The sequence below is a fragment of the Grampus griseus genome (genome assembly GCF_964374135.1).
Source record: "Grampus griseus genome assembly, chromosome: 17".
NCBI lineage: Eukaryota > Metazoa > Chordata > Mammalia > Artiodactyla > Delphinidae > Grampus > Grampus griseus.
In genome coordinates, this window is record NC_139011.1 from 42902284 (window position 1) to 43046462 (window position 144179).

The following is a 144179-nucleotide window of genomic DNA, read 5'->3' on the forward strand; positions in this document are numbered from 1 at the left end:
CAATGGAATATTGCTTGACCATAAAAAGAAACAAAATTGAGTTATTTGTACTGAGGTGGATGGACCTAGAATCTGTCATACAGAGTGAAGTATGTCACAAAGAGAAAAACAAATACCATAGGCTAATATATATATATATATGGAATCTAAAAAAAAAAATGGCTCTGATGAATCCAGGGACAGGACAGGAATAAAGACGCAGAGGTAGAAAATGGACCTGAGAACACGGGGTGGGAGAAGGGTAAGCTGGGACGAAGTGAAAGAGTAACATTGACATATATACACTACCAAATGTAAAGTAGACAACTAGTGGGGAGGAGCTCCATATCACAGGGAGATCAGCTCCATGTTTTTTGACCACCTACAGGGGTGGGATAGTGAGGGTGGCAGGGAGATGCAAGAGGGAGTGCATATGGGGATATATGTATACATATAACTGATTCACTTGTTATACAGCAGAAACTAACACAACATTGTAAAGTAATTATACTCCAATAAAAGTGTTTAAAAATAAATAAATAAAATAAGAAATAGAAGATATTGCAACAACAGCAACAACTAAAAACTAAAAATAGAACTACCATATGACCCAGCTGTCCCACTACTTGGCATATACCCTGAGAAAATCGTAATTCAAAAAGATACATGTAGCACAATGTTCATTGCAGCACTATTTACAATAACCAGGACATGGAAGCAACCTAAACGTCCATCGACAGACAAATGGATAAAGAAGGTGTGGCACATATATACAATGTAATATTATTTAGCCATAAAAAGGAACAGAATTGAGTTATTTGTAATGAGTTGGACTGACCTAGAGTCTGTCATACAGAGTGAAGTAAGTCAGAAAGAGAAAAACAAATACCATATGCTAACACACATCATGGAATCTAGATAAACGGTACTGATGAACCTACTGACAGGGCAGGATTAAAGATGCAGATGTAGAGAAAGGACTTGAAGACACAGTGGGGGAAGGGGAAGCTGGGACGAAGTGAGAGAGTAGCATTGACATATGTACACTACGAAATGTAAAATGGATGGCTAGTGGGAAGCTGCTGCATAGCACAGGGAGATCAGCTTGATGCTTTGTGACGACTTAGACTTAGAGGGGTGGGATAGGGAGTTGGGAGGGAGGCTCAAAAGGGAGGGGATATGGGGATATATGTATACATATAGCTGATTCACTTTCTGTTAGTTTCTGTACAGCAGAAACTAAGACAACATTGTAAAACAATTATACTCCAATTTAAAAAAAAAAACTGGAAAGTATGGTCATGAAAAAGGGGAGAACACATTAGAAACTCAAACTGACAAAGTTATTGAAATAACTTTACAAGTTATTTAAGATATTGTAAGAGAATGTAGAATTCTAGGCCATAAATTTTTAAGCCTACATAACATGTATATGCTTTTGGGAAAATGAATTTTTAAGTGTGTTCAAGAGAAAGTAGAACAATTGAATTAAACCTTTAACCCCAGAGTAAACTGAAGCAGTATCAAGACCAGAAGATTTTTCCCTAGATAGCGAGTTCTGGTAAGACTCTACTAAATAAACAATTTTCTAACTTCTGCAAAAGATTCCCAGAGCAAAGAAAATAAGGTGAAGCTACCTACCTCTTTTTATTAACCTAATATATTCAACAGTTACCAAAACTGGGAAATGATAGTAAACACACCCACACACACATACATGCCCCACAATATGCCAATTACACTTCCTAAATAGGTACAAAAAAACATATAAAGTATTAATCAGCCAAATTAGGCAGCATGATAAAAAGAAAAAAAGGCACGGCTCAGTAGTGTTTCTCCATGATAAAATATATTCTCACATTAGAATATCTACTGATGTAATAACTGTAAAATGCTGTTGTTTATTTCAATGGGTAATAATAAACATTAAATAGAAACAAATATTCATTCCTAATAAAAATATTTAACAAAACAAATCTAGATTAGAACATACTTAATAAAGTACCAGAGATTTAAGTGAACGTCATGTCACAATGCTGAAACGTTAGAAATATTTCAAATTAGAATTGATACACAAGATGAAGATTCTCTTTATTGTTGCTATTCTTCAACATCATACTGGAAGTCCTAGCTAAGGGAATAATAAAAATAAAGTGGTATATATATTGGAAAGGAGAAAAAACTCTTATCAGTCATACATGATTCCAAATTCCAAGACAGTTTATCATTATTTGTACATGATTCTAAATTTCAAGAGAATCAACAAACTTTTGTAGCAGCTAAAAAATTAAACCAAGTTGAATGGCTTTATACATGATCAGTTTGCAAAAATCAATAGCTTTCCCACAAACCAGTAGTAAGCACTTAGAAAATATAGTGCATGTAGTAAATGCAATTCATAAAACCACAAAAAATACAATATTCCAAAAAAAAATCTAAAAATAAATATGCATGACCTGAATGGAAAAAATTATGCAACTTCAGTTAATGAGAGCTAAAAAAAAGACATACTATGTATGTTCAAGAGTAAGAACACTCAATATTATAAAGGCATCTAAAAATCAATATAGGCATACCTCATTTTATTGCACTTCACTTGATTGCATTTTGCAGATACTGTGTTTTTTACAAATTTAAGGTTTGTGGCAACCCTGCATTGAACAAGTCTACTGGCACCATTTTTCCAACAGCACTTGCTCATCTCATGTCCCTGAGTCACATTGGTAATTCTTGCAATATTTCAAACTTTATTATTATTATATTTGCTATGATGATCTGTGATCAGTGATCTTTGATGTTACTAATGTAACTGCAGATGTGATGGAAATAGCAAGAGAAGCAGAATTAGAAGTGGAGCCTGAAGATGTGACTGAAATGCTGTAATCTCATGATAAAACTTTAATGAACGAGGAGTTGCTTCTTATGGATGAGCAAAGAAAGTGGTTTCTTAGGATGAAATCTATCCTTGGTGAAGATGTGAACACTGTTGAAATGACAACAAAGGATTTAGAACATTACATAAACTTAATTGATAAGCAGGGGCAGGATTCAAGAGGTTAAGCCTCCAGTTTTGAAAGAGGTTCTTCTGTGGGTAAAATGCTATCAAAAAGCATTGCATATTACAGGGAAATCATCCATGAAAGGAAGAGTCAATCAGTGCAGCCAACTTTATTATTGTCTTGTTTAAAAAAATTGCTAGAGCCACACCAGCCTTCACCAACCACCATCTTGATCAGTCAGCAGCCATCAACATCAAGACAGACCCTCCATCAACAAAAACAATATGACTCACTGAAGGCTCACATGATGGCTAGAGTTTTTTAACAATAAAGTATTTTTAAATTAAGGTATGCATATTGTTTTTTTAGACATAATGCTATTGCACACTTAAGAAACTGTAGTGTAAACATAACTTTTTATCCACTGAGAAACCAAAAATTTGTGTGACTCACTTTACTGTGATACTCACTACATTGTGGCATTCTGCAACCAAACCCACAGTATATCCAAAATATGCCTGTAATGAATATCAGTGAAATACCCACCAAAAAATGGATAATATTTTTGTGGAACTTGAAAAAATGATTCTCAAATATATATGAAAGTTGAGAGTTCCATATCTAGTGATATTTTATTGAACCTAAATATCCCGATCGACCTCTGGAATTCTTCATGCTGAAAACAAATAAAAATGCTGAAGACTGGATATAGATATAGACATAGATATAGATAGATATAGACATATCTCCAAAGACCTAATGAAACAAAAGCATTTTTCAATCACAAATGTAATAGAGGGTATGGAAAGTTGTATTTTCCAAAGATGGACACAATAATATTTTCCATCTCACAGATCTGCAAGGTGAGAATTCCAAGCCACTGAAATGCTATGTACAGGTCCTCTTGTCAATAGTCCCAGCTAAGTGCAATCCAGCTTTCAAAACATCCTAACCCAGGTAGCAGACATTTGTATAGAGGAGCTTAAAGATGATTGATTCCAATAGCCAGCCATTTGAGTCATTCCCCAGGAGTTTAGGTTTCCCTGCTGAGACCCCAGACATTGTGGAACAGTCAAGCACTTCCTGTTGAGTCCTGTCCAAATTCCTGACCCATAGAATTTTTGATCATAATAAAATTACTATTGTTTTATATCACTAGATTTTTGGTGGTGTGTTTTATAATAACAGTTAATTGAAACAGCTGTATTTCAGCAAGTGGCAGGAATACAGAAACTGCTTTTGCCCTGAATGTGTATGCAGAAGCTGGAAACTTCAGTGGTTTTCACAGCCTTCATGAGTCAGGGAGCACCCAAGGTAGGAAATCTAATAAGAAACTCTCAAACCCTGAGATGGGAACGTCGATGCAAGGAGGAAGCAAAAGTAAATATACGCATGCCTCTATCCTCAAAGGACTATGGTAGTCCCGACTCTGAGCAGAGAAAGGAAAAAATAAAACAAATCCCTGGGAAGTTGTACCCACAAGGTGGACTTTGAATATATTTGCAGTCAAAAGTTGAGACTCTTATGCTTCAATTAAGTTTTAAATTATTCTACATCCTTACTGACCTAAAGTGCTTACAGTGGTAATACAAATCCTCTCTGGAATAATACTCCTTCCTCCTACACCCAAAAATTCTGATAATTAATTTTCAAATAAAATGGAGTAGCACAAAACTTCTGTTCCCAGCTATGATTAAGTAATAAAGATCAGATCTAACCTTCACCTAAAACAACTACAAACTTGGTGGAATAGAAACTCTTGAGCTTACCCCCCTCACAAAAACACCAAAATCACAGCAAACTGCTGAACAACCATCAGCAAAAAAATGCTGGAACCTACAGAAAAGATATTCTACATCCAAAGACAAAGAAGATGTCACAACGAGGTGGTAGAACGGGTGCAATCATGATAAAATCAAATCCTATACCTGCCAGGTGGGTGACCAACAAACTGGAAAATAACGATATCACAGAGGTTCTCTTACAGGAGTGAAAGTTCTGAGCCCCAGGTCAGAATCCCCAGCCCGGGGGTCTGGCATTGGGAGAAGGAGTCCCCAGACCATCTGGCTTTGAAGGCCAGTGGGGTTTTATAGCAGGAATTCCAAAGGACTGGGGGAAACAGAGACTCCACTCTTGGAGGGTGCATACAAAGTCTCAGGCACACCAGGACCCAGGGGAAAAAGCGGTGACCTCATAAGATCCTGGGTCAGACCTACCTGCTAGTATTGGAAGGTCTCCAGTGGAGGTGGGGGGGCAGCTGTGCCTCATTGTGAGAACAAAGACACTGGTGGTGGTAGTTTTGGGGAGTACTCATTGGTGTGAGCCCTCCGGGAGGTGGCCTTTTTCTCACCAAAAATTGGACATCTCAAATAATGTTTTCTTTTTTTTTAACATCTTTATTGGAGTATAATTGCTTTACAATGGTGTGTTAGTTTCTGCTTTATAACAAAGTGAATCAGTTATACATATACATATGTTCCCATATCTCTTCCCTCTTGCATCTCCCTGCCTCCCACCCTCCCTATTCCACCCCTCTAGGTGGTCACAAACCACCGAGCTGATCTCCCTGTGCTATGTGGCTGCTTCCCACTAGCTATCTATTTTACGTTTAGTAGTGTATATATGTCCATGCCACTCTCTCACTTTGTCACAGGTTACTCTTCCCCCTCCCCATATCCTCAAGTCCATTCTCTAGTAGGTCTGTGTCTTTCTTCCCGTCTCACTCCTAGGTTCTTCATGACTTTTTTTTTTTTTTCTTAGATTCCATATATATGTGTTAGCATACGGTATTTGTTTTTCTCTTTTTGACTTACTTCACTCTGTATGACAGATCTAGGCCCATCCACCTCAGTACAAATAACTCAATTTCGTTTCTTTTTATGGCTGAGTAATATTCCATTGTATATATGTGCCACACCTTCTTTATCCATTCACCCTATAATGGACACATAGGTTGCTTCCATGTCCTGGCTATTGTAAATAGAGCTGCAATGAACATTTTGGTACATGACTCTTTTTGAATTATGGTTCTCTCAGGATATATGCCCAGTAGTGGGATTGCTGGTCATATGGTAGTTCTATTTGTAGTTTTTTAAGGAAACTCCATACTGTTCTTCATAGTGGCTGTATCAATTTACATTCCCACCAACAGTGTAAGAGTGTTCCCTTTTCTCCACACCCTCTCCAGCATTTATTGCTTCTAGATTTTTTGATGGTGGTCATTCTGACCAGTGTGAGATGATACCTCATCGTAGTTTTGATTTGCATTTCTCTAATGATTAATAATGTTGGGCATTCTTTCATGTGTTTGTTGGCAGTCTGTATATCTTCTTTGGAGTAATGTCTATTTAGGTCTTCTGCCCATTTTTGGATTAGGTTGTTTGTTTTTTTGTTATTGAGCTGCATGAGCTGCTTGTAAATTTTGGAGATTAATCCTTTGTCAGTTGTTTCATTTGCAAATATTTTCTCCCATTCTGAGGGTTGTCTTCTGGTCTTGTTTATGGTTTCCTTTGCCGTGAAAAAGGTTTTAAGTTTCATTAGGTCTTATTTTTTAATTTTTGTTTCTATTTCCATTTCTCTAGGAGGTGGGTCAAAAAGGATATTGCTGTGAAAAAAAAAAAAAAAAAAGGATATTGCTGTGATTTATGTCATAGAGTGTTCTGCCTACGTTTTCCTCTAAGAGTTTGAGAGTGTCTGGCCTTACATTTAGGTCTTTAATCCATTTTGAGTTTATTTTTGTGTATGGTGTTAGGGAGTGTTTTAATTTCGTACTTTTACATGTACCTGTCCAGTTTACTCAGCACCACTTATTGAAGAGGCTGTCTTTTCTCCACTGTATATTCTTGCCTCCTTTATCAAAGATAAGGTGACCATATACACATGAGTTTATCTCTGGGCTTTCTATGCTGTTCCATTGATCTATATTTCTGTTTTTGTGCCAGTACCATACTGTCTTGATTACTGTAGCTTTGTAGTATAATCTGAAGTCAGGGAGCCTGATTCCTCCAGCTCCATTTTTCATTCTCAAGATTGCTTTGGCTATTCGGGGTCTTTTGTGTTTCCATACAAATTGTGAATTTTTTTTGTTCTAGTTCTGTGAAAAATGCCAGTGGTAGTTTGATAGGGATTGCATTGAATCTGTAGATTGTTTTGGGTAGTAGAGTCATTTTCACAGTGTTGATTCTTCCAATCCAAGAACATGGTATATCTCTCCATCTATTTGAATCATCTTTAATTTCTTTCATCAGTGTCTTATAATTTTCTGCATAGAGGTCTTTTGTCTCCTTAGGTAGGATTATTCCTAGATATTTTATTCTTTTTGTTGCAATGGTAAATGGGAGTATTTTCCTAATTTCACTTTCTGATTTTTCATCATTAATGTATAGGAATGCCAGAGATTTCTGTGCATTAATTTTGTATCCTGCTACTTTACCAAATTCATGGATTAGCTTTAGTAGTTTTCTGGTAGCATCTTTAGGATTCTCTGTGTATAGTATCATGTCATCTGCAAACAGTGACAGCTTTACTTCTTCTTTTCCGATTTGGATTCCTTTTATTTATTTTTCTTCTCTGATTGCTGTGGCCTAAACTTCCAAAACTATGTTGAATAATAGTGGTGAGAGTGGGCAGTCTTGTCTTTTTCCTGATCTTAGTGGAAATGGTTTCTGTTTTTCACCATTGAGGACGATGTTGTCTGTGGGTTTGTCATATATGACCTTTATTATGTTGAGGAAAGTTCCCTCTATGCCTACTTTCTGCAGGGTTTTTATCATAAATTAGTGTTGAATTTTGTCAAAAGCTTTCTCCGCATCTCTTGAGATGATCATATGGTTTTTCTCCTTCAATTTGTTAATATGGTGTATCACGTTGATTGATTTGCATATATTGAGGAATCCTTGCATTCCTGGAATAAACCCCACTTGATCATGGTGTATGATCCTTTTAATGTGCTGTTGGATTCTGTTTGCTGGTATTTTGTTGAGGATTTTTGCATCTATGTTCATCAGTGACATTGGCCTGTAGTTTTCTTTCTTTGTGACATCTTTTTCTGGGTTTTGTATCAGGTTGATGGTGGCCTTGTAGAATGAGTTTGGGAGTGTTCTTCCCTCTGCTATATTTTGGAAGAGTTTGAGAAAAATAGGTGTTAGCTCTTCTCTAAATGTTTGATAGAATTCACCTTTGAAACCATCTGGTCCTGGGCTTTTTTTTGTTGGAAGATTTTTAATCACAGTTTCAATTTCAGTGCTTGTGATTGGTCTGTTTATGTTTTCTATTTCTTCCTGGTTTCAAATAATGGTTTTAAACACTGGGCATTATGCAACAGGACAGTCATTTCTGAGGGAGAAAAAAAATATTAACTGAGGGCTATTACTGCCTTACTTGCACCCTGGATAGTGTTTCCAGCCCATAGTTCAGGGAGAAGACACCTAGGTGGAGCCTGGTGGTGTTGCTCAGTTGAGATAATGAAGTTGAGAACTGGTGAGGCCAAGGCAGCTGCAGTTCACAGGGTCAAATAGCAGAGAGGAGAGTCCTATAGAGTGAGAGCTCTGCATAGATAAAGCAATTACTTCTTGAATTTCAACTGAATACTGATCAGTGAATCAGTGTCAGGAAACTACCTGAATTTTTAAAAAGTACTATTTGGAAGAAACAGAAAGAAAAATCTGCAGGGTTAACACAGGGTCAGGAAAAGTTTGTGTCCTTACCAGCCAAAGTAGTAATTCAATAGTAGTAACATCATAATTCAAAGGGTTAGAATAAACAAAAGTGTATTTGGTCAGTGGTGGAGAAATATTAATAGACCAAATTCTCCTCTGCTTCTTCCTACAAAACTTAAAACAACACTGAAAAGGATTAAATTGTGTCTAGTAACACCTGCTTTCCACAAAAAAAATCCTCAGGTATATTTTAGGAACATAAAAATATCTAGCATCCAGCAAGGTAAAGTTCAAAATATCTGGCATTCAATAAAAAAATTGCCAGATGTGCAAAGAAATCACCCATATAATGAAAAGAAATATTCAATCAATAGTAACAGACTCAGAAGTGACAGATGATAGAATTAGTAGACAAGGATAATAAAACAGTTAATATAATTATCTTCCAAATGTGCAATAAGGTAGCGGGAAGGATGAATATATTAAGAAAAGTGATGAATGGTATCAAAAAAGTATCAAATTGAATTTCTAGCTCCATAAAATATCTGATATTAAAAATATACACTGGGTGGGATTAACATCAGAAGATATAAATGAACTTGAAATATAAAGCAATAAACAATAAAACTATCCTAAAACAATAAAAACTATCCAAAATTATATATATAGAGAAAAAAATATTAAAACATACTAACAGATCAAGTAGTCCAATGTATGTGTCTGGCGTACTTGAAGGAGACAGAAGAGTAAGGAATAGAAAAAATATTTGGAGCAATAGTGACTGACAATTTTACAAATCTGATGAAAATTATAAAACCAAGAATCCAAGAAGCTCAACACACTTCAAACAGAAGCAACATGAAGAAGTCTATACCATGACATACAATCAAATTTCTTAAAGTAACTGCTAAAGGGAAATTTTTAAAAAACAGCCAAAGAAAAAAGAATCATTACTTAAAGAAGAACAAATATAAGATGATTGCAGATAGAAAACTTCTTTTTGCAATCAATGCAAGGCAGAAGAATGTGGAGTAACATTTAAAATACTGAAATGAAAAATGCGAACCTGGAATTCTATACCCAGCAACAATATCTTTCAAAAATGAAGGCAAAATAGAGACTTATTCAGGCATACAAAAGGTAAAATAATTCATCATTAGCACCATGAGTTATGTTCAGGGAAGTCCTTCAAGCAGAAAGAAAATAATACCAGATGGAAACATGCATCTACACAAAGAAATAAAGAACACTGCAAATGATAAATATATGGGTGAATATAAAAAAAAACCTCTGCTTATTTTTAAAACGTTTCTGAAGGAAAATTAAATTGTTAAAGGAAAAATAATAACATGTATTATCAAGGCCATAACAAATGAAGAAATAAAATGTATGATAACCGTATCACAAAGGCTGAATAAATGGAAGTACACAGTTTTAAGGCTCTTTTACTGTATGTGAAATGATATGCTATCACTCATTTCTTACCAGCAGAAACTGAGGTGGCCATAGGAGCAGGCCACCCGGGTAACATACCTTATACACCAGGTATCCTTCTTTGTGGGAGTTCCTTTCATGCTCACTGGTGCTGACTGGGGAAGGGGTACATACAATGGAGGGTGGATGTCTGTAAGAGTTAGGCTTGCTAGTAATAGCCCAGTAGAGGTAGATTCAAAGGAGGATAGAACCCCAAAACCAAAGACTTTTTTGTTTCCCTCTCAGCTTCTGTAGGAAGAAGCAGTGCCTTCTGTCTGTCTTACTTGTATTTTTGGCGTTGCTGAACTACCACACATCTGGAATCCAACAGAATTCTGTGCTCCTGGGGCATCCAGAACTCTGTATGCACATGGGATGCCCAGGAATGGTGCCAAACATACTGTGCTTATCTCCTCTGCTCACGCACATGCTCCTGTATCCAATTCAACTTCCTTAACAAAGGACAAGTTCAAAGATAAAATTATTATTAAGAATTTCATGAAGGGAATAGGACAGCATTAACCAAACAGGAGGCCCTTCTGCAGGTTCTGTGTGCCTGCACAGTTCTCATGCCATAAATCTGGCCCTGAGTGATACATCCAGGAACTCAGTAAAGATTGAGTGAAAGTCTTGGTTTATGTTAAGGGCTGAGCACTGGTTGGCCTTCCACTTGGTGGGATTGGCCTTATTGCCTCTTTTTCTGTTCACTTCCCTGATACCTTGCCCAGGTACAGAGGTAGTGTTTTTACCCTCCTGGTTTTGTTATCCCATGTAACATGATGCCAAAAGATGTAGAAAGTTTCTGGTTTCCAATGACCCACTGAAGCCCTGTGTACTGGCAGCTGTTCACCTTGGCCACCAGTCAGGGCTTCAGCTATACCTGGTAGGATGGTGGGGGAGCCACTGGGGTTAAATTCAACATTGAAAAGTATTAATTTAAGCCATAACACCAATAGGAAAATTTGCAAATCTTTATGATCATTTCAAAATGCGCAGAAAAAGATTTGATAAAACTAACATCCACTTGTGATTTTGTTAAAAAAAAGTCTTTGAAATCTAGATATAAAAGGGAACTTCCTTAACCTAATAAAGAATATTAAAAAAATTACACCCAACAAACATTCAGTGATAAAATATTTAAAGCTTTCCCTTTGAGAATACAGAATATGTAAGAATGCCTTCCATCATCACTTCTATTTAACATTTTAGCATGAAAAAGACATAAAAATTATTTTAAAAAGAAAAATAAAATAGTCATTATTTACTGGTGGCATAATTATGTAGAAAAAAATACAATACAGATAATTTAAAAAGAAGTTTAGCAGAATTGCAAGATACAGAATTAAAATACAAATGTCAATGTAGACTTCTGCCTTAAACCATGGAAGAGTAGTTAGTAACAGACTAGCCTTTCTACTTAAATAACTGGACAAGTTATGTGAGGCAAGATTTCAGGCCTTGGGCATGAGTCAGCATATAGCTGTCATCCCTGAGAGAAGTAAAAAACATGATATAAAGTCCCATGTTCACTGCAGCTCTCTGTCTGAAGTCAATTTCCTGATTACAGCTTACAAAGCTGGAAAACAAGCAAAGCACATCAGTTCCAGTTGCCTGTGGAGACAGATTTCAGAATTTGGGGCTGTCAGATTAGCTGGAAACTGCAGGGCAGGCGGGAAAGAAGAAAGATGCACATAAGGCAGGAACCAAAAGTCTCGTTGGGGGTTCCCTATAAGTCCTTACTCAAGGATTAGGCTGTGCCTATACCATGAAAACCTTTACAAGGCTTACTAAAGACTAGCTGTTGTGAGATTGAGAGAGTAATAAAGATATTAGAGGTTGGCCAGAAATGGGAAATGAAATTCCCATCCAAGTAGAGTGAGGAAACCTCAGAAACACTCAGGGATAAAACTGAGACACCAGAAAGGCCATAGCTTAGGTGCAATGACCACTAAGGCTTACTGGAGACCTATACTAACAAAGCTCAAAATCAAGCCTGGACAAGAACAGGAGGGAATTTGAAGACAGTCAATGTAGAGGGTCTTGGAAAACATTTTGGAATTTTCACTGATCCACTGTAACAGAGTATAGAGCCAAGCCTACATAAATGCAAGTTGATTGGATATATTGAACTGACTGCAAGAAAAAAAACAACAACAACACTTTTCAGAGGAATATAACAGAATTCAGTGTCCTTACAGCATATCACCCACAGCATCCAATACACAATGAAAGGTTACCATATCTGCAAAGAAACAGGAAAATATGACCAACAGCAAAGAAAAATAGCAGTCAATAGAAATAGTTGTTGAGAAGGCAGAAATGTTTAATTTCAAGGTGAAGTGTTTAAAACAGCTATTATAAATATGTTCAAGGGCTTAATGGGAAATATGGTCACAATGAGTGAAGAGTCAAGGAATCTCAGTAGTGAAATAGAAATATAACACTTAAATGGAAATTTAGTGATTCTACAGTAAATGACTTTTAAAAATTACTGAATAAGCTTCAGGGCAGAATAAAGACAGCTGAAGTGGGAATCCAATCTGAAGAACAGAGGATAAGAGCTTGGAAACTAACAGAGCCTCAGGGATTTAGGGTGACACAATTATCACCATATAACTGGAATCCCACAATGAAAGATCACTTATGATGGGCCAGAAAAATTATTTAGAAAATATATCCAAAGCTTTCCAAGTGATATAAAGTATTGGCTTATAAATCCAAGAAGTTCAGCAAAATCAAAGTAGGGTAAATACAAAGAGAAGTACACCTACACACCTAGATATGTGATAGTCACACTGCTGAAAACCAAAGGTAACACGTGGAAAGCAGTGTGAGGTGGAAAAAAAAAGATAGATTGCAACAGAGGACTAGTTAGGTAAATAATGGCAAACCTCACATCAGAAACATGGAGGCAAGACGATCCAGAATTCTAAATAACCATCAAAAAAGAGAGGGAAGAAAGACCTTTTCAGATAAATAAAGCTGAGAGAAAGTATCACCAACACACTTGGTGTTGCTAATTCTGCAATATGAAGGGAATTGGTTCCATTGGAGATGTAGGAAAGAACAAAACACCAGAAATGGTAAATATTAGAGTAAAAATTTTAAGTTGAGGTTTTACAATGCATTTAAAAGAAACATACATGACAACAATAATACAAAAGATAGAGTGGGAGTGTGAAAAATAGAATTACACTCTTACAAGGTTTATACATTTGTGAAGTATCATATATGAACAGGAGGTGTGAAGTACTGTGTGTGAAATGTGAAACTGTGAACTCCAGCTCTGGAATACTGGAGTTGGGGAGAAAACTGAGGGTAGTATGAAAGAAGAGCATAGGGGGATCCCTCCTAAATATGTAATATTAATGGATATAATATTGATGAATCTTAGCAATTATTTAAGTATGCATACTATTAATCCTAGAATTGTAGAACACTACATTTAACAGTTGCAGAATACACATTCTTTTCTAGTACACTGAGAGCAATCATTGAGATAAACCATATGCTGGGCTATAAAATGAGTCTCAATAATTTTCAAAAGTTTGAAATCTTATAGAGTATGTTGTCTAACAAATTGTAATGAAATTAAAAGTCAGTAACAATAAGATATTTATAAGACACCCAAATACTTGAAAACTAAACAACAGAATTCTAAACAAATAACAATGATAAAAGAAAAACTCACAGGGAAATTTTAAAATAATTTCAAATGACTTCTAGTTAAAACACAACATACTAAAATTTATGGGATATTAATAAAGCAGTTCTTAGAGGTAATTTTCTAGATTTAAATGCTTATATTATTAAAGAATAAAAGTTTAAATCAATTTTTTTTTAGTTTCCATCTTAAAGACATAGACAAATAAGAAAGTTAAATAGAAAAAAAGAAATAACAAAGAGCAGAAATCAATGAAATATTAAACAGACATTAGAGAAAATTAACAAAGACAAAATTTGGCTTTCTGAAAAGAAATACATTTGAATCTCAGAAATACTTCTGTTAGGAGAGCAAAATAGTACAGCACCTTGAAAAAACACTTTGGTATTATATTTTCATTTAGAATGTGCACATGCTCTAGAAATCTGTGATTTTACTCTAGGTTATAAGCCAAAGAGAAATTCTTGCGAATCTTCACCAGGAAAATCATATAAAAATATTTATAAGCACCCTGTTATAGAACAAACCTAAAAACAGCCCTAAAGCACTATCACAGGACAATAGATATAGGAATTGTGGCATATTCATGAGTTAGAATAGTATAAGGAATTAAAACAAATCGATGACAGCAATTAATTTAATTAAAACTTTTCTTGTGTACCTATTAGGTGTTAGGCACCTGGGATACGTCAATTAATAAAACTGACAGAATAGATCTCTACTCTCAAGCAACTTACATTCTGAGGTGAAGAAAGATAATAAACAATTTACATAATATATAAGTAAATTATGTATAAATTATACTAAAAAGTGATGAATGACTATTAACAAAGGAACCAGTAAAGCATGGTTAGGGGACATTTGAGTTGGAGAAACTGAGGAAGTAATACACAAGGGGAGCATATTATCAATATTATGTGTACCACTAAGAAGGAGAAAATGCTATCAGGGAATTATTTATGAACTGCATCCTGATTTGAGAAATGTTTGTGAAATATGTCATTGACATTTTGGGTTAAATGCTCAATAAGCAGAAAAAAAGAAGTAAATGTGAACATTTTCAGCTCACTACAAGTTATGCTTTTTATGCATGCCATTTGATGATTAAAGAAATAGCTGGCAACTCTACATTTGAAATTATATCCTCAAAATATTTGTAATATATGGTCCATATTTCTTCTGTGTACATAAAATAATTCTCTATATATGTTCTCACTATTAATCATCTGAAGAATTTTTTGAGATAATTTTCTTCTAGATTTCAGAGACAATATTGCATTCAATTATTCAAAAAGCAAACAAACACTGAAATATGTGTTTAATAACATGTCAGTTCTCTTCATGGAGTTCATTCTATATATGTGCTCTATAACTGTAATTTCAAATATAGAAATCAATAAAAATGTTTTTTTAAAGTTTATTAATTTTCTGAGTTTTGAAAAGGAAGGCTTTCTTTAAGAAAACATACCCATTTTCCAGGTTTTGTTAAGTGATTTAAATATAGTACAATAGATTAAAACCAAGACTTTCAAGTACGGACTTAGAGGATCACAGAGTTTTTAAATGAACTTACATGAAAAATCATTCGTTTAAATTTTTAAACAAAATTCACCCTAAACACCTCCCTGATGTTGTTCTAGGACAATCCCACAGAAATAATAATATGTGTGTTTGACCTAGTAAGTAGCCGATTCCAGCTACTGAGAAAGCAAATTTGGATAATTCAACTTTTAAAATCTAAGGCAAAAGACTGCTTAACAAGATTAAGTAATTTGATATGCTATTTCTTATTTTAATATATTCAATGAATTTCATACATTTTGACAGGATTATAATTTCTGCAAATTGATCCAAAATGATTCTCCCAAATTTCAATCTATATGCACATTTATCTAGACTAAAGATGATGGCACATATAATTATTAGATTCTAGTTTACAATTCAACTTACCACAAATTTAACTAAATGACATATCTGCCACTATATAATAAAGAAATAGGCATATTCATAACATGTATCTGGATGTTTAATTTTATGTAAAGCCATTTATTTCTTGTTCAATGTCCCTAGATATATTTTATTTGATATTTGGTTAGTGTATTCCTCATAATTTCTTCTAATATATATTTGTGCCTAGGAGGGAATTTTAAATTATACATGTTCCAAGTATTGGAGAACAAGCGTGAGTTGAAAAATAAATAATTGAGGCCTGGATAACATGAGACTCTCCCACACCAAAAGTGTAAAGTATTAAAAGTTAATTTGAAACATGATTTTTTGGAGTTTAATTATTTTAAAAGATGCTTGCAAAACTACTTTGCAATAGCCATATTCATGGAAGGTAAGTTCGCTAGTGCCCACCTTATAGATCAGTAAACTACTTGCAGACAATTTGCAAGGAAAAGCTATCTCATAAGGATATGTTCAAGATAAGAAATTCATTGGCAGAGACTCATTACCCACTGTTCTAACCTTATTTCCTCACTGTGGATACAGTTTGAAAATTTATTCCTGTGTATGTGTAACACACTATTTTCTACGAGATGTTTAAATAGATATCAAGGTGTAGAGTTCCAGAAATTTGAATATATGCTTCAAACATCTGGAGTTATACATATGGGGAGTATACAGCTGTGTTTATTTCAATGATTACACATTTACATGCATACAATACATTTATTTAAATGTATAATTTCTTATATATGTGAGAATATTCAAACACATTTGCTGTACTTATTTGAATATGCAATTGAAAAAGGATTCAAATAAATAATTCACCATTTTTATTTAACTCTTACAGTATTTATTTGTATAAGGTACTTATTAATATACAATCAGAGCACTTTTTAGTGTAAAACCAAATATTTTTAAAAGATTGAAGTAACAATCGGGATCATGAGTCATACAAATGAAGAAATTTTTTGTACGGAGGTATTCATAGCTGGCAAACTTTCAGAAGAATTTGGAAATTCAGCAGGACGAGAATAAAAGCATTTGCAATTGGAATATGTTTCTTTTATTCTAACAATTTTATCATAGTATAGTGGCCATTTTAATTGAATCTCAAAGCACTTATCCAGAGGCATTGTTTTTGTTTGTTTGTTTTTATTTTCTTTCTTACTACCTTATCTGACAAGACAAACACTTCTGGGTATTGGTATAATATAGAACAAAAAAGGATTTTATTATTTTAAAGCTGCACACATGCAAATCTGGTCAAGAGTATTAGTCTCATTTAACTCTACCTTTATTTCTGGAAGAGGAACTGGAGACCAACAAAGGATTTAGAAGGACAGAAAATAAAAGTACATTTTTAGACTCATATTAGTCTCATTTAACTCTACCTTTATTTCTGGAAGAGGAACTGGAGACCAACAAAGGATTTAGAAGGACAGAAAATAAAAGTAGATTTTTAGACTCAATTCCTGGCCCTGGTATCTTGGGAGATTTCAGAGAATCTTCCAGTTAGTCTGTTTATACTTGTCCAGTTCTTTTGCATGCTATTTCCTTTCTCAAGGTTTTCTTTTGTTTGTTCGTTTGTTTTGAAAGATTTGATGGGCTGTCCTAGAAAAAGTGACTTATATTTCAGCAAAAGAAAAATTATATTGGAAGTCACATGATTTTTTTTAAAGAAATTTGAGTTCAATTTATCACAGTATAAAAATAATGACTGCAGGCACTTTTTCATGTGTTGAACGACTGAATAAACGTCACTCACAGCCTCAGTTTCTTTGTTCTTAAGCTGTGGATAATAACATCTCACAATGGGTGTTTTGACGATTATATAAGATAAATCATTCAATTGTCAGATGCTTTGCAAATAATAACTAATAACAATATTTCATTCCAATTTTGTAGGTGTGAAGACTGGGTACCTGGACATATCTCCAAATCTTAGTTGTTGGTCAGATTTCAGGAATCACCTTTCCTAAACTGATTAATCTGTTAAAAGCTTGAATCTGCAAACAACATCGTTTTCAGACAGTTCATTCTTCCATCCAGGGATGCCCCCCCAGAGTGTGGATGGGGATGTGTGTATGTGTGTTACGTGAGAAAAATTCAATAATCAAAATAACGTATTTCTGTGCTTTATATTGAAAAACAAGTCGCAGTCCTTATTTTCAGTTTCCACGGTCACTTTGTGAGACAGGTATCAGAGCCTGGGAATCGCGTCAAAAGGAAATGCCACAGGTTCCGCGCATTTCCTTCCAGGACCCGCGCAGAGGCGGGAGAGAGAATGACCAATCGGAGCGCAAGTTTAGGCTACTCCCGCCCCTTTCCGTCGAGCCCCGCCTCTTTTCCGTACCGCCCTCTAGGAGTAGGGGTGTGCAGCAGGCTCGTCCCGCCCCCTCCTCTGAGTGACAGGACCGTGGACAGCAACATTTCCAGCCGGACACATAGTTTGTTGGCCCTTGCGTTGGCTGAGCTAAGGTGTGTGTGTCCCGCGAGGGCGAGGGGATTGGGGAGGCCCTGCCCGGGAAGCTCGGGGTCGGGGACTGAAAGCAGGCGCACCTCCTTAGTGGGCCCCCAATGCGTTTAGGAGACGTTCGATCCGCCCCTGGGAGCGGCACTTGGGCGGACTGGGCGGAGGGGGGGCTCTGGAAGAGGAGGAACCCAGAGCCCGGGAAACCCAGTAGGTACGGTAATGACTTAAGGACCCTTCCCGGAGAGCAGGGAGATCGCGGTGGGGGTGGGGATGGCGGGCGCGGGATTAGTGCGGTGGGTGGGCGTGGCCGCCGTGGTTGCTAAGGAACGCGCGGTTCCCGCCCTGCCAGCGTGTCTGGCGCTGGCTGCTGGGCCCTAGAACCGTAGCCCCACCCACATCCCAAGGCCTTCCACTAGGGTAGGGGCTGGCTCCCGTGTGCTGTCAGTTAATTCGCGTCTGTTAATTTCACTGTCCTGATCTCTGCGTCTATAGTTCCCGCTCAGGCCTCCCTCTCTCTTGTTACTCTTCTCAACATTTTTTCTCACCTCCCCTTCTAAAACGAACAAGTATCTGCAGACCAAAACATGTGCAGAGAAGGGCTTCAGGCAGCCTGAGGTGGCTTTATTGCCAGGATGGTGGGGCGGGATGGGTCTTTTCCTGGTGTTTGGTGAATCCCTGAACCCACGTGGTGTCCATGTGGATGACTAGGAAAAGGGAGATAGAAGATCTGATTTCTTCCACCTGGAATTCTTTTTAATCGGTGCTGCTGTTTGAGCTCAATGACCTTCTCAGGAAGTTGAGGCAGTTCATTATTGGACATGCCCTAATATATGATCTCCCTTTCGGACCCTATTATGGAGAAGGGTGGTACTAACCCTATAAAGCCCTCTTTTGCGTCACTGTCCCATATTTAATGATTACAGCAGAACAAACATTCCAGAGAGAAAATACAAAGGAGCTAAGAGTCTGCTTTTACTTCCTTCTGCTAGGTTTACTGTATAAATCCCCAAGAAGGAAGCTTGTACTACTTGTTACCACTGGGAAGAAGACTGGCCTAAAAGTCAGGAATGTAGCAGAGTTTGGAAATATTTGCCCTTGGGCAGTAACCCTCATAACTGTTTTCTCATCTGGAAACTGGAGATACTTATGTGCCCTTTATTTCTAAAAAGTAAGGAGGAATAATTGGTTGTGAAAGTGTTATTAAAGTAATGATCTACACGAATGTAAACTGTTATTGATTACACTTTTAATCTATCTTTTTGTCTCTATGATCTCTGTTATTGATTCTGTATTAGTTCTTGTTAGTACCTGAAATGTCTTGCATGATATATATTTTTTTCCATTGACATCACTAGATTTTTCTCAAGTATATTCATAGCCTGAAAGAATTGGTAAAGAGTACTTTCTAATTCAACGATGAGTGACCTTTTTGGTGTCATATATCATTGTAAGAAGCCAAGGGAAGCTATTGATTCTCCCCTTAGAAAAAAACACAATTACAAGCATAAGTGGACCTTGGATAAAGAACACCTGTTTTTGATCAACTTCTTGAGGGTTAAGGAAATTACTCTCCCACCTTACCTCACTCCAAAGACTGAGTAATTTATATCCAAAACTGCTTGGCTGGGAGCAGAATTGGGTCTCTTTCCTTTCTTACACAGTGCATCTCACTGTAGCTTACCTTAGTTCATGATCTTCAGTGAATCCTTTTTCTTTTCTTTTCTTTTCTGTTTTTAGTGTTTAACAAACATGAGCTACCAATGATCAATAAACTGTTGCTGTCTTTCAAAAACATGTAAATTGTATTTTATTCCAGATGCCCTTTGATCATCCTCTTAAAGAATATTCTTATATTTAAGCAAGTAAAAGATAAATTATTGTCAAATATTTTGGGAAAATGTAAAATTTTATTTTTGTAATTCTCTCTTCTATGAAAGTCCATTTTGGACAAAGAAAAGCTGATTACTTTTAGTGTATGCTACTAGAATTATTTAATTTAAATGAATGATCTTTTATAACATTATAATTTCCCGTGTCTAAAAAATATTGTGTTTGATTCCACTTTGGCTCTTTTCCTCTTTTCTGTATTAAAATGGAAGGCTAGAAATAGATATTTTGTTTGTTAATGTACCTTTATCTAGCTTTATCGGTAAAAGTGGGCATCAGTAGTAGATACTATCATTAGACAGAGAAAACAATGAAAAGGAAAAATATATAGCTTTTGTAATAAACATAAGAGTATTTAGGAGCACTGATTGTTTAGCGCTTATAATTTTATTCGAACTGTTTAATATTTATTCCTTTGTTTACTCAACTCACTTCATTTCTAGTGGAGAAACTAGAATAAAGACAAACTGATTATAGCAAGAATTCTAATGGAATTAAAGTTTTAGGGCCTCAATAAATAATAGCTCTTCTCTTGAATTTGTAAACAGACAGGTGGAGTTGGCAAGATCTGCTTCCTTACTACAGAGCTGATTGGACATAGTGCTTTCAGTGGGAGACCAAAAATGAGTACTAGAACTTCCTTCCCCTTTTTAGCTCCACTTCCTTTCTCAGAACCTAGACTTTAGTCCAGTGAGAGAAAATTTCAGTTTAAAGAACAGATGCACTTACTCAGAATTGCTGGTCTGTATGATCCAGGGCAGAGAGGGAAGAGAAAGAAGATAAACCCCTAGTGTTTACAGGTTTATAACAGGTTATCTCTACCCATTGGAATAATATGGGCCAAAGGATTTCAGCTACGGATCATGTAACTCCCCTGTTGGGAAGCTGTGAATACAGAGTGGGATCTGAGGCCAGGACTGTTAATCTAGTGCTCTGTTTTTTTCATCCTGGAGTGTACCTCTGGGCCATTTGAAATATGTGGAGGTGTTATTAAATTATTATGATATCTTTAAAAGCTACTGGCTTTTAGGACCCTGACATTTAAGGATGCTGAATATTGTATAATGTAGAGGTCCACCAGCTCAATGAAAGCTTTCCTTTCCCTACTCCAATGCCAAAATCATCTCGACTATTCCAGTGGAAGTTCCTCCATATAGAAACATGAAACTAGGCCAAATTTCACCCTAGTCTTTGTTCATATGTGCCATGTTTTTTCTTTCTTTTTATTTTTTTTAATTGAAGTGTAGTTGATTTACAATATTGTATTAGTTTTAGGTTTACAACAAAGTGATTCAAAATTTTTATAGATTATACTCCACTTAATGTTATTATAAAATATTAGCTATATTTCCTGTGCTGTACAATATATCCTTGTGGCATATTTATTTTATACATAGTAGTTTATACCACTTAGTCCTCTATCCCTATCATGCCCCTACCTCTTCCAATCTCCCCACTGGTAACCACTAGTTTGTTCTCTGTGAATCTGTTTCTGTTTCATTATATTCATTTGTTTTATTTTTTTGACTCCACATGTAAGTGGTAATTTACAGTATTTGTCTTTCTCTGTCTGACTTATTTCACTAAGCATAATACCCTCTAGGCCCATTCATGTTGTCACAAATGGAAAGATTTCATTCTTTTTATGGCTGAGTAATATTCCATTGTATATATACACACCACATCTTCTTTATCCATTCATCTATTGAGTATCTACCATGTTTTTGATATGAATAGATTTGACTCTAAATGTGAAGGTCTTAATAAAAACACTGCTTAGAATGTAGTTATTTTTTGGTATTCTCTCAGAATGACTAAAATTACATTAATGGAAAATAGCAGTACATAGTTCATCATATTTAATATCCTTAAGACTGAATATATCCTTACTGAACATATAAGAATCATATAAGCTAAATTTCTTTCACCCCTATTATATACATTTAATTCTTTCTTATATGGTACAAGTGTTAAGTATCTTTGCAACAATATAGTGAGTAGGTATATATTTTCATCAAAAAGAAAAGATGACTTCTTAGCTTACTTTTTAGTTTTGAAATGTTAACAATAGAAAGATAAATACTCTGTACTCAGTGGTTTAACAAACTCTGTTGTGTTGAATCAGAAGGTGGAGACAGTTCTGTAAATGAGAGGATCTTTTCAATTTCATGGTTTTCAAGCCATTAAACATGGAGAATGAAGCAGGAATAAAGTAGCTTAGTTCTTCTATGGTAGTATTATGTAGGACAAAGTGCAAAAACAGCAGACCAATTAGATTGAACAACTTAAAATTTTGGGGAAGATGAAGGGAAGATAGTTTAATACAAAAAGCATTTTTTACATACTTTGAATTTTAAAATATTCAAATATTGCAAGATATAGAATAAGAAATTATATGGGTACCTGTGACAAAATCCTAATTGTAGATTACAGTTTATAACCTACACCAGCTAGAAAGTGCACTGGACTGAAAGTTTTAGACTTGGCTCCAGCAATAGATATATCATTTGTTGGGTTTTATAATGTCTCCAGGCATCAAGTTCCTTATTTGTGAATAGAAAGAGTTGAAGATTTATTGTTTTCTACCAGTTTTTTCTGAAGAATATGCTTGAGTATTATGAAAATTCTCATTATTCACAGTGATTCACTTATAGCAGTTTATAGCACTGAATCTTTCTGGGCAGGAGTGTATTAGATATTTTTTAGGTATAATTTTAAAAAGAATATCCCAGTTCCTGATTTCATTTTGTCTGTTCATAGAGGTCTATTCTCTGTCTCTTCTTCCCTCAACATCCCCCTCACCCTCCACACATGCACACACTTGGAAAACACTGGGCTATGTAGAAATGATCTATACAGGCTCTTTCAATGCCAGGACTTTCTGGATAAATTCAGCATTTGAAATGAATAAAATGGAACAAAAAATTCCCACAAAACCAGGGAAAAGGAAATTGGCAGAATATCATAGGCATACCTGTGAAAATCTGAGAAGAATTTTAAGCTAAGGAAGAATATTTGAAGGAATTTTTTGATATCTAACACATGCAAGAATGCATAGCCTCTATGGATAGGAGAACTTCATATAAAAATAACAACAATTAAGTGACACTAGGAAGAAAATAAGATAAAAAGAGGACAAAAAAACTGAAAAATGTGAGAACTGTATTAGTTTTTTATTCATGCTGTATAATTTCTATATTTCAAAGTCTGATATAGGTTTTACTGGGCTGAAATCAAGGTATTGGCAGGGATGCATTCCTTTCTGGGGGCTCTGGGAGAGACTGTTTCCTTGCCTTTTCCAGCTTCTGGAGGCTACCCACATTCTTTGGTTTATGGCTCCCGTCCTCCATCTTCAAAGCCAGCAACATTGCATCTCTCTGACTATTCTTTTGTAGTCAAATACATTATGACCACAACTAGGAAAACTTAACAACATTTAAAGACTCAGCTGGATAATCCAGGAGGTTCTTCATTTAATCACATCTGCAAAGTTCCTTTTGCAATGTAAGGTAACATATTCACAAGTTCTAAGAATTAGGACTTGGACATCTTTGAGGAGGGACATTTCTGCCTATCACAATAACATATTAAAAGTTCATATTTGAGGCAGTAAAGAGCAGAACTGATGTTACGGTAGAAAATCTAATGTGTGGAGAATAGACTTGAAAAAATGTCCTAGCTGAAATACTGAATGCATGAAAAGAGAGAAAGATGAAGTCCATTATATGAACATTTGGAATTTCTGAAGGAGAGACTAGAAAATAGCTAATTGTTCCTAAACAAGAGAACAGAACATTTGAAAAAAAAGTAACAAACAAAGAGATAACAGGAAATAAAAGTTTTATTAACTAAAAAATGACCAATGTATGCAGAAAGGATATTTCTTATATGAGATGTAACAACTCAGAGACACAATATCAAAATTTTTTTCAAATTATAATGATAAAGGAAAAAAAATTTTCATGTGTATAGAAAGAGAGAGAAAAAAATTGCATATTATTATCAGGAAACAAAAATTAAGCTGGTCTCAGACTTCTTTTCTGTAGTATTAAATACGAGATGACAACAGAGCAACATTTTTAGAGTTTAAAACAAAATTCCATGCAATCTGTCTTGTTCACACACAGCGACAGAAAACCACTCTTAAGTATACAAAGAACTCTAAACTACATACTTTTTGCTTTGGGGGGAAAAAGGACAATAATTTATAAGAAGCTGATACAATATAAATACAAAAGTGATGGTATATTAAAAAACAAACAAAACTGATGATATATCTCAGAGCCCTAGAATATAGAGGTGGCTTTAATAATTACGTTGTCTAGTTAAAAATTCAAATGTAACAAAAAAAACTGCATGAGAAGATATATAATGTAAAAATTAATTCAGCAACAGCAACGTAAATTTAAATAAAACATTGTGATTTTTTGATTTATTTATGCCAGAGATGAAAGCTGGTAATTCAAGAGTATGAATAGATTAAAAAATAAACCATAGCTCAGCAAACTATGACCTGGAGCCCACCCACATCTGGCTTGTTTTTGTAGGACCCATGAACCAAGAATAGTTTTTATGTTTTTAAATGGTTGAAAAGAATCAAAACAATGATATTTTGCAATGTGAAAATTATATGAAATTCCAACTTTATAATTAAAGTTTTATTGGAACACAGCTACACTCATTTGTTTACATATTGTCTATAGCTGCTTTTGTGTTAAAACAGCAGTGTTGAGTAATTGCAACAGAGATGTAAATGTGGTGCTCTCGTAGCTTTGCATTGCTTCTCAGAGCACTACAAATCACAGTGACAAAATTGAGTTATAACTTAATTTTGTCTCTTGACCTGCAGAGCCTAAAATATTTATGATCTGGCCCTTTACAGAAAAACTTTGCAACTTCTAACCTAAACTATATATATGGACTTTAGTGTATAAGACTGAAACTTTCTTTTCAATTCACGGTACCCAGATTTACTCAGTTATTGCCCTTCAATGTTCTACTTACCCTAGTAACTCTTTGGTCTTATATGGACTTGGGTTAAAACCAAGAATCTATTATTCTTTATATTTAATAATCCAAATTTTCTCTTTTTCACCTCTGTGCTTTAGAAACAAAATTCATGTAAAGATTTTAGAATATCACTTCCAAAGACAAAAATCAGTTAATACTGCAATACTGTAAGAAGAAAAAATGAGTACTTTACTATTGTATGCCAAAATTCTATGTGCTTATAGAGATAGATAAGCATGTACTACATTTAATAAGTAGGTTATATGTCAATCATTTAATAATCAAATATTTGTTTGGCAAGTATAGGTGAATTATTTCAGAAGAAGTGACATTGAAACAAGGTTTTGAAGGATATTTGTAAATTTAAGGTAGTTAAGGCTGGGGCTAAGGTAACATGGAGAATAAGATTTGTAAAGCCACTAAACTGTCAGTAGGGTCATGTGATTGGGAAATGTAAGAAATTCAGTAGCTGGAACAGAATTTGGAAAAAAAAAAAGTGGCTGGAGTTGAGGCAATAAGACCTGCTAGCCCAGGCCAAGACGGCTATTATATGTCATGCAAAGCCATTCTCATCTTGTGGGCAATGAGGATCCATTTCAGATTTTTGAACTGTAGAGCAACATGATCAGATTAGTATTTAGAATAATTGTTCTTAAATTTTTCAAGTACAGCACTCCCTAAAATTCTTTAATGTTATGACTTATAACTTCATGAAGCAAAAGTTGCCTTGGGATATACCCATTTATGTTATATTTATAACAGTTTTTCCTCTGAGGGGGATATATAAACAATCCCCCAATTTCTTTTCTCCATTTTACAGATGTAAAGTCTATATCTCAGATAAATTATCTGAACACACTCTTCCTTGTAGAGGAAAGTGAGTGTGCTCTGTGATTAGACAGATTTGATTTTAAATCTCTACCCTTACCTTGTTAACTGCATGCTTGGAAAAGTCACCTAATCATTAGAAAACCTAGTTTTCCCAGTTGGGGTTAATTGTACTTATCCCACAGGAATATTATGAGGATTTCTGATAATGCATGCGCCATGCTTAACACAGTAAATGGAAACTGCTGCTATTATTATTATTAGTAATATTAATCATCATCATTATAAGGCTTCAACACCCATTATTCACATTTTCAAAACACAAAAGTTTTGAAAAATTATTTTTCTCTAAGTTTTCACAAACTAATTGGAGGCAAACCATCTTTGAAATGACAAAGTACTACTTATACAGTATTTATTTTTCTAGTCAGTGTCAATATCGATAAGATTTTGCTGTCAAGTATTGATGTGCTGCCCCTATACTCCTCTAAGAGTGTCATGTAATTATGGTAGATATGGGACACATTACCTTTCTATAGTCTCCAAAACACATCTCGCCCATTTTATTTTATTTTTATTTTATTATTTATTTATTTATTAGAATTAAAAAAAAAAAAATTAAAAATTAAAAAAATATTTAAAGTCTTTTAAAAAGACTTTAAAAAGTCTGGACCATCCTTAAAGTCTTTATTGAATTTGTTACAATATTGCTTCTGTTTTACGTTTTGGTTTTTTGGCTGCGAGGCATGTGGGATCTTAGCTCCCTGACCAGGGATCGAACCCGCACCCCCTGCATTGGAAGGCAAAGTCTTAACCAGTGGATCACCAGGGAAGTCCCTCAAACATTTTAGATAAGGACTACAGATCTATATTATTGTGATTCTTTTATTTTAATAACAGCTTCATCGAGATATGATTCACAATCATTAAATTTATCATTTTAAAGTGTACAATTCAGTGAGTTTTAGCATATTCACAGAGTTGTGCAATCACTACTATCTAATTTTAGAATATTTTCATCACCTCAGAAAGTACCCACTATCAGTCACTCCCCATCTGTTCTGCTTTCACCCTCACCGTTAATCAAACTTTTTCTGTCTCTATGGATTTTCTCATTCTGAACATTTAATATAAAGAGAACAATAGGAATGATGCATTAATTGGACTTTTGTGAATGGCTTCTTTCACTTAGCATAATGGTTTCAAAGTTCATCCATGTTGTACCATGTATCAATATTTCATTACTTTTTATGTTGAAATAATATTCAATCATATGGTTATACCACATTTTGTTTATCTATTTATCATGGATTGTTTTCACTTTCTGGCTATAAGGATAATGCTGCTATTTACATTTGTGTACACATTTTAATGGGAACATACATTTTCATTTCTCTCACATATATACCTGGGAGTGGAATTACTGGGTCACATGGCCATTCTGTTTAGTTTTTTGAGGAACAACCAAACTGTTTTCCAAAATGGCTGCACCATTTTGCTTTCCCACAAACAATGTATGAAGGTTCTAGTTTCTCCACATCCACAGCAACACTTCTTATTATCTGTCTTTTGGTATAGCCATCCTTGTGGGTATGATTTGAATTGTGATTTTGATTTGAATTTCCCTAATAACTGATGATACTGGGTATCTTTTCATGTGCTTATTGGCAATTTGTATTTATTCTTTGAGGAAATATCTATTCAGATCCCTTGCACATTTTAAAATTGTTATTTGTGTTTTTACTGTTGTAAGCGTTCTTCATATATTGTCTGTATATGACCCTTATCAGTTATACAATTTGCAAATATTTTCTCCCATTCTGTGGGTTATCTTTTCATTTTCTTGATCATGTCTTTTGGAATACAAAAGTTGTTTTATTCTGATGAAGTCCGATTTACCTATCTTTTATTTTGTTGCTTGTGCTTTTCATGTTGTTTCTAAGAAACTATTGCCTAACACAAGGTCATGAAGTTTTACTTCTGTGTTTTCTTCCAAGCATTTTATAATTTCAGCCTTTACATTTAGGTCTATGACTTGGTTTGACTTAATTTTTGTATATGGTATGAAGTAGGAGTTCAACTTTATTCTTTTGCAGCATCATTTTTTTTAAAAGACTATGCTTTCATATTGTGACTCTTGACCTGAATTATCATCATTATTTTCAAATAGTCTAAAAATTGCAAGCTATTTTTTTAATTGAAATACAGTACGTATGTATGTACAGTATGTATTGAATACATACAGTACAGTATGTATTGAAATACATTATGAAATGATCACCACAATAAGTCTAGTAACCATCTGTCCCCATACAAAAATATTATTGACTGTATTCCTTATGCTGTAACTTATTTATTGTATAACTGGAGTTTGTATCTCTTAATTCCCTTCACCTATTTCACCCACCTCCCCACCTCTCTCCCTTCTAGTAACCACCCATTTGTTCTTTGCATCTATGAGTCTCTTTTCATTTTGTTTTGTTTGTTTGTTTGTTTTCTTAGATTCTACATGTAAGTGAGATCATGCAGTATTGGTCTTTTTCTTCACCTGATTTATTTAACTCAGCATAATACCCTCTTGATTCTTTTGCATATAGCTATCCAGTTTCCCCAACACCATTTATTGAAGAGGCTGTCTTTTCCCCATTACGTATTCTTACCTCTTTTACCTCTTTTGTCATAGATTTATTGATCGTATAAGTGTGCATTTCTTTCTGGACTCTGTTCTATTCCATTGATCTGTGTGTCTTTTTTTTGTGCCAGTATCATACTGTTTTGATTTCTGTAGTTTGTAGTGTGGTTTGAAATCAGGGAGGGTGATACCTCCAGGTTTGTTCTTCTTTCTCAAGATTGCTTTGACTATTCTGGGTCTTTTTGTTTTTCCATACAAATTTTAGAATTGCTTGTTCTAGTTTGGTAAAGAATCCTTTGGGGTTTGATAGGAATTGCATTGACTCTGTTGATTGCCTTGAGTAGTATGGTCATTTCAACAATATTAATTATTTCAATCCATGAGCACAGTATATTTTTCAATTGTTTGTGTGGCTTCAATTTCTTTCATCAATGCCTTATAGTTTTCTGAGTACAGGACTTTTACCACCTTGGTTAGATTTATTTCTAGGTATTTTATCCTTTTAAAGGCAATTATAAATGGGATTGTTTTCTTAATTTCTCTTTTTTGATAGTTCATTGGTAGTGTATAGCTATGCAACAATTTTTGTATATTAACTTTATTGAATTCATTGGTGAGTTCTAGTAGTTTTGCGGTGGTGTCTTTAGGATTTTCTATGTATTTATATATGTATATAAATTATATAGTATATACATATTTTATATATATGTATATATATTTTTATATATATGTTCATGTCATCTGTAAACAGGGACAGTTTTACTTCCTCCTTTCCAATTTGGATTTCTTTTATTTCTTTTTCTTTTCTCATTGCTGTGGCTATGACTTCTGATACTAGGTTGAATAAAAGTGGCAAGAGTGGGCATCTTTATCTTGCTCCTGGTCTCAGAGTAAATGATTTCAGCTTTTCACCATTGAGTATAATGTTGGCTATAGGTTTGTTATACATGGCCTTTATTATGTTGAGGTGCATTCCCTCTATACCCATTTTTGTCGAGAGTTTTTATCACAAACAGATGTTGAATTTTGTCAAAAGCTTTTTCTACATCTATTGAGATCATTTTTTTTTAAATTTGATAATGTAATGTATCACATTGATTGATTTGTGAGTATTGAATCATCTTGTGTCACTGCGATAAATCCCACTCGATCATGGTGTATGATTCTTTTAATGTATTTTTTGATTTGTTAATATTTTTTTGAGGATTTTTGCATATATGTTTATCAGTGGTGTCGGCCTGTAATTTTCTTTTTTGTGGTCTCTTTTTCTGGTTTTGGTATTCAGGGTGATGTTAGCCATGTAAGATGGGTTTGGAAGTGTTCCTTCCTCTTCAATTTTCCAAATAGTTTGAGAAGGATCAATGTTAACTCTTTAAATATTTGGTAGAATTCATCTATGAAGCCATCTGGGCCTGGACTTTGTTAAGAATACTTTTTTTTTTATTACTGATTGAATTTGTTAATTAATGATTGAGTAAATTAATATTAATTTATTTATTAATGACTGAATTTCATTACTTGTAATTGGGGTCTTCATATTCGGTTGGCCAAAAAGTTCATTCGGGTTTTTCCATTACATCTTGCAGAAAAAGATGTATGTTTTCCCATACGTCTTACAGAAAAACCCAAACGAACTTTTTGGCCAACCCAATATTTTCTAAATTCTTCCTGATCAAGTCTTGGGAGATTGTACATTTCTAGAAATTTATTCATTTCTTCTAGGTTGGCACATAATTGGTTGTAGTAATCTCTTATGAGCCTTTGTATTTCTGTGGTGTCAGTTGTAACATCTCCTTTTTCATTTTTCATTTTATTTATTTGGGCCCTCTGTTTTCCTTGATGAGTCTGTCTAATGGTTCATCCATTTCGTTGATCTTTTCAAAAAACCAACCCTTAGTTTTATTGAACTTTTCTCTCTCTCCCTCTTTTTTTTTTGTTAAGTCTCTGTTTTATTTATGTCTGCTCTGATCTTTGTTATTTCTTTCCTTCTACTAACTTTGGATTTTCTTAGTTCTTTATTTTCTATCACTTTAGGTGCAAGACCAGATTGTTTCCTTCAGATTTTTTGTTTCCTGAGGTAGGCTTGTATCACTGTCAACTTCCATCTTAGAACTACTTTTTCTGCATCCCACAGATTTTGGATTGCTGTGTTTCCATTTTTGTTTGTTTTCAAGTATTTTTTTACTTCATTTGATTTCCTCTATTACTGATTGGTTTTTTAAGTAGCATATTGTTTAGCTTCCACCATGCTTGTGTTTTCTGTAGTATTTTTTTTCTTGTAATTGATTTCTAGTCTCATAGCGTTTTGATGGAAAAAGATGCTTGATATGATTTTAGTCTTCTTAAATTTATGAAGACTTATTTTGTGGCCTAGGATGTGATCTATTATGGAGAATGACCCATGTGCACTTGAAAAAAAATGTGTATTCTACTGTTTGGGGATGGAATATTTTATATGTATCTATTAATTTCATCTGCTCTAATGTGTCATTTAAGGCCAGTGTTTTTTTTACTGATTTGCTGTCTGAATGATCTGTCCTTTAATATAAGTGAGGTGTTAAAGTCTTCTACTACTGTATTACTGTAAGTTTCACCCTTCATAGTGGTTAATACTTGCTTTATTTATTTAGGTGCTCCCATATTGGGTGCATTTATATTTACAATTGTTATATCTTCCTGTTGGGTTGATCCCATTATCATTATGTCATATCATACTTTGTTTCTTATTACAGTTTTTGTTTTAAAATCAATTTGTCTATCAGTGCTACCTCAGTCTTTTTTGTTTCAATTTTCATAGAGTACTTTTGTTTTCATTTCCTTACTTTCAGTCTCTGTGTGTCTTTAGAACTGTAATGACTTTTGTAGAAAGCATATGTATGAATCTTAATTTTTTAATCCATTCAGCTGCTCTATGTCTTTTGATTGGAGCATTAAGTCCATTTAAATTTAAAGTAATTCTTGATATGCATGTACTTATTGTCATTTTGTTAATTGTTTTGGGGTTGTTTCTGTAGTTTGTTTTTTTTTTTCTCCTTTCTTCTTTTGCTTCCCCGTTGATTTGATGGCTATCTTAGTGTTATGTTTAGATTCCTTTCTCTTTTTTTGTGTCGGTATCTATTTTAGGTTTTTGATTTGTGGTTACCCTGTGGTTCATATATAACAACCTATATATATATATATATATATATATATATATACACACACACACACACATATGTATTGTGTATGTATGTGTGTGATTATTTTAAGTTGATGATCTCTTAAGTTTGAAGGCATTCTAACCGTCTTGTATTTTTATTCCCCCACCACCATGTTTAATGTTTTTGATATTATATTTTTGTTTTTGTGTCCCTTAACTATTAGATGATTTTACTACTTTTGTCTTTTAATCTTCCTACTTTATAAGTGGTTGACTTACTGTATGTTTGCCTTTATCAGTGAGTTTTTTTTTCCTTTCATAAGTTTCATATTTCTAGTTGTGGCCTTTTCTTTTCTGATTAAAGGAGTCCCTTTAATATATCTTTTAGAACTGGTTTGGTGGTGCTGAAGTCTTTTAGCTTTTGCTTGTCTGTAAAACTTTTGATCTCTCTATGAAATCCGAATGAAAGCCATGCCAGGTAGAGTATTTTTAGTTGTAGGTTTTTCCCTTTCATCATTTAAAATATATTGTGCCACTACCTTCTTGCCTTCAGAGTTTCTGCTAAAAGTCAGCTGATAGCCTTATGGGAGTTCCCTTATACATAACTTGCTGCTTTTAATAACCTTATGGGAGTTCCCTTATATATAACTTGTTGCTTTTAACTTGCTGCTTTTAATATCCTTTGTTATCATTAATTTTTGCTATTTTATTTATAAAGTGTCTTGGCATGAACCTTCTTGTGTTCATCTTGTTTTGGAATCTCTGTGCTTCCTGGACTTGGATGTCTGCTTCCTTCCCCAAGTTAGGGACTTTTCAGCTATTATTTCTTTAAATAAATTATCTGCTCTTTCTTCTCTTTATTCTGTGACTCCTATAATGTGAATGTCAGTTTGCTTGATGTTGTCCAAGAGATCTGTTAGACTATCCTAATTTTTTAATTTTTTTTTTTTTTTCTGTTCAGCTTGGGTAATTTCCAGTAGTCTATCTTCCAGATTGCTGATCTGTTCCTCTGTATCTAATCTACTATTGATTTCTTCTAGTAAATTTTTTTTATTGCAGTTATTGTAATCTTTGCTCTGTTTCTTCTTTATATTTTCTAGCTCTTTGTTGAACTTCTCATTGTGTTCATCCATTCTCCTCCTGCATTTGGTGAGCATCTTTATAATCATTACCTTGAACTCTTTATTGGGTAGATTACTTATCTCCCCTTTGTTTAGGTCTTTTTCTGAGATTCAACTTGTTCCTTCATTTGGGACATATTTCTCTGTTGCCTCATTTTTCCCAGTTCTCTGTGTTTATTTCTACATGTTAGATCAGTCAATTATGTTTCTTCATCTCGGAGAAGTGGCCTTATGTAAGAGATATCCTATGTAGCCCAGCAGCATGTTTCCCTCTGGTCACCAGAACTATATGTCTTAGGGGTGTCCCATACATGGGCTGCATGTGCCCTCTGTTGTGGCAGGGCTGACTACCATGGTCATGCTGGTAGGTGAGGCTGGCCCCAACCTGGTTGGCTGCGAAGCCACATGTTGTGTGGTAGCTGCAGGCCTGCTAGGGGATGGAATGAGCTCCCCATGCAGTTGGTTGTACAGCCTGGGGGCAATAGGACTGCTGCTCGCCTGCTGATGTGTGGGGCTGAGTACTAGCATGGCTGTTTGCCTGGTCCAGGTGGGCACTGAGCTGGCACTGGCCTGCTAGAGAGCATGGCCAAGTCTCTGGGCGGCTGTCCACACAGTCCAGGGAGGCATGGGTCTGTTGTTATCCCACTGATGGCTTGAGGGAGGATTTCAAAATGGGGATTGACAATGCTGGTGGTATTGCTGTAGAATGAGCTCCCAGAAATGGTTGTTACCAGCTTCTCCATCCCCATGGGGAGTCCCAGTTACCTCCTGCCTCTCTGGGAGGCTCTCCAAGATCAGCAAGTGGGTTTGACCCAGGTTCCTCTCAGACTACTGCTTCTGTGCTGGGATTCAGAACATGTGAAGTTTTGTACATGCCCTTTGAGAGCAGAGAGTTTGTTTCCTATAGCTGTCTGGCTCTCCCAAACATAAGACTTGCTGGTTTTCAAAGCCAGACATTTGAGGATTTGTCTTCCTGGTGCAGGACCCCTAGGCTAGGGAGCTTAGTGTGGGGCTCAGGCCTCTTATTCCTTGGGGAGGAACTCTAAGATTTTGATATTTTTTCATTTGTCGTTTGACAACCTGAGGAAGTGTGCTGACTATACCACATCTCTGCCTCTCCTATTCATCTTCTTGTGGTCCCTTCTTTATATGTTTAGTTGTGAAAAATCCTATATGCTAGTCTTCATGTTGTTCTCATGGAGAATTGCTCTGTAAGTAGTTGTAATTTTGATGTGTCCGTTGAACTCCAGGTGAGTTCATGGTCTTCCTACTCCACCACCTTGGCCACCTCTGCAAGCTATTTTTAATGATATAATTACAATTAGTAAAACTTGTATTCTCAAATACTTTGAGTTAAATTTTATGTTGATTATTATTGTTAGAGAGCAGTTTGGAACCACTTAAATTTGATACTCTTGTCTATGTGAGAGCAATTGTGGCATAAAGCTAGAGATAAGTTCAGTGCCTGGCACGTAATAAGTATTTAATAAATATTCATTGAACAAAAATGAATAAACCATACATTATTTGAATGTTTTCCTTGTTGCTTTTTAATTGGCATTTGGTTTAGAAAGTAACATGTACTTAACAATTATGGTTGAATAAATATATTTATAGGTCAACTCTACAAATTGCAATAACAGAAAATAAATTAAAATTAGTCTCTACATTCATATTTAAGTCTAAAATATAGTGGAAACATCTCTTAGTACTTTTCAGATAATCACTATACAATGAACCATTCTTCAAGTGTGATCTGCAGAAATAGTGTTACTGTTTATTACAGTGGAAGGGGGTCTTTACTTAAAAAAATTTAGGACACATTGGGTCAAGTAAATTTAAATAGGCTTTTCTATTATAGGACTTCTCAGAGCTTTTTTATGAAAGTGTACCTTGTGTAAAGGGGGAATAGTATGCAATGTTTTTCAAGTATACATGGCCATAGAAACTTAATTTGAATGAACATATAACAGAGTTAGCAAACCACAAACCACAACTTGGAAAATGCTACCACAGTGATTTTATTTTGTGGATGTTAAGGAACTGGAGATCATCCATTTAATATTTCCATAAACTCTGTTTTGGATTCCAGTAAGAAAAAGCAACCAAGAGTATTATTATTGGTATCTGGAGTTGAATTTTCCAGGAATGCGAGCGCAGCTTCCTCAGTAAAGATCTTGCCTTTGGAAACATCTTACTCCTTGACATCTTTCCAGAGTTAAGACTTGGCAGCCTCAAGGACACAGCACAAGGTGTGTTTATTTGATTTAACATTTGGCAAAAGGTGTTTTGACTTGTGGTTTGTTTTCTTTCACTTTGTTTTTCTTGTTTTGATTTGTTTGTTTTTGGCAATGAACTTGAGTTTGGAATTAGTTCTTTTTTATGGGAGGCAGGATTACAATGGGGAAATGTTTTTACTTGGATTTATTTTATGATTTTGGGTAAATCCAAGAAAATGAAGCAAGATCCATAAAACTATAAAATTTTATCTGATTAATTTGTTAAATCATTTAGTATTATTGTCTATGAGAATTTGTTGCCACATTAAATATTTGATCTCTCTTGATGTTTGATACACTATGATACTTTGATACATAACTATATGTTGATAATTATATATTGGTTAAAATCAATGTCCCTGCATAGTAAGTAATGAACAAATTAAGATCATCATAAAATATCTATTATTCAACATTATTTTAAATCTTTCTTGATTAATTGGTATATCTATGTCTCACATGTTTTGTGGAGAGAGGAAATATGTTATAAAATGGAAGAAAATGGGCCCCCATTATATCTGTGACCCTATCTTCTACTCTCTTCTTCCACCCCTCATTCTAATTAGAACTCTTCAATGGCTCCCCATTTCACTCAAGACAAAAGCTAAAGCTTTGAAACTGGCCTGTATGTCTCTGCAAGACCTGGCTCCTTGTCACCTCTCTAATCTCATCCCTAACTACTCACTTGCTTAGCCATACTGTCTCCCTTGTTGTTATTTGAACATGACAGGCGTGTTCCCATCTCAGGGTTTTTCCATTATTTTCTCTACTGAATTGCTTTCTCCCTGATATCTGCATGACCAATTTATTTACTTTCTTTTGGGTTGTTATTAAAAGGTCACTTTCTAAATGAGGTCTTACGTGGTCACCATTACAAAATATCCCTGCTCTGTGTTTTCTACTTAGCATTTATCTTATCTAATAAACTATGTATTTTATACTTATTTGTCTTGCTTACTGTCATTATCATTTGCAAGAATATTAGTTATTCCTATGAGGGCAAGGGATTTTGTTTGCTCTGATTTTATTCTAGCTACCAGAGTAGTCCCTGGCCTTTGATGAGTGAATGAATGAATGCTTAATTTAGCAAATATTTTTTAAGGACTTACCATGAGCAGTGCTAGTTGGTGAGGATAAGGAATGAAATACACAGTTCCTGCCCTCAGAAGTACACTTTGAAGGAGGTAGAAATTGCAGCAGTATGAACAGAACATTATCATTACTTGGGGAAGCAACATTTAATCAGACTGTGTTGGGCTCATGAAAGTCTTCCTGAAAAATGTAACCCTTTGAATCACTCAAATAGCCTAGGTTATGCTGTAGGAACAAAGAAGCCCAAAGCTCAGTATCTTTCTTTTTTAAATTTTTATTTTATATTGGAGCATAGTTGATTAATAATGTTGTGTTAGTTTCAGGTGTACAGCAAAGTGCTTCAGTTATACATGTACATGTATCTATTCTTTTTCAAATTATTTTCCCATTTAGGTTATTACAGAATACTGAGCAGAGTTCCCTTCCACTATACAGTAGGTCCTTGTTGGTTATCTACTTTTAATATAGCAGTGTACAAGTCAATCCCATTCTCCCAATCTTAGCACAACAAATATTTATTTCTCACCCAGACTACATGTCCAAATTGGATTGGTAGGGACTCACAGTGACCAAAGACACTGAAGACTTCATCTGAATGTATTTCCATGATCACTGCAGAAGTGAGAAGAAAGAGTGGCTAGTTATGCACTGGCATATAGAGTTTCACTGGTCAAAGCAAATTGCTTTATTTCAAATGGGGGACTGTGAAGTACAATACTGGCCTCTACGCAAAGGGAAAGGAAAATTGGAAGATATGTGAACAGAATTAATGACTACCATCTTTTCTACTGTTTTAAAGTAGTATAAGATACCCACGTAAAGAAGTATTTGAAAGCATTTTCAGAGAAAGGAAGGGCATGGGCAAACCCAGTAAGCTGTTACATATTATGATCATTTCAGAAAACTACACGTAGTTAAAAGTAGTTGGGGTATAGTGCATGCGTGGGATAAAGACAGATAAAGAGATTAGTGGGAAAACAGGGGTTAGATTATAGCACACTATGGAATTAGAGCTCTATCCTAAAGGACTTAGGGAGCATTGAATGATATAATATACCTCAGAGGAATTTCTTGATTAAATTTAATTTGTGAGAGATTATTCCTGTTTTTGTTTGTTTTTTTTGTTTTTATTGAAGTATAGTTAATTTACAATGTTGTGTTAGTTTCAGGTGTACAGCAAAGTGATTTTATATATATATGTATATATACATATATATGTGTGTGTGTATATATATATATATACTTTTTCAGATTTTTTCCATTAAAGATTATAACAAGATATTAATATAGTTCCCTGTGCTATATAGTAGGTCCTTGTTGTTTATTTTATATATAGTAGTATATATATGTAGTAGTATAGTATATGTTAATCCCATATTTGTATCATTTTTATTAGATTCCACATGTAAGTGATATCCTATGATATTTGTCTTTCTCTGTCTGACTTGCTTCACTTAGTATGGTAATCTCTAGGTCCATCCATGTTGCTACAAATGACATTATTTCATTCTTTTTATGGCTAAGTATTATTCCACTGTATATGTATACTACATCTTCTTTATTCATGTGTCGATGGACATTTAGGTTGCTTCCGTGTCTTGGCTATTGTAAATAGTGCTGCTATGAACATTGGGGTGCAGGTATCTTTTTGAATTAGAGTTTTCATGTGAGATATTATTCTGGAATCAGTGTGGGGGATGGCTTTGAGGGGAGGAAAAACTGGAGACAGTAAGACCAATTATGATACTAATGCAGTAATGCTGGTGAGACCCTAGATAAAGACAATGACAGAGGAAAGAAAAGGAGGGGAACAAAAGGTAAAAAGGCAGGAAAGTGTTTATGGGGTGGACTCCAGGACACAGAGGAAGTAAGATACTTCTTACACTGGCAGTGTTTGTGCCTGAGCATGTGTATGTGGATTTTTGTTTAGTGTGTGTGTAAATGTGTATGTTGCTGTGTGTGAGAGAGTGAGAGTAAGCTTGCAAAGTCAGTTGGCATTACCTAAAGATCTATGTTTTCTTTGTGATTTGGTAAACAAGCTCATGTGCCCAGATTGAAACGAAGATGGGTTTCAGGAGAGCCCTGCAAGCTGGAATGGCTACTGAGTCAAATGGGAGATGGGATCACCTTGGGGCTGAGAAGTTGCTGGGTAGTGTTCTGTACTTGTAAAATATCAGATTACACATTTTACAGCAAAAATTGCTTTGGGAAGTTCAGTTGCGTTTTTCTTTAAATTGTTTAGCGTTCAGCAATAATTTGAAAATAAACATTTTAAATGAATTTGTGTATGCTATTTCCATTAGAGAGGCCCATGATATATAACCTATCCCCTGTCCCAAATTTTGGTTAATGTGATAATGAAGACCCAATCATTTTATAATAGAGGAAAATTTTCTAAAATTAGTGAGGTAGTTATCCAATGCTTTTATAAAATCATTTTTGATGATAGACTGAAATAAAATACTATAATGTTATAGTGAAGTTTAATTTTCAAAAAGAAAATAGAGAAGTGATTGGAATACTTATTATATTTTTCTTAAAGTTTTTTGGAAGACATTGGAATGTACTATAATTTAAAGATATTCTGAAATTGCATTTCTTGTTTGCCATTGTATGTTAGACCCATGGGCATTTTAAATATTTGGGATGCTAAATTTATTACTGCAAATTCAAGTCTGGTCATTGAAAGAACCAGTTTTATCTAATGTCAGACTACTGCTCTAGTAGAAAGAACCATACCGACCTGCCCAATGCACGTGGTGGATATATGAGAGAAATTGTGACATATCGACTTAGAAATAACATCAAGAGTTTACAACTCCTGAACTCCTGATAAGAGAATATCAAAGAAGTCGTGGAAGTGTTGAACTGAGAAGATTCTTTTCTTAGAATGGAGAATAATTGGAGATTTCTGACAAAGATAAGAGATTCAGTTGTTAGTTTAAAAAATGGGGACTAGTGTTTAAGATTTTTGTTGTTGTTCAGAAGCCTTCCATTTTAGAAAGTATTTTTGCATACTGATTATGTCCATATACTGTAAACATATAAGTAATAATCTATTTATTCAAAGTTTTCAACACACTAACAAGAAGACAGCATATGTAATTTGGCATTTTAAAAGTTATCCAAAGATACTTTTGCTGAAACCACTTAGCTGATTATAGAAGATAGTTAGGAGACCAAATAATAGCAGAAAAGGTACAATTTATATGTAATTAAGTTACACATAAGGTACATATTATGAGACCATTCTTTTCTTTTTGTATCTCATTGACTTTTTAAATGAATGTGAGCTCATCAAGTTCAGGTTATTATTTTTTTGTCTAAAAAAACCTATTTGGACTGTATGGTGCCTCAACAATGAGTAACTGATTAAGCCAGAATGATGTAATAATACTAACAACATTTATTGAGCACTTACTATGTGAGAAGCACCATGTCAAGTACTTTAAATGAACTAGCTATTTAATTTAATGCTTACAGCAGCCACATGGGATAGGAATTCTTACTGTACTGATTTTAAAAAATGATAAATGAGCTTAACTTCATAAACAACTAAAAAGTAACAGAACCAGAAAGGAAACGAGTTAAAGCAGGGAAGAGTTAACCCATACTTTATCAGGCTCATATTCTTATAAAAGATAGAGAACTTATAGTAATATTTTAAAACTCAAAGCATTTTTAAATTAAGTTTATAATAATTAAGCATAAAATGTGGATGTTTTAAGTTAATGTAACAGTCTTCTGAAAAATATATCTACTCAAAAATATACTGAGTGTCTACTATGTCCACAGTGTTCTAATTGTTTGAGATTATTTAGTGTACAAACAATTGTGGTACTACATTCTAGTGGAGGGAAGTCAGAAAATAAGCAATAGACTAAATTTAATATGAAAAGAACTTTTTAACATTTTAAAAGTAATAGTTGATAGGTCTAAGGTAAAAATAACTTTTCTTTTGCAACACTGATCATATACTTGTTCATAAAAAAGGTGAATATTGATTGCTATAATATGGTTATTTATTTTAAATATTATTGACCATTACTTTGAAGAAATCTCTCCTTTCCTCCCTCCTTACACACTGAAGATGCAGCATTCCAAGAAAACAATTAAATGTCATTTGTAAAATAACTTTATTTTATTTAATTACAGAACTAAGTGCTCCATGGCTTAAACAGAATGAAAGTGAAAAGTCTTAGGACATATTTTTCCTATGAAGAACACATTTAAGTGCATTTTAGCACCAAAATAACTGCAGATGCCATGATTAAAGATTCAGTCGTCGTCCTTTTGTTTGCAATATATAGGAGTATGTTTATGTGTGTATGAGAAAAAGAGGAAGGGAAAGAATAAACATGAGAATGAGAATGAATAATGCCAAAGCTCCCTAGGTGCTTTTGTTTTAGTAGCTTCTCAGAATTCTGCCTCTATAATTCAGGGAATTGACTAAACATTTATATATATTGTTAAAGTAAAGGATGCCATTTTCTCTGTTCTATGTTTCTTCTATTTTCTCTCAAGTGGTCTCAGTATTACTATACTGGATATTCTTTTATGTAGCTGTCTCTAGTATACCACTCTGTAACTACTTGGTAGACCATCTTACACCTATTCTTTCTTGTGTATGCTTTAAGGAGCTAAAAAATGGATATAGTTTATGAACTTCATTATTGAAGTAGTAATGATGTGGTACAGTGAAAAATTAAAATGTTCAATCACAAGGTCATTAACAAAGAATGAAAAATAATTAAGGGCAAAAGATGAATAAAGGTTTTAAGATAAAATCGAAACTCAAGTATGAAAAGACCACTGTGTTGAGAGGCATAGGAAAGATTTTTGCAGAGGATATAATCTGTATTAAAAGTCCAGTTCTGTTAGGAACTAGACTTTTGTACTGAATGAGATAACATGAAAGTCTTTGGAACAGGCTGTAAAAAAGTTTTGGAAAAAGTAAAGGTAACAAAAGTGACAAATGTAGTTAAAAAATAAGCAGTAAGGAATATGATTCATTAGGGAGAATTTTGGACCAACCAGAGATTGTGATTATGGCCAATAATGTGAAAAATTTGGAAAACTATATTTTTCTTTATTAATTGCTTCACCAGTTTATTCATGCACTAAGAGTTGTTTACTTTCATAAAATCCCATTTTCTGATCTGAACTAAACAAGGCAAGTTTAAAGGCAGGGACTCAGAACAGTTCACAGCCTTTTCACTACATTCATTTCTAAATGCCTTATTTGAAAGAGAATGCCCTGGTTTATGATTTTCATATCTTTTTCCCTTTTAGAAAGAGGCAGATGGTATGAAAACTGGACTCCCTTATTTAAAGGGAATGTTGATATTTATAACCAAGCTTATCTTCAGCAAGATTTGTTTTTTGCAGCTGTTCCAGGTTGAAAAAAATATTATATTAAAGCCCTGGCTTGTTTTTCTTTCCATATTTGGGGGGGGGTAATCTTCAGAATGTGAAAAAGTGATGTTTGATTTTAAACATGAATGCAATGTAAACTGTGATTTTTTGCTTCTATATGTGAATTTTCTGTTTGTATGCTGTGATGATATTACTCTTTTTGTTTCACTGATCTATTTCCTAGATACATCACACTTGAGAAATAATTTACTCATCTTTTTCCTATCATCAAAGTATTCTAGGAAGTATAGTAGATTTTCACTGAGTTAGCCTTTATTATTAAACAAACTATTTTCTAACTGTCCATTTTGATATGTTAGTCATTTTCTTTCTGCCCAGAGTGAGTATGTTTCACTGGGAAATCAACTTTTTCTGTTCTTTTTTTATAGTTATATTATTTTTTGTAAGATATGTTTTTCTTTCTTATTTTCTATTCTTTGTTTCTATTTTCAATTATAAATGCTGCTATTTTTCTCTGAACATGTTTTAGAAACTTTCTTTTATAATTTAAGAGAAAATTAATTATATTTTATACTCTAAACTTAATACTTAGAGCTATCTTTTTGGGCATGTGTTGACATAGAATGAATATCTAAGCTTATACACACACATAATCTTTGTTCATATGTGTTCTTATTATGTACCCACATGTACAAAATTTTCCATAAAGAAGGATATTTTATCAATAGATATATTGATTTATTGTGAATAAATGTGATTATTGATTTAAGTGGACATAACTTACACAGCTTGCTTGTCAAGTTAAAGCAAGCCCCACTATTTTCATAAAGATTACCTTCTTGAATATGAAATATTATGCAAATTATGATTATGTCAGACATATATTTTTCCTTTTTAATAATTAAAGCTGAAACTTTTATTTAAAAGTTTTTAGTGTTTATCAGCACTCACAATTAAACTATTTAATTTAATATCATGAAAACCAGCATATTGCTTAAATTTACAAAACCCCAACCATTATTAGTAGTAAACAGTTTATTTCCAGAGAGTTTCTGGCTGTTTTCTAAATAAACCCTTTAAACTTCAATCTTTGATTCATAAAATAATCAATCTCTCTCTTTAACCACATAGAACATGAGTAACTTTAATAGATTTTATCAGTTCAGTTTATTCCACACCTCCCTTTATTCTTTATAATGATAATCACAGTTAAAAATGTTAAGTGAAGAATATGTGAACTCTTTGTTGATGTGTCATCTCTCTCCCTATCTTTTTGTAAGGAATGCTTTTCACTCTAGTATGTTAGTTCATTGTACAAATGCCATTTTTTCCTTGCATGAGTGTTTGCCTAATGTGGGTTTAGTAAAAATTTAAATGGAATTCTCAAAATAAACAAATTGACTTGAAACACTTAGTGAAAGCTGCCAGCATTCTATTATTCTGTACTCTCACCATGTAACAAAGCAAGTGATTCTACAAAAGGTATGAAACTGCAAACAAAAGACTTTCACCTTACTATTCCTGGTTTTATTATTATTGCTGCATGTTCCCAATGGATACCGTATGAGTGAGCATTTAAGGATCCTGTGACCTGGGGTTGTCTATATTCATTTTCTACTTCTTTAGCCAGGAGATCTAAAGTATATATTTCTCAAATTCTTTGAAAATAATAAAAATAATAAAGATAAATAAATATAATAAAATAAATAAATAATTTATTTATAAATAAAAATAATAAAGGGTGTTCTTTCAGTCAGTACCTTGTACATCTAAATCTCACATAAGTTCAAATACAAAGAGCTAGGGCAGAAATAAAATACATTCTTTTATTATATGATATGGCTGAAGGAGATGCTTTGTTTAGTCATATAGAAGTAGTAGTGTATAAAAAAAGTGAAATAAAATATATTTATAAACTATATTAAAATAATTGAAATTTTAATTCAGAAAGTATTTATGTGTTTCCCAGGCTTGCAGCCTTTCATTTTGAACATCAGTTATCATTATTCTATTAGTTCATGGGGAAAATAGCAAACTGCTCACAATAATCACCCTCTTTTTTTGAAATATCCTTCTAGAGGACCTGATTCCAAGGTAAAATGTTAGCTTATGTGAAGGAGGATTTAATTAACCCTTGAAAATTGACCAGTGGGAGAGAGAGAAAACTTGTAGAGTAGTAATGCCATTTTATAGTGAATAAAAATTGATTCTAAATATAATGACACTTTAATTTCTTAATAAGAATGTAGTTTAGGAAGGATCTAACAAACGTGACACATTATTTATTTATTTATTTTTGCGGTATGTGGGCCTCTCACTGTTGTGGCCTCTCCCGTTGTGGAGCACAGTCTCCAGACGCGCAGGCTCAGCGGCCATGGCTCATGGGCCCAGCCACTCCGCGGCATGTGGGATCTTCCCGGACCAGGGCACGAACCCGTGTCCCCTGCATCGGCAGGCGGACTCTCAACCACTGCACCACCAGGGAAGCCCTACACATTCTTTTATCTTTAAAAATAATTACTGGGAATTCCCTGGTGGTCCAATGGTTAGGACTTGGCGTTTTCACTGTGGGGACCAGGTTCGACCACTGGTTAGGGAACTAAGATCCTGTAAGCTGTGTGGCACAGCCATAAAAACAAAAAACAAACAAACAATAAATAAAATAATTACTAATAATAACCAACATGACTATGTTTAACTGATTCAATAAACTAGATATTAGATAATTAATTTCCAGGTATGTATTAGTTTTCTATTGATGCATAACAAATTACCATAAACTTAGTGTCTTGCAACAACAACCATTTATTAGCTCACAATTTTGTGGGTCAGAAGTCCAACATGGCCTGAATGGATTTTCTGCTCAGGGTCTTACAAACCTGAAATCAAATGCCAACCAGGCTGTTCAAGGCTCTGTGAAAGAATCCACTTTTAACCTCTTATATGTTCTTGGCAGGATTTAGTTTCTTCTGGTTGTAGGACTGAAGTCCTCATTTCCTTCTCAGCTAACTGATCTATTTCAGGTCAGCCTTATTTTTTGCCACATAGCCCCCTCCATCAATGGAGAATTTCTTATACCCAGAATTCCTTTGACTTTGAATTTCTCTGACTTCTCTGGCTTTGACCTCTAGACCAAGATTTAAAATGCTCATATGTGAAACCCCTTTGCTGTTAATGTAGCATAATCACAGGAGTTATATTTTATCATATTCACAGATTCCACCCACACTTAAGGAGAGGAAGAGATTTACAAAGAAAACCATATTGGAGGTCATCTTAGAATTCTACCAATCACATTTGATGTAGTCATTACTTATCAATATGAGTGTATGGATAACTTTTAATCGACGGTGTGCTCTAGGATTACCTCATTATTTTTGTAGCTAATACCAGGTCTTTCTTGCTCTGCTCACTTAAAATTTTTGTATTTACATCTAACATTTTACTTCCTACATCTCTGCTGCATTATCATAGTTTTCTTCTTATCTGTGTTTAGAACAGGTGAGACATAGGACCACACATTGAGATTTCTACTTTTAAAAAGCAGCTAATGAATTCCTAGGGAGAGTTATTCTGGGTCTCTTTTGGACATTCAAAACTGTTTTGAGAAAACACAGTTAATTGCAAAAAGCTGTAATGTATTTAGGAATTGATGGGGCAGAAATAGAGTAATGAATTATATATATATTATCACACGTTCCCCAGACAACAGATTCTGAGGCTCAGCTTAACCTTGAGTGCAATACTAGGGGGACAAGAGTGAGTGAAAAATGGAAGAAAGAAAAACTTTAGATAAGGAGGAAAAACAAATACAAGGTGGTTACTAAGCTGGCCATAGGTGCAAGAGAAAATGTAGACTTTTGTGTAGTCATGTGGGACTTCTCCAGGCCGGCTGTATAGAACCAATTAGTTGGGTTGAGCAGAAGAAAGTAATTTATCTGCCAGCATCTGCCTATCTCTTATTTTTCACTGGTCAAAGCTCACCTCATGGTTTGTTACTATCCCTGTACTTTTCAGATTGTTGTTCTATGGGGCTTGGGATTTGGAAGTGGCAGGAGGAGCCAAGCTTCCTATGGGTCTAGGTGTAGGTATTGCTGTAGCTGTGGAGGTAGTGTTGGAAGCTGTACCTTCACCTTCACCCCCAGAGGAAGCCAAGTCAGCCAGTGGTATTTGAAGATTAGTTGAGGTTCATGGCTGGTGCTATTGGGTAAGTGATTGAAGATCCAGGAGGCAGTGAATCTGCGGAAGTACATAAATTGGGTCTAACATAGAATGACATGTAGTGATTGCATCTGGTCAATTTCTTTAAAGATTCCTTATAATATGTAAATGCGCCTTTAATAGTACCTATGTCACAGTTAAAACTCACTAAATGTTTATGAAGTTTAATTTTTAGATAACATCATCTCCTTGGTCATCAGATAGTCTTTTCAAAATTTAGATAGTTTATTTGTTAATAGATGGGGAAATAATCAAGCATAATTAATGTGAGAAGCAATAGATATCATTCCTTTGGATATCCATTGTTAATTGAGTCCTAGAGTTATACCGAAAGGCATTGATCTTGTGGATGTGTTACCTTTCAAATATGAGTATTCAACCAGGTCAATATTCTTTACAAAAGCCAATTGTCTAATTTTCACACCATTACTGTAACAGCAGAATTCATATTAACATTTACATGGTCTTCTTATACAAAGATTTTGTTATTATTTATTTTTTGTTATTATTATTAGGATCAGGGTAGGATTGAACCCAGGTTCTCTGATAAGGCTTGTTGGACTGTCCAAGGTATAAAGGTTAAGAACAAATAGATGTATTTAATCTCTGAGGTTTCTTCTGATTCTTTGATTCTGTTGTACTAAATAAACTATTGTTTATACTCAGATCCTTCCTTTTATATATTTAAGGTAAGTTCCATGGCTTTAATACTACCATTCTCATTCAAAAACTGAGGTATATTCATATGTCTGTCTTTTAGTTAAGTTCTGTGGTTTTAACTACCAAGTTTGTCCCAGATTTTTTTTTTCTTTCAAACTAACCTCAAATATTAATCTCTGGGACTATATTTTGATTGACTTTTGGAAAATTCTAACTATGAAGAAAATAATAGCTCTCTAAATTTTGTGGTTGATTGAGTGAACAAACAAACCAATCTAAGTTTGTATAATTCAAGTACATTTTCATTGTCAATTGTACATGAAAAGCATATTATCTGTTTTATAATGAAATATTTCATTATCAAATGAAATGTTATATAACAATGTTATAAATATCTATGTCTCACCCCCAAGAGTAAGAAATAAAATTACAAATTGAAAGCTTCATCTTATGGCCATGGTGGAGGAATATGGGCCACACTTTGCCTGCTTTAAACAACTATCAATAACAAACTGGTATATTTCAACAATTTTAAACATTGGACAACAGACAGTAGAATTGTGATTCCTAAGAGAAGGAAAACGGTGAGCACTGGATTTCTTCCTGGAATTAATTTCCTGCTTGTGGGTATAGAGAGGAGGAACCCAAACAGAACCCAGCCACTTCACTGAATTTAGCTGATATGGATTGGAGTTTGGAGAAGCTGAGTGGGCTATATGTGGTGGGGCAGAGTTCTGGAGGGAGCTATGCAGTCAGAGCATTTCAGAAATCTACATAGGGGTTCCCTTGCATCTTTATTGTGTGCTATGCCATACATGTGTAGTATGTAACTCTATTTGGCTGGGCATAGCATGGGAAGGGTGTGTTAAATTGAACAATTATGAGAGCTTACACAGAGTGGGGAGATTAGAGCTTTGGCCAGTCAGAATGGAGGGACTTCATGGTCAAGTAGGGCATTTAGTGGGACCCTAGAGATTATAATGCCTTAGAAGTAGGACTGATCTGAGTGAAGGCTGTGCCAGACCCAGCCTAGAAAAACTTAAATAAAACCTGATCAGAGCTTCCCTGGTGGTGCAGTGGTTGAGAGTCCGCCTGCTGATGCAGGGGACACAGGTTCGTGCCCTGGTCCAGGAAGATCCCACATGCCGTGGAACGGCTAGGCCTGTGAGCCATGGCTGCTGAGCCTGCGTGTCTGGAGCCTGTGCTCCACAACGGGAGAGGCCACAACAGTGAGAGGCCTGCGTACCGCAAAAAAAAAAAAAACACCTGATCAAACTGATTTGTAACTTAACTGCTTTCCCATCCTCCCCTCCCCCTAAAAGAAACCCAAAATGTTTCAAAGGAAGAAGATGATATCCAGACACTCAACAATGTAACATTTACAATGTTCATCATCCAATAAAAATTACTAGACATGTCAAAGTGCAGGAAAATGTGATCCACAACCAGGATAAAAGATAGTCAATAGAAGCAGACTCATAAATGACAGATTTGGTGGACCTACCAGCAAGGAATTTAATTAGTTATTATGAATATTTAAAAATTTTTGGTGGGAAACATGAAAATAGACAAAACATGAACAAAATGGAAGGTATTAGAAAGAATCAAAGGAAGTTCTAGTAATAGAAAATACAGTTTATGAATTAAAAAAATTTACTGTATGATATTAATAGATTAGACACCGTAGAAGACAAGATCAGTTTGGACATATTGTAAGAAAATCAGCCCCGAATGGAAAATAGAGAGAAAATGATTGCTTAAAAATAAAACAAACAACCAAAAACCCACAGAGCCTCAGTGACTTATGAGACAATATGGAGTAGCCAAATATATATGTAGCTTAAGTCCTAGAAAGTGGGGGGCAGGAAAATATTTGTAGAAATCATGGCAGAAAATTTTTAAAATTTGATGAAAACTTTAAACTCACAGATCTAAGAACTCAAGGAATCCTAACCAGGTTAAAAAAAAAAAATTAGACACCAAAACGCATCAAATTGCTGAAAACAAGGATTTAAGAAATCTAAATTAGCTAGATCAGGGGAGGAATCTGAAGCAAAGAAAAAATGGTGAATTTGAAGAGTGTTCATCAAAACTATGCCAGCCAGAAGACTGAAAGAAAATATTGTGACCCTAGAATTCTATACCCAGCAAAAATATTCTTCAAAAGTGAAACACAAAAAAATACTTAAAAAAAACCTTAGAGAATTTGTTGCCCAAACACTTGCATTACAAGCAATATTACAGATAGTTCTTTAGGAAAAATGAAAATGAAACCTCAATTTATACAAGGAATAAAGAGAACTGGAAATAGTAAATATGTTGGTAAGTATAAAATATATTTTTCTCATTTCATAAATTTTTAAAAGGATGCTGGTTTAAAGCAAACATATTAACTATGGCTTGGAGTGTACTGTTGCAAGGCCTTATACTATGTTAAGTAGTAGAATGTTATTTGAAGATAGACTGTGATTAGTTATGTATGTGGGTTATAAATTCTGGAGTAACCACTGAAAATGTAAAACAAAGAGGAATAACTAATAAATTAAAAGTGAAGATAGAATATTAAAAAATGTTCAATTAATCCCAAAGAGGCAGGTAAAGAAGAACAAGGAAAAGAACAGATGGAACAAATAAAGAACAAATTGCATGATAGTAGATATAAACAGAAATATATCATAAGTCCAATAAACAAAATTATCTTAAAACTCCATTTGAAACAGGTATTTTCAGCCTGGGTAAAAAGACAAGCCGCAACTATATGCTATCAACAGATATAATTAAATACCTCTGTGCAAACTATCTCAATTGTTATCTTCCTTCCTCGTTTCCACCAAATAACTAAAGAATTTGGTGTTTTGGTGTTTATTATTAGGAAGCATGAATATACGTATATATAATATTGTATATATTTTACCTAAATAATATTGGCTATTGATTTGAATGTTTTAAAATGTTATATAAATGTATTAACACATGTATTTTGTCCATATGTTTTACTGCCTTATATTTCATTGATGAATAAATTGTGATGTACATGCAGGGCTTTTTTTTTTTTTGCTGTTATTAAAAATGTTGCACTGAACATTCTTTCTAGTGTTTTTGTGCATGTAAATCTAGAATTGTTTTTCTAATTCATATAACTAGCAGAGGAATTGATGATTCTGGTGAATGCATATTTTAAATTTTACTAGATATTGCTGCATCACTCCCCAAAATACTCATTAGTTACTGCTCTTATTTTATTACAGTAACCTATTCTCTTTAAAAAGTTCTGTAAGTGATCTTGCATGCATTTTAGAGGTATTCATAGTATTTATAGGTATTTTATAGATTTTACTGTTATAGTAATTATGATCTTTGTACCTAGATTTAATATACAGTAGCCTTGCTGAGCCCTTGTAAAGAATGTTGCACACATTCTAATAATTTGCCTGTAGTTTCCTTTCTGTCTCCCCAGTCATATTATTTGTGAATAATAAGTTTTTTTTCTTTCTTTCCAATCCCTGTATCCTTTCTCCCCTTGTCTCACTATATTACCTGGATTTCTCAGTACAATGACTGTATTTGTCTTGTTTATGATTTTCACTATTAAGGATAATCTTTATCTGTTTGCCTATTCATAAGCAGAGTGAGAAAGTTCTTTTCTATTCCTGTTTCCTCCCTCCCTTTCTCCCCTGCTCCCACCCAACTCTTCTTTATTTTCTTTCTCTCTTCTCTTTAAGAATCAATGGGTAGTAGATGTAACTTTTATTTTTGCATCTATTGATTGAGGACTTTCATTTTTTTCTCTTCTTTAAACAGTTACATGCAGAATATTATTAATGTGTTATCTAATATTAAACTATCCTTCCATTTTTGTTATTGGTCCAGCTTCTTCATGGTGAATTTTGTTATTTTGATTATACATACTGGATTTAGTTTATAATATTATATTTAGGATTTTTATATCTCTCTTCATAATTGTGATTGGCTTATGATTTTTCACTCTCATAATGTTCTTATAGTGCATATTTGTATTTTTCAAAATAACTTATTATATATCTGATCTAGCTTGTTAAGGATTTTCTTTTCCTCGAATATTCCTTTCACATCTGAAGCTGGGGAGCTGATTGATAAGCATGTCTCTTAACCAGTTCTTGATATCTTTTATTCATTAACCAGATGCTTATTCCCTTCCTTATAATCCTTCTAAATCAGCTTTCCAATAATCCCTTTAATTCAACAAACTTTACATGAAACAGAGGTTTTATGGGATGATAATGTGCAAAATTTGAAAAGTTGGACAAGTAACATTGGAAACATAGTTTCAAGTCCTCTCAGAGATTGACAAGACACATGTGGAGATTCAGTAAAGCTTTGCAGAAAACTTGTCCTAAAACTACCACATTTTGGGAACTTGGTTCACGTTTACTTCAATGTAAAATACATGTAAATTAAGAAAAATAAAAATTTTAACTTTAAAATAAGCCAAGCTTGGTTATAAATAGTGATTTTGATAGATTAAGAGTGAATCAGAATACTTCATCTACACAGATATATATTATTTTGGGCTAAACATAAAAAACATACTTTTTGCTAGTAAAGCTTTGTTTCAGGTAACTTACTGAAAGCTCTGAATAAGAATTTGCTAATGTTACTTCAGAACCAAGGTAAGGGAGTTCATATTGAGGAATTATGATAAAATAGATATACATCTGTTTACTTAGGAATTTCAGAGATAAGAATAGATGCCATCTGAGATGTTTGCATTTACAGCTTATTGTTTTCCCTCATCTTTTAGCTACCAGTTTTTGGTAGCATCTGGTTGGAATACAGTTTTTTGTTATTGATATGATAATTGAAACAATCTTGGGTTTCATAAAATTCCCTTAAAATAACCCCTCGTTTAAAGGGATTATAAGTATTGAAAAATCAAAGTTTGTGACCTTTAGAGCTAGAACCCTATTTTTAATTACTCTTTGTCTCTTCAAGAAAAATAGTCTGAAGCTGTGTTGGTCAAAGGTCAAAGATATGAAACTGCGTTTTCTCTGCTTGAGTCCCTCAAGCCAAACATAGCCTTGGTTCCTCTCATTCCTCTTGACTGTTAGTAGCTCTTAGCATGCAGTGTACACGTTGCCTGACTTACTGATTTTATACTAGAACTGTAGGTGTCTTTGCTTTTTTTACATGGTTGGATATGTGTCTCTTCTTTTATCAGCATTTTGTAGTAGTAAAAACAGGGTCTGGAGTTTTATTTATTTGGTACCATATTATTGTAACCTATAAAAACTTTTTGAAAGTGCAGTTTACAATAAAAATAAAATGCTTATTTGAAAGAGTGTAGTTTATGGCTTTTTAATTAACTATTAAAAGTTATATCATAGGCCAATCCTAGCTTAATTATCTTTTGCAAATGTAATACGAGAAATTAACTGAAGTGCATTTCCCATTTTGCTGAATTTAAACCCTGCAAATCATAATGATCATTTTTCTGCTTAGAAACATGGTCCAGAGAGAAATCCTCTCCCTGTCAGATTTGAAGTCCCTATTCCTTTGATATTTATGTGAGGTTCAGAATTTTAAAAAATAATTCCATGGGACCCAGCTAATGTAACTCCCCCACCCCCAAATGATGAGCATTGCTGATGGTACATGCAGGCAGCTTTTTGTCTATTCTGGGCAGTATAAATTTAATGTGTTGTTTTCAAGTATGCCATGTGTCCAGATGCCACAACAATCTGTGAATTAAAAAGGCATTAAAATAAAAGTAAGTAAAATATTTGTAGGTATTTTTTTTTATGAAGGCCTGGGAATTTGTGATACAATTATGTTTGGATTAACTAATTCTATTAGGTTTCAGGAAAAACAAGTGCATTGTTTTCTTACAGCAATTTTAAACATTTTATGGTGTGGATTTATACTACTACTCTATCCTCATCGCCTAGCCCATACCTTCTTCTCCCGCTATATTACCTATTTCCGTTAATGACATTACCATCTCGCTAACCCAGTATTTTGCAAGTATAGGCCATGAACCACCTGAGTTTGAAAACTGCGGCAGGGAGCTGGTGCTTGTTTAAAATGCAGCTTCCTTGGACCCACCCCGACATTTCTGACCGGGTGTCTCTGAAGAATAAGACCTGGGACTTTGTATTTTAGTTATGACTCAGTTTAAAAGCATAGTCATCTTCAGCTCTTCCTTTGACTCATACCCCCATCCAGCATGTTCCCAAATTCTAAAAGTCAAACACCAAAACATCACTTCCTTTCTATTTGCTGCATTCCTTCCTTAGTGGATTGCCTTTGAACACAACTAAATTTTTTTTAAAACTTATTAATTATGTTCAAACCTTCCAGTCTTTCTAATATCATTAGAAAGTGTCTGATTTGGTTACCTCACTGCACAATACCCTTTTATGGTTTCCTGTTGAAAACAGGAAACCCGAGCCTTTTCCTCTGGAACTGAGATGCTCAGTTCTGGGCAGCTGACCCTTTCCACAGGGACTGGGATCTCCCCATTTTACCCAGGCCACAGCTGCCTCCTAAGAGGGAGGCCTGAGTACTGCATGCAGTTATGAGTTAAGCTGGTTCGAGATATTACACATTCGTGTTATATTCATTCACTTTTTAAGATGACCTATTTGGCCATTTTTCCTCCCCTTAACACTTATGCTCCCCATTATTTTGTTTTTGTTTTTGTTTTTCATGGACCACTCTTTTGCTGTTCCCTTATGTTCCTATATTTTTCTTTATGTCCCTCTTGAACCCCATCCATTCTCAAGCAATTGATTATTACTTTTACCTCCTGGCATTAATTGAAACCTTATTCTTCTCAGAGACACCATTTCCCTGAAGCTTTCTTCAGTGGAAACTTCTTTCTTTAACCCTCCACATACCCATGGATCAAGATTTTGGTTATCTTTTCATTTCCTTATTACCACTTCCAGATCATTTCTTTTTCCATGCATATAGAATGACAAATGAAACAAAAAAAACCCAGCTCCTTTGTGGTTCATTCCATTAGACTGTAGTGCCCTTTACCTCTCTTCTTTGCTGTTATCTGTGGACATTCAGGTCACAGAGTCTCCCTAACTTAGAGTTTTCTTTCCATCCTACCCCAAATCTTTCCACCCTCCTGAGTACCTTCACTATTCATATGTATGAAGTATATATTATTCTGGTCTCTCGTTTCCTTATCTGCCATATTGTTTTTCTATCATTTTAGTCACCCTCCATGATGGGTGATTAATGTGCTTCATCCCGATAATAACATCAATCACCTCACACTTTCTATTAATAACCTTTAGTTCTTCTAGAGTAAATGAAGACTTTGGTTATTGGACCTCATACAAATCTTTAAGTCCAAAAATCAATCTATTTTCTGCTTAACTCTTAAATCCTCACGGTCTCCACTTCTTTCTCTATCTTTAAACTCCATGGTACATCATTTCACCCACTTTTTATAGTACCCTAATCTTCTTGCCCTACTGCCCTTCTGTTATGCCTGTCCGGGAAAAACAAAACTTTGCTTAATCTAGCTCTCTATCCCTTCCCTAGACCAGCAGTGCACAGCTGAACACTCAGAAATATATTATTTGCAATCATGTAGCTTGCTGCTACTGTGGATTCATGGTTACCAAATTAATGTGGTCTCTTAGTGTTTCTCATTAATCTGGTTTTCCCTAGACACCTCTTTCCATTTCTCCACAACAGAAATTCCAGCCTCTGCACTCTCAAATCTCCAAACTTCCCACCTTCCGTTTCACTCTTAGGAGATAACCTTGCTTCCTAATTCATGGTGAAAGGAGAGCTACAGCTTAGAGCTCCCTCTGCTTTCGGCAGCCAAACCTCATAACTTACATATATTTTTACTCATCGTTTTTCCTCTTTCCTGCTGAAGTGAAATAGGTAGTCTGCTATGATTATTCCTTCAAGTGTACACTGAATTCTGTCCCTTCCTATCTACTTGGAAACCTCAATCATTTTCTGTTTTTTTTTTTCCTGTGTCTTCACCTTCTCACTTTGTGCTGGTTGCTTCTACTTACTATTTAGACCAACTCAAATTTCCATCTGTATTCAAAAACAAACATGCCCTCAAGAGTAAAACAAAGCAAAGCATAACAAAAAAATCTCCCTCAACCTCAGTTCCTCTCTACTTACTATCCTATATCTCTCCTTCCTTTTACTTATTTTATAATAGATTTGTCTAGGCTTTCCATCTCTGCTTTCTCACCTTGTACATATTCCTTAGACCATAGGAATTAAGTGTTTCAGTGTATGTGTCAGGGAAGAAGCAGGGATGACCATTGTTAAATCATATTATAAGGCCACTTATAATGAAACTGATGAATGCCCATTCAATTTAGGTCCAAAGGAGCCATTGCTTCTTTTGCTCAGCATAGTATTTTTGAGATTTATTTCCATTGTTGCACACTATCAGTAGTTTTTTGCTGGGTAGTATCTCATTATATGAATAAACTGCAGTTTATCAGTTTTTCTATTGATCAGCATTGGAGCTGTTTCCACTTTTTGGCTACTATGAATAAAAATGCTATGAACACCCTTGTACAAAGCTTTTTTTGTAGACATATGTATTTATCTCTCTTAGATAAATACATAGGAGTAGAATTGTTGGTAGTTAATTTTGTAAGAAATTGCTAAACAATTTTCCAAAGTGGTTGTATGATTTTACAACTTATATACATGAGAGTTTCAGTTGCTCCACATCCTCCCAATATTCTGTAGAGTAAATCTTTATTTGAATCATTCTAGTGGGTGTATAGTGATATTTCAATTCTAATTTTAATATGCATTTTGCTGATTACTAATGGTGTTGAGAACTTTTTCGTGTGCTTGTTTGTTATTTGCATATCTTCTTTGGTGAAGTTTCTGTTCAAGTCTTTTACCCATTTTTTGTTGAGCTGTATGTCTTATATTATTGAGTAGCTCTTTATACATTCTGGATGCAAGTTCTTTTTGTCAGATACAGGTATTATGAATATTTACTTCCTATAGGTAACTCACCTACTTATTTTCTTACTTGATAAAGTTCAGTACATCCTTTTCTTTTTGCTTTTATGGTGCATACCATCTGTGTTCTCTCTAAGTGTTATTTGCCTACCCCAAGGTCATGAAAATAAACTTTTTTCCTAGAGCTTCATTGTTTTGTTGTTTTTCTCTTTTGTTTAGGTCTATGGTCTATCCTCAATTGAGTTTTGTGTGTGGTATGAGATAGGGATCTGTTTTTTTTCTTTTCCCCATAAGGACATAGAGTTGTTCCAGCACTATTTGTTGATACTGTAATTACTTTAGTTCTAAGTATAGATGAAGGGTAGTCCCAATCACTAAGATTCCTCTTTTGGAACATGACTTTTTGGAGTCATACAGATTACTGTCTTGTAGTTACTTTTCTAATGAACTTTTATATCAATGTTGGCAAGTGATCAGGATTTTGGAAATCACATTTTCACACATTCGAGTTTTTACATACTCTTTCTGCAGCTACAAAGGAAATTAATTTGGCAAAGTAAAGATGAAATGGTCACCTTGATCCTTGAAAATATAAGGAAGACCACTGTTTAGCTCTCCAGTTTTATACAATAGGAATTTGTTCCTATTACAGACTTATCTCACTATTACACTTATGTCAAGGTATACATTGTCTACTTGGATGCTGTGTCACATTTTGATAGTCTTTTAATTACTTATTTTTCACTTCCTCAAGTGTGGAGAATTATCTCAGGAGATCTGAATCATGTACCCTTGCTTGAAATATTAAAATATAGATTCCATGAGTGGGGGAGGGGTGCGGAAGTGACATTTAAAGTAAATTGCAGAGTTTCAAAATCATGGACCTAAAAGCTGAATTTGATAGTGCACTGGAACATGAGCAGGGAACAAATGACAAACTTGGATCATTAATGCTTCTTTATACCAAGGATTTTTGCGTCATATAGGAAAAAGGCCATAATTTGGATGACTTAAGTATGTTAATTACATGATCAGCTTTGAAATTTTAAAACATTACTCTGGAATGTTAGATCAGGGACCCTTATCTTCTTCATTTACTACTTTCTTCAGTTCAGCTTCTAGCATAAGATTGTATTTCATGATTGATTCTCAATTCTGATCAAGCTATAGCCAAACATCTTTTTTGCCTGTTTATAACTTAATACTTAGGTTAGAGGGTTTTTTTTTTTTGTTTTTTTTTAAGTGAGAGTCTATCTTGTAGTCTTAAAAACTGAGGTGGTTAATTTTTTGTGGTCATGGGTTGAATTTTTTTTAATAACCTTTGTTTCGATCTGTATTTAAATGTCACAGTCTGGATTGAATGCTTTTTCTGGAAGCAGAGACATATGTGAAGGCTTCAGGTTTCTTATTTCTTTACATGTTCTTTCTGGATTTCATAAAAAAAGATATAAATGAGCAATAAAATAAGTTGGTTGGAATGTGATTAAATATAACACTACCTTTGTTTTTTTTTAAAGGTCACATATTATGCTTAAAAATATGTATGGGAAATTGCTGTGCAAAATTCAGGTTAAGAAAGGATATTAAAAACAAAAGTATTCTCTTTAATTTTAAAAGTCCTAAAGAGTGTACAGTTTTAATGGAGTAAAAATTAATTATGAATTATTTTAATATGCAATTTAGGTATTAAATAAACTTTTTTTCTTCCTTAAAAATGTGTTATCAAGTTTCAAGAATGTTAAAAACTTCTCTGATGATTTAATCTAAAATAATTCTTACAGCAAAATTCATAAATAATAACTGTCTTATTAATCCATATTTTAGTTTAGCTGGGTCTCAGAGCAAGTTAGTTCCTCAGGGAATGTCGTCTTCTTTGTAAAAGAAGGTGATGAGATGTAATCTCCAAGGAATTAAATTGTGAAAACAATCTTGGTATTGTACATGCTAATATAAATCTGTTATTCCCTTTCTGCATCTATCACAACACACTTTAAATTGTGACTGATCTTGTATGCAAATAGCTGTCTTATTAGAAATTGTGGCTGTATGTGCTAATGTCTCCCTGGATTTCTAGGGGGGTTGCTATCTAACCATCAAACAATAGAAATGAATGATGATTACTGCAAGGCTTTGAAGAACAAAGAAAAGACAGAGCATTTTAGAGGTTCTAGATGTCTGAGGCATTGACAGTTTGCACCATAAACATGAATGGGTTTCTCTTTAGATCATTTAAAATAGCCCCAATGTGTTTATTAGGAAAGTAAAATATTTTCCACCTTCTTGTGTTTGTGGCAACTGATAAAATGTGAGTCATTTGTGCATGTGTGTGCTCTCTAGGCATTTTTTTGTTTGTTTCAACATTTGTTCAAATGTAACCTTGCTTAAAAAAGGTTCCCTGGTGGCGCAGTGGTTGAGAGTCTGCCTGCTGATGCAGGGGACATGGGTTCGTGCCCCAGTCCGGGAAGATCCCACATGCTGCGGAGCGGCTGGGCCCGTGAGCCATGGCCGCTGAGCCTGCACGTCCAGAGCCTGTGCTCCACAACTGGAGAGGCCACAACAGTGAGAGGCCCGCGTACCGCAAAAAAAAAAAAAATAGAATATAATAATTTCAAAGATAAGAATAAAGTTTAAATTTTTGAAATTTTGCATAAGGGTTATCAATCACCAAAATAATTAGGAACAAACATTTAAAACTAGTTCCTCTTTAATGTATCTCCTAGGTTGAAATTCTCTTAAAGTTTTTATATTCACAGGTTATTATACACATAAAATGTGTCATTTATAGAGTGTAGGCCCTTATAAACCTTTAGGTTCTTTAGCTTTTTTTTTTTTGATATAATTTTGTGTATTTAAAGTACATTTTAAAGTAAATAAAGTCCAGTTTACTTTGGTGAAAAGATTCTCTATGAGTTCCTGACTTTTTTACTTACTACAGATAATGAATGAATAAAATACTGGCCTCTAAAGTGTTATCTCTGTTTGGATGTTTGTTTAAATGACTAGGAAGGAATTGGGGGAAACATAGTTAGTGACTGTTTTGGTAGGTTGCCTTAGTAACTTGCTTTTTAAACATTTAAGCTATTCCATAAAGGCAAAAAAACAAAACTAAATTGAAGAGAGAATAATATCTTGTGTATTTATTCATTTAAACTAACTTCTCTCCTAAAATGTAGTGATATCTTCTCTAGTCCCACACAATCAAGATTAAAATAACTTGACTCCTCTCTACAATTAACAAATGCAAAACAGTATGCAAATGGAATTGCTATATGAATAAATTATAATATATCTGTTGACATTATTTATGGTACTTCTTTATCAGAATTATTTTTGATATTCTGAATTACAACAAGTGAGAATATAGGATTAGGTGATGTCTTAGTTTCAATTCTGAAATTTTAAGCATGTGTTATCTTAGATGTAATAACTACATGGTTTATGAGAGATTAAGACAATTTATTTGACTTTTTGTCTTGCTTTGTACATTCCTAGATATTACCATAATATTAAATCTGAAGATTATTATGAATATAAAAATAAATTTTTAGCTGAATTTATAATTTTCCTATATATAAGTAGAAATTATTACTTTGGAAATGCCTTTTACTGTATAAAGTGGGGTCATTGTTTTCATTGCTCTATCTGTGTGACCATAAATATAAATAAACAATACAATTTGGTCTGAACAGATTTCAAATGTGTTTGGCATTTGGCATTGTTAATAATGCTCATTTACAGTTAGATAATTGCATCAGTTTATATGGAGACATCTATACATCTATTTGTTTTAGTTAGGGTGATACTACCTACTGTGGCAAATAGATGCAAAATGTATAGAGGCTCAAATGCTACAAGTTTACTTCTTGTGCTTATAGCAGTATGAAAGGGAAAATAAGTTGGTTGAATAGCTAGCTGTTCTCCATGCAGTCATTCAGGATCCAGGATGTCATGGGCTCTGCCATCTTCATCACATTATTAACAGGGTCATTCTGGAGGTCATCTCCATTTCAGCCAGATGAATGAGTACATATGAAAAGTTTTTATAGTTTAGTTATAGAAGTAGCAGACATTAATTTATTCATATTTCATTAATTGAAACTCAGTCACATTCCCACAACTAACAGCAAAGGAAGCTGGAACATGTAATTGAGTGTGACCAGGAAAAAAAAAAAGAGAGCATGTAATTTAGGAAGCAGCTTTTCCTACATTCCACCTTTCTGGTCATGATATAGCCATGCACATCCTTTTTCCTGCCTCCCCAGTAGGGAGATCCTAAAGTTCCCCACTTACTGAATCCCGCACAAAGTCAAGGATCTCAAGCCAATGCACTGTCTGGTTACTTGAGGTTTACAGACTATGAAGTTTACCTACTGTTTCGCAGCCTCACCAGGCCCCTAATAAATAACAGCAAAGCAAAGGATAACTGCTTCACAGCTCCAATAATCACTCCCATTTAGAAAGGGAAGAATGGGAAACACACAGGGATCATTGATCCATGCTGTGCAGGATACCGCTGAGAAGGCCCATTATACTGACAGTAGAAGTTTCTTGCTTAGACCCTAGTTATGGTCTTTTTTAGAGAAATTCCCTTGTCATCGCTCTACCTTCTGGATGGTTCTCCTTCCTTGTCTCATATGAAGTGAGTGTTACAAATCCACAAAGTTTGCCTTCTTTGGGGGCAGCACTCTGCTGGTTTAAGTTTAGAGGCCCAGGGATTGGTTTTCATTCACAGAATTTTTTAAACAAAATTTCTGGTTTCCCTGTAAATATAGTTCCCTCATATTTTAGTAACATTTTTACCATTTCTAGTTAGTTCCATGTGCCAGTAATCACACTGCGATTTCTTTCTTAGACATGGTTCTCAAGTCTGCTTTCTTTATAAACATCAGATCTCCCACGCGTCTCTTTCTATAGTGGCTGCATCTAGGTGATCTGGAACATTACGTTCAGGTGAGAAAGGAACACCCTTGATCTGCTCTTTGCCCCCCTCTCTCTCTCTTTTTTAACTGAGATGTCTTAATGAGCATTTGTTTTTCAAAATCTGTTTAACTGTCTTCAAAAATTTTTTTAAAGTTTTATTGAAGTATAGTTGATTTACAATGCTGTGTTAATTTCTGCTGTACAGCAAAGTGATTCTGTTATACATATATATACATTCATTTTTAAAAATATTTTTTCCATTATGGTTTATCATAGGATATTGAATATAGTTCTCTGTACTCTACAGTAGGACCTTGTTGTTTTAGCCATTCTATATATAATAGTTTACATCTGCTAGCCCCAGCCTCCCACTCCATCCCTCCCCCAACCCCCTCTGAGTCTGTTTCTGTTTCGTAGATAGGTTCATTTGTGTCATATTCTAAATTCAACATGTAAGTGATATCATATGGTATTTGTCTTTCTCTTTCTGACTTCCCTTAATGTGATTATCTCTAGTTGCATCCATGTTGCTGCAAATGGTATTATTTCATTCTTTTTTTATGGGTGGGTAATGTTCCACTTTGTGTGTGTGTATAGATAGATACATAGATAGATAGATAGATAGATAGTTAGATATCTCATCATCTTCTTTATCTGTTCATCTATCAATGGACATTTAGGTTGTTAACATGTCTTGACTATTGTGAATAGTGTTGCTATGAACATAGGGGTGCATGTATCTTTTTGAATTATAGTTTTGTCTGGGTATATGCCCAGGAGTAGGATTGCTGGATCATATGGTAATTCTATTTTTAGTTTTCTGAGGAAGCTCCATACTGTTTTGCAAAGTGGCTGTACCAACTTACACTCCCACCAACATATAGGAGGTTTCCTTTTTCTCCACATCTTCTCCAGCATCTGTTATTTGTAGACTTTTTAATGATGGCCATTCTGACTGGTGTGAGGTGGTACCCCATTGCATTTTTTTAAATTATATTTTTTATTGAAAGTGGGCATAGAGGAAACCTACCTCAACATAAAAAAAGGTCATATATGACAAACCCACAGCAAACATTATTCTCAATTGTGGAAAACTGAAGGCATTTCCTCTAAAATCAGGAACAAGGCAAGGGTGCCCACTCTCACTACTATTATTCAAGAAAGATTTGGAAGTCCTAGCCATGGTGATCAGAGAAGAAAAAGAAATAAAAGGAATCCAAATTGTCAAAGAAGAGTAAAATTGTCACTGTTTGCAGATGACATGATACTATATGTAGAAAATCCTAAAGATGCTACCAGAAAACTACAAGAGCTAATCAATGAATTTAGTAAAGTTGCAGGATACAAAATTAATACACAGAAATCTCTTGCATTCCCATACACTAACAATGAAAGGTCAGAAAGAGAAATTAAGGAAACAATCCCATTCACTACTGCAACAAAAATAATAAAATATCTAGGAATAAACCTACCTAAGGAGGCAAAAGACCTGTATGCAGAAAACTATAAGATACTGATGAAAGAAATCAAAGACGACACAAACACGTGGATCAAAGACGACACAAACAGATGTTCTTGGACTGGAAAAATCAAAATTGTGAAAATGACTGTACTACCCAAAGCAATCTATAGATTTAATGCTTCTCTTTAACTTTTATTTACTACTTTTTGGCGTTTAGAAGTTGGCATTTCCAATCTTGTTCCCAAATTACTGGGCTCTCTATTCCCTCATAGTTTTGCTTGTGAACTGGCCAGATCTTGCCTGACTTCATCTTTATCCTGTAGCTCCTTCCTCGAAGTATTGAGGAATGCTTCCAGGCACCCTCTGGGGAACACTTAAGTCTGTAATAGTCCCCACCAACATACATGATTCAATCACAATAGAATTTCATTTCTTTTTCAGTAAAGTCCAATGATAGTTTGAACTAAAATATTGCCTGCCGTGTCAGGAAACAAAGGATGTGGCAGCCATCAAGCCATCACATTACAGCCACTGGATGGTGAGCCCTGAGGGAACTCAGGGTGGAGACAAACAGGCTGCCCACTGCCAAGCTCATCTAGCAGTCAGCCACTGTAGCCACCTGTGATAGTACACCAGAGGAAACTCAGGATGAGAAAACACAGGATACTGGCCCCAGGTAGCTGAAGGGCATATCAAAGGAATGATTTCAGTGAGCCCAGACTCTTGCATCTTCCCATACATAGAAAAGAGCTAAATTCCTTAATCTGAGCTATCTGGTTTTCTTTAATTAATAGTAATCTTTTGATGTTCCAACTACCTGGTCTTTGTTGCAGAAACTCCTGTATATCCTGACTTCCCCCCTTGCCTCTTTGAGCAGTCTCTCAGAGTCATCTGAGATGCCTCCTCCCAGGCTTGAAGTCCTAAGAATGTTTACCGAATAAAACATAACTCTCAACTTCTAGGTTGTGCAGTTTTTTCGGTCGACAATAGTAAATGGGTTACAGAATACCCTCCTCCATCCCAGGAAGATCAAGATTCTGTGTTCTTACAAAGATACCCTTATGGTTTCTCTGGAGATTATTTCCATTCTAGCCAATTGGAAGGGGAAAAAGAACACAGGATTCAACACGGGAGATTTTTAGTGTTCAGGTCTGGAAGTGGCACACGTGACTTCAATTCATATTCTGTTGATAAGAATTCAATTAACTGTTTGATTTCAGGCTAGGAAAAATAGTGCCAGGAAAAGGACAATATGGATTTTGGTTAGTAGGTTGCAGTCTCTGCTACAATATCTAAATTCAGTAAAAAGAATAGGATTTGAAAGATATGTTGTGGATTAAAACAAACAGTGCATATAATGTAGTGTACAGGGGGGAAGAAATTTTCTTCTACACTTCTAGGTTCTTCTGGCTGGTCTAAGAATTAAATTGACGTGAGACAGATTAACAGGAGAAAATCAAACAGAACTTTAATAACATGTATACATGGGAGAGACCCAGGAAAACAGAGTGACTCATCAAAATGGCTGAAACCCTCACCTTAAATACCCTGATCTCCAGCTCTGTAACAGTGTGGTTTCATTGAGCATTAATAGTACTTGATAAAATGAATGTTACCAAGAATGAATAATTGGGAAATTTAATTGTATTTATTTGCACCAACAATTGTATCCTTGATAATTTATTTGAAAGAATTTTATATTTTCTTTTTCTTTACATCTTTATTGGAGTATAATTGTTTTACAATGTTGTGTTAGTTTCTGCTTTATAACAAAGTGTATTAGTTATACATATACATATGTTCCCATATCTCTTCCCTCTTGCATCTCCCTGCCTCCCACCCTCCCTATCCCACCCCTCTAGGTGGTCACAAAGCACTGAGCTGATCTCCCTGTGCTATGTGGCAGCTTCCCACTAGCTATTTTACATTTGGTAGTGTATATATGTCCATGCCACTCTCTCACTTTGTCCCAGCTTACCCTACCCCCTTTCCTTGTCCTCATGTCCATTATCTATGTCTGCATCTTTATTCCTGTCATACGCTTAGGTTCTTCAGAACTTCTTTTTTTTTTTGATTCCATATATAAGTGCTGGCATATGCTATTTGTTTTTCTCTTTCTGACTTACTTCATTCTGTATGACAGATGCTAGGTCCATCCACCTCACTACAAATAACTCAATTTCATTTCTTTTTATGGCTGAGTAATATTCCATTGTGTGTGTGTGTGTGTGTGTGTGTGTGTGTGTGTGTGTGTGTATATATATGCCATATCTTCTTTATACATTCATCTGTTGATGGACACTTATGTTGCTTCCATGTCCTGGCTATTGTAAATAGAGCTGCAGTGAACATTGTAATATATGACTCTTTTAGAATTATGGTTTTCTCAGGGTATATGCCCAGTAGTGGGATTGCTGGGTCATATGGTAGCTCTATCTTTAGTTTTTTAAGGAACCTCCATACTGTTCTCCATAGTGGCTCTATCAATTTACATTCCCACCAAGAGTGCAAGAGGGTTCTCCTTTCTCCACACCCTCTCCAGCATTTATTGTTGGTCGATTTTTGGATGATGGCCATTCTGACGGGTGTGAGGTGATACCTCATTGTAGTTTTGATTTGCATTTCTCCAATGATTAGTGATGTTGAGCATCCTTTCATGTGTTTGTTGGCAATCTGTATATCTTCTTTGGAGAATTGTCTGTTTAGGTCTTCTGCCCATTTTTGAATTGGGTTGTTTGTTTATTTGGTATTGAGCAGCATGAGCTGCTTGTAAATTTTGAAGATTAATCCTTTGTTAGTTGCTTCATTTGCAAAAATTTTCTCCCATTCTGAGTGTTGTCTTTTCATCTTGTTTATGGTTTTCTTTGCTATGCAAAATGTTTTAAGTTTCAGTAGGTCCCATTTGTTTATTTTTGTTTTTATTTCCATTTCTCTAGGAGGTGGGTCAAAAAGGATCTTGCTGTGATTTATGTCATAGAGTATTCTGCCTATGTTTTCCTCTAAGGGTTTTATAGTGTCTGGCCTTACATTTAGATCTTTAATCCATTTTGAGTTTATTTTTGTGTTAGGGAATGTTCTAATTTCATTTTTTTATATGTAGCTGTTCAGTTTTCCCAGCACCACTTACTGAAGAGGCTGCCTTTCTCCATAGTATATCCTTGCCTCCTTTGTCATAGATTAGTTGACCATCGGTGTGTGGGTTTATCTCTGGGCTTCCTATCCTGTTCCATTGATCTATATTTCTGTTTTTGTGCCAGTACCATACTGTCTTGATTACTGTAGCTTTGTAGTATAGTCTGACGTCAGGGACCCTGATTCCTCCAGCTCTGTATTTCTATCTCAGGGTTGCTTTGGCTCTTCAGGGTCTTCAGTGTTTCCATACAAATTGTGAATTTTTTTGTTCTAGTTCTGTGAAAAATGCCAGTGATAGTTTGATAAGGATTGCATTGAATCTGTAGATTGCTTTGGATAGTATAGTCATTTTCACGATGTTGATTCCTCCAATCAAAAAAACATGGTATATCTCTCCATCTGTTTTTATCATCTAATTTCTTTCATCAGTCTCTTATAATTTCTGCATACAGGTCTTTTGTCTCCTCAGGTGGGTTTACACCTAGGTAATTTATTCTCTTTGTTGCAGTGGTAAATGGGAGTGTTTCTTTAATTTCTCATTCAGATTTTTCATCATTAGTGTATAGGAAGCAAGAGATTTTTGTGCATTAATTTTGTATCCTGCTACTTTACCAAATTCATTGATTAGCTCTAATGGTTTTCTGAGAGTGTCTTTAGGATTCTCTATGCATAGTATCATGTCATCTGCAAACAGTGACAGCTTTACTTCTTCTTTTCTGATTTGGATTCCTTTTATTTCTTTTTCTTCTCTGATTGCTGTGGCTAAAACTTCCAAAACTATGTTGAATAATAGTAGTGAGAGTGGACAACCTTGTCTTGTTCCAGATCTTAGAGGAAATGGTTTCAGTTTTTCAGCATTGAGAATAATGTTGGCTGTTGGTTTGTCATATGTGGCCTTTATTATATTGAGGTAGGTTCCCTCTATGCTTACTTTCTGGAGGGTTTTTATCATAAATGGGTGTTGAATTTTGTAGAAAGCTTTTTCTGCATCTATAGAAATGATCATATGGTTTTTCTCCTTCAATTTGTTAATATGGTTTATCACATTGATTTGTGTGTATTGAAAAATCCTTGCATTCCTGGGATAAACCCCACTTGATCATGGTGTATGAGCCTTTTAATGTGCTGTTGGATTCTGTTTGCTAGTATTTTGTTGAGGATTTTTGCATCTATGTTCTTCAGTGATATTGGCCTGTAGATTTCTTTTTTTGTGACTGCTTTGTCGGGTTTTGGTATCAGGGTGATGGTGGCCTCATAGAATGAGTTTGGGAGTGTTCCTCCCTCTGCAATATTTTGGAAGACTTTGAGAAGGATAGGTGTTACCTCTTCTCTAAATGATAGGTAGAATTCGCCTGTGAAGGCATCTCATCCTGGGCTTTTGTTTGCTGAAAGATTTTTAATCACAGTCTCAATTTCATTGCTTGTGATTGGTCTGTTTATATTTTCTATTTTTTTCCTGCTACAGTCTCAGAATGTTGTACTTTTCTAAGAATTTCTCCATTTCTTCCAGGTTGTCCATTTCATTGTGATATAGTTGCTTATAGTAATCTCTCATGATCTTTTTTATTTCTGCAGTGTCAATTGTTACGTCTCCTTTTTCATTTCTAATTCTATTCATTTGAGTCTTCTCCCTTTTTTTCTTGATTAGTCTGGCTAATGGCTTATCAATTTTGTTTATCTTCTCAAAAAAATAGCTTTTAGTTTTACTGAGCTTTGCTATGGTTTCCTTCATTTCTTCTTCTTTTATTTCTGGTATGATCTTTATTATTTCTTCCTTTCTGCTAACTTTGGAGTTATTTTTTTCTTCTTTCTCTAATTGCTTTAGGTATAAGGTTAGGTTGTTTATTTGAGATGTTTCTTGTTTCTTCAGGTAAGATTATATTGCTATAAACTTCCCTCTTAAAATTGCTTTTGCTGCATCCCATAGGATTTAGGTCATCATTTTTTCATTGTCATTTGTTTCTAGGTATTTTTTGATTTCCTGTTTGTTTTCTTCAGTGATCTCTTCGTTATTGAATGGTGTATTGTTTAGCCTCCATGTGTTTGTATTTTTTACAGATTTTTTTCCGTAATTGATTTCTAGTCTCACAGTGTTGTCATCAGAAAAGATACTTGATATGATTTCAGTTTTCTTGATTTGTGAATGAAGGCTTGATTTGTGAATGAAGATATGACCTATCCTGGAGAATGTTCCATGAGCACTTGAGAAGAAATTGTATTCTGTTGTTTTTGGCTGGAATGTCCTATAAATATCAATTAAGTCCATCTTGTTTAATGTATCATTTAAAGCTTGTGTTTCCTTATTTATTTTCATTTTGGATGATCTGTCCATTGGTGAAAGAGGGGTGTTAAAGTCCCCTACTGTGAATGTGTTACTGTCGATTTCCCCTTTTTTGGCTGTTAGCATTTGCCTTATGTATTGAGGTGCTCCTATGTTGGGTGCATAAATATTTACAATTGTTATATCTTCTTGGATTGATCCCTTGATCATTATGTAGTGTCCTTCTTTTTATCTTGTAATAGCCCTTATTTTAAAGTCTATTTTGTTTGATATGAGAATTGCTACTCTAGATTCTTTTGATTTCCATTTGCATGGAATATCTTTTTCCATCCCCTCACTTTCAGTTTGTGTGTGTCCCTAGGTGTGAAGTGGGTCTCTTGTAGACAGCATATATATGCGTATTTGTTTTTGTATCCATTCAGCCAGTCTATGTCTTTTGTTTGGAGCATTTAATCCATTTACTTTTAAGGTAATTATCGATATGTATGTTCCCATTACCATTTTCTTAATTGTTTTGGGTTTGTTATTATAGGTCTTTTCCTTCTCTTATGTTTCCTGCCTAGAGAAGCTCGTTTAGCATTTGTTGTTAACCTGGTTTGGTGATGCTGAATTCTCTTTGTTTTTGCTTTTCTGTAAATATTTTAATTTCCCCCTAAAATCTGAATGAGATCCTTGCTGGATAGAGTAATCTTGGTTGTAGGTTTTTCCCTCTCATCACTTTAAATATGTCCTGCCACACCCTTCTGCTTTGCAGAGTTTCTGCTGAAATATCAGCTGTTAACCTTATGTGGATTCCCTTGTATGCTATTTGTTGTTTTTCCTTGCTGGTTTTAATATTTTTTCTTTGTATTTAATTTTTGATAGTTTGATTAATATTTGTCTTGGCCCTTTTCTCCTTTGATTTATCCTGTATGGGACTCTCTGTGCGAAGTGCACCTTATTGACTATTTCCTTTCCCATATTAGGAAAGTTTTCAACTATAATCTTTTCAAATATTTTCTCAGTCCCTTTCTTTTTCTCTTCTTATTCTGAGATCTCTATAATTCAAATGTTGGTGCATTTAATGTTGTCCCAGAGGTCTCTGAGATTGACCTCAATTCTTTTCATTCTTTTTTCTTTATTCTGCTCTGTGGTAGTTATTTCCACTATTTTATCTTTCAGGTCACTTATCCGTTCTTCTGCCTCAGTTATTCTACTATTGATTCCTTCTAGAGAATTTTTAATTTCATTCATTGTGTAGTTCATCATTATTTGTTTGCTCTTTAGTTCTTCTAGGTACTTGTTAAACGTTTCTTGTATTTTCTCCATTCTATTTCCAAAATTTTGGATCCTCTTTACTATCATTACTCTGAATTCTTTTTCAGGTAGACTGCCTGTTTCCTCTTCATTTGTTTGCTCTGGTTGGTTTTTAACTTGCTCCTTCATCTGTTGTGTGTTTCTCTGTCTTCTCATTTTGCTTCACTTACTGTGTTTGGGGTCTCCTTTTCGCAGGTGCACATTCGTTGTTTCCATTGTTTTTAGTGTCTGCCTGCAGTGGCTAAGGTTGGTTCAGTGGGTTGTGTAGGCTTCCTGGTGGAGGGGACTGGTGCCTATGTTTGGTGGTTGAGGCTGGATCTTGTCTTTCTGGTGGGCAGTACCATGTCCAGTGGTGTGTTAAGAGGTGACTTTGACCTTATTATGATTTTACTAAACCTCTCTGCTAATGGGTATGATTTTGTTCCTGTCTTGCTGATTGTTTGGCATAGCATGTCCAGCTTGCTGTTTGTTGAGTGGAGCTGGGTCTTAGCATTGAGATGGAGATCTCGGGGAGAGCTTTTGCCATTTGATTTTATGTGGAACTGGGAGGTCTCTGGTGGACCAATGTCCTGATCTCAGCACTCCCACCTCAGAGACACAGGCCTGACACCCAGCCGGAGCACCAAGACCTTGTCAGCCACAGAGCTCTGAAGAAAAGGGAGTAAAAAAGAAAGAAAACTGAATAAAATAAAATAAATTTTAAAAATTATTAAAAGTAAAATAAAAATTAAAAGTAATAAAAAGAAAGAAAGAAAGAAGAGAGCAACCAAACCCAAAAACAAATCCACCAATGATAATAAGCACTAAACATTATACAAAAACCAAAGAAAACAATCAAAAAGATCCAGACAGGCAGAACCCTAGGATAATGTTAAAAGCCAAGCTATACAGACAAAATCACACAAAGAAGCATACACATACACACTGACAAAAAGAGAAAAAGGGGAAAAATATATATATATATAAAGAAATAGGAAGCGAGCAACCAAATCAATAAACAAATCTACCAATGACAATAAACTCTAAATACTAAACTAAGATAAACATAAAATGCTAAACTAAGATAAACATAAAATCAGAAACAAATTAGATGCAGAAATCAAATCCCAAGTCTACAGTTGCTCCCGAAGTTTACCACCTCAATTTTGGGATGATTCGTTCTCTATTCAGGTATTCCAGAGATGCAGGGTACATCAAGTTGATTGTGGAGTTTTAATCAGCTGCTCCTGAGGCTGCTGGGAGAAATTTCCCTTTCTCTTCTTTGTTCACACAGCTCCTGGCTTCAGCTTTGGATTTGGCCCTGCCTCTCTGTGTAGGTCGCCTGAGGGCATCTGTTGTTCCCTTAGACAGGACGGGGTTAAAGTAGCAGCTTATTTGGGGGCTCTGGCTCATTCAGGCCAGGGAGAGGGAGGGGTATGTAATGTGGGGCAGAGGCCAATGTGACATTGCAACAGCCTGAGGTTCACTGTGTGTTCTCCCAGGGAAGTTGTCCCTGGATCATGGGACCCTGGCAGTGGTGGGCTGCACAGGCTACCAGAAGAGGAGGGGTGGATAGTGACCTCTGCTTGCACACAGACTTCTTGGTGGCTGTAGCAGCAGCCTTAGCATCTCATGCCCGACTCTGGTGACTGTGCTGATAGCCACGGCTTGTGCCCATCTCTGGATCTCATTTAGGCTGTGCTCTGATTCCCCTCTCCTTGCTCACGCCAAAACATTGGTCTCTTGCCTCTTAGGCAGTTCCAGACTTTTTCCTGGACTCCCTCCTGGCTAGCTGTGGTGCATTAGCCCCTTTCAGGCTGTATTCATGCAGCCAACCCCAGTCCTCTCCCTGGGATCTGACCTCTGAAGCCCAAGCGTCAGCTCCCAGCCGCCACCTGCCCCTGTGGGTGAGCAGACAAGTCTCTGGGGCTGGTGAGTGCTGATCGGCAATGATCCTCTGTGTGGTAATCTCTCTGCTTTGTCCTCTGCACCCATGTTGCTGTGCTGTCCTCCATGGCTCCGAAGCTTCCCCCCTCTGCCACCTGCAGTCTCCACCCACGAAGGGCCTTCCTAGTGTGTGGAAACCTTTCCTCCTTCACAGCTCCCTCCCACTGGTGCAGGTCCCATCCCTATCCTTTTGTCTCTGTTTTTACTTTTTTCTTTTGCCTTATCTAGGTACGTGGGGAGTTTCTTGCCTTTTGGGAAGTCTGAGGTCTTCTGCCGGCATTCAGTAGGTGTCCTGTAGGAGTTGTTCCACATGTAGATGTATTTCTGATGTATTTGTCGGGAGGAAGGTGATCTCCACGTCTTACTCCTCTGCCATCTTGAAGATCTCTTGAATTTTATATTCTTTACCAATATCTAATGGGAATAAGTCAAATGCATTTTTACCTGTTGCTTTAAAAATGGATTTTGTGAAATAAATTATTTCTGAAGTTTGTAGATAGTTCTTTTGATTTTTTAGGACTTCATCATAATTATTTTCTTTCTTTGCAGCAGGCACTTTGGAGATCAAAGATGGGAAGAAAAGATGCCTCCACTATAAAACTTCCTGTTGATCAGTACAGAAAGCAAATTGGTAAGCAATGAATTCCCTTTGATACATTCTTGTGAATTCAGATGAAGAAAAAAAGCAATTATGTGTGATATTAAGAAAATAACTTTTCCCTAATACATATGATGCACAGAATATGAATAACAAAGGACTGCACAGAATTTTTAAGGAAGAAAAATCAGTGCAGCCCTGTTTACCTCTGAAGAAATACCTTTTTTGTACTTATGATTTTTCAAAGCTCTTTTAGATTTTATTAATTTGGTAAAGCAAAAATACTTTTATTGTTATTCTTAAGGCAAGGTGCTTGTGTATAATCAGTATTTTTAATATTAACATCTGTTTAATTATTTATTTTTATCCTTATAAAACCTTTCAATTCTTTTGACTCTTAGTGGCAATAATGTGATAACCTCAAAATTCTCTATTAAAATTTTAACTTAGTAAAATGGTGAACTAGAGGAAAGTCCAGTCAACAGCAAAGGAAGATAACAGGAAGCTTCCCTGTTTTAGACTATGCTCTAGGTACAGGATTTCCTACCCAATCTTTTCAAGGATGCATGGAGTATTTACAAAAAATTACCTCCATACTACGTCACAAACCAAGTCCCCTCAATTTTAAAGAATCAATATCCTGCAACCACAACTTTGAACAAAGTGTAGTAAATTAGAAATCAATTGGAAGCCAAAAAGTTAACTTCCCCTTCCCCACCTGCTACCCTCTCTTCTTACATGTTCCTTCCTTTTGCCACCTGTTCCCATTCTTCTGGAAATTAAAATAATAATAATAATAATAAAACCTCTTCTAAATAACTGACAGATAAACAAAGAAGTTACAATACAAGTCAGAAAATAAGTAGAAGTAATTGATAATAATAGAGTATATACCTGTTTTATAAATATGATACATAAGGTACACTCCATAAGGGAAAAGATGTTTCTGCAAAACAAAGGAGATGAAAGCAAAGTGAAAAATATTTAAAATATGTAACCAATTAAAAATTTACATGTAGAAAAATAAAGCCCTACTATAAATAAAATAATCTGGAAATCCAATAGTAAAATGGGCAAAAAATATGAGCAGGCAATTCATAAAAGAGGAAATCAAAATACACAAACAAAACCAAACAACTATTACAACAAAAAATGCAATCAAAAGAATCTTATGAAAGATTTAACTCACCTAACTGATGGATAATGCAAATTAAAAAACAGTATTTCTGACTATATTATTTCTTAGGAGAAGGTTTATTATATTTGATTTCTTTTGTATATATCTTCCTTCACTTATAGGATGCAGCATGAGTAAATAGTGTGGGTTGTTATATTACTTATGTGTTTAAACAGAAGGACTGACTTACCAGATTGAAGTTTGATCAGATGGGATGTGCTAAACCACATAAATAAAGAATAACCATATTGGGGATCAATCCACATCCAACTCTTAAATAAACAATTCTTAGAATTTTGACAAGTGTATATATCCATGTAACCACATATGCCAATCAAAATATAGAACATTTCCATCTTCTCAGATAGTTCTAGTCAGTCCTTACCCACACCCCCCATATGCAACCACTGTTCTGATTTCTATCATCACTGATGACAGAAAAATAAAATAAAGCATCAGCTAAGATTTTTATTGAAATTGAATTATATCTAATGATCAATTTTTGAGAATAGACACCCTAAAAATCTAAAGTATTCTGTTCTATAAACATTGCATATCTTTCCTTTGATTTAGTTCCATTCATATATGTAAGAGCCAAGAAAGAATAAGACAGAGAAAGTAATATAATTGTAAAGTCTCAGCCTTCTTCTTATACTAAATTGTTCTGAGGATTCTGTGTTATGCATTATGTTCCCGTATAGAGTTCTCTTTCCTGTTTCACTTCCTCTTGAAAATATAAGCAGGCACAAGATCTACCCTTCTCACAGGATGCTTGTGAGATCCATAAAAAGTGTTAGAGCAGTTTATAAAGTAGAGTGTTGCATGGACATGAGTTATCCTGGGTAAACTTTGCAAATACAGTAATCATGATCAAACAAAATATACTAAAATTAAAATAGCAAGGGTATACTTTTATTTACTCTTTTTAAGGATAATGCACTGCAGTGTTTAGATTTTCATGTATATACTATAGAATAATATAGTAATATTATGTAAGTAATAATAATAATATGTAAGATTTTGTAAAGACAGAGAAAAAAACGAAATAGAAAATATATTAATTAGTTAATTAATTAGGATATTAACTAATGCGAGAATTTTCTCAAGGATTTTTTTTTCTCACTTAATGCGTCAGAGTTAGAAAGTACCAGAAGCCTCAACTCATACTAATGATGATAGATGGTCTATCACCGACACTGTCTTCCTTACATGGAGTTCTATGTAGACATTTTCCCAGATACGATCCAAAATGTGAGGAGGGAATAAAGCAACTAGAATTATTTTAAGAAGATATTTCAGTATTGATGGTAAAAAACAAAGTACAAATAGCAAATAAACTGAGTATCACAGTGTTTTTCTTTTAGTATTCAAGCTGTTAGTAAGCTAATTTAGATTGCTAATAAAGTTTCACAATGAATAGAGGCGTTGTATGTGTTCAGTGTTCACTTGTTACTAAATCTCATTTATTTATGTAATTTTTGTATGGTCAGTCAGTGACTGTACATGGCAAAACTAGTGCCATTTTTGAATGATGATTTCAGTATCATTGTTTAATATTTGTCTTCCACTAAAAGTTTTGCCTTTTAAATTATGTAGTAAATGACAGTGATTAATGGCTTTCACAAAAAGCCTTTCTTACAATAGTCTTTGCTCAGGTAAGAATCAAATGAGCTGACACTGTGACTGGAAATGCCTCGTAGATAGAGAATTTTCACATTAAATGGACACTATGTTAATTACTGTATCATGATCTTGAAATGTGTAGAGAACTGAGATGGAATACCCTTCTCACTTTTAAGGCAGTATACTAAGAAAAACTGAATATTCTGAAATATTGCTGACTGCAAAGGGAAATAAATTGGTTTGGGCCTTAAATTTCTTCAGAAATAATGTTTTAAAAATAGATAGTGTGAGACTGGCTAATATTACATGTATTATTCTAGAGATAAATTATTTCAAAATTGAAAAAGAATAGAATTTTTAAAACTTCTAACATAATTAAGATATTTTATAAATAGATATTATTAAATATATGAGGCCAAATAATACATGTGCTAGGTAAATCATATAAAAATTATAACTAATTTACTTATAAATTCCTATTTTCTTATATAACAGAGGTATTATAGGCATCTTGTGCCACGCACATCTTATTTCATCCTCATAGTAGTCCTATAGGAGCTTCATTTTTTACAGATCAGGAAAATACAGCACAGATGGATTAAAGAAATTTCTCAAGGTGCTACATTTGGTAAGAGGTAGAGCCAGGACTCCATTCCAAGAAACCGACCACAGAATCCCTTCACTATACTGCTTCCCTGGGGCCAAAGACAATATTAGGTACTGGCAGATGCAAAAATAATTAAGTCATAAGATCTGAGTTCATGGAATTGGCAGTATAATAGCACTATGGCTATTATGACTGACTGAGGAAACTCTGCTCATAATTTAGAGATACAATGTCCAAAATAAATTCTGGTATTTCTTAATTCTCTCTATATTTTTAAAAATCCTAATGTTATTACTGTAGTTTATTCACTAAAAATTTGTATATAATGGTATACGTATTTACTGTTTCCTCTATTCCTAATTCTGTTTTATGTCCCAGACCTTCTATCTAAAATCATTTTCTTTTGTGCCTGGTAGACATCATTTTTTAGAATTTCCTAGAATATATGCCTGCTTGTGGCAACTTCTCAGTTTCTTTTTTTAAAAAGTGATATTGATATACCATTATTTCTGAAATATGTTATCTCTGGCTATAGAATTTGAATTTGGAAGGTTTTGTTTTTATTTCATTGTGTGTTCTTTCAATATATGAAAATATCACTCCTTTGCATTTTGTCTATTATTTTTACTCCTAGGAACTCAATCTAAATGTTACTTCTTTAAAAATAATCAATCTTTTTTTTTTAACCTCCTTTTAAGATTTTATGTGTCTTTGGATTTCTGCAGTTTCACTAAGATAAGTCTAAGTATAGGTTTGACTTCATTTATCCTATTTGGGATTTACTGGGCTTCCTGTTGTTGTAGATTCATTTTTTAAAATATGTTCTTGAAAATTCTTATCCATTGTTTCCTGAAAATATTACCCCAGTTTCATTCTTTTTCTCTCATTTCTGGCAAATACCAGATATTCTATTGCTGTACAATAGAAAGGTGCATTTTCAGCTTTACTAAATGCTGGTAAATTACTGTCTAAAGTGGATGCACTCACTATTTTACAGTCAGAGAAATGATGTAAAATGTCAATTTCTCCATATTCTTTGTTACTTCTTAGACTTAAAATTTTTGCCAATCTCATACACATGAAATTGTATTCATTCTTATTTTAGTTTTCATTTTATTACTTACTAAGATTAATCATCTAATATATTTGTTGATCTTTTGATTTCTCTCTTTGACAATTCTATTGCTGCCATTTTTCTTTTTCTTTTTTTGTGTGTGAGTAGACTAAACTACTATTCTTTTCTTTCATTCTTTTTTTTTTTTCATCTGTTAATAGATCTATATTTTCTTGAACCAATTTGTTTAACATCCTGGGATGAAGCTGAATGAAATCTACTGAGTTGTTTTTCTCTCATTGCATTGTTTCATTTCTTTATTTATACTGATAATAATTCTCTGTTACTTTATTCCATTATCCAATTTGCTTCTTGCTTTGGAAATACCTTACTTGTTTAGTTACTATAGCTTTTATACTTTTATACTTTATTTTTATAGTCTTTAAAATGGTAGGACAAATCCTCACCCTTATTTGTTGTTTTTAAAACTTGTCTCAACTACTCTTGGTCCTCTATCTGCTCATGTGAATTTTAAAATTAACTTTAAATAGTCATGAAAAAGGCCACTGGTAGTCAAATTTGAATTCCATGGGATTTGTAGATTACTTCGTGGAGAATTTATGTCTTTATATGTGAAAATTCATATCAATTTTATCTTTTGAAATTATCATATGGCTGGTAAATTCAATAAATTTTTATTATTTTCTTTATAAAGTTATTGAGTATTTTTGAGCTAAACAGAAGTGATACATAATTTATTTGCTATTATTGCATATTTTTTTTGCTAATATAGAATTATATTTTGTAATTGGTTCTTGCTGCTATATAAACATGGTAATGAATTTTAATTATTAATCTTGTACTAAGCAACCTGACTGCATTTTATTAGAGTAATAATAATTTGTAATTTCTCTTGACTTTCTAATAGGCATAATTAAATTTTTTTTAACCTTTTTATTTTATCTTTCATATCTTGTTATGTTGTGTTTTTCAAGTATTGGATATAAATTACTGACTTTTAAGAAAACACTTCAATCATTTTGCCATTATGTATAATACAGCTCTAGGATTTTGGTACATACTTGTTGGACTAAGGAAATTCCCCTTTGTTCTTAGTTTGCTAAGAGTTTGTTTTTCTTTTTTAAAATAATAAAGTATGTTGAATTTTATTGAAGTTTTTCTGTATCTGTTGGAAGGATATTTTTGTTATTTTGGCAAATTGTATTTATAGATTTTCAAATGTTAAACTATCCTTGCATTACTGATATATGCTGATATATATCCTACTTTGTCTTGATATTTTTTAATACACAGCTGAATTTAGTTTACTAATAATTTAAGATTTTTTTAACATCCTTCTTCATGCATGAAATTGGCACCAACTTTCCATTCTCTTACCACCTTTGTTCAGTTTTAGTTTCAGAGTCATATAAGATTTCTATAATGAATTGGAGAAATATCTTTTTTATATGCTCCAGGATAGGTTATATAAATTTGAAAATATGACTTTCTGGAATGTTTATAAAACTCCCTAGCAAAACCCCTGTCTGAAGCTTTTTAGGTGAGTAGACTTTTAACTACCTTTTTTTTCCATCAGTTAATAGATCTATATTTTCAGCCAATTTGGGTAACATATTCAGTGATAAAGTTGAATGGAAAATATAGAATATATTCATAAACAGTTATGCATAAAATTCTTTTAATATTTTAAAATTATAACTGTAATTTCTATTTTTAATTGATGTTAATTTTACTCTATCTCTTTTTTCATCACTCGAGATTTGTTTAAATTTTTTAGACATCTTAAAGAATTAGCTTTTGTTACTAGATTTTATTATTTCCTTTTCCATAATTCTAGTGTTGTCTCTGATTTCCTTCATTGTAATTCTTTAACTTGTCTCTTTCTTTTACAATTATTTGAGTTGAATTCTTTGCTATTTGCTTTACAAACATTTTTTTTTACTAATGTATTCATTTAATGGATCAGTTTTCTTCACTACATTATTGGCTCTATTATATTATTTTAGAGCTTTCTTGAGTTATATACAGTTATCCCTCAGTATCTGCCAGGGATTGGTTCCAGGACCCTCTGAAGTTACCAAAATCCATGGATGTTCAAGTCCCATAGTTGACCTTTGTATTAATGGCTCTGCATCTATGGATTCAGCCAACCTTGAATTGTGTGGTACTGTCTGTATTTACGGGAAAAAAAATATTTCTAAAAGTGGACCTGCATGGTTCAAACCCATGTTGTTCAAGGGTCAACTATGTGTATATATATATATATATATATATATATACACATATATATATATTTCAAATTGATTTTTAACCTATTGTTTTCTGTTCAGAAAATGTTTTTAGAATAATGTTACTTTTTGATATTAAGCTCTTCTCTATTGCTTACTATATATATGGTCAATTTTGTTAACATTCTCTCTGTGCTTACAAGGGATAGGTATCCTCTAATATTGGGATGCAGTACTGCTTATATTAACTGTGGTGTTCAAATCTATTTTGTACTTAATATGAATGTATGAGCTGTCATTCTGTGAGAAAGAATAATTGAAATATTCTCACTAATTCCATGAAGCTGTCAATTTTTGTAATTCTGTCATTTTTTACTGTGTATATTTTGAGGTTATGTTTTTGTTGCATAGCATTTCTAAATTGGTATATATTTCTGATAATTATTCCCCCTTTTCTATTAAATCCTGGCCTTTATAAAGTGCTATTATTTTTCTTCAGAAAATCTTTTTTTGTCTTAAATTAATGTTGGTAATGACCTTTCTTTTGTTTAGTATTCTGATTGACATTTTTGTTCCTACCCTTTTACTTTCATCTAGACTTTAATGTTATATTTTATGATTTTGATACAGCCTAAGAATCTTTGTTTTGGGGCAAGCAAATTTAATCGTATATTATTTACTGTGAAAAAAATCTAAATATATTTCCACAATTTTATTTTGTATTTTTTATCTGTGGCAGTTTTTCCTTGCTAATCTCTACCCTAACCTTCTTTCCAAAAAAAATTGGATTGTCTTTTTTTCTTTTTTCCTTCAAATTTTAGTTTTACTTTTCATTTCTTTCTCTATTTTCTTTTTTGTTTTTTTGTTTGTTTTATTTTTTCTTCCATCAAATGTTATCTGGTATATTTGACCTAGTGAAAACTGAAGTGTATCAATACTTTTATTTATCCTAAACAATATAAAGATTTTTAACTCTTTATATCTGATTACTTTTTCCTGTTGTTCTTGTTGTTGTGTGTATTACTTTCTCTCTTGTTTTCAACAGGATAATTATTATTTTTAACTTTTTAATCACCAATAATTACTTAGATCTAACTTTATGTTTGCTCTCTTTACTAACCACTACCTCTTATATTTTACATCTTCCTCCTGGTGAAGTTTCCTTGTTACTTTTGCCTGAATGCAAATATCTATTAGGGAAAAATTCCTCTGTCTCTGCTTAAAAGACAATATTGTTGTTACATTGTACTCACACTTGAATTATTGTTTCAGGTGTTTCTGATGAGAACTCATCCATTAGTCTAATTGTCATTTCTTTTTGGTGTATTTTTTTTCCTGTCATTAAGAATTTTTTAACATATTTTTCAACTTTAATTTAATGCAAATATTTATTTTTATTGGTAAAAAGAAAAAAAGGGGGTGGGCTTCAGAATTGCTGTGATTCTTCATCCTGTGGATTCTCGTTTTTCTTTAGTTTCAGAAGGACTTCAATCTCTGATTTTTTTTGATAATGACTATCCTCTCTAATCTCTCCTTCTGGAATTCCTATTATATATAAGTTCAGTCTTCACATTATAGCATCCATATCTCTTAAAATCACTTTTATATTTCATATCTCTGTCCTACTCTGGGTTACTTCTCAGATCTACCTTCCCTTTGACTAGCATTCACAAATTCTTTTTCCCTCTCTCATTTATTTATTACTATGTTTATCTTGCACCCATAGATGTATCATTTCAGTGACCTTTTTTTTGTCCTGGGTAAAAAGTCTATTTAATCATTTAAAAACTCATTCTGTTTTTATTCTGTTCCTTAATTTTTTCCTCTTTAATTATTTTAAATAGCAATTTTATATATTCTTTCAGATTTTTTAAATTATTCCTTCTTCTTATGGTACCAACTTCCCCATTTGTTGTATTGGCTTATTTATTCTAGGTCATGCTGTTTTCTTCTTTTTCTTTCTTTTTTTTTGATCTCTCTGTGCTTTATGGTTCTGAGTTTGTGTGTATGTATTCAGCTTCAACAGAGGTTTGTTTTTGTTTCTGTTTTCTCCCTCTGTGAGAGTCCCAGCAGTCTGAATTATGAAATATTCTTATGGAACAGTGTTCTATTTATTTATTGACAATGGGGATTTTATAGATTTTGGACTATTATTTTGGACTTATTTCTTGGCCTAGGATTCCCACAATTTGGACCTCATACCTTGTTCTGGGTCTAACGGTATTAAGATTTGTATTTCCCACAGGAGACACATCTCTCTTCCACACCCAGAGCTTAGAGGAAGCAGAAAGATCCCTTGCTATTTCTCCTAACAAGCACAGAATTATTTTTTGTATGTTTTGGTCAGTGCTTTGAGAACCTCAACTTTATCCATATATCTCACAGTGACACTATACAGACCTGGGCCTTTAAAATCTAATATCCAAGCCTCTTGACATCTAATACAGGCACTAATATGACCACCCCGACTTCTGCAACCAGGGCCACTAGGACATCAGCTGGAACTAGCTGTCTTGTTTTGAGTTTTTTCCTTGTTTCTGGCATTTGAACATTTTCTCTATTTCCTTTATTTTATTATAAATATATGTATGTATGTGTGTATGTAAATATGTGTACATCTAATATTAAGAGCTTTATAGAATGTTTGTCTGTTTGTTTGTTTGTTTTTTCCTACTGTTTCTATGTACTTATATCAGAGAAGGGTCCATCTCAGCCCACTCTACCATGTTTTCAGAACTGGAAGTCCTTTTAACATTTAACTTTGCTGATTGCACATACCACTTCCTTTCTACCTTGTTTAAGTATTTATATTTTTATTTGTACCTACTAGGACTTAAACATTTTTGCAGGCAGAAGCTCTATCTAATTTTTGCATCCTTAATGATCATCCCTCATGATAGAAGGTACTTAATAATTATTTGTTAAAATAATCAATAAAACAATCTCCCTAATTCTTAGGTAATTAAAATTCTATATGCCCTTTGTTTAACCTACTGTTTATATTATTTATTGTTTTGTAATCTCTCTTGAAATAATAAGCAGTATCTTTAACTAACTTGAAAACTTATTGATATATGCTGTTATGTAATTTTTCTGGAGTTTGTTTCTTATCTTCTGTGTGATACTTTTTGTTGTTTTCCTTTAATTTTATCTCTGTATCCCCAAGGCCACTTTACACATAGCAGCTACTTAAAAAAATGTTTGTTGATTTTTTTGGGGGTGGGGGAAGTGGTGGTTAAATACAAACTAAAGATTGAGATACTTTATAATACCTTTTACTTAACTACATTTCCCTCTGTTGGGGAGGAAGAAACTTTCCTGTATCTTTCTAGGTTCTTCTGGCTGGTCTAAGAATTAAATTGATATGAGACAAATTAATAGGAGAAAAATCAAACAAAAGTTTAAATAACATGTATACATAAGAGAGACCCAGGAAAAACTGATTAACTCACCAAAATGGCTGAAACCCTCACCTTAAATACCATCTTCAGCTAAAAATAAAGGAGGACTTGGGGGTAGTAGTTTGGAATTTTAAAGGAAAAGAAGGTAATTCACATGCAGATGGAAGGAAACTTTTGGTAAGCAAATGTTTGCTGGGCCCTGCAGAGATAATTAAACACAGAGTTCACTGTGATCTGTAGGCACTGATGAGTTTCACCCACCACACCCAGCCCCTATTCTTGCAGACATCTCTGGTGATAGCTCTATTTTTAGAACAAGCTACCTAAATTTTTTAAACAGGAGAAGGTCAAAGTTTCTTCCTGAGTCTTTTTGGGCCTTGATTGTTTTAAGCTCAAAATAATCTGCATGCCAAAGAGACATTTTGGGGTGGCAAATTTTGCTCCCCTACATGTATAAGTTGCTCTCCATATATTAAATTGTTGCTTGGTTAACATTTTTAATGTATTTTTCTGGGAAGTTATATCTCATAAGCAACTTGTTGCATTATCTTTGTAGAAACCCAAAGTAAAGTACTTGTTTCTTAGTACTTAATGACTTAACGTGCTGTTAAATGGTGATGTGTCCTTTACAATGTATGATTAATGTTAAGTTGTTCTGTGCAAGCACTGAAAAATTATCATTGTTTGAGTTGCCTCTATGACATGATTTTAAAAGTTTGTGTGAGATTTTTGTTTCTGAGGATTAATTTACCAGCTTCCTCTCTATAGCCCAGATATCCCTCAATAATTTTAAGAAAAATACTATTTTCAAATTTACTTTTATAGATACCTCCTTTTTCTAGGTAAATATATGGCATCATTTTGTATGACTAAGTAAGTATAAAAGTGTACAATGCTGATGAGAGTCCATTAGATCTGTATTTTTTATTGTGTTCCTGGTTTTGTAATAATTTTCTTTTTATCAACTTGATGGATTAAAATTTTAATTATATTTTGCCTGTGACCACGCAATTTGTGATTTTATTCATCTTGCAGCTATCAAAATGCAGACTTTTTGTTTACTGGCATAGCTACTGGAGCTTGCTATAGAGTTCCATAAGAAAGACTATTGAACCTTGCTTTTGCAAAGCGTTTTCTATAGTTATTTGTAGTTTGTAATATAGTAACTAAAAATTGTGTTCATATAGTAGTTGGAAAATTACTTTATATGCCAAATAGTATTGTTCTTTTACGTGTAATTATGGTAATATGAGAAAAGTAAGATTTCAAATAGCATTTTGCTTTTTAAGGAATGGAGGAGGGATTTGAAGCAGTTGAGAAATTATTCTAAAGACGTTGTAGGAAATATAAAAGTCTTTATTGTTGATTAGCAAATTTTATTATTTGTCAGTATTTTTGACATGTTGTAAATAACTCATCTTCCAATAATTCAGTTGGGTAATTAAATTTAGATTGCAAATTTTTCTTTTCAAATATTTTGACTCTTATCTCTTCACTTTTCTATTGTATCTTAATTGGTGTGGTCTATATAAATGGACAATAAATTACATATCTTTGTTATAGAGATCAGACAGTGAATAGAACTTGGTATTCATCCTAGACAGAATTATGATTGAATGTGTTTGCAAGATTAAAGCACTGAATTTACTTTTTTCTAATTAAAGGCAATTAAAGATTTCCAGACACAAATAAAAGACAATGAATTGAGGAATAAGTGTAGGAGCAAGTCCATTTGCAGGTGAAAAGATGTGCCTTTGAAGCAGAACCAGCTGTATTTTCATTGAAAGAATAACAGTTGAGGAAGCTTTTCTGCATGTGCTTGCTTGATAGCATAATGTACTCATAAGCAGCTTATGCAGTATTCAGAAAATAACAGTGCATTAATTTTTAAAGCAGCAAAAGCAGAGGAAGAGCAGTACTGCCACATGATGATAATGAGTGTGGCTACTGTAAAGTCTACTGTTCTAAGAAAGAAAAAGAAAAGTGAGCTTCTGAAAAATGAACATTTATAAAACAATAACCAGATATTCACATGATAATGAGCTTAGGCCACAATATCAACAAAAGGCAAAGACGCAGTCTTGTTTCTGGGCAAAGCTAAGGAATTAAAAAGCCAAAAGCCAAAAGCAGTTAAGTAATCTATTATTTTATTAAACTAAGGAAACTGTCAGTAAAACTGTGGCACAGTTAACACAGACTATTACTTTAAATATAAAATAATTCTTGGCATAAATGTAGGTTTTTATGTCGAATTAAATAGAGCATATAAATTACTCTATTCTTTCCTAAATTAATGTAATATGAGGAATGGAAAATGATAATATTGAGGTAACAAAATATGATCTTTATTAAACATATGTTCTTATATCTACCCATGATTCTTTATAGAAACAGTGCCAATGCTAAAGTTAAATATATTTTAATTATACTGAATAAGAAAGGAATTTTTAACATATATAACATGTACTGATTAGAAATTATAAATGAAAATGGCCTTTTAAAGTATTCTGTTTAAAAAAGCAGACACTACACAGATTGTTTGCAAAGTATATATAAATAAAAATTATGAGAATGTAGGTATTATCTTTGCTATCAAAAAATTCAGGCATAATTCAAAAATTCTTTTGCATCAATGTTTTCTTTTTAGTTATTACTTTGCTCTTAGTTGATATTTATAATCCCTGTTTAAGACTTGAAACAGGAAATTCTGGTGATTATGTACAATGAGTTGTCAAGTATATGTTTTCAATTTATATTTAACAGGAGAAATCAGAGACAGACTAGTTTGTTTTGTTAAAGTTGCTTGAATTGGGAACTAAACACATATTATTAGGTGAATCTTAGTTCTCTGTCATTAGAAGTAACTTGAGAGATAATCTTCCGGGGCATAAGGATGATTAAAATGATCCCAAAGAAAAGTATACATTCCACTTTGCTCTTAGTTTTATAAAGTGTGAGCCAGGGCTGGAAATAGCTGTGAATCCAGAGTGAAACAAGAAATAAACTCTTATTCTTCTCTTATCTCCTGGAATCAAGAAGTAATCAATTAACCTCTCTCTCTCATTTTCATGTTATTTCAAGTTGGCTTTCTGTCCTTTATCATGAAAACAATTCTGAAGAGTATCTAAGAAGATCCTCAACAACTACACAGATATTTTCCAACCAAGCCAGGGACTGTTACTCTCCAAGTCTAGGATCTTAATTAATATTTAGTCTTTTTATTCTTTCTTCTTTTTTCTATTGTGATCCAGCCTAAAAGATGAGAAAGAAATATTTAAATTTTTATAATGTTCTTTAAAGGAGAAATTGGTTGTGTAGAGAGGATGGGCAGTACACTCTAGGACAAAACGAAGAACTATAGGTTCAGGTTATCATGGTCAGTATTCTAGCTGGTCATAGTAGTTATAATTTATGACCTTCATTCTCCAATATTCATTCCAGATCTTATCTCTAGCAAGAATCTTGGTTTGATGAACCCTTTGCCATTAGTGGGTAACACAAATCTTCGTTCCTGAAGTTTCTAAGTGATTCTTCTTGTTATAAAGTCACACAGTTGACCAATTTTTTAAATAGATATATGTGTTTATTATTTATTTTTAACATTTTTATTCGAGTCTAATTACTTTGCAATGGTGTGTTAGTTTCTACTTTACAACAAAGTGAATCATTTATACATATACATATATCCCCATATCTCTTCCATCTTGCATCTCCCTCCCTCCCAAACTCCCTGTTCCACCCTTCTAGCTGGTCACAAAGCAACGAGCTGATCTCCCTGTGCTATGTGGCTGCTTCCCACTACCTATCTATCTTACATCTGGTAGTGTATATATGTCCATATATACACTACCACTCTCTCACTTTGTCCCAGCTTACCCTTCCCCATCCCCGTGCCCTCAAGTCTAGTAGGTCTGCATCTATATACCCGTCTTGCCCCTAGGTTCTTCATGACCTTTTTTTTTTTTTTTAGATTCCATATATGTGTGTTAGCATACAGTTTTCCTCTTTCTGACTTACTTCACTCTGTATGACAGACTCAAGGTCCATCCACCTCACTACAAATAACTCAATTTCATTTATTTTTATGGCTAGTAATATACCATTGTATATATGTGCCACATCTTTTTTATCCATTCATCTGTTGATGGACACTTAGGTTGCTTCCATGTCCTGGTTATTGTAAATAGAGCTGCAATGAACACTGTGATACATGACTCTTTTTGAATTATGGTTTTCTCAAGGTATATGCCCAGTAGTGGGATTGCTGGGTCCTATGGTGGTTCTATTTTTAGTATTTTATGGAACCTCCATACTGTTCTCAATAGTAACTGTATCAATTTACATTCCCACCAACAGTGTATGAGGGTTCCCTTTTCTCCCCAACCTCTCCAACATTTATTGTTTGTAGATTTTTTGATGATGGCCATTCTGACTGGTGTGAGATGATATCACATTGTAGTTTTGATTTGCATTTCTCTAATGATTAATGATGTTGAACATTCTTTCATGTGTTTGTTGGCAATCTGTATATCTTCTTTGGAGAAATGTCTATTTAGGTCTTCTGCCCATTTTTGGATTGGGTTGTTTGTTTTTTTGATATTGAGCTGCATGAGTTGCTTGTATACTTTGGAGATAAATCCTTTGTCAGTTGCTTCATTTGCAAATATTTTCTCACATTCTGAGGGTTGTCTTTTCGGCTTATGGTTTCCATTTCTGTGCAAAAGCTTTTAAGTTTCATTCGGTCCCATTTGTTTGTTTTTATTTTCATTTCTCTAGGAGGTGGAACTCTCTCATAGAGTGTTCTGCCTAGGTTTTCCTCTAAGAGTTTGATAGTGTCTGGCCTTACATTTAGGTCTTTAATCCATTTTGAGATTATTTTTGTGTGTGGTGTTAGATAGTGTTCTAATTTCATTCTTTTACATGTAGCTGTCCAGTTTTCCCAGAACCACTTATTGAAGAGGCTGCTTTTCTCCATTGCATATTCTTGCCTCCTTTATCAAAGATAAGGTGAACATATGCATATGCGTTTATCTCTGGGCTTTCTATCCTGCTCCATTGATCTATATTTCTGTTTTGGTGCCAGTACCACACTGTCTTGATTACTGTAGCTTTGTAATATAGTCTGAAGTCTGGGAGCCTAATTCCTCCAGCTCTGTTTTTCTTTCTCAAGATTGCTTTGGCTATTCAGGGTCTTTTGTGTTTCCATACAAATTGTGAATTTTTTTTTTCTAGTTCTGTGAAAAATGCCAGTGGTAGTTTGATAGGGATTGCATTGAATCTATAGACTGCTTTGGGTAGTATAGTAATTTTCACAGTGTTGATTCTTCCAGTCTAAGGACATGGTATATCTCTCCATCTATCTGTATCAACTTTAATTTCTTTCATCAGTGTCTTATAGTTTTCTGCATACAGGTCTTTTGTCTCCTTAGGTTGGTTAATTCCTAGGTATTTTATTCTTTGTGTTGCAATGGTAAATGGGAGTGTTTTCTTAATTTCACTTTCAGATTTTTCATCATTAGTGTAGAGGAATGCAAGAGATTTCTCTGAATTAATTTTGTATCCTGCTACTTTACCAAATTCATTGATGAGCTCTAGTAGTTTTCTGGTAGCATCTTTAGGATTCTCTATTTAGGGTATCATGTCATCTGCAAACTGTGACAGCTTTACTTCTTTTCTGATTTGGATTCCTTTTATTTCTTTTTCTTCTCTGATTGCTGTGGCTAAGACTTCCAAAACTATGTTAAATAATAGTGGTGAGAGTGGGCAACCTTGTCTTGTTCCTGATCTTAGTGGAAATAGTTTGTTTTTCACCATTGAGGACAATGTTGGCTGTGGGTTTGTCATATATGGCCTTTATTATGTTGAGGTAAGTTCCCTCTATGCCTACTTTCTGGAGGGTTTTTATCATAAATGGGAGTTGAATTTTGTTGAAAACTTACTCTGCATCTATTGAGATGGTCATATGTTTTTTCTCCTTCAATTTGTTAATATGGTATATCACATTCATTGATTTGCATATATTGAAGAATTGTTGCATCCCGGGATAAACCCCTCTTGATTATGGTGTATGATCCTTTTAATGTGCTGTTGGAATCTGTTTGGTAGTATTCTGTTGAGGATTTTTGCATTTATGTTCATCAGTGATATTGGCCTATAGTTTTCTTTCTTTGTGACATCTTTTTCTGGTTTTGGTATCAGAGTGACAGTGGCCATGTAGTATGATTTTGGGAGTGTTCCTCCCTCTGCTATATTTTGGAAGAGTTTGAGAAGGATAGGTGTTAGCTCTTCTCTAAATGTTTGATAGAATTCACCTGTGAAGCCATCTGGTCCTGGGCTTTTGTTTGTTGGAAGATTTTTAGTCACATTTTCAATTTCAGTGCTTGTGATTGGTCTGTTGATATTTTCTATTTCTTCCTAGTTCCGTCTCAGAAGCTTGTGCTTTTCTAAGAATTTGTCCATTTCTTCCAGGTTGCCCATTTTATTGGCCTATACTTGCTTGTAGTAATCTCTCATGATCCTTTGTATTTCTGCAGTGACAGTTGTTACTTCCCCTTTTTCATTTCTAATAATATTGATTTGAGTCTTCTTCCTCTTTTGGATTGATCCCTTGATCGTTATGTAGTGTCCTTCTTTATCTCTTGTAATAGTCTTTATTTTTATTTTATTTTATTTATTTATTTTTTTTTTTTTTTTGCGGTACGCGGGCCTCTCACTGCTATGGCCGCTCCCATTGCAGAGAACAGGCTCTGGACGTGCAGGCTCAGCATCCATGGCTCACGGGCCCAGCCACTCCGCAGCATGTGGGATCTTCCCGGACCGGGGCATGAACCCGTGTCCCCTGCATCAGCAGGTGGACGCTGAACCACTGCACCACCAGGGAAGCCCAATTTTAAAGTCTATTTTGTCTCATATGGGAATTGCTACTCCAGCTTTCTTTTAATTTCCATTTGCACTGAGTATCTTTTTGCATCCCCTCACTTTCAGTCCGTATGTGTCCCTAGGTCTGAAGTGGGTCTCTTGTAGACAACATATATATGGGTCTTGTTTTTGTATCCATTCAGCTAGTCTATGTCTTTTGGTTGGAGCATTTAATCCATTTACATTTAAGGTAATTATTGATCTGTATGTTGTTTCGGGTTTTTTATTGTAGGTCTTTTCCTTCTCTTGTGTTTCCTGCCTATTGAAGTTCATTTAGCATTTGTTGTAATGCTGGTTTGGTTGTGCTGAATTCTCTTAGCTTTTGCTTGTCTGTATAGTTTTTAATTTCTCCATCAAATCTGAATGAGATCCTTGCTGGATAGAGTAATCTTGGTTGTAGGTTTTTCCCTCTCATCACTTTAAATATGTCCTGCCACCCACTTCTGGCTTGCAGAGTTTCTGCTGAAAGATCAGCTGTTAAACTTATGGGGATTCTTTTGTATGTTATTTGTTGCTTTTCCCTTGCTGCTTTTAATATTTTTTCTTTGTATTTAATTTTTGATAGTTTGATTAATATGTGTCTTGTCATGTTTCTCCTTGGATTTAACCTGTATTGGACTCTCTGTGCTTCCTGGACTTGATTAACTATTTCCTGACCCACATTAGGAAAGTTTTCAACTATAATCTCTTCAAATATTTCTCAGTCCCTTTCTTTTTCTCTTCTCCTTCTGGGACCCCTAATTCGAATGTTGGTGCATTTAATATTGTCCCAGAGTTCTCTGAGACTATCCTCAATTCTTTTCCTTCTTTTTTCTTTATTCTGCTCTGCGTAGTTATTTCCACTATTTTATCTTTCAGGTCACTTATCCATTCTTCTGCCTCAGTTATTCTGCTATTTATCCCTTCCAGAGAATTTTTAATTTCATTTATTGTGTTGTTAATGAATGTTTGTTTGCTGTTTAGTTCTTCTAAGTCCTTGTTAAACGTTTTGTATATTTTCTCCATTCTACTTACAAGATTTTGGATCATCTTTGCTATCATTATTCTGAATTCTTTTTCAGGTAGACTGCCTATTTCCTCTTCATTTGTTAGGCCTGATGGGTTTTTACCTTGCTCCTTCATCTGCTGTGTGTTTCTTTGTCTTCTCATTTTGCTTAACCTACTGTGTTTGGGGTCTCCTTTTCACAGGCTGCAGGTTTCGTAGTTCCCGTTGTTTTTGGTGTCTGCCCCCAGTGGCTAAGGTTGGTTCAGTGGGTTGTGTAGGCTTCCTGGTGGAGGGGACTAGTGCCTGTGTTCTGGTGGATGAGGCTGGATCTTGTCTTTCTGGTGGGCAGGTCCATGTCTGGTGGTGTGTTTTGGCCTGTCTGTGACCTTATTATGATTTTAGGCAGCCTTTCTGCTAGTAGGTTGGTTTGTGTTCCTGTCTTACTAGTTGTTTGGCATAGGGTGTCCAGCACTGTAGGTTGCTGTTCGTAGAGTGGAGCTGGGTCTTGGCGTTGAGATGGAGATCTCTGGGAGATTTTCGCCATTTGATATTACGTGGAGCTGGGAGGTCTCTGGTGGACCAATGTCCTGAACTTGGCTCTCCCACCTCAGAGGCACAGCCCTGACACCTGGCTGGATCACCAAGAGCCTGTCCTCCACATGGCTCAGAATAAAAGGGAGAAAAAAAGAAAGAAAGAAAGAAAAAGATAAAATAAAATAAATAAAATAATATAAGATAGAATAAATAAAAATGTTATTAAAATAAAAACAAAAATTAATTATTAAATTTTTTTAAGTAATTAGAAAGAAAGAACAACCAAACCAAAAAACAAATCCACCAATGATAACAAGCACTGAAAACTATACCAAAAACAGAAACAAACAAACAAAAATAAACAGACAGAATCCAGGACAAATGGGAAAAGCAAAGCTATACAGAGAAAATCAAACACAGAAGCATACGCCTACATACTCACAAAAAGAGAAAACGGGAAAAAAAAAATATATATATATATATATATCTCGTTGCTCCCAAAGTCCACCTCCTCAATTTGGGATGATTCGTTGTGTATTCAGGTATTCCTCAGATGCAGGGCACATCAAGTTGGGTGTGGTGATTTAATCCACTGCTTGGATTTAATGAGGCTGCTGGGAGAGCTTTCCCTTTCTCTTCTTTATTTGCACAGCTCCTTGGATTCAGCTTGGATTTGGCCCTGCCTCTGTGTGTAGGTCACCTGAGGGCGTCTGTTCTTCACTCAGACAGGACGGGGTTAAAGGAGCAGCTGCTTCGGCGGCTCAGGCTCACTGAGGCCGGTGGGGGGGGGGAGGCAGTGGTATGGAGTTCGGGGTGAGTCTGCGGTGGCAGAGGCCAGCATGGCGTTGCACCAGCCTGAGGCATGCTGTGTGTTCTCCTGGGTAAGTTGTTCTTGGATCACGGGACCCTGGCAGTGGCGGGCTGCACAGGCTCCCGGTAGGGGCGGTGTGGATAGTGACCTGTGCTCGCACACAGGCTTCTTGGTGGCGGCAGCAGCAGCTTTAGCGTCTCATGCCCATCTCTGGGGTCCGCGTTGATAGCCGTGGCCCACACCCGTCTCTGGAGTTCTTTTAAGCAGTGCTCTTAATCCCCTCTACTTGTGCACCAGGAAACAAAGAGGCAAGAAAAAGTCTCTTGCCTCTTCAGCCATTCCAGACGTTTTCCTGGACTCCCTCCCAGCTAGCCGTAGCACACTAGCCCCCTTCAAGCTGTGTTCATGCAGCCAACCCCAGTCCTCTCCCTGGGATCCAACCGAAGCCGGAGCCTCAGCTCCCTGCCCCCACCTGTCCCGGCAAGTGAACAGACAAGCCTCTCGGGCTGGTGAGTGCTGGTCTGCACCGATCCTCTGTGCGGGAATCTCTCTGCTTTGCCCTCCGCACCCCTGTTGCTGTGCTCTCCTCCGCGGCCCCGAAGCTTTCCCCCTCTGCCACCTGCAGTCTCCGCCCGCGAAGGGGCTTCCTAGTGTGTGGAAACCTTTCCTCCTTCACAGCTCCCTCCCACTGGTGCAGGTCCCTTTCCTATTCTTTTGTCTCTGTTTTTTCTTTTTTCTTTTGCCCTACTCAGGTACATGGGGAGTTTCTTGCCTTTTGGGAAGTCTGAGGTCTTCTGCCAGCATTCAGTAGGTGTTCTGTAGGAGTTGTTCCACATGTAGATGTATTTCTGATGTAGTTGTGGGGAGGAAGGTGATCTCCACGTCTTATTCTTCCGCCATCTTCCAAATGGGGCTTCTTCTAGATGTATATTTACATACCACACAGTTGACCCTTGGTATCCATGGGAGATTGGTTCCAGGACCCCCATGGATACCAAAATCCTGATTCTCAAGTCCCTTATATAAGTAAAATGGTGAAATACAGTTGACACTTGAACAACATGAGTTTGAACTGCTCGGGCCCACTTATACACACACTTTTTTTTCCCAATAAATATATACGAGAGTCCTACAAGATCCTGGGTTAGCTGAATCCATGGATGTGGAACTGGAGATACAGCAGGCTGACTATAAAGTTGTACTAGAGTTTTGACTGTGCAGAGGGTCAGTGCCCCAACCCCTGCATTTTTCAAGGGTCAACTGTATTTGTGTATAACCTACACACATCTTCCTGTATACTTTAAATCATTTCTAGATTACAGTTGACTGTATATAAATTTCATTAAATTCTACCATTGGTCATGGTAGTACATGGGATTAACCAAGGAGTTCCTTCACATCTTTCCATATTCCTTTTGGCCCTCACTGTGTATTAACAAACCATTTTCTCCTTGATAGCCAACATCAATTATCCCAGCCAACACTGTGAGTCCCCATTTTACTGTTTACTCGTAGGCATGAATAATCCAAACTGACTGGGTAGCAGACTCAGCTTCCAATTCAGGAAAACTAATATTGTGTATTTTTTTTAGGTTACCTCTCTTTCTAGGTAAAGTACACAACAAAATGTGCTACTTAAACTTTGGGCACTGGGAGGATTTCCCTTATAAATTGTGTTTTAGGACCACCCCCAAAGATAGCAGTGTACTTCCAGCTTGTGCAGCATATTATAATGAACCATCCACATACATTATTTTTTAACTACTAAAACAGTACACAATATTTTATGATTTGTTGAATTAGATAACCCCCAATTCATGACTGCTAGCTCAGGCCAGATGGTCCCTGAGTCTCATGACCAGGTAGTCAGTCTTCATCAGAGCTTGGTAGCAATCCAGGAGTTGTTTCTTAGCAGCTGTTACCTGTTGAAGGAAGTATGGTGTTGTTCCAAAACCCTAGAGACTGCCACTTATTTTTAATTGGGACCTGCTAAAGACTTGTTTCTATGTCTCAGTTAGCTTAAAGCACTGCAGGCTCCATTGACTATGCCATGTCATAAGTTCTAAGAAGTAGAAGAGCTTGTACACCAATCTACTGGAGAACCTTTTATTGTACCATGTCTTAGCAGCTTTTCAGGTTCTTTACATATATAAAATATGCATGTAGATTAAAAAAATTAACAACATGAGCAACCATGTATCCATCATCTAGATTAAATATTAGACATATACCAGTAGCTTAGATTGCCTCTTTATGCACCTTCCCAATTGCTACACCCTCTATGCCTCTATACGTGTGAGAGATAACCACTATCTTGATTTTGTATTAATTCTGTTTTATGAATTTTCTACCTAGATATGTGTTAAGCAATATATTTTTTAGTTTATGAATTTTATATGAATGAAATCATGCTGTATATGTTGTTATGTATCTTGCTCTTATTGAACATATTTTTAAGTTTTATTCTTATTGATGAATGTTGATATAGTTCATTCATTTTCTATGCATTATAGCATTCCATTATATGACTATATCAATATTTTTCTATCCTACTCATTTTGACAATTGCATGATTCTCAGTTTTTTTCCTATGAATGCTATTATGACGATTCTATAAATATTTTCAGACATGTCTGTTCCATGTGCAAGAGTTTTTCTCTACAATATATACCCAGTAGAAAAATGTTGGATTATAGGTATGGATATGTGACATTATCAAGTAATGCCAGTTTCTTAAGAAGTTGTACCTATGTTCCCTTCTTAATGGTAGATAGAGCACAAAGCGCAGCAAGTTGACCTTTTCTTCTTGGAGATAATCTTGACATGCTCTAAATCAGTGGACTTCCATGAATCAGATTTAGTTGATAAGTCTCCGTATTTTTGACAGAATGTTCTTTCTTCTCCCAGATATAGACATAGATAGATATAGATAGCTATAGATATAGATATGAATGAGGCATCTCAGGCAGTTTTCATATCTTCTCCAGGGCTTATGTCTTATTGTCCTTGTGATATATTGCAGGTTGGTGAGGCAGTTGGTCTATTGGAATCAGATTATAGCATTAGATAGAGAGTTGATATAGTTTAAAAGCAGGTTTGTAAGTATACTGCTGTTCCTTCCAGTAAAGGCAGATAGTCTCTTGTGGTATCTGTGATCAGAATTTAGAAAAATGCATTGGCTAGATTAATTAGCTAGTTGTGACCATGTGCAAAGAACATTTATATTCTGCTATGGTAAGTACAGTAAAAAAATTCTACATTAAGTTTATATTTAATTGTACTCAGTCTCCAAGACCAACTAGCCACAGTGAGGAAATAAATAGATCTGCGAAAATAATCAGTGTAACTGCATATTTTGGTTTTTTTTTTTCTTTAGAGTAATCTTTTATTTATTTATTTTTGGCTGTGTTAGGTCTTCGTTTCTGTGCGAGGGTTTCTCTAGTTGCGGCAAGTGAGGGCCACTCTTCATCGCGGTGCACGGGCCTCTTCACTATCGTGGCCTCTCTTGTTGTGGAGCACAGGCTCCAGACACACAGGCTCAGTAGTTGTGGCTCACGGGCCTAGTTGCTCCGCAGCATGTGGGATCTTGCCAGACCAGGGCTCGAACCCGTGTCCCCTGCATTAGCAGGCAGATTTTCAACCACTGCACCACCAGGGAAGCCCACATATTTTTGATGATATACTCAGTTTCTGAAACTTCTCCAGGAATATGCATTCCCTTTGATTTACCATTTTAGTAAGCAAGGGGATTAATATTTCTACTTCACTCTTACTTTCAAAAGTTCTCACATCACATATCAGGGAACAAAGCTGAAGATCCTGCCTATTTCCAAGGTTATCATTTGAACCTATATACTCAGATATTGACAGTTGGTTCTGGACCACTGAGCCTGACATCAGAAATTGAACTTTTTACTTTTATTACCTATTAAGCTCTCTTTCTGACTTGGGAGACTTCAGTGACATTTTGGCCCCCTCCAGAAGTTAGTGTTTTCTGAATCTTTATACTTAATATGTTCCCAGTATTTGGAATTGCTTCCACCAGTTATCCACATGACTTCCTCCCTGACGTCATTCAAGTACCTGGTTAAGTGACATCAAATGATAATGTCAAGTGATGTTACCAAGAAGGCCTTCCCTAACCACTCTATCTGAAACAATACATCTCCCTCCTTTGTTTTCTGCTGCTTGCCAAATGTATTCTTCTATTTAGTGCTTTTCATTACCTAGCAAATTGAACCATTATTTTTGTTTGCTTATTATCCATCTTTTTGCAAGGTTCAAGATAATAGGCATTTGGTCTGTTTTGCCAAACTATTTTATTTTCAGTACCTTGAACACTGTTTCTATATAGTGTAAGTGCTCAATAATTTTTAATGAATGAATGAAAGCACTGCTTAAGAAAATAAGATATAAGAATTCTTATGACCATAAGTGAACATTTTCAGTTATGCTTAGGTACAAGGTTAACTAAGAAAAATTATAATTGGTGATATGTCCTGATGTTATACTATTTACAATACTATTCTCAGAGATTCTAGCAACTCTATCTGCTAACCATAAAAAATAATGTCTCATGCAATTAAGAGCTTGGATACAGGTGAAAATAATAATAATAATAGTAGTAATAATATATCTATATATAGATATATAAACACATAGGTATAACTTTTCTGTTTCCTTATGGATAACAATATTTTGTTACTTGCTAGCCAAAGTAACCTTATGTCAGAGATTTTACAATGTACTCAATAGCTATGTGTATATACTCATAGAGGTTTGATAATCAGTTGCTAATATTTGTTCAAAGAGCAATTTTATAGTACAGATTTCCTGTGTGAAAATGCAAGCTTTAATGTTTTTTATTTTGAAATGCCCAGTTTTCAGCATTAAGTCCAGATTAATTTTGAAAAAAAAATTACTAAATTCTATTTTAGAATAAATAGCAAAGTTCATACATTCTAAGTGTATTTTTCCCTTATATAAGTTATGGTAAGTCCAGGCATTAACACGAAAGTTAATATGTTTTATTGTTCCAAGTGCATTACTTAGCTGTATCACTAGCATATTTGGGGACGGCCTTTTATATTTCTTCCCAAAATGATCTTGGATTTTACATGCAAAGGGAGAAGCTTTATAATGAGATATTGACAGAAACACACACTCTCTATTAAGAATCTCAGATTGTATTGAAGGAATTTTAAGTTTCAATGTCGTGATTTCAGAGAAATTTTCTATTTGTATTGGCAATATTAATAATGCAGTCATCTAAATATATATTTATTGTTAAGTCTTATACATAATGGATAATAGAATCTATATTCTTACTAAGCCATAAAAATAGTTTTCCGTATCATGGAATTTTTACTAGAATAATAATTTTGCAACTTTATTTTAAACGTACAAAAGGTGGCATTTCATTATTATAAATATGTCTCATAAGTTTAAGATATAATATGTCATTATTTTAGAGAAAATCAAACGGAATGTTATGGCTGTTTTGATGAAAGTAATTGAGATTGAGGATTAAGAGTAACATTTGTGGGCTTCTCTGGTGGCGCAGTGGTTGAGAGTCCGCCTGTCGATGCAGGGGACACGGGTTCGTGCCCCGGTCCAGGAAGATGCCTGGCTAGCATAAGGCTGCCGTGGAGTGGCTGGGCCCATGAGCCATGGCCACTGAGCCTGTGCGTCTGGAGCCTGTGCTCCACAGCGGGAGAGGCCACAACAGTGAGAGGCCCGCGTACCACAAAAAAAAAAAAAAAAAGTGACATTTGTCATCATTTATCAACCTGAACTTTGTTTTGTTCCTGTACTTTGTTTTGGTTTTACAGTATCAAGAAAATTCTATTAATACAAATAAATAGTTACAATATTAATGTAACTTTTTAATAGTACAGATCTAGCAATTTAAGCATACTCTTCAACTAAACTGAACACAAAACTCTAGAGAAGAGTAGTTAGAAATTTTATTCCAGAACTAAAACACAGGTATTATCTAAGGACAACCTGCAGTTTTTATCATGAATATAAAGTTTCAGTAACCAAAGTATAATAGTCCTTCTAACTATGCATGTGCCTCTCACTTTTTATTGCAAAACAGTTAAGCTATAATAAGAACATGCATCAAATAGGAACACCAGTGTCTTGTCTAGCATTTTTAAGGAAAATGCATCTGTGCTACAATAGTATATTCACTTGTATAATTCTTTGTCTGTGGACATTTAAAGTCCTGAATTATTAAAAGTCAACTGTATAGAAACAACTTTCCTAACCTATGACACATGTCCAAGAAGATCAAATATAAGTACAGCAAAGTCAAAAGAGATAAACAACAACTAGTTAAACTAGCACTGCAAAGCAATGTACTGCTTGTTTCCATTATATTAGAATGTGAAATGTATTGGATTGTGCATGTTAAATTTTTTTAAAATGTAGAATATCTTTAAAAATAGGAAATTGGGGCTTCCCTGGTGGTGCAGTGGTTGAGAATCCACCTGTCGATGCAGGGGACACGGATTAGTGCCCCGGTCCGGGAAGATCCCACATGCTGTGGAGCGGCTGGGCCCATGAGCCATGGCCACTGAGCCTGCGCGTCCAGAGCCTGTGCTCAGCAACGGGAGAGGCCACAGCAGTGAGAGGCCCGTGTACCACAAAAAAAAAAAAAAAAAGGAAATTGAATAAAATATGATTTGAATTAGACTCTTAAAAGTTAAATGTATATTTTGTAATCTCTTGGGAAACTATTGAAACATTATTCTAAGAGATATATCAAAATACAATAAATGATTTAAACAAAATATTAAAAAATGTTCAAATAACTTAAAAAGGCATGAAAAGTGAAACAGAAACAAATCAAAGGAAACAAAAAGAAAACAAAGATAAAATGGTAGACCTAAATAAAAATACATTAATAGTTTCATTAAATGTATATGTTTAAACATACCAATAAAAGGACAGAGGATTTTCAGGTTGAAATTTTATAAACTGATGTAAATATAGGCTGTAGATAAGAAATTCACTTCAAATATAATGAGATTAAAGGTAAAAGGATGGAAGAGAAGCACTTCTTGAATGGAAAGTAAGGACCTCAAAAGTCTGCTCTTCTATAAAAGCAAGAACAATGACAAAAAATTGTCAAAATCAAAATTTTCAGAAATCTACAAATTTTCAAAAAATTTAAAACAGTGCAAAGAGTGTTTATTTGAGAAAAACAGCTAACTCTGAGTAAGAACATCAAGCTTTGTTTTGTTCAACTTGCCTTAATCCAATCTTCCCCTCCTCAGCTTTGCAACAATAGTAGTCATGAAAAACAGCAGCCTGCAGTCACTGGAGAGGTCAAATGTGTTTGGAGCTACCCCAAATCCCATCCTCTGAGAACTATCACTATTTGATGTGTCTGGGAGCTTACTGAAAATCCCCATTCTCAGAAGTTGTCTTTATTTGACCTGACTTAGAGCTCATTCTGTGTGAAGAGTCCTTTCCTGATGGCATTTGGCAAAAACAATCAGTGGCAAGCATTTAACATCACGACTACCTGAGGCAGCATTACTAGTTGGGGCTAGCATAAGGCTGACCTAAAATTGTTTTTAAAACTGGGCAATGAGATGTTCATAGTGTCTTTTTAAATCCCTGACATAGATTCTTGGGAATCTAGAAAGTCATGAACCTGTGCAGGACTATGCCATGTCCAGTAAAGACCTGGAAAGGCCATAGCTCTCACTCTTTGCTGACCTTGAGGAAGCTAGCAGGAAGTGAAGGCTAATGCAGAACTATAAAGTCCTGTCAAAGTATGGAACACCTGTTCAACAAACCTGGAAGATATATTGGTAAAAGACAGTTAAGAAAATACCTGTCCAGTTATTAGATGAACATTAAGCTAAGTGACTCCATATAACAAAGAATACAGACTCTACAGAATTAGACCATAAAAGTCACTAAACAAACAAACAGTAACACCAACAAAAGAAGAACAAAGAGCAACAACAACAAATCCTAGGGGAGATCTGTTTGGCCGAGTTGCCACATTACATTATTTAACTGTTGCTACATAACATTTTGTAGAAAACTGTTCTCTACAAAAATTATGAAACACACAAAAAAATCAGCAAATTATGGTCCATACACAGAAAAAGAATAGAAAGCATCTCTAGACAAGTTCAGACCTTGGACTTACTAGACAAAGACTTTAAATCAGCCATTTAAAATATGTTCAAAATATAAAGAAAACCATGTCTAAAGAATTAAAGTATGAGAATGATGTACCAACAAATAGAAAATATTATTATATAAATGTAAATTATGTATATAAAAAATAGAAATTCTGGACTTGAAAAAAATATAATAACCAATATAAAAATTTCACTAGAGGGGCTTCGCAGTAGATTTGAACTTATAGGAGAAACAGGGAACATGAAGAGAGGTTAATTGAGATTATCCAGTCTGAGGAACATGAATAAAAAATAATGAATGAGATATGACAAAAAATGAACAGAGCCATAGATACCTATAGGACTCTATCTAGCATACCAGCCTATGCATAATAATAGTTCCAGAATGAGAAGAGGAAGAGAGAGTGTCAAAAAGAATATTCAAAAGACAAAAACCTTCTTGAAATGTGATGAAAAACTTTAATTTGTATATCCAAGAACCTCACAAAATTTTGAGAAGGATAAACTCAGAGATCCACACCTGGCCACATCATAGTCAAACTGCTGAAAGTCAAACATAAAGAGTAAATCTTGAAAGCAGAAAGTAAAAAGTAATTCATTATATATGATGTGATGAAAGCAAAAGAGCGTCAACCCAAATTCTACATCTAGCACAACTGTCCTTCAAAAAAGTGAGAAATCAAGATGTTCTTGGATAAACAAAACCAGAAAATTTGTCAGTAGTACACCTGCCCTATAAGAAACACTAAAAGAAGTCCTCCAGGCTAAAATGAAAGTGCATAAGGCAGTTACTAGAATCCACAAACAGAAAAAATAAGTTAACACCAGTAAAAGTAACTGCATAGGTAAATATATCTACAAGTGTTTTTGTGTATAACTTTCTTCTTCTCCTTGCTGACTTATGAAATGATGATAAAGCAGTACTTAGATGGAGATTTATACTTGTTAATGACTATATTAATAAAGAATAAAGGTTTCAAATCAATAACTTAAATTTCTATCTAAAAAATTAGAAAAAAATGTGCAAACTAAACTCAAAGCTATCTGAGGGAAGGAAATAAGAAAGATTAGAGTGAAAATAAACAAAATACAAAACAGAAAAATGGTAGAAAAAAATCGACAAAACCCAAAATTTGTTATTTAGAAAGATCAATGAAATTGAAAAAACCTGTAGTTAAGACTAAGGAAAAAAAAAGAACAAATTACTAATACCAGTAACAAAACAGTGTAACTACTATCAAACTTACACATATAACATGGATTATAAGAGAATACTATGAACAATTAATTGTACACTAAAAAATTAGATAACCTAGATACAATAATACCAAGTGCTAGTGATGATGCAAAGCTATCAGAACTCTTATTCATTGCTGGTGAGAATGCAAACGCTCTGAAAAATGGTTTGACAATTTCTTACAAAGTTAAATATATACTTACCATAAGACTCAGCAATCTTACCCTAGATAAATGAAAACTTATGTTCACATAAAAACCTGCATACCTGTGTTTATAGTAGCTCTTGTCATACTTGCCAAACACTGGACATAACCCAAATGTACTTCAATGAGTGAATGGATAAACAAGTTCTGGTACCTTCCTATAATGGAATACTAACCAGCAATAGAGAAGAATAAAATGCTGATACATACAACTTGGGTGAAATTTAAAGGCCTTAAGCTGAATAAAAGAAGCCCTTGTCACATTTTTGCTGCATTATTGAAAAGACAAAGCTATAGAAATGGACAATATATCAGTGGTTGCCAGGAATTATGGTAGGAAGGAGGGTGAGTTTAGAAAGTTAGTGCCAGGGAGTTTTTTGAAATAATATAACTTTTCTATATCCTGATTATAGTAGTAATTACATGATCTATACATAAGCATTAAAATTCATAGAACTGTATACCAAAAGGAAAAAAAATGTTATATTCACTGTATGATAAGTAAAAAATAAAATATAATGAAATAATATAATAGGATCATATTGGAGGGAGGAAGCATAAATCAGTCCATCAGAAAGTGTGGAGATGGGGGAGAAAGCTTTTGTTACTTAAACTATGTCATAGGAAATTAAAATACAGAACTGTGATGAATGGTGTAATTGAGAAGAGAGAAACGAGATGATTGAGGTCCCATATTGGCTTTGTAGGCTCGAATTTCTCTCATATAAAATGTAATGAGCAATTGCTAAATTGCCACTTTTGTTATCGTATTATTGATATAACCAAAATCAGATCCAATTGTATTTAAAAAGCTGTCTGCATATGAAATCTAGATTACATAAATGTGTTTTTTCCTGGGTGTAAGTACTCAGAAGGCAGGAGCTTCTTATTTTATATTTTTTTTTACAATCATGTGCGCATAGGTATTTTTCATGAAGCCATAAAAAATTAAAATGTTAAATATCTTTTTGGGTATAATGGAGAGATCTGGTTTTAGTTATAAAGAACTTAACAAATGCCCCTGTAAACGTTTTCACTTAGTAGACTGAAACCACGTTTTGCAATATATACTTTTGGATATCACAGTCAGCAAGGAGAATGCTACATTAATGACAGATGCACTTTTTGGAGAAGTATGAGGTGTGTAATAATTTTTAAAACTGTCTTTTTATTATAAATACTGCTTCAAATGTTCATATCAACTTTAATATAAATTTAGAAGTATTATTCTTTAAGAGATTATAGGACTTGAATTGAAATAGAACACATTATTTAACCAATGGCAAGTGAAGTAGAATGATAAAATCTCACTTTAACATTGACTCTTTTAAGCATATTTGAATCTGCTTTATGACAGACACATCATCCAGAATATTGCATATGTCTACAAAAAGCAGATTGGTTAAGATAATCTCTTTTTTTGTTTATTTTGTCCCTGTTGCACCCAGAGTTTATTATAGGGCATATATAACATAAGAAATGACTTCTTGGCTTCAAATCTATAATATTGAAATTTCTTTTTAGGTTCTCATTAGAAACTTGCTTTGTAACCCTGAGTGGAGACATTTGATGTGTCACCAGTTTCATTGCTCTGAACTGTTTATATCTCAGCAGGAATAATGACATGAATAGTTTGACTGTTGACATGTGAAATCAGAGTGAACACTTGTCAAGATTTTTTCAGCAAAATTAAATGTTGCTAATTTAAAATGGGTCAGAGTAATATTTTTCTGTATTTGTTCATTCCATAATTTAAATTTAGATCATTTGATATACATTTTTACAATTGGCTCATTTCTGGATCATTAAACCCCATCATCAAATAATATTTATTAAGGTGCTGCATGCTCATAGATCCAGAATGACTGCTATACCATTGCAGTTAAGGAAATAGCACACACACTTCTTAAAAAAAAAAAGCTCTTCAGCCAAATAAATACTTTTATGTGTCTAATGAACACAGATATAGCATTTCTTCATCCTCCCATTCATTTGTCTCACTTCTCCCTGGCATTTCTAACTCTAAAAATCTATATAGAATTTTAAAGGTACTTTTGAATCATTAGCAAACACATTAAAAAATATATTGCACATTAAATTTTGATGGTATACTTTAGATAAACTGCTTTCAGATTTACTTCAGTGTGAGGAAGATGTGGAAATTAAAGTTAGCAGTTGTATTATTTTGATAGACTACAGGGGTAAGTTTTGGAAAGTAATTGATCTTTGAAAGGAAAGGGAATAAAATGGAAACAACAAGGCCAAATAGAAGAATATAAAATAGTTGAAGAGATTATATGGTCAAATGTTAACTCCCACTCAGAATGACATATGATTATATTTGAGACTAATTGGACCCAATTCTTAGCTAACATGTTGGTTAACAAAAAGAGTATATTATTCTAGTCAATGCTTTTGTTGTTGTTATTGTTAAATCTGTTTTCCTCACAGGGTGTGTAATAGCTCTTTTGTTACCCATTAGTGGGGTCACCAGGTGGTATAGACACACACAAAAAAGCAAATTTGGTGACACTAACTCAGTTTTGTTCATTTTTGGTTGTTAAATGTGGTAAAGAACATTGAAACTAATGTCTAAATGTAGCTATCCTTCATCATTTATCTAGCCATATTTATTCTGTCCTCCACAGAGAGCAAACAAAAGTTAAATACTTTTTTCTAAAGAATTCAGCAACTGAAAGTTATTTACAGATCAGTCTTTAGTTTCTTACTTTGAAGATACTTCTCAGATTGATTATTGAATACTTAATATATCGATAATAAAATAAATTTCTAATGAACTGTTATTCTTCAATTATGAAGACAGAGTTAATCTTATCTGTTTAAAGGGATCTTACGTAATTTCATTTATTTCCACATTTGTCTCCAAATGCTTCTAAAGGTTTACTCTCTTTGCTTTAAACATCTTATTCTCTAAAAGAATTTTTTATCTTTGTTGATATTCACCTCACACCAAATGAAAGATGTCTGTCAAATCTTCTTCCTGAAAAAGTAAGAGAGAAGGAAAAATTGACCTTAGGATGACCAGTTTATGGTTTCCATAACTGGGAATTACTTTGCAACTTTGTCTCCCAGTTTTACTCTATTTAAAGGTTCTTTGACATTTCAGATGGCCGTTAAACTTAAATTATAGCTCATTGTCTGAAATTATCTCTTTCTAGGTAAACAAGATTATAAAAAAACCAAACCTATTTTACGAGCAACCAAATTAAAAGCAGAAGCAAAGAAAACAGCAATAGGCATAAAGGTACCTGTATTTGATAACTTTAAAATGTGATATATTGCATGCCATCTCATTTTCTAAAACTGGATTGCATAAATGTTGAATTCTAAATGTTTTATGACATTTCAAAATCTAAGTCAAATGCCAGGATTAAAGGCTTTTAAAGAGAATTTACTTAATGAGAAACATCCTTCCCATTCTAAGATTTTATTAGGTCTTAGAATAAGACCTAATGTCACTTAAGAGAGACAGTTACACTTAAAGTTGCAATTTACTTTTTCTCTAGCTACTGTATTTATTGTTCAAACACTTCAGCGATATATGTGGCCTGGATCAAAAACTTTTCTCACTTGCAATAAGTTTCATTTTATGGTTGTTTAACTTTTAATTATAATTGTATATACTTAGATCATTAATATATGTAATTTTACACGTGTATTATTTTTGTTGTCAGTACTCCCTATGATGAAATTCTAATGATGTTTCCAAACTTGTTCTTTGAGAAAACCAGTGTTTTAACTGCTTAAGAGGGATAAAAGCAACTGAGAATGATGTTAGCAGATGCTAATCCAATGTGCTAGCACAATGAAGTTCAACAAAATTACATTTACATTATTACCCATGTCAACTCTGCCAAGTGTTTAGAGTAAAATTAAACTATAAATAGAAAAATTAATTTGACAGCTCTACTGTCAAATGTGCAAAAGTAAAGTGACTAGTACCTATATTTTATTTAAATATTAAAATGTTAAAAGGAGATTTGGGGTTTTATCTGGCAGATGAAAAATCAATTTTTCTAAGTTATAGCTTATAGCAAATGCCAAGGTATTACTACCAAGCTGTAACAGCTGTTGAACTGCCAGATGATATATTTGGTTGTCTTCCAGAATTTGCTATTATGATCACGAAACACTGCCTTCTTTTTACTCCTGATACTGATTTTGATCAAGCATTGCTGTGTGCTGCGGTATGTTTTCACAGCACAATCTCCTCAGTTAGTGCTGTGTGTCAGTTTTTAACGGAAGAAAAAGAAAAAAAAAATGAATTGCCTTTTTGTTTGAAAGAGAGATGATTAATCTTTTGAAGTTTTCTTCTAATTTCATTCATCTTTAAAATTATTTCCATGACACAAACTTTCTAAAACCAGTGGTTAGTTTCTTATTTTGCAGTTAGTTACCTGATGATTGTCTCTTGTAATGAGAGCACTGTCTGTCATTTTCCAGGAAAGCAATATGTCACTTATTTTTATCTTTCACAATACAGGGCTTTGTTTTTGTCTTGTTAGAAGAATATTGGGGTAGCACAATCCACTTGTGGCACAGTATAATGAGCAGCTGCAAATTAGAATTTGAAAGATAGTGCAGCCATGCATTTATTGATGTATACCACGTTCCTGTATATATCCTCTATTTCATTTGCTCTTATCATTTTGCTATGGTTTTAACTTGAGGAAATAACCATATTCCTAGTATAAGTCTACCTTATAGTGCAATCTAATGTCTTTTTAAAAACAATATAGAATTTTTTTATCTTTTATGAGAAAAAAATTGTTCTTAGGTTTCATTGATGATTTAAAGTATGTACAGAAAAGTTTCTGACATCAAAAACAGCTCCTTTTTAATAAACTAGCATATCATTTTGATTCGTAAACCTGTGAAAAACAAAAACCTTATCTTTAAACACTGTTTACTTTGCTTGAAAATTTATGTAATGAACCCATTAAAATAATAGGAAACTTTTTAGAATCAGAACCATGGAGGTGTTTTACATTTCAAATCTGGCATACTAATTAGTTTGCCCTGTCAAACTTTGATTGCCTTGTCATTTTAGCATAGTATTTTAAATAACGAAATTTCTTTCAGCAATTGCCATTTAATGCTATTTAATTTCCCCAGTGAGTGATTTTATCCATGTTGATAATGTCAGAGAAGCAACTAAGGATTAATGAACATCAAACATGTTTGACTCTTATCTAGTTAATACAGGATGGCCATAATGTTATAATATTTTATCACTTTACTACTTATTTTTTAGAATGAATCATTGCTATGCTTTTAAAATAATTTAAATCTACAGAAAATATGAACAGCTGCAAGGAATAGGAAAATAACAGCAATGATAAAACTGAACACGAGAGAGGCCTAGAATCACATGACTCCTCTTACTGTTACAATGATCTAGCTGAGTCTAAACTGGCACATTTGTAAAATGGATTTTATGCCATTTACCTCACAGTATAGTCAGAAGAGTTAAATAATACACTTAACATAAATATTTCTTTGAATTAGCTATTACTGGTTTGCATAAATAAGACTGTCCTTGGATGTTTGTCATTGGCCTAAAGATCCCCTACTCAACTAAGTCTGCTTTGTGTTACTATACTACATATTACAAAATGTTTTCAGTTTTGCTGTGAAGATAGTATTATGGATATTATTGCTGTAAAGTTTTCAAAACATTACATAATTTTAATATACCTTGTACATAAATTATATAAATCTGACTCAATCCTTCATTTATTTAGAAATTGCTATGAGCATTACAATGTTGTAGAACCTGTGGAAAAAAAGATGAATAAGACACAATTATCTTGGAGGAATTTCTACAAGAAATCACATGATTGAGAAATCATGGATTAGAGATATAAAAATTACACAATAGGGTACTTACCCTCAGGGGCTTCTAGTGCTTTTTTATAAATGTATGTTTAGTGATAGAAAATTTCAGGGAACAGTAATGATTCAGAATAAGATATGAATATCACTTCTTCAAAATGTGGAATTATTTCTATTGAGAAGCTATTTTTAGTTTGTGTCTTTTACCAATGTAAACAAAATGTCATAATTTATGACCCAGTAATGAGTACCGCCTAAAAATTATTTGCACAACTAATATTTGCTATTTGGTTGCTGTTCAATTTGAAGATTATTTTTCAAGAGTTGCAACATCAGGGAAAATTTTTTTTGAAGGCAAATAACCTGTGTTTCCTAGTATTTAGAAGGAAAAAGATAATCTATATTTGTTTATTAAGTAGTTTATTTGAAACAAGTAATTATAATAAAAAATAAGGATCAGAAATTTGATTTATCTGTTACATAAATAAAATATTCAAATGGCAACCAGATCCTGCTAACAACCCCTTGGGTTGAGCCAGCTGGAAGCATTATTTTTGTTCTCTTTGTTATTCCTGATCTAAAACTAAAAATGGCCAAGGGTGGGGAGAGTCATGAATGCCTGTAGGTCTCTAAGTTATGGTTAGTGTGACCAGAATTCTGAAAGCAGTATTTTCAAATTTTACCATAGTTTTAACCCTCCAAGTATGCAGTCCCCACAATACTTATCTCCTTAGCAGAATAGGGACATTCTGAAACAAATGATTTGCTGTACCTCCTCGTCCAATACTTCGGAAGCCTCACCCCCTACACCATAGTATGTTGAATAGACTTAATTGAATTAATGGATCTTCTGAAGTTGTATTCTATGAATGTTCTCTGCTTCCTACCCTTAAACCCCTTTTTCATGCCTCTGGATATTCTGAAAATGTACAATGAAGATGATACAGAGCTGTTTGAAAGGATAAGAAGGAGTTGAAAAACAGCAATTAGAGGTGATTATCAATGAGATGAGAATCACAGACTCTAATCAAGAGTAAAAACTTTAGTCTTGTGTTAAGCTTATGGGAATGGTGACTGCTGTTGAACAGTTTTTTGTCCACTGTACAGAACAGATGGAGTTTGCAGTTGTGTGTCACTTGTTTATTACATCCTCTTAAAATTAGTAGCTGTGTAACCAGATGGGTCTGGGAGCACAGCTGTGGATACAAGAAAATAAATGAAACCTGTCTGATGCTGCCATGCCCTTTTGAGATGCCAAAGTATTCCAACTGCAGCAGAGAAAATTCACTTTAATTTGACATTATATTGATAGAGTAGATTGAGAAATCAAATCTTACAAAAATAGTTGACACTAAGTCTTTCAACCCCATGTATTTTATTAATATTTATTTTTATAGTTTGCAAATCTAAAAAAATCTAATTATAAAGCTAAAAATCTGTATAAAATGTCCATTTGTAATTTCAATATCCAGGTAAAAATTACATGTTGATTATAAACCAAATTTATTTTAATGCTTTTAAAGTTTATTAGGTGGCATATGTTGAATTATTAATTTTGCATTCTTTTGAAATGTAAACTACATTTGTGTAAGTGCAAATAAATTGCTTCTCCATAAAATAATGTCAGGAAGGGGTGTGATATGCAAGTGAGAATTACAAGGGAATATTTAAGCCCCTTAGGATACTGTACTAGCACTATTTATTCTTCTTTCTGTTTAGCCAAATGATATGTTAATATTGAGACAATTCCTTCATGGTGTGTGTGTGTGTGTGTGTGTGTGTGTGTGTGTGTGTGTGTGTGTGTGTATAAGTTTATAGACTTTTTGAAAAATAATATGATTTTTGCCATTGTATATATGGTAATTTTTTGGCTATTATTTCAGCATAATTGATTAATATAATCCATATCAAATCACCAAATGAAGTATCCAGGACCATCCTTCATAGTTGTGTTAATTATATCATATCATGCTTTATGAGCCAAGAGTACTTAGTTTTGTTCTGCCACATTGTAAACTATAGAATTTAGAATTTAAAAATGAGTTTTAAAAAATAATATTTAATAAGGATGTTTACAGAGACATAATGTAGAAACTGGTTATAATAGTTTCGTCCTATTAGAAAAGGAATGATAATTTAAAAAAGAATCTGTGTCCAAATGCTATAGCTAATAATAAACGTATTGAAGCAAGAAATAATGTTATTTCTTTCTCAAATGTTATTTCTTTCTCAGATAGAGAAAGATAAACTGTGTAGGCACAAACTACATTGCTTACATCCAACAGTTTGATATCCAAACTACGAAAATATATTAAAATTATAAATGTTAATTTTACTATTAGAAAAACACAAATTTAAATAAAAATAATAATACACATCTATTATTATACCCACTGATGTACCTGCCATTATATTAGGTATTGTCAAGCACAAAAGTTTCTTTGCTTAATGACAGAAAGTGTTAAACAAAAAGAATGTGATTATTAATTCTAGACTGTGTGTTTTTATCTCGTGAAGCTGATAAAGTTAACCAACCTCATTTCATGAATTTCAAATCTACTTTTTTTTTCCTTCCTCAGGAAGTTGGCCTTCTACTTGCAGCTATATTGGCCCTCCTACTGGCTTTCTATGCTTTCTTTTATCTCAGACTGTCCACAGATGTTGACCCTGATCTGGAACCAGATGAAGATTAGTTGAGCAGCAATCAATGCATGAAAAGGATATAATTTTATAAAAGCACCTCTAGGGACCAATACTTTCTGAAGTACTGAGACAGCAAGGTCTTGAATTTTTTCTGCCGGTATTTTCAGTTTGCAGAAATATCTTTTAAAATGTTGCATAGGATATCAAGAAAAGAACCTTACCTAATAATGTAGTATGTGTGCTACCAGATACTTTTATAAATCTTTCTACTTTGACAGGCAACCTATTCATGGTGCATTTAGATAAAGTGAAAAACAGATCCTAAATTCTTCAGATGTCTTAGGCAATTTATGTGTATAACTCCATCACTTACAGATTACTAAATCTATTTTTGTTCCATATACATTCTAAGTAAAAGTATATATCCTCATTTACAGAAACATTCTCTAGTCACATTCAGAGCCTAAGAAGGAATGAAAACTCATGGGAAATTTTTCATTTTACAGAGAAGCCCTGCTTTCTTTCCAGACGTAGTTTATATCATTAGAGAGACAATCTGCACATACATCTACAGTAATCTTTTTCCTTCTTTGCCAACTGTTCAGTGCACATGTGCTCCATCAGAAATGGCACCTGGATGACAGAAGCTCAAAGAGTCACATATGTCTCTAAAATAGAGTTGCTTTCCTCTTGGGCTGTCTGAACTGGTGTAAATAGAAAGTTCAGTTGATCTTGATTTTAATTAACTTATTACTCTATTAATATAAACTTGGAATTCTATTTTAATTACATTGTCCTGGCTGCTTGCAGTATCAGTTTGCCCCTCTTGTTAAGGAGATATGTAGCAACCTGTTGTCTAATTGTGCAGTGTTTTTCACACAACGGTAATAGCAGAAGTCCTACCTACTCAGAGTCATTTTCTTGGGTTGTCTCTTATATCTGAACAATACAAACTTGTTTTACAAAATTGTATTTTGTCTCTTGGGAATTAAATCAATTAGAACCCTTTCATGAAAAGTAATAGAAGAAAATATATGTCTTATATTACTCACATATGGAGTTTTTTGTTTATATGATTTTTCAAGGTATTTTACATTTGTTGGAGTATAATGACTAATGTAGTCAGTATTTTTTACTGGTAATGGAATTTTAAAATAATTTTATAACACATGAGTACATAAAGATTAGAAAATGGAAAAATATGTGTCCACAGCAGAGTTGTTAGTTACTACCTTACATAAATATGTATAGAAAATGAATAGCTTGCAACATGTGCATAAGGTGTTTCATAGTAAATACATTGTATTTATAAAGAGTAAATAAAATGTTAAGATTGTTTCCATACTCTCCAAGAGAAGAAAGTATTGATAAATATCCTAGATAGTCTTTGAGACTTTTGCAGATAGTTGAATGTGGTTGTGTAGCATTATGTTCTGTAGAATTTTTTCAAGTAGCATAACTTATTTCATCAGTGTGAAAACAGCCAAAAGTTCCAGTGTCCTCACAGATCATTTATGCCAAACATCTGAGGGCAAAATTTAGCCAGTGCTGTTTCCTGGATTCTTCCCATTGAAATCACAAACTTAAGAGACAGACCAAGAGTTCCTATACATTCACCACAGTGGACAAATCCAAGTGGCATTTTTAGGAAAGGTTGCAGCATTTAATGCCATGTGGTATGTCTGTTTGTGAAGTGGGTGGCAAGAGAATATCCAAGCTGGCATTTTGGATATGATGGGTCTTTTACTTTCCTGAGTGACATGCCACATGTCAAGAAATACTGCTTTCCCCCACTCCTATCACATTTATGTGAACAATCTTCATTTAGTTATTTCCCCGCCCATCTGGTGTTAAATACAGTCATATAAAATAAAGATTATTTCTAATTTCAGTGGTAATTTAAATGCAAGGATATGTAATAATTGTCTATTAAATACCTATCCAAGTGAGATATTACAGAATTTACAGTATTTAAAATAGATGATTGGACTCTTGGAAATGTTTGAAAATTCATTACCCTGAAAAAAAGGAGAAAAACAACTTTACTATCCTGTTCTACTCTTGAGGTATTCTTTGGAGGAAAAATGTTGTTTCTGATAGTAATGAATATTAGCCTAGACACAGCATAACTAACTTAACTGATTAACTTATGGTAAGTCCCAAAGGCTAAACTCTGATTTTAATAAATAGCAGGTAAAGTGAGACAATGTATATTTACAAAATAATGTTTTCGTGAAATGCACATTTTTCAAACTCACATTAGCTGGGAAGCAGCCAATCCTCTGTAGAGAAATCCCAAGTTGAAGTCTGGTTTGAATCTTTGAAGACAGAGAGGTGATATCCGGTCTGCAGTTTCAGGGGACTACACTTTTAAATAGTGAGTGGTATTTGGCATAAATCTGAGACTGGCACCATACAAATTTTAGGCATGGGTTTTTCCCCTCCAATAATTCACTGCTCAGAGTAATTCAGAAGGCAAAAAAAAAAAAAAATTAATGACTTTTCAGAATGTTAGAATCTATCTGTTAACATACTCTTTCTGCAGAAGAAATTTCAACTAACGCAGCTGGACTTAACGTACAGCCTATAGAACACTTTGAATGAAGCTTGAATGGTTGCTGGTTCTTATATTGCATGAAAAATACAGAATATGTAAATTCATTTGAGAGGCGATGTTGTAAAAATATAACCTCATCTATAATTTCTTCTAAAACAAATGTGCCAAAATCCTATTTTACTACCAGAATGAGGTTTTGTTGTTGTTTTAAGGTGGCAAAATACTTGAAGATTTTCCAATCTTTTTCAATTTTTTGTAAATGTAGGTGAAGTACTCCCACTCCAACCAAGGATTACAAAATCCTGAGAATATGTTCTTATTCATTTCTGTAATTGCAGTAGTGTAGTGGTCTGCACATTTTTAGTAAATGCATGTTAGAATTTAAGTTAATCTCTTTCAGTCCTCTCAGAGCCTGGCACAGTTCTTGCATGTAACAGATGATCAAAAATTATTTGCATTTAATAAATAAAACTTAAAAATCACAATATTGATCAACTCAGCATTTAACATTTATGGTCTTTGGTTGTATTGGGACACATATATATTTAATCCTGGTTCTCTTTAAGATCAAGACAACTAGCATTGAATTTGCTACACAACAGAAACGTTGCTCTTTTCTAGGAAATCAAATATGCTATTTTCATCTTAGTATTGTTAAAAATCATACTCATTGTTTTAAATTTAACTTAGTCTAAATCTTCACTCCCATTGTAAAAAAAACTAAATTTTCATTATAATGCTATATTTATGTGAAAACTAAAGTGTTATATTTTCCAGAATCTAAATTATATAGTCATTGATAATTCAGTAGATCAAGTTATGCTTTAGATAAGCTTCAGAAATAAACTTCTAGATATTAAACTTAAATTTTAATGTATTTCATCCATAACATAAGGTTATTGTGTCAGAGACTATCTAAGATAAACTTTTATTTTTTTCTTACCAACAATTAGGTGAAGACACTTACCTGAGGCTTCTCTGGGGAGATTCTCACCACTTTTCCCTTAGCAGCACTGCCTTCTTTTATTAGAATTGCTCCAATGCAGCCTGGATAGAATGTTTGCTAGATTTTGTTCCACTGACACCATATCTAAAATCAGTGTAACCTACAGTAAAAATTGTAGCAGATGAATTCAGTGCCTACAGAAACACTTTACTATTTTGTATAGGTTTTAGCTATACAGGTAAGTATAGAGGGAACTGGGAGAGTCACTTCAAGAACTATATCAGTGTGGAAATATCTATAGTGGGTCAGTAAATGTATCTAAAACAATTGAACTGCTGTCGTATTCAGCATTGTGCCTCTTTGTTAGACAATTTTTTTTTTTTTTATCCCTAGCAACAGACATGAGATCCTTATTTCAAGAAAAATAAGATACTTTACATGCCAGAAGATTTTTTGATGACAGTACCCCCTCCTATTCTTCATTTTTTAAAACAACAACCAAAATGGTGGGGAGGCAGCCAAAATTTGAGGTACCAATGCCTCTCGAACAGATGTCGCACCATTATTTTTTAGCTCGTTTAGATGAATAAACATGTTAAACTGTGAAGTATTACATTTTAGATTTTTTCATTAAAAAAAGAGACAATCTGTTTACTGTCCTAATTGAGACAACAATCCTTGTGGTTGCCAGTTTTGGCAGTCATAACAATGAACTATAAATATTTGGACCAACCAAGTAAATGATGGCTATAAAGGCTATAGCATGTGTAAAGTTCTGTTTTCACGGGCACCCATCTTAGTATGGCATTTTTTTCTGACTTCTTCAAATACAATTGTTTGTGTAAATCTGAAGTTTCATGGTGAGCCTAAAAGAAATTGATTTCAATATCTAATTTTGTTCTAGTTTATCATCCTTTTCAGTGTTCAACTATCCATCTGCTTGTAACAAATTGCTTCTGCAGTTGCTCTATTGAATGTGACAAGGCAGGTCTTATTGGATTGCCTTCTCTGTACATCCTAGGATAATACAAAATTCAGAGGTTTTTTTTTTTTGTTTTTGTTCTCATATATATAAAGTGAGGTTAAAAAGATTTTTAAAAGTCTCTTTAATTGCAGTTTTTTAAAAGAAGATTTTATAGATAAACATGGCCAAATATAAGTCTTGCTATAATGACCATGAGATGGAGGTCATAGTCTTAGCCCTTATCAGTATGCTTTACATAAAACAAGGGTGTGGGAGAAGTTGGTGGACCAAAGAGAAATAATCCAGACATTAAGAACCCATTTATGACACTAGTTCCTAAACATTTGTGATGCAGATAGCGAGTGCCCTTCTAGGCATCTTATTTGAGTTCTCTTGCTCACTTCTCCTACTCTTCACCCATGTACCTCAATTCTAAATTCTCAGCAATCTCGAACATTCCTTCTCTGTTTGTGTGAACCTCACTTGTACTTTGTAATACTTAACTTTGTGCTTACTATATTAACTGCCTCTATCTACTGTTTTACTTAGAATCATCATTGATCCTTACCTATATTTTCTACTGTCTCTTACTTCTTACCTGCTTTCTTTTTAATCTGTCACTAACCACAGGCATTACACAAAACTAGAGAATAGTACAATGAACCTCAGTCTACCCATCACCTAGTTTCAACAATTACCAATATTTTGCCACTGCTTTATATACTCCATGCATTTTCTGTAACCTGAGGTATTTTATAGCAAAATTCAAATATGCTGACATTTTACCTGTAAATATCTCAGTATGCATCCCTGAAGGAACTTTCATATTTGTTTGTTTGTTATTTGTTAGGTATTATTTTTGAGTTACTAAGAAGCTACTATTACAGCTAATATAATTAATTTTTTCTTGTTATCACTTAATACCAAGTCAATATTCAGATGTCCTTAACTGCCTCCAAGATACCTATTTAAGATAAGTTTTGAATCAAGATCTGTACTGCATTTGGTTGTATGTCTCTTAAATTTCTTTTAAAGTTGACCCTTGAACAATGTGGGAATTAATCTCCTTATAACTCAGTCAGCCCTCCATATCCCTCGTTGCTCCACATCTGCAGATGCAACCAACCATGATCATGTAGTAGTACTGTAGTATTTACTATCGAAAGATATCTGCGTATGAGTGGACCCATGCAGTTCAAACCCATGTTGTTCAGGAGTCAACTGTATTCTGCAACAAACCTTTTTCTTTCATGCCATTGATTGTTGAAGAAACCAAGTTATTTGTCCTTTTGGATGTTCAACATTCTAGATTTGGCTTTTTCATTTTGTTATTCATTTTATTCCTCTATTTTTCCTATTTTCTGTAAACTAGGAGTTAACTTTTAAGTTAGATTAGATCCAGACAGTTTTGTTGTTGTCATTTGTTTGTTTTTAAGGCAAGAGTATTTCATAGTGAGACACATGACATCTGGTTGTCTCACTTACGGTGGTGCTAAAATTTAATAGTGGATTAATGTGCTAGTAACCTGATTCCCTCCAAAATAAGGTTTTACATCAACATTTTACCTAAAGCTTTTAGCATCCATCCATAATTGTTTCCTCGGTTCATTATCTCATTAGGCATTTCAAACTGGTGATTTTCCATCATTCCTTTACATATATTAAGTGAAATTATTAAAAACAATTTTATCAACTATTTGGTTAGCTTACACAGCTCATAACAAGAAGGAAGCATAAATACTTGAAATCCAAATTTCAGAGTAATGGCTTAGCACTCTCTAACTGTGGCCAATAAAGATGTGTCATTGTTGTTCCTGTTGTTTCTTTTATTATCATTATAAAGGCATAGATTTTACCTATGTGGTGTGGCTCAATCCTTTGTAATCTTTGTTCTTTTCAGTACTGAAAGGAGAATTCCATTATCATGCTTTACGTTATTAAAATCATGAAAGTTTTATGCTTTTACACTATTTTAAGTTATTCTGAAAGTGACACCAGTCCAATCAGATTTTAAAAACAACAGGAATAAGTAGTAAATATGGGAAAAAGTATAATATTTTCATATTATATGATTGACTAGAAAACTAAGAAAACACTAAGTTTTATATAACATGCTCTTTTAGAAAAATATCTGTGAAAATCAATATCTATCTACCTATACAATAATTAGCTAAATATCATAACATAAAAATATTTTTACAATTGCAGTCAAAACTACAGAATTATCTAGAAAAAATCAGAAAGAAATATGAAGAGTCTTCATTGGAAAAAGAACTTTACAGGGGAACGTAATAAAACTTTAATAAAAAGGGACCAACTATTTCCCTGAATGAGATCATTCAGTACTGTACAAATATAAATTTTCTTCTGATCTGGAAATATAAAAGAGAACCTTTATCAGATATTAAAGTGTATTATAAAGTTATAATACATAAAATAATATCATTGTCAAGGAAAAGTAGACAAACAGATAGAAAAAGTACAATTTCCAGAAATATATTCAAATGTAGATATTCATTTAATGTATCCTGTAAGTCATGAAGATGGAAAGATAGGTTATTTATTAAATGTATTAAAACAACTGAGTGTCCATTTTGAAATTAAAAGATGCCTACCATGACGTAAAACAAGATTAATTTCTGATGGAATTTGATTTCTGTATGAAAATAAATGAAACCATAAAAAGTATTAGAAGAAATTGTAGACATTTTAAGAAAATTATAGTAGGGAAATTATTTCTAGGCATTGATTCATGAGTCAGAAACCATAAAGGAAATACTGTTGGTTTATAACACATTAAATTAAAATCTAACACATAACCCGGTACCCAGTGTTAATTAAAGATGTGAGAAAACAGTCTCTTTCATATACTGCTTAGGGGAATGGTAATCTTACACACTTTATGGAAGGGACTTTTGCAGTGTACTTTAAAAGTCTTAAATTTCATATATACTTTAGAAATTTATCTCAAGATAATAATGCCTATAGTGTGTAAATACACAAAGTTAACCACAGCATTCTTCGTAACATCAAAACAAACAAGCAAGCAAACAAAATGAAAGCAATGTAAAATGTAAATGCCCAATGTAGGAGTCTTTTTAAATGAGTCATGTTACATCTATAAAATAAAATGTGATGTATTTATAAAAATAACATATTTATACTTAACTGACATGGAGAGAGATGAAAAAGCAGTCATAAAGGATTACATGTAATGCAGTTCTCTTGTTCGAATGTATATACATGTCTGTGTATTGTATATGTGTGTGTTTATATGAGTCTGTTGGAAGAATATTTAGCAAAAATTAAAGAGTATTTATCTTTGGATATTAAGTTATAAGTGATTTTTACTTCTCTATATTGAGAGAATTCTTCAGTCTCTGCTCTTCAGGAAAGACTAGAAGGGAAATGTTTTACTGAGCTACATCATGGGTCCAGACACCTGGCAGATCTATCTGTTTTGGGTTTTTTTTTCCCATTATGTTCTTCATTTTTCATTCAGTTAATAAACATTAAGCACCTATTAGGTGTTATAATAAGTCATCTTTTACATTTACCCATCTATATGCAATGTAAGAAGTATGGGAAAAGGCAGTTCTGGGTTTTTTTTGTATGTTTTACAGTGAGAAATTGAGGAATGCTTCAGAAAAGAACTGATAATGTAATAGGGAAGAACTTTCGTATCCTATTACAAGCTAATAACTCAAGGCATGTTGCCTATGAGCTTAAATTATACATAATGGCTCAACTCTGGGAACCCTGACTCCCAGGTAATGAGCATTAAGCTAAAATACCTTTGTTTAGCTCACAGGAAACATCCTGACCAGCCCCACCTGTGAATGACTGCAGGGAGGAAGAAATTAACACATCCTTTCTGGAGGCTGATGGGAATCAGAAAATGCTTGACTTTACTCCCTCCACTTTTAGTATAAAAGAAGCCTGAATTCTAACTCAGGCAATGTGGTTCTTTGGGGCATGCCCACCATCTTTTTAGTTTGCCGGCTTTCCAAATAAAGTCATTATTCCTTGTCCCAACAACTCGTCGCTCGATTATTGGCCTGTCACGTGGCGAGTGGTACGAGCTTAGACTCAGTAACAGTATCTGGGTTTATACATTTGTTCATTCAAAAATAACTTAATTGAACATTTACTACATGCCAGAACTGTTTTTGTGCTTGCAACATATCCATAAACATTAAAAAACAAAAACAATACCCTTGCTCTCATGACATATGATCTTGAGAGATGGTGATGGTTTCATCAAACAGAAAAAAAGCGTGAAAAGCGTATTCTGAAGTGAGAGAAAACCAATACAAGAGTACAAATACATACTACTGCTTGAGTGCTTGGCCTGTTGCAGCCAAGAGTGGCTGAAACACAGAGTGTATGTGGTAAAATGGAGTGAGAAGGTTGTTTGTTAATGTCCCTTTGTACTTATTGTCACCTTTCTTTCCTTTGCCTAAAACCATTTCCTTATATTTAATCGGGAAAATGCCTACATATCTATCCTTTAAGACCCATCTGTTCCCAGATTTTCCTAGACTTCCCCCGCTCCAGCCACCAACACCTCCAACCCAAGGCTAGAATTTATTCCATGACAATTATTCATTTATATAATTCTTCAACTGGACTCTGAGGTCCTTCAGGAAGGAACTCTGGGTTTCATTGCTGTATCTCAAATGTCAAGCACTCCTCTAGACCCATGGCATTTGCCACAGTAAATATTCTTGAGTGACTAAATACTACACCTCATTCCCTAGAACAGGGTTTCTCAACATTGGCACTATTGACATCTTAGGCTAGATAATTCTGTTGTGGGGCCCTGTCCTGTGCATTGGAGGATGCTTAGCAGCAAACTTAGATGCTAGTATGCAACTAGATGCCAGTAGAACCTCCTCCTGCCCCAGTTATTGTTGGAGGAGGTCATCAAGAGGATGGACAACTGGTTGGCCCATGAGTTGGACCAGGGCAATGGGAGGTTCCTTGCCCCTTCCCTGGGATGTATATTCTTCCCACTGTTTCCACAGTGGGAACCATTTTCAAGGACACAACCTTTGGAGGGCAATGTATTGTGGAAATCATTTGGACTGTGTACGTGACTGTTAAGGCCTCTATATAAATGTTATGATTCTGACAGCAAGTGCAGAGATCTACTCATCTCTTACTTTCTAATTTTTCATTCATTTGACTTGCCTTTTACTGAGATTGGTGTGTTAAAGTCTTTTATTAGTATTTTTTTTTCTCATATCTTCTGTGGGTTTTGCATTTTGAACATGACTGCTTTGTTATCTGGTATCTTGTTATTTGGTGTATTGATATTCATTATTATATCTTGATTATAAGTTTTGGATTTTAGCATTATAGAGAGTCCTTGATGCTTTTAGGCCTGAATTCTACCTTTTTAATATCAATATCACAATTCCTGCTGTCTTATAGTTTCACTTTTTTTTTTTTTTTTTTTTGCGGTACACAGGCCTCTCACTGTTGTGGCCTCTCCCATTGTGGAGCACAGGCTCCGGACGCACAGGCTCAGCGGCCATGGCTCACGGGCCCAGCCGCTCTGCGGCATGTGGGATCTTCCTGGACCAGGGCACGAACCCATGTCCCCTGCATCGGCAGGCAGACTCTCAACCACTGCACCACCAGGGAAGCCCAGTTTCACTTTTTTGATATGTCTTTTCCCATACCTATGATTTCAACATTTTGAAACACTGTATGTTTGTTGTGTCCCTTACATAGAATCACAGAGTTCAGATTTGCTTTATGAGCCAATTTGGATTTTTTTTTTAATAGATGAATTAAGCCCATTCACATTTTCCAATGTGGCTGATATATTGATATCAACTCTGCATATAATTTTATTTTACAGTCACCAAATATATTTAGTTATATATACTATGTTTCTGTATTTGATGTGGCTTTGCTTCTAAAAAATTATTTTGGTATTTTTGAACATTGATATTTTTATGTAGAGATTTCACTTATATTTATGCCTTTTTTGTGCACTTAATATACCTTTTCTTAAATAACCTTTTATTCAGTAGACTGTCAGTCTTACATGATATCCTTGACTTTCATCTATTACCTATAAAACAGTCAATAATCTTAGTCTGCTTTCTCCTTTGCCTTTTCCTTCTTCTATTTCTAGTTGTTTTCTTTCTACTTTTCTAGAGTATATTCTTCTACTCATGCCACTACCCTTCTTTTAGGTATTTAACTCTTAAAATACTCAAAAATTAAACTTAAATTTAACTCAAAAATTTAAAATATATAAAATGCTTATCATCATTTATTTTGCCAAAATTTTCCAGGTTATCTCCTAGTTGAATGAAGGTCATCCAACCAAGGAAGAGCTCATGTGTAAACTATTCTCTTGATTCACGAACCTTTAAAATAGTTTTTCTATTGCCTTGACACCTGAGGGACAGTTGGGTGATTACAGAATACTTGGCCTGCAATTTTTTTTGTTTGTGTGTTGCCTTTGAAAAGCTTGATGCCAGTCTTTCCTAGACCCCCTCTATGCATAAGCAACTCGATGTTATTGCCGGTATACCCTGAATTCTAATTGTTTTTCTAGAACATGTCTCTAAGTTGATTATTTTTGAGTTTTCTAGGCACACAGTGGGCCCTTTGAATATGTAAAAAAAGGTTTTTCTTACTTTTGAAAAGTTTTCTTTGATTATACTTTTACATATCAGTTATAGCACGTTTTGTTTTCCTTCTTCAGAGACTTCAATTATATGTATTTTGAATTTTTTTTTTCATGTCGTCAATTTCAACCATTTTCTCTTTGACCCTTTTACTTACTACTTTATCTCATTTTATCCTTTTATCCTGCTTTCCTTCAAAGTTCCTTAGTAAATTTCACTAGAATCTATTATACCTTGGGTACCTCTCAATTTATTCTTTATTTCTGAGATGGGCTGGTTTTTTTCTACAGTTTCTTTGCTGAGATCAATCAACTCTTACTCCATCACTCCCCTTTTTTTTTCCCATTGTGGCCTTAGTTTTAAACTTTCTGTTTCTAGTTTATATCTGTATCTATATCTGTGTCTCTACGTATCTATATCTAATTTTCAAATGCTCATTTGAGGATTTTTAATTCAGTTAAAAATTGTGTAAGCATATTCTTCTGGTTTGTGGTTTTTGGTTGTTTTTGTTTGTTTGTTTTTGTTGTTGCTTTTTGGTACAGACCATTTCATCAGCTGAAGTATTTTGATTTGAATTTTCTGTTTTCTTCTTCCATTAACTTTGTATGTAGTTGGTTTGATTTTTTTTTTTTTTTTCTATTCCTAGTCATTTTGGGGGTTGAGTCTCTAGTTCAGGATTACTTCCTTATAAAAGCTTAGTGAAGCCAGTTTCTTTAATGAATGCTTTCAGTGGTAGGGAAGACACAAAGGATCGCATGCCTTGTCTCTTTCATTTCTGAAAGATCCTCAGGTTTTCCCTTACCTTCTTTCTCATTTCTGCTACATTCTCAAGAGCATAATCTTTTCTCTACTTTTATGATTCTCACTAAGAAGCAATGCTCTTTGAGGCTGCTGACTTCCTCAGTATTAACCATTTCGAATATTTTTCCTATAGCTGGTACTGTGAAGTGCCAAATACCAGACCTCAAATTTTGCCACTTAGTATTGTACTTCCTTTTTCTGGGGTCTTTGACTTGTTGATGTGTTCCACTTTTTAATGGTGTGTCTTAAGTGTCCCCTTTCCTAATTTTGGCACCTACAGGCTTAAGATGTTTGTTGGAATGTGGTGTTTATATCTCTGTTTACAGGTAACTTGATTTTGGTGTTTTCTACTTCCTAATGAGGGTAAACACTTGAGCCATTTGTGATTATATTTGCATTCTTATTTTGATATTATCATTGGGTGGAGGACTTGAGAGATTCAAGTTCAGGAGGATATCGTTATCTCCAGTCCCACAATTTTTAAATAGATTTTGAAATTGCTTATTTTCTAGGTTAAATGTATAAAGCTGCTTTGGATTTGTCTTCTATAGACCTTATTATATTTTGAATTTTAAAATGTTTTTTGTCTTTAACTTGTATATCCCTAAATGGACTCCACACTTTGAGGGGAAAGATCTTGTAATTCTGATATTCACCATAGTACCTGGTATACTAACATACACAGAATAGCTTCTCAATACATATTAATTATTCAGTTATTAAAACTTTTTATGTAAGAAATTGTAAGCAAAATATTTGGTTTCTTTATATATCTTTTTAAAAAGATTTCATACCTAGATAAATATTGAGAAATATCTCCTAAAACCATTAAAATGTAGTCCAGTTTCTTAAAAAGAATCCACGTTTTAAGAGAAGCACCAATATGAGAACATGTTCTCATGATAAAACTGGAAATAATAGACTAAGTAGTTTCTCCAATTCATATTTTTCTCAGTAATTTCTCTGCAAAAAAAAAAATGGAAACCCATAAACTTTGTTCATTTTAACACGTGTAAAAATTAAATCAGCAAACAATAAGAAAATATAATACATTATTGTAATCTCTGCTATTTGTTAATTCATTTAATTTAAATGCAAATTGTATGTTTTAATCATAAATTGCTTGGTACCAGGTTGTTCCTAGTAATGAGCAGTTCAAGAGATGGCACTTTTTTGAAATTCTAATAAAGCATTCCACAGAGCCCTCATTCTTTGTGAGCATGGTTGCCCCTTGAAACATCCTGAAATACAGAGCTAAAATGATTTAAAACCTCAGAAGAAGGTTTCTAAGGTTGGAATAGGAAGCTACTCTTGGCTTCATGGCTAGATCTGAACACCAAAGTTAAGAAGTAATTTCAAATCAATCTGTAGAAAGATTTTACCTCTGATCATGAACGAACAGAAGCCCTCTCTCCAGAAGGTGTCAGGAGTCATATGATGGACACTAATGATGTCTGCTGCCTTTTATCATCTGTCAGGGACGAGTCACATTTATTTCCACACAGACAGTGAGAACATTTAATGAAACAAAACAGTATTATCGAGCTCCAGGTTTCCCAATTCTCTTTGGTCCTAGAAATGAAGCCCCAGTTTCATTAAATTGTAACTTTTGGAGGTATACTACAATTATAGTCCATTGAACCAAAAATTATAATAAGATCCCAAAGCAAAGCTTTAATATACACAGACCTCCTCTCTCTATTTCAAAAGTTCAAGTTAATTCAGCAAATACCACAGCTTTAGGATATATATATAGAGAGAGAGAGAAAAAAAAATTATAGAATAAATACAAAAATGAATTAAAAATAACCAAAATCATATTATCCAGAAATATTCCCTAATAATGTTTATACATTAATTATTTTGCTTTTAGCCTTCTAGACTTTATACTTTCATGTTATTATAAAAGTATGCAATTTATTTGTTCCCAGGCCTCAATAGCCTGTGACTACTGTAATACCCAAATTTTTTCTGTCTTTAATCAAAAAATGCACAAATGTAGGCATATATAGGCCTACCATATTGTCATATTCTTATTTATTTATTCACTCAACAAATATTTACTGTATTTCCACTAGAAGCAAGGCACTTTTTAGCAACTAGAAATATAGCAGTGAACCAAAAATAATGAAATCTGTCCACACAGAGCTCGTATTCTGGAAGAATAGCTGAGCAGAGATATAAAATAAACAAATGAAAAAATACATACAAATATATAAACATAATATGCCAGGTGATGAGAAGTGCTATGGAGAAAAAGAAGGTGAGGGAGGTGGAAAATGAATGTCTCTTCACCCCACTTGCTCTACCAGACAATTCAGACTATTTTTTTTAATTAATTAATTTATTTATTTATTTATGGCTGTGTTGGGTCTTCGTTGCTGCGCACGGACTTTCTCTAATTGTGGTGAGTGGGGGCCACTCTTTGTTGCGGTGCATGGGTCTCTTGTTACAGAGCACAGGCTCTAGGTGCCTGGGCTTCAGTAATTGTGGCACATGGGCTCAGTAGTTGTGGCGCTCAGGCTTAGTTGCTCCGTGCCATGTGGGATCTTCGTGGACCAGGGCTTGAACCTGTGTCCCCTGCATTGGCAGGTGGATTCTGAACCACTGTGCCACCAGGGAAGTCCCAGACTGTTCTTGATTTGACCAGACATGCTTTGACCTGAGAGCCTTTGCACTGACTGTTTTTTCTATTGGACTCACTCTTTCATCTCTTTCTAATCTTTGCTCAAATGATAACTTCTCAATGAGGCCAACCCTAACTAGTCTACTTAAAATTGCAACCTGATGCCATCTGCCCTCACCAGCACTCCTAAGCCATCATCGTATTTTGTCACTACCTAAGGCTTATCACTTTTGAACATTCTGCATAATTTACTTAGTTATTAAGCATATTGTCTATTTTCAGTCTCTCTCCACTGGAATGGAAGGTCCATAAGAGCAGAGATTTTTGCCTGATCACTAATGTATTCCAAGTGCTGAAACTAGCATCTGGTACAAAATAAATGTTCAAAAAATATTTGTTGGGGCTTCCCTGGTGGCGCAGTGGTTGAGAGTCCGCCTGCCGATGCGGGGGGACACGGGTTCGTGCCCCGGTCCGGGAAGATCCCACATGCCACGGAGCAGCTGGGCCTGTGAGCCATGGCCGCTGAGCCTGCACGTCCGGAGCCTGTGCTCCGCAACGGGAGAGGCCACAGCAGTGAGAGGCCCGCGTACTGCAAAAAAAAAAAAAAAAAAAAAATTTGTTGGATGATTAAAGTGGAGATGTTGAATAAGCAGTTGAATATCTAAGACTCAATTCTGGCGAGAGAAATCCAGCCTAGAAATACAAATTTGGGAGTCATATAGGGTGACATTTTAAGTCATAACATTGTATGAGACCTCCTAGGGAATAAGTAACAATAGAGAAGAGGCCCTTAGAAATGTTAAGGAATCAACAAGATGGGGGCACTCCAGGGAGGAAGGCTGAGAAAAGAGGGTAGTAAGGCAGGGGGAAAACCAATTGTGTTTGGCCTCCTGTCATATGAGGGAAGAAAATGCTTCAATAAAGAAAACGTCAACAAATTTAGAATATTTGTCTTTTTGTAAAAGATAAATATGCAACATACCTTAATTTTTACTACTCTTTTAACTACTACACTGCAAGATAAGCTCTGTATTTCTGAGTAGTAAAAACAATTTTTTGTCACTCCAATTTCATTACGAAGTATTATAAATATTCTGTTTTTTATAAAATGAGCTGCTGGCAATACGTGCACATAAACTGCAGGGTGGCCCAGTAAATGAACAGCAAGTATCCTGAATCTCTTAAGATGCACAGGCTTCCCTTTAGAAATCCATTCATCTGCAAAATAACACTCCAAGGGACCTAAGGTTGAGCTTATTCAAATGAGACTCATCACCTGCCTTCTCAGTTCCCTTCCTCCTCTAATGATTTCTTCTCCCATATGTGGCACATCTTTCTGTAAAAGCTTCACTATTCTACATGATTCCTCTTCCCTCCCTTCCAGCCAAGGGACCAGCTGTGTTGGTTTTGTATCCTGCCTATGTTGCCTCTGTTGCTTTTACTGCATCCTGTTTGCTCCTTCCTTACTAAGGGCATCTTCTTTCAGGCCCTTAATACTACAGTTTCTGTCTTCTCTTCATAACCAAGTGTCATCAAAGCTGTCTCTCTTAAGGTTCATCTGCATTCACTAACTCCCCTTGTCACCCCCTTTCATTCCTCACCTACTGTACTTTAACTGTACTGTTCTCACATCTCTGTCACATCTGCTTCAGCTGGGATTACTAATAACCACCTAACTATCCACTTAAGTGATCTTTTTCAGTTCTTACTTTGCCTATTTGTGGCACTAGACATTGTTGGAAGCTTTCTTCCACTTGACACCTTTTCTTCTCATGGCTTCTGTCATACTACATTATATCCTACTTTTTCACTTCTCCTGATTCTTTGCAGCCTCCTCTGCAGCCTCCCTTTTCTCTCTCTAGTCTTAAAATGTCAGTGTTCCTCAGAGGTCAATCTGTGGTCCTCTCAGCACACCTCTGTCTTTAATCTACATGAGTCCCTTGTTCCAATCTAATTAAATTGAACTAAATTCATTCATTCTCCAATGCTCACCTACGTTTTTCTTCTCTGCTCTTCGGTCACACTGTCCCTACTTTCTAGATTTTTCTTCCTACTTTCACCATCAACCCACTATCAGATCTGTAGTACTGGTCCTTCATGACTCAACTGAAATAGCCTTGTCCTTTCCTCCCCAGAGCACCTCAGCTGTACCTTTAATAAGGTGCTTTCCACAGCCCATCAAGCATTAGCATTATTCATGTATCCTATCATCCCCCTGCAGGCTGGCCACATGTCTAATTCATCCTTTCCTACATTGGCCTTAGACAGCTGAAACTCAATAAATGGGCTGATATTACAATGACATGATAATGGTATCCAGGAAAAGGCCATTTAGTTAGCAACTTCCTGAATTACCTAGCACACTGTGAATTAAGAAGTGAGCAAATTAATTCCTGTCCTGTTGAAATTACTGTGCTTGACGAAGCATCTCAATGAGCGGTGGGTTTGGCACAGATTCACTGAGCAGTAGATAACTTTTTCATAGTTCTGAATAACTGGACATTAAAATATAGAAACACATTTACAAATATGCAAATTACAGTGGTTATCTTTTCTTCATTTACTTTCAGTGAATCATTTATATGTACATCAATACTGCTATTTCATGTTTTTATAATGTTTTAGACATTTATTATGTATGACTTCACAGTTCTCTGAGTACCTTGGCAGAGCTCACTCTGAAATAAAATTAACAGTAATGATTATTAATAACAATTTAATGGGGCATTATATTAACATGTACGAAGATTAGGGCTTATTACACTTATTATTAATATTCCTCATATGCTAATTTCTTTAACAGTTTTAAAATTTGTCATGTCATTATATTGGCCCCTTTTCCTTAAGCATTGCTTGGACTTACAACTACCAAAACTATGACTTTTTTTTTTTTTTTTTTTTTGCGGTACGCCGGCCTCTCACTATTGTGGCCTCTCCCGTGCAGAGCACAGACTCCGGAAGCGCAGGCTCAGCGGCCATGGCTCACGGGCCCAGCCGCTCCGCGGCACGTGGGATCCTCCCGGACCGGGGCACAAACCCATGTGCCCTGCATCGGCAGGCGGACTCTCAACCACTGCAACACCAGGGAAGCCCCAAAACTATGACATTTATTAGCTAGTAATAATAATAGCAACAAAAGCTACCATTTACTGAGCACTGTGCCATTGTAGGCCTACTGGTAAGCACTTTATGTGCATCATTTTCTTTGATCCTTACGGAACCTCAGGAGGGAAACCATATTGTTATCCCCATTTTACATTGAAACTGAAGCTTAGGAAAGTGAAGTGACTATTTCGAGGTCATTAACTGGAAGTAATGGATCTAAGTTTTCATAATAAAGATGTCTGATTTAAGAGCCAGTCTTTAACCCAAGCTTATTTAGCTTCTAAATCTCTTTGCTCTCAGTAAGACATATATTTGTATAAACAATAACACTTCTACTGAGTTTGTCAGTTGTCGTATTCAACATCTGTAAGGTCATGATGTACTTTGCTCTAGGAAAAACCAAATGTTCCCAGATAGGGAACTTATTAAACACATTATGGTATGAAGTATGGTTACTGCATTTCCATAATTTTTTGAGAAACATTAACTTAAAAGAAAATGAACCTGAAATAGGTTCTTATTATACAATGTTAACTTCATTTTAAGTGCTCACAAAATGTATTTTTAAACAACCCATTCTAGACTCTTGACTAGAGTCAAGTTCTCTGACCTGCTTTGAAAGAGGAGAGCCAAGTTTGCCCACTCCAGCCTCCCAAAATTTCAAATCTTCATGATTCCCTAGGACATCCAATTAGATTGATGAAATGATACTGTTTCCTTAATGTTCTAAATAAGTGATGTTTGAAAGCTAAGAGACAAATGTAGTTGAGACAGAAATTCTTCCAGTTTTCTTATGGATTTCAGGCTTCGATTTCCTCTTACCAGCATTTGTCCTGGCTTTCCTATCTGAGGATCACTCTCCTTTGACAACCAAGGCAGAAAAATCATCAGCCCTTACCAGATCTGTTCTCTACTTGTCATCTGTCAGTACTGTACAATTAGACCTGAGCAATAGGCAACCTGGACCTTCCCTGCTCTTATTTGGAATATAAGTAAGTGAAACTTTTTTTGTATTTGTCCTTATCATTTTCTCTCACTTCAATTCATTTAGGGGCTAAGACTTCCTGATGGAATTCTTTAAAATCTCTGCTACATTTTTGGTATTTGTTCTTCTTTAATACACCTCTTTTACATTGAAATCCATTAGAAAGCTCCCTTTAGGGGTATATGTAACTTCTAAAGTTGATGGTTCTAGACCATTTGACTGAGCAAGCTTTGGGAATCTGATGAAAGCTCGGGGCACCCCTCCCCTGAATAATGCACCTACAGTTTCAAATTTCTTATAAGTTCAGGGAATTTATAAACCAATGGCTTTCATCTATGGACCCTTATAGAAAAAATTCTGAGTAGAGCCACCATAATTAAAGACTTTCTCATTCTTACCTTCATTAGTATTATCACAGTTGTATTGAGGCAATTAAAATTTTAATATAAATAATTTAATTTTTTTCTTTTTTCACGTTTTCCTTCTAATTGACATACAACACTGTATAAGTTTAAGGTGTAGAGCATAATGATTTAACTTACATACATCATGAAATAATTATCACAATAAATTTAGTGAACACCTATCATCCCAGATAGATACAAAATTAAAGAAAAAGAAATTTTTCTAGTGATGAGAACCCAGGGTTTTCTCTCTTAACAACATACAGCAGTGTTAATTATATTAATCATGTTGTACATTACACCTCTAGTACTTATTTATCTTATAACTAGAAGTTTGTACCTTTTGACCATCTTATTCCAATTCCCCCTTCCCCCACCCCACCTCCAGTTACCCCAAATCTGATCTTTTTTTATAAGAGTTTGTTTGATTTTGAAATATAATTGGCCTACAACACTATGTTAGTTCCTGGTATATAACATAGTGATTCAATATTTCTATACCTTACAAATGATAACCATGTTAAGTCTAGTTACCATCTGTTACCATACAAAGATATTACTTTATTATTGGCTATATTTCCCACACTGTATATTTCCTACCCCTGACTTATTTATTTTGTAACTGGAAGTTTGTACCTCTTAATCTCCCTCACTTATTTCTCTCATCTCCTTCAGCCCCTCCCCACCTGGCAACCACCTGTTCTCTGTATCCAGGGGTTTGTTCATTTGTTTTATTTTTTAGATCCCACATATAAGTGAAATTATTCAGTATTTGTCTTTCTCTGTCTGACTTACTTTACTTAGCATAACATCCTCTAGGTCCATGCATGTTGTCACAAATAGCAAGATTTCATTATTTTTTTATGCCTGAGAAATATTCCATTGTGTCTGTCTGTATATCTGTGTATGTGTATGTATGTGTGCATAATATACATATATATATATATATTTATATGCCACATCTTCTTTATCCATATGCCACATCTTCTTTATCCATTTATCTATCTATTGGCACTTTGGTTGCTTCCATATCTTGGCTATTGTAAATAGTGCTGCTATAAACATAGGGGTGCATGTATCTTTTCAAATTAATGTTTTTGTTTTCTTCAGATCAATGCCCAGGAGTAGAATTGCTGAATCATATGGTAGTTCTATTTTTAATTTTCTGAGGAACCTCCATACTGTTTTCCATAGCGGCTGCACCAGTTTTTATACCCACCAAGAGTGCACCAGTGTCCCCTTTTCTTCACATCCTCACCAACACTTGCTATTTATCTTTTTGATAATAGCCCTTCTGATAGGTGTGAGGTGATATCTTATGGTGGTTTTGATTTGCAATGTTGAGCATCTTTTTCTGTGCCTGTTGTCATCTGTATGTCTTCAGGGAAAATGTCTATTCAAGGCCCTCTGCCCATTTTTTAATCAGGTTGTTTGTTTGATACTGAATTGTACACATTCTTTGTATAACTGGATATTAACCCTTTATCAGATAAATCATTTACGTATATCTTTCCCCATTCAGTAGATGCCCTTTTGGTTTTGTCAGTAGTTTCCTTTGCTCTTCAGAATATTTTTAGTTTGTTGTAGTCTCATTTGTTTATTTTTGCTTTTATTTCTCTTGCCTGAGGAGACAGATACAAAAATAATATTGCTGAAGAAATGTCAAAGAGTATACTGCCTGTGTTTTCTTCTAGGAGTTTTAAGGTTTCAGGACTTACATTTGAGTTTTTCATCCACTTTGATTTTATGTTTGTATATGGTGTGAAAAAGTAATCCAGTTTGATTCTTTTGCATGTAGCTGTCCAGTTTTCCCAGCACCATTTATTGAAGGGACTGTCTTCTCCCCACTGTATATTTTTGCCTCCTTTGTTGTAGGTTAATTGACTATAAAATTTTAGATTTTCTTCTGGGCTCTGTATTCTGTTCCATTGATCTATGTGTCTATTTTTGTGCTAGTGCCGTAATGTTTTGATTACTGTAGCTTTGTAGTATAGTTTGAAATCAGGGAGCATGATACATCCAGCTTTATCCTTCTTACTAAAGATTGTTTTGGCTGTTGACGGTCTTTTGTATTTCCATACAAATTTTAGAATTATTTGTTCAGGTTCTGTGGAAAATGCCCTTGGTATTTTGATAGAGATTACATTGAATCTGTAAATTGCCTTGGGGAATATGGTCATTTAAACAATATTAATTCTTCCAATTCATGAGCAGGGTATATTGTTCTATTTGTGTCATCTTCAACATCTTTCATCAGTGTCTTAATAGTTTTCCAAATACAGGTCTCCTCCTCCTCATTTAGATTTATTCCTGTGTACTTTTTGATGCAGTTGTAAATAGAAGTATTTTCTTAATTTCTCTTTCTTTTTGTTGCCAGTGTATAGAAATGCAACAGATTTATGTATATAAATTTTGTATCCTGCAACATTTTCTGAATTCATTGATGAGTTCTGTTTTTTGACAGCTTCATTAGGATTTTCTATATAAAGTATCATGTCACCTGCAAACAATGACAGTTTTACTTCTTCCTTTCCAATTTGGATTTCTTTTTTTGACTGAAAAAAATGCACAAGATAATAGTTGTGAGTTAAATTTTATTTGGGGCAAAATGAGGACTATAGCCCAGGAGACAGCATTCCAGATAGCTCTGAGAAACTGTTCCAAAGAGGGAGCCGGGAAGGTCAGTATATATGTGATTTTGGTGAAGGGGGAGTACATGCAATCAGGCACATATTTTTGCAGAAGGTTTCTGCTAGTCTTGTGAAGGTTACTGCTAGTCACAAGGAGCAGATGTCACCATGGAAGTTTTTAGTTCTTTTCTAGATATGAGAATATACAAGAATTGGGCTCATAAAATCTTCTCCTAAAAATATCTAACTATCTGAAGGCCTGTTCTGCTAGTTTTTTTCAGAGCACAAAGTGCCTCATTCCTGATCTCCACCCTGGACTCCTTTCAGGGTGTGTTGAAGGCCAGCGGTCACAGCAGCTTGTGATTTGATCCTTAGATGGTAGATGGCAAGTGCCAATTTGTAGTTGACACTTTTATTTCTTTTCTTTGTCTGCTTGTTGTCGCTAGGACTTCCAATAGTATTTTAAATAAAAGTGGCAAGAGTAGGCATCATTGTCTTTTTCCTGATCTTAGAGGAAATTCTTTCAGCTTTTTGTCATTGAGTATGATGTTAGCTGTGGGTCTGTCATATATGGCCTTTATTATGTTGAGGTATGTTCCCTCTATACTCATTTAGTTGAGAGTTTTTATCACAAATAGATGTTGACTTTTGTCAAAAGCTTTTTCCAAATCTATTGAGATACTCATATAATTTTTATTCTTCACTTTTTTAATGTAGTGTATCACATTGATTGATTTGCAGATATTGAACCACCTTTGCATCCCTGGGATAAATTCCACTTGTTTATGGTGTATGATCCTTTTAACGTATTGTTGAATTCGGTCTGCTAATGTTTTCTTGAGGATTTTTGCATCTATGTTCATCAGTGATGTTGGCCTATAACTTTTCTTTTTTTGTAATATCTTTGTCTGGTTTGGGTATCAGGGTGATGCTGGTCTTGTAGAATGAATTAGGAAGTGTTCCTTCCTCTGCAATTTTTTGGTACGGTTTGAGAAGGATAGATTTTAACTCTTCTCTAAATATTTGGTAGAATTCACCTGTGAAACTGTCTGGTCCTGGACTTTTGTTTGTTGGGAGTTTTAAAAATTATTGATTCAATTTCATTACTGGTAATTGGTCTGTTCATATTTTCTATTTCTTCCTGATTCAGTCTTAGGAGATTGTACATATCTAGGAATCAGTCATTTTTCCTAGGTTGTCTGTTTTATTGGTATTTAACTGTTCATATTGGTCTCATATGGTCCTTTGTATTTCTGTGGTGTCAGATGTAACTTGTCCTTTTTAGATAATTTAATTATAACAATATTTATTTTAGGGTCTCACACCACAGGTTTATACATGTCTTTACTCTGAATATTTTGAAGACTGTCTTCATAAGATTTGCTTACCACCTTCATTTTCCACCACAGCTATTTTGTATTATTGATTCAACTAGGGCAATGTGTATAATAGAAAAATACAAGGCTTTGGTATATAACATTAATCAAGGTATTTAATATCTCTAAGTTACAGTATTTCCCTGTGCTAAATATGATTATGATTTATTTCATTGATTGTTTGCTTTTTAATGGGTGAGAATTAGGTGGGGATGTCAGCTCCCCAACAGAAGAAATGTCATTGGTTTTGTTAATTGTGGTTCCTCAGCACTGGTCCAGAACAGCACCTGGCACATAGTTGTTACTTAATGAATATTTATTGAAAGAATCAATAAAGTATATAATATTTGACTTGCCTGATGATGATTTCATTCTGAAATTAGAAAATCATTACTAAGGACATACTATCTGCTAAGAATGTAAGAGAAAGGGAAACAATGGAAATATAAGAGACAAAGAAAATAAGAAATTAATGAGAGAATGAGACTGAAGCTAAAAGACAGACTATGAGAGAGAAAAAATGAGTCCAGCAATAAGGAAAAGAAGTGTGTGCATAAAGACTAGTTAACTGAAAAGACTTGTCTCTATACTGTTTTCCAAGAGGATGAACAAATAATAAAAAATTACTCTCCTGTTGAGTTGGCAGCAAGAAGCTTCCTGTAGAAGCAATATATCTGAAGTAGATTTTTGTACCTGCTGCTTAGCATTGAATGAATATATAATAAATTTTATTCAATTTATTAGATTATCTTAGAGACCCTAAGTATGTCTTCAAATTATTTATTGATAGAATTTAACCAACATTTACAACTTAAATATCCAGTATCCTGGAGTTTCTATAGAAACTTTCTTTGGTTGTTCTCAGCATCTATTTGCATGACATCATTATACACTCCTTGTGAAGAATGGCAAGGAATGGCCACAGGTGTCTGGCACATTCTGACTATGGCCAAAAGACCCATATCATTAGGATAATGACCACAAGTCATCCTGCTTGGCTATGTGTCTGAAATCAAAATGTGAGGCAAAACCAACATAAGTACAGTTAATTTAAGACACTTTCTATTTGTTAAAGCTAATTTCAAGTCTGGTTTACAATTAACAATTGCCCAAAGGATTAAAATGCCCATGTCATGTGACATAATAGAGTGTTTGTGGCACTGACCCCTGGATTTAATATTTCCAGGAATGGATTTCATTGCTTGTGACCTTACTGCTGGAAGGAGTCCTACCGTAAAATAAATATCAACAATATCTTGGCAATGCCAAAGCAATTTATGATTTTATGACAGTCTATACTGGTGTCTAGTATTAAAGCAATACTGCTGGAGGCTAATTAATGGGTACATGTAGGATGTTCCATCCTGTAAGAGGGAGGTTGCCTCTTCCCTCACTGGCTGCTGGCTGCAGCTCTCATACTGATAGCATGTTGTTGCCAGTGTTGCCACCTCATTAGAAAATTAGCTTTTAATTAATTTTGGAAGCTGTTGCATGGGTTTCAATAGGAGGCACACATTTGTACACATCTCGTGGCAGAATTCAACCACCCCTCAATGTTTCTAATGGGCCTCTCCTGCCTCGCAGTAAAGCAGCAGTCCAGCTGCTTGCAGGCAGCAGCTCCATGGGTAGCATTGGCCACACAGCTCCAGCCTGCTCCCAATTACACAGAGATGTCCTTTAGTGCCCTCGTGTGCAGCCCCTTACTCCAAGGCCACTTGAGACATTAAGCAACAACAGAAAGGACCACAATCCCAGATGCTCCCCTTTCATGCTCTGACCCCCCAACCTGGCTTTAATGGCACATAGTCTGGCAAGAATGTGCCTTACCTCATTTTTATATTTAAACATCTCTGCCTGAGCACAGTGGTGATAAACCTACAGACAAGATAAATAGCTAGATTATCACTCTTCTCCCCAGGGGAAAGTCATGCTGTCAATTAGGCTAATGGGGGTTCCGGGTTCAGCTTTGGCATGCCCTAACATTAGGGAAGGCTTTTTGCCCTGCATAGCTGTAAAGCCCAAAGATGGATTTGAAAAGTAGCTATGACCCTAGGGTGGCCAGGCAGCAAAGAGGGAAGTCAAGAACCTGATGATTAATCATCTGCCACAACAATGGGAGGGAAAAGAAGATGAGGCCCATGAGACCAGATCTTTTGAGCTCTATTATAATTATACATTGCTTTTTTCGATTCAATTTGGTGGCTTAAAAGGAGATATGGGTGTTTTCTGCTGAGGAAGTGAGACTCCATCCTTTACGAAAAATAAGTGTTCTTTTGTCATATGTTTTCAAAGCACTTATTCTGACATCTCATTTGATCTTATTACCAATCTCTGATGGACTTAGGGCAGGTGGCGCTTTTCTCAGTTTGCAGCTGATGGAATTGTGTGACACAGCAGAGTTTAGCAATTTCCCTGTGACCACACAGCCAGCTGTGATGGCACCAGGATGACAACCCAAATAATCTAGCTCTCCTAAATTTTTATGATGGTTCTCCATTGCATCATACTTCACTCTACAGTCACAGAAATTAAATTATGAACTGCTGACAAATGATTTTTGTAATTTTATCTGTTACATATGCATAGGAGTCAAACCTAAAAGGTAACTCCTTCTGGCAAATACAGCCTGCTAAACAATGAAATAATTTATTTAATCCAAAATTGGAAAGCATAGTGTTAGCCCTGATTTATTTTACAATTGGGGAGATATAGGGATCATAATTTTTTTAGATACCAGCAGAAAATTACAGACTCTGTACAGTATTGGGATTTTCCATTCCAAAGACAGGCTCTTTGTAGTATGAATATTGGATTATAGGCAGGGTGACCGTGTAGTCTCCTGATTTACCTGAGCGGATCCCAGTTTTCAGCTGCTATCTAGTCATTCGATTAGTTTTAGCATTTGTTCTGGACAAAAATGGCCCAGCTTGATAGTAAATTTTATGACACCCCAATTTTAAGTCAAAGATTTATCTTCTAGTTATATTGTCCCATTGAGGAACCAATACTTCCACAGCTTAGCGGTTGGAAGTTTACAGGAAACGTTTTATTAGTCGTATACTTTCCATGCTTTCCCAGGAGTGGATAATAGTTGTCAAGAAGGCAACCATTCACTGAGCACTTGCTCTGTGCCAGGTGCTATGTTTTGTACTTTACTTGCATTATTATTTCCTTTAATCATCCCCAAGCCCTCTGAGGTGGTTACCATCATTACCCATATTTTACATAGGAAGAAACTGAGGTTCACAGCGACCAAGTCACCAGCTCAAGATGCAACAGTAAGTAAGGGGCAAAGCCCGGATTTGAGTTCAAGTCTTTCTGGCTTCAAAGCCCAGACTCTTAACAGCTATGATCTTTCAGAGTAGGCAAAGTCTCAATCCAGGTCTGTTCACCAGTGTGTTTGTCTCCTACAAAGGGGAAAGCCCATAGCACTGTCTCAGGCCTCCCAGGTCATTTTCACTAGCTTCACCTAAATAATTGCTTCTTGTGCTTTAACAGGAACAAGAAACACATGAGGTGCTTTATTGAAATGCATATTCCTGGACCTTTTTGCAAAGATTGACTTGGTAGACTCTAGGAATTTCCCTTTCCAACAAGCTCCCTAGGTAATTCTGGTGCTCAGGGATTTTTTTTCAATCACACTTTGGAAAACATTGATTTATATATTTCTAACTATTAAAAAGTTTGGATCTGAGGAGCGCTTATCAAGTAGGCTGGAGAAGCAGAGGTAGACCATCTATTTCACTGAAAATCCCTGAAATGGAGAACAACAATAATGGCGATATTGGGCACTGGCTTAGCACCAGACACTTTGACATGTTTTACTGCATATAATCTTTGTAACAATCCTGATGTGTGTGTGTATGTGTGTGTGTGTGTGTGTGTACACATTTTCCCAATAAGAAAATTGAGACTACTAAAAGTGAAATGTCTATTACTAAATTATGCATCTTGGTGGTGGTGTCAGGATACAAACTTAGATAGTTAACACAACTCAAATACTTTATTTATATGGACTGAAATACATCAAAATTTTAATAATTTTAATAATATCTACTATAGTTATGTTCTGACAGTTTTTGTCTTTTTCTTTGTACCTCATATTTTCCAAATTACCTTCAGTGGGTGTTATTTTTACAATTAGTAAACAGTAACAACATAAAAATATTCTTATTTTTCACTGGTTGGCTCTCCCAGCAATAAACTTTAAATAAGGATTTGAGCACAAGTAGTTTATTTGGGAGGTAACCACTGGAAGCACTAGTAGAGAAGGCAGAAAGGAGACAGGAAAGAGACTGGTGCCCACAAAGGGTGTTCGTGAACAGATTACCATTGTGGGCAACTGGGACTCAATCCTCTTGGGGACAGTTAGAAAACTACACAGAGCACTCCTCAGGGCTATCCCACCCCAGGGCTGAGAAAGGGGGGTTATTCATCCTCCAACTGCTGTCCATTATCATTACCCAGCACATCCAACCTGCCCTGTCCGTGATATGAGAATTCTCCTGTGGTCAAAGAAAGCCCTAGGGCAAGGAGATGCAGGTGTTTGCAGTAAAAGGACATCAGGCTGCAGGGAAGCTGACACAGTTGGCTACATTATGGAAGCAAAGCAGGTGAAGCTCCAGTAGCAAAACTAACTACTGTGTCTTTGGCAAGTTATAGTTTGACACCTTCAGGATGTTTCAGAAGTTTACAGCCTCCTGATCAGTCACTTTTCCTATTTAAAAATATGTAGATGATATAAACTTAAACTTTGATTTCTATCTAGATTATAGCCTACACATAGGTTTATTTTTCTGTTAGTAAGGTTTTTATTTTCACTGTCCTGTTAAAAAGATACACCAATTTTTAAGGAAGGAATCAGCTTATATTCATTGTGTTGGCTTTCTACTTTCAGTGTGCAGAATAAACTTACATTTGGATTCCCAGATCTCTGAGGACCATGAAAAAATGAAACAAGGAAATCTGGAATTTGGATGTGGTGTTTCTTCTTCATAGAAAAGGATGGAAGATCCATGTTTCACCCACTGTCTTGGATACCCCAAAGGAGAGCTCAGTCTTATTGATACAATGAACTGACAGAACCTGACAGTCCCCATCAGTCATAACCTAAATCAGCTGAAATGCTGCCATTGCTCTTGGGGGAGCAGCAGCCCAGCAGAGAAAATCACCTTTGCTAATTGAACCTCTTCTGGGGGAACTGCCAAGTTTGTGCTAAAAGCAGCTGTCCCTGTTCTTCACTCCAGAAAAGGACAAGAGGGATGGATCAGAGGACCAATAGATACTGGGTTACCATCATTTCCCTAGATGTATTTACTGCCTGCACAAATTTGTATCAAAGTAAACTCTGGGCTGTATAATGAGAAAGAGAGACAACTCTATCTCTTCATTCTTCTATTTCTAGCAATAGAAATTCAAAGATAAGCAAATATTGAAAACTAACACATTTTATTAAAAACTTGTTTGATATGAGGCAGTGAAGATAGTACCAAAAGAATGTGATGTAGCTCTCCTCAAAAAGCTTATATTATCTTGAGCTGTGCAACAGGAAGTGTCTACTTCTCTTCCTTCATTCTGTATTTTGGTCAAAGGCATTACTGTAAAAGACTATCCCTCTTTGTTCATGTCAGTCATATCCTTTGCTTGAGATTCCTGAGATTGTTAACTAAAACATTTTCTTCTTGCAATTCATTCTCTTTTTCTAAATCTCTCAGTTGATCTGCTATAAAGAAGAAGCATGGGTTCTAAACACTATGTCCTCAAGACAATATAGATACAACTGGTTCTAGATACGAAGATTACATATAAATACTTAACAAATAATAAATAGGTGTGAAGGCAAAGTCCAAAGAGAGAGGAAGATAGAGATGGAGATCAGGACTTCACATTTGGCCTTGAAGTCCAAGCTTCTCAGTTCTCTTTTCTGGGCTGGGCTCCCCAGCTGTATCACTACTGCTCTTGATAGAGGACCAAGTGATTTTTCAGAGAGAAGCCTCTTCTGTTGGCCATATATTTAACTCTCCCCATGAGGATTTTTGTCATTGTTGTTTTTTGCTGTTGTTATTTTTAATTTTTATTGGAGTATAGTTGATTTACAATGTTGTGTTACTTTCAGGTGTACAGCAAAGTGAATCAGTTATACATATACATATGTCCACTCTTTTTTAGCTTCTTTTTCCTTATAGGCCATTACAGAGTATTGAGTAGAGTTCCCTGTGCTATACAGTAGGTCCTTATTAATTATCTATTTTATACATAGTAGTGTGTATATGTCAATCCCAATCTTCCAATTTATCCCTCCCCACCCCCTTACCTCCTAGTAACCATAAGTTTGTTTCCTACATCTGTAACTCTATTTCTGTTTTGTAGATAAGTTCATTTGTACCCTTTTTTTTTCCAGATTCCACATATTAATGATATCATATGATATTTGTCTTTCTCTATCTGACTTACTTCACTCAGTATGACAATCGCTAGGCACATATGTGTTGCTGCAAATGGCATTTTTCACTCTTTTTTATGGCTGAGTAATATTCCATTGTATATATGTACCACATCTTCTTTATCCATTCTTCTGTTGATGGACATTTAGGTTGCTTCCATGTTCTGGCTATTGTAAATAGTGCTGCAATGAATATTGGGGTGCATGTATATGTTCAAATTATGGTTTTCTCCAGATATATGCCTAGGAGTGGGATTGCTGGATCATATGGTAGCTCTATTTTTAGCTTTTCAAGGAACCTCCATACTGTTCTCCATCGTGGCTGTACCAGTTGGTGCTGGTACAGTTGGTACTGTACCACCAACACTGTAGGAGGGTTCCTTTTTCTACACACCCTCTCCAGCATTTATTGTTTGTAGATTTTTTGATGATGGCCAGTGTGAGGTTATAGTTTTCTGACCAGTGTGTGGTTATACTCATTGTAGTGTGAGGTTATACTCATTGTGTAGTTTTCTGACCAGTGTAAGGTTATACTCATTGTAGTTTTGATTTACATTTCTCTAATAATTAGTGATGTTGGGCATCATTCCATGTACTTTTTAGCCATCTGTATGTATTCTTTGGAGAAATGTCTATTTAGATCTTCTGCCCATTTTTTGATTGTTTTTTTCATGTTTTTGATATTGAGCTGTATGAGCTGTTTGTATATTTTGGAGATTCATCCCTTGTTGGTTGTTTAAGACTGGTACTCAGAAAACTATAAGGTACTGATGAAAAAAATCAAAGATGACACAAACAGATGGAGAGATATACTATGTTCTTGGCTGGAATATTGTCAAAATGACTATACTACCCAAAGCAATCTACAGATTCAATGCAATCCCTATCAAATACCAATGACATTTTTCACAGAATTAGAATAAAAATGTTTACATTTTGTATGAAGACATAAAAGACCATGAATAGCCAAAGCAATCCTGAGAAAGAAAAACAGAGCTGGAGGAATCAGGCTCCCTGACTTCAGACTATACTACAAAGCTACAGTAATCAAAACAGTATGGCACTGGCACAAAAACAGAAATATAGCTCAATGGAACAGGATAGAAATTCCAGAGATAAACCCACACACCTATGGTCACCTAATCTATAAAATAGGAGGCAAGAGTATACAACAGAGAAAAGGCATTCTCTTCAATAAGTGGTGCTGGGAAAACTGGACAGCTACATGTAAAAGAATGAAATTAGAACACTCCCTAACACCATACACACAAATAAACTCAAAATGGATTAAAGACCTAAATTTAAGGCCGGATACTATAAAACTCTTAGAGGAAAACATAGGCAGAACACTCTTTGACATAAATCACAGCAAGATCTTTTCTGATCCACCTTCTAGAGTAATGAAAATAAAAACAAAAATAAACAAATGGAACCTAATGAAACTTGAAAGCTTTTACACTGCAAAGGAAACCATAAACAAAACAAAAAGACAGCCCTCAGAATGGGAAAACAATATTTATCATTGTTGTTTTATTTGTTTTCAGTGTAAGAAATGTTACTTCCAACATTGCACCCTGGAAACCTTCTCACTCTGCTCTGGACCTACCACCACTCTCTACATGACCCCCCCCCCCCCAAACCTAGCCAATGATAACTTTTTCCTCATGACATCAGCTATAGCCAAAACTGTTTACTTTGCAATCCACCCCTTACCATTTTCATTTTCTCCAAACAATATTTTTGCATTGTTAAATCTTGAATTTTCTGTTGTTTATTTAAAAAAAATATGTAAGGTGCTATTTCCTTAAAACTTTCATTTGAATAATTATACAAGTGAAGAAATCTAGAATTTCACATCTAATTGTAAGGCCACCTGGTCCGAGGCAGGGGAACGCAATCAGACTCACAGGTTGCATCAGACCGAAACTTTCTGGACCACCCAGTTCCAGGAACTGACCTGGGGACTTTCCACCCTGCCCAGCCTTCCCGCCTTTCGAGGGGCGGGACTAACAGTCCCAAGACTGATGCGACCGGCACAAGATATTGCCATGATACCCGAAAAGACCACCAAATAAGGAATACCCTGCACCCGCCTGGATTCACCACACCCCTTTCCCTTCTTCCCCTATAAATTCTGCCCAAACCCTCACCCGGGCGCGACTTCTCTGGCCCCTTTCTCTCGGACCAGTGAACCTCGCCCAGGAGCATTCCCAATTCCTCAGTTCCTCTACTGTGCATTTCCTCTACTGTGCATTTCACATCCTTTCATCCTTATTGCTTCTTCCTCTCATCAGACCTTCCTCCACTCTCATTAGTTTCTTGTCTCCTTGCCCTCAAGTGCAGCCCTTTTCCATCACTTATTCTTCACACAGTTGTGATGTTATCTTTTTAAAGCACAGAAGTAACCATTATATTGCCTTGCTTCAAAAACTTTGCTAAAAATAAAAGGATAGGAGCATATTATTGAAAAGCAAAAAAGACCTTGTGCAACTTCTGTGAACATAGCTGAGGGCTCATTGGAGCCTGGGGCATGATAACACCAAGTAAAGGTGCTGGATTGGGACAGATAGAACAACAGAAGCTCACAGCTGAAGGCAAGACTTGATGTCCAAAGGCATGTAAGGAGTACGATGCAGACACCAGTCAGCTATGGGATTCTCAGAGTACGTGGTGGAGCCCATTCAGCTGGATAGAGGTAGGTAGATAATAATTATCTAGCAGCTCTGTCCAGCTACCAGTTTACTATTAGTATCATTTAGGGATCTGGACTGAAAGTAATAAACATTCATATTAACTTGGGCAACAAGAACAATTTATTTCCTCACAAAATTGAGGGATGATTAGGGATATAGTTAAATCTCCAGGGAAAAATTGGATCCTTGAGCTCCAATCTCACCATTTTTCTCTTCTCTTTTCTCTCTTCTCCTTCTCCTTCACCTTCTCCTCCTCTTCCTTCCTTCTCTCTCTTCCTCTCATCTGCTTTTCTCGTCATCTGTCTTCATTTTCTCAGGCTGCTTCCATTCACATATATAAAATAATTTGATCATCAACAAATCCATTCTCCATATTTCACGGATTTACACAGAAAGTGCTTACATATCTTTCTACATTTCATTTCAAAAAGTCCAACATAAATTCTGATTGGTCTAACCTCACAATCCAATTGGAACTTAAATTGCCTGGGGGAGGAGATGGAAGAATAATATGATTGGCAACTTGCACTAAGGCATGTGGTTACAGCTGATGGGGGAGCAGCTCCCCAAAGGAAGGGAGTACTGATTCAGTAAGAAGGAGAGCCAGATATCCAAACTACAGGGATGTTGTTCTATTAAAATAAAGATAAGGCAGAAGCAAACATCTGATGCTAAATTTATTTAACTGGGCAGATGAAATAGCTGTGGTTCCCAAGGCATGGGTGTGATCACCAGGACACTGAGACCTCTATGGATGGCCATGAAGAAAACTTAGTTGATAAAACAGCAGTGTGATGTCTATATCCTGGCATGCATACACAGATCTAGGAGGTAAACTTAACATCAAGTCCTTTAGGTAGCAATTGGTATGGTCTTGTAAAGCCTATTTTATATCCAACTTGGATTTGGTCTGACCTTGGAAGAAAGAGTGAAGGAAGTGGTAATATGTAATTTTTGGTACTCAACCTTCATTCGTTCATTTCTTCAGTAAATATCTATTAAGTGGTTTATATAGGCTAAGCTGGGTTTAGGGCAGTGAGTACACTGCAGTGAATAGGACAGATGTTTCTACTGCCAACAGATGCTTAGAAGAGAGTTCCTACCATGTTTTATTTCCCCAACCTCCACTCTTGCAATGCAATGTGAAGTGAGTAGGGTACTGCTGTAGAAACCCTCCTTTCCTACACAGATGCTCATTTCAGCAGTAATCTGACTCCTAACATAGTGTCACATGTGTTGAATCTTTATAGATACATCTCCAACGACTGGAATTTCAGTCTGTAGTATATGGATGATGGATAAGTTTAAAACTACTCCTTGACAAGTCATTCCTTTAATTAGATAAATGAGAATGACTTTCGTTTGCTTATAAATTATATTATTTGATTAGTCACAGTAACTTCTTTGAGTATAACTGTTATCAACAGGTATCCTTCTTCTTACTTGTATCCTTTTAAAGGCATCTGCATCATTTTCTTTATTAAGAAAAGAAAATCTCTCTTCATTGGTCTTGATATATAAGAAGAATCCCAGACGTTTTCTCTTTCTTTCTATACCATCTCTGAAATTCAGCTGGCTTTTTAAGGTTTGGGTTGCATAGCCCATGAGGTTGGGATTCTGCTATGAAATTAACCAGATAAAACATTGTACCTAACACATGATTAAGTCATTTTCCCTATAAAATTGATTTCAATTAAAATAGCAACATAAATCATTGAACTATTTAGTATAAGATGTATCTGAGAAAATGATACCTATTTTACTATAATTTTAAAGACAATCATCTGCTATCGTGTTTAATCTAAATGGTATATGTGGTCATGTTGAGTTTGTGTTCTGAAATTAGCCAATTTTTGATAGACTTTCTTCATGATTCTAATCTTTCAGGTAAGGTTTTGTGAAGAAAAAAACCCCACAAAACTCTAGTTAAAATACATTTATTTCATTAAGGTTCATACTCTGTAGGAACAAATCAAATACTGCCTGACATTGGAATTGAGTTTTACAGAAGCTTAGAAATTCATTTTAAGTAAAGAAAACACTTTCTGAACGAATATTTAAAAAACTCTTTAGTGTCTCAATTACTAATTTACAAATAGAGGTTTATAATGTCTTTCCTCCTCCCAAAAGAATTTTGGAAAAAAAATTAAGAGAATTGTACATGAAAGTACTCTGCAAACACTGCTGTCATAATAGGTGAGACTGTTCTGTACTTATAAGCACTGCAAACTTTTCATTATAAAGACTATGGGTCAGTGGCTCCATGTGTCCCCCTATGGTATGTGACATATGGTCAGTTTTCACACCAATACACCATCATAGTAATGGTCAGTAGAATTAGTACTTTGTGTGTGTGTATGTTTATTTTTATATGCACTAGATATATATAAATGTTAGGTAGCAAGCTACATTCACACATATATGCACACACATAAAAAGATGCATTTTATGTGTATTATTTTATGAGGCATAAACATCTATAAATATCTCAAGCACAGAGGTTCTTATCTTGTAACAACAACTGCAACTCTCACTTAAGCAGAGTAGACTTTAACACACATTTGTAACATCAATAGACATATCATGGTAAATAGAAATACTAAGGGATATTAAAAAATATTAGCTCTAAAAAGTCAGAGATAACTAAATTCTTCTGAAACACAGTATAAATGGAAGGATGGAATCAAAATGCACAAAAGATAAAATACGTATTATATTTCCTCCAAATGTGAAATATTATCAGAGGGCAAACTAACAGAGACCATAAAAATAGATGACTTTTAAAACTTTAAGTACACATAAAAGAGGCGATTTAAGTAATGAGAAAAATTTCATTCAAATATGACAAAAGAGTATGCATAGCTCTAAAATAAAATAATCAAATATAGCTTTAATCAAAACTTCCCTGGTGGTCCAGTGGTTAAGAATCCATCTTGCATTGCAGGGGATGTCAGTTTGATCCCTGGTAGCGGAACTAAGATCCCACATGCTGTGGGGCAACTAAGCCCGCGTGCCACAAGTAGAGAGCCTGTGTGCCGCAACTGGAGAGCCCACATGCCACAACTACAGAGCTCACACACTCTGGAGCCTGCACGCCACAACTAGAGAGAAGCCTGCACACCACAAAGAGTCTGTGTGCTGCAACTAATACCCGACACAGTCAATAAATAAATAAATAAATATTAAAGTAAACAATTAAAATAACAGAGTCATATCATTCAAGTTAGTAGAGTGTAAAAACAGGAATAAAGAAAACTCAGTCAATATAGGAAAAAGCAGAGAAAGAGAAAAAAATAAGCATAGTAAAACCATGGTAAATATTAAAAGAAAATAATTATAATAAATGTAAATGGATTTAATTTGCCTTTTGAAAGGCAGATCCTCATGTTGGGTAAGGAACCAAATCTCATTTAAATGCTATTTATGGAAAATATACCTAATGCACAAGGATCTTGAAAGTTTGGAAGAAAAATGGGAGAAAATTATATACTAGGTATTTTCTAAACAAAATAGAGTTGCCTGATG

At 34.6% G+C, this 144179-nt stretch overlaps 1 protein-coding gene across 3 annotated transcripts; it reads left to right on the forward strand.

Annotated features, from left to right (window-relative positions):
* The first annotated feature begins 18124 nt into the window (after window positions 1-18124).
* On the forward strand, window positions 18125-108678 carry TRIQK (triple QxxK/R motif containing). 3 transcript variants are annotated; one of them, XM_082675245.1, is made up of 6 exons: window positions 18125-18203; window positions 34908-35067; window positions 70638-70692; window positions 70959-71040; window positions 103156-103241; window positions 108412-108678. In XM_082675245.1, exons 4-6 carry the CDS (start codon window positions 70980-70982, stop codon window positions 108523-108525), a joined length of 261 nt encoding a protein of 86 aa, XP_082531371.1. In that variant the 5' UTR covers window positions 18125-18203; window positions 34908-35067; window positions 70638-70692; window positions 70959-70979; the 3' UTR covers window positions 108526-108678. The 3 variants fall into 3 exon arrangements, with proteins under 3 accessions (XP_082531371.1, XP_082531370.1, XP_082531372.1); XM_082675244.1 differs by lacking the exon at window positions 70638-70692; XM_082675246.1 differs by lacking the exons at window positions 34908-35067; window positions 70638-70692 and having other exon boundaries at window positions 18191-18203.
* The last annotated feature ends 35501 nt before the right edge of the window (window positions 108679-144179 follow it).

Bases quoted from the DNA above. Each gene is read 5' to 3' on its own strand.
- TRIQK (XM_082675245.1), top strand. From the start codon at position 70,980: ATGGGAAGAAAAGATGCCTCCACTATAAAACTTCCTGTTGATCAGTAC. The intron at 71,041-103,155 runs GTAAGCAATGAA...ATCTCTTTCTAG, and splicing joins TCAGTACAGAAAGCAAATTG to GTAAACAAGATTATAAAAAA. The intron at 103,242-108,411 runs GTACCTGTATTT...TTCCTTCCTCAG, and splicing joins AAACAGCAATAGGCATAAAG to GAAGTTGGCCTTCTACTTGC.